Source organism: Phoxinus phoxinus (assembly GCF_949152265.1).
Source record: "Phoxinus phoxinus genome assembly, chromosome: 23".
Taxonomy (NCBI): domain Eukaryota; kingdom Metazoa; phylum Chordata; class Actinopteri; order Cypriniformes; family Leuciscidae; genus Phoxinus; species Phoxinus phoxinus.
The window spans coordinates 5,227,277-5,346,656 of NC_136898.1; the positions used below are offsets into that span (position 1 = coordinate 5,227,277).

Below are 119,380 nucleotides of genomic sequence, written 5' to 3' on the forward strand. Positions count from 1 at the left end.
ACACTTATTCAGAATCAAGAAGAACTGGATGAGAAGTGTGTCTAACGGATAGCCATGATGATGTAACATATTCGCCCTGGGCTCTTTTTAAGTATTAATAATTGAACTGTCTCCAGACATGTTCGATGGGTACTTTAGGTGACGAACTTGACGAGGCCCCTGACAGCCTGTGTGTGTGGCAGGTGTTTACAGCACTACAGGATTAACCTGAGGAAAACGACGAGCCTGCGTCATCCGCGCTCTCTGTGAACGGTTTAACTCGGCATGCTTCAACACATATGAAAGAGTTGTGAAATGATCGCCGAACATATGTCAAAGTCTAGACTTGCAGACAACAAAAGAATGTCGGATTTGCTTTTGCACGATTTTCTAGGTGTGTATTTGCGCTGTCAGTGGAGCTGAAACACAAATCAAGGATATCAACAAAGTGTCTCTGCTAAATAATAGATGCATTATATTTGATTCAGTTTTTCATGTGCAACAGATGCAAACCTTTTTTAACAGTCTATGGTTCAAACACAGAATCGCATGAAGACCCTTCTCACCCCTTTACATAATGTCATGGATCTAAATATGGGAATGGAGGACACTTTCATAACTGGAACATTAGGACAGAAACGGCGGGACATGTTTCTAAGAAGGGCCGTGCTCCACTAGTCAGGGATTGTCAGTCGGTGACTGTGCCGCCAGAGGGGTCAGTACTGACACACGACACCCAGACTTTCAGCTGAGTCAGTGTAATCAGTGGTCAGCAGTGCAGGCCCCGCCCCCTTTCACAGACATGCTGCGTTGCCAATGGTGGAGGAGTGCCAGATCGGCTCCTGATTGGCTGCCACCTGCACAAAGTCTCTTGTAGGATTCTGATTCTGAATTTTTTCTAAAAACTGTGTATCGTTACAATATAAGTATATAATATATCATATTAAATATATTAATACATTCAATAAAGTAGGCCTATATATTAATATATGAATATAATTTTAACAATATAGCAATAATATAATAATATAGCATTGCTTTAGCTTCAGGATCCACATTTTTGGATCATGTCAAAATCTTTTTGGGTTAAAATGTGATATAATTTATTTAAAATCTTACATTTTAATAAAGTCTTTTGACTTTTGTTGAATTTAAATGAAAAAAAGGCATGATGCATTAAAGCTCCACTCTCATATTTGAGCTTTTAAAATGATTAAGCATTAAAATAAGCAAAGGCAACAATAATTCTTTGTTTTGGACAACTTTGACCTCAAGCATAGCATGCAAATGAGTCATGTATGTTTGTGTTCAATGCAGTGACAAGTCTAATTCGCTCGCTTGCAGTTGTTGATACAAGGGCAGCCGGTGTACCAGTGATAAACAAGAACTGGTTTGGACTGGCCTATGACGGAGGCGGCCAGAGCGGCAACCTAATAGCTCTGTGTGTGCGCTTACTTCTCAACATACATACTTGGGAGTGTTGAAATATTTTATCAGGGCACATTCAGCCCCGGGTTGTGGAGTTCACACGGTGTCCGCAACTCTCTCGCCTTACAGCTCCGGCCAGTTCAATCCGGCTGCCATTGACTTTTACAGGAGCTTATTTTAACCTGATCCTTCCATTCAGCCAACCAACCAAAATGGCTCCTGTCTGCATGAAACGAGTATTATTGCTCCTTGTGCTGTGTACAGTGGTGGTACATCCATCCATCCATCCAGTTTAGTTTGTTAACCTGTTAAAAGTCTTCAAATATGATTGCTATGTTTTAATACAGATTAATCTTCATTTAATTGAACACATCCCCTGAAGAATACACCTGAAAAGGTTATGTAACGCAGATTAAATTGTGTATCGTGCTCAGCAATTATTGCTACTCCAACATGAGATGCGATGATGATTTATGATCTAAAGATCGCACAAGTTAGCACTGTGTCAGTTTCCCCTCCACCTGAGAGGTCCAGAAGTTATAAAAAAAACGATAGATGAAACCACGTATTATTAGTGTCCCACTGACACTTGGATATGATTGCAATGTGTTAGCGACATTTCTGCTGTATCCGTAGTTGCACAGGCTGTACCGGTGAGTGAGTGAGATATCAGATGTCCACCACGCGGCTCAGCATTACCATTAGACTAAACATACAGCGGTCATACTGTAATCCATACAGAAGACATGTCAAAGAGCTGCATGGCTTTAGGTCCATTTCAGACTTTGCAAACAGCCATCAGTCAGTGCAGAGAGCTGATGACAGCTTGTGGTTTGGACGCAAAGCAGATGAACTCTTCCAAACTAGCTCTAAAATATCCCTTATATGTGAACGATGTGCCAATCAAACTGCAACAGATAGACAACACACCAGGTACCAACGAGACCTTTAAAATGTTCATCCGTGTAGGTGGTTCATTTGCACACACACGGTGAAGAGGAAGTAAACTGCGCAGGGCAGAAGAGAACGGAAATTTTTTGACAACCACACGTCCATGAGAAAAGAACCCACAAATGTGTGAAGGAAGTCTTGGGTGGATTTACTGTAGCACCAGCCTGTGACATGTATGACCCGCCTGAGAACATGACAAACACGTCATTGCAGGATCTGCCCAGATGGTCATCAAGTCTGCCTTTGTCCTGGCCAATAGCTGACCTATTAGTTTTGAGTGATAACACCACTGCTCATACTTACAGCGCGTCTACATCGGATGTGAGTGGCGCGATTCGACACGACAAATCCCTGACAGTAAACTGATTCCCTGTACTATTTCCGACGTTCTCCAAGCGCTCGCGCTGCTTCTGACATGAAGGACAAATTTCTTTTTTTCAAAATTATATCAGCCGATTGTGTAGTCTGATTCAAATCAAAGTGATAGGCCTACTTTTAATCTGTTTAACCTACATTCAAAAACAATTGAATACATTGAAGTAAAGCAAATAACGAACCATTACGTCAGACATTTAGAACAGACCTATAAGGAATGAGGATATGATTACAACTGGTTATGAAAGAATCTGCGATTACGGATTACAAACGGATTAAAGATCTTTCTTTAGTTCTTGGAATTGTACGGGACTCTTTTGTACCAGCCTTTTAATTTAGCCCACAAACAGGTCAATAATAGAAATGTGTCCTTTCTTTGTTTCATTGCGTAGTACAGTAAGATGTTTCAAACGACTGTTTGAGGTCAAAAAATTTTTTTTCAAAGAAAGTATTTTTATTTAGCAAGGATGCATTAAATTGGACAAAAGGGACAGTAAAGACATAGTAGCCTATTACAAAATATTTATATTTAAAATAAATGCTGTTATTTTGAACTTTCTATTAATCAAAGAATCTTGAAAAATCCAATGTATCACGGTTTCCAAAAAAATATTAAGCAGCACAAACATTGCCATCTTTTTAGAGCAGCAAATCAGCATATTAGAATGATTTCTGAAGCATCATGTGACACTGAAGACTGGAGTAATGATGCTGAAAATTCAGCTTTGCCATGACAGGAATAAATTAGATGTTAAAACATATCAAAATAGAAAAGATGTATTTTAAATTGTAATAATATTTCGCAGTATTATAGGTTTTACTGTATTTTTGATTAAATGCAGTCTTGGTGAGCATAGGTGGCCTAACAGCCCTAAACAGGTTGATCAAGCCTCTCAGGTAAAAACCAGTTCCACCGGCTGGTACCTAAGAAGCTGGCTGGTTTTAGCTGGATTTTTAGCTGGAGTCCCTGTCTGTGAGTATCTCTACACAGATAGTGAGAAAAAAACCCCATCATCATCCTGCCTGCCTGACGCTCTTATATCTTAAAACAGGAAATGACACGGTCAGCACATCTCACAAGAACAAACTTTGTGTCTTCGATATCAGGCCTACAGCTCCCTACAGTCTTCTCTGAGCATGAGACATCGTTTAAAAAATATCAAAGCGTAGCACAAGCAGACTCATTCACATAGTGGTGTTGCATGCAAACAGAGATGCCAGTGACGCACTTCACTGAGACAATGATCTTCAGCAGAGAGAGAAGGAATTGCCCATGAAAATGCTATACTGGCACAGCTGGAAAGTTGAAACAAATAAACTGAAGCAAGTGCAATTTCATTAGCGTGAATGAGGTTCTCTCAAGTGAGAGCTGGAGCTTCAGTAAGCTGAAGAACGTCTGTAAGAAATCAATCTGCTGTGAGAAATCAATACTTAAGTGTAGTTACAGATTCATATTCAGTGAGTCCTATTCAGACTGGACTAGTCATGCCTGAGACCTGCTCTACGACCTAATTCTACTGACTAGCCAATATCAATGCAACAAGAAATGTCATATTGATCAACGCATCATGACGCTAAAACTTAAAACTATTACCTCAAGCTCCATTTACAAGATTGCCATGTTGGCCTTTTTTCCCCTAAGTCCATATTCTCCTTTTTCGCTTTTGCGGACATTTTGCATTTTATCTCTTCATTCATTTTAAACCTTGTTGAACTCAGAAACGAAAATGAGTTTAAACTGAAATGTAGGTTCACTTCCAACAAAAATTAAATCCAGTTTTTCCTTGAGTGTCCAATGTGTTGCCCTCTTCTTTGGCAACAGCTCGGGTGTGTTGACCTTATGACCTTACACCGTGCGCACTAAAGGGCTCAGCAAGGTTTGGCAGATAAATCTCTGCCCCTGCTGGTAGATGCTGTAACTACACCATTATCTGCACAAAAAGCATCTTTCTCCAATCACGGCCATTCAAAAGAACAGCAGTAAATGGAGAAATGTGGAAAAAAAAAAAATCAATTTTATGGAAAATGGATAATATGGATAACAAACTCAATTGAGTTATACATAATTCCAGTGTTGTGTCACACCAGTGTTGTGTCACACCAGTGTTGTGTCACACCAGTGTTGTGATTCAACTGGTTGGTTTGGCTCATGGCTTAAGTGCTTTAACCAAGACTTTTTTTGAAATCCCTATGGGAAAAATTAATGGAAAAACTACTTCTGGAACCAGCACCGCTGAAAAAGTGGGCAAGCACTTATGCACTATATGAGTTATCAGCGACATGACACCCACATATTGTAGATGTCATTTGTAAATAATTATTCAAAATGTTATTAAAAAATGCATAAAAAATCTGTCCAAACAGTGGTTTAGAATTACAAAACAGCTAAATTTACTGTCAGTAAAATACAAAAACAAAGCTGACTGCAGCCATTTGTCACTTTCATGCTTTAAAGACACGTGCAACATGTTGCCTTTTGTCTGAGATCGACGATCATCACAACACCATGTAATGAAAGTTCCCATTAAACACAGGTCACACAATAACTTTACTGATGATTGGGGGCTGCTACCTGCAGATTTCTTAAAGGCCTGATTTGTCTCAGTCAAGAGTGTGAATCATGAGGCCGTGAGGGCAGCTGGTGGTTGTGGATTTGATGTCAGAGCGGCCGATAATCTTCTCCGCCGATCTCTGATTTGATGCGTCAGACAGTCGTGCAGATGTCAGTTGTCCTTTAACTGCATATATGACCTGCTCTCTGCTGCAATAATCTCCTGGAGATGTTTATGTTTTCTCGAAAACGGCTCTGCATGATTGAAAGAAGGTGTTCGCAACCACATGCCCACACAGACGTCATCAGCAAAACCAATTTTTTTTTGTGCTGTTTACAGTCTAGTGCAGTGTTATTTTAGTATCATTGAGATACTATTATATAGTTTTTCTTAATATTTTTGTAATTATTTTAAAGGCAACCATTTTAATGTACAATTTAGATTTTTTTGTGGCATTTTTCATGCCAGATCCCAGTATTTTGAGGCTAATAAACTGGATGACTGCATATTATCCCATACGCTTGCTCCCTTTTAACAACAATACATCTAGACATGCATTTTTCTATTGTATACCTTCATATGAACCAGATCTCTTGAACCCGCTACCCGCACTGCTGATCTCAGCGCTTACAGACATTACAAACAAACAAGCAGCATCAGAAAGTGAAAGCTGTTGTTCCTCTTTTGCAGCAGGAGTTATCAAGAGAACATCTTGTACTGTCGAGCGGCGAGCAGGTGTTACGTGCTCAGTGCCATGCGGGATGGGGGGGGGGGAGGGTTCGACTTCACACCTGTGTGATCGACACAAAGCAGAAGAGGTCCATTTCAGAGCGAAAAACAAACCGGCTTTAACCAGATATCCTATCGGCGAGCATCAGCTCCTTTCTCACTTCGAAAAGAATCATTGTGCTCCTCTCACAGGATATCATCTTATTCAGTCAGATTATGTCAGAGATTTTTTAAAGTCCTTTTTATACAGAACACGTTGTGACCTTTACGCAAGTCTTTTGCAATCACATGCATCATGCGTAAAACCCCTGATGTTCACTCGTTTGAGGTCAAGTTAGTCCGTCCTGTTATGGGATGACCTTTCTGTACCAGTTACTGAGCGCCACTGAACTGTTTGCCTAAACCCTTCCGTCCTCATCCAAATCAGCTTTACTTCTTCCTTAATCACTCATTAATAACACTCTGATAAGCATCCAGATGAATCCAAAAACTTTTGACCTAATTGGCAGATTGTACAAAATTATTCAGAGTAAAGTTGCTATTTATTGTGATAAAGTGAACATGAATTCGTATTCACAACCCCATTTGTGAATAAGTGAAAATGTAGGACTTGATGTATATCTGCTATTACCTGGATATTTAAAAATGGGTGTCACAAACCATAGCAAAAAAATATTGGGCATTTAATATGAAAAGGGTCATGTAAACATGTGGAAGGTACAGAATCAAAGTTTTTGTAATCTGATACATTTTTTGATGTAACAAGTAAGGTATAGGCCTACATTACAAGTAATGTGCATTACTTGTTACTTTTTAAAGTAACGCATCACAAGTATTGTGCATTGCGTAACCAGATTACTTTTTAGATGTAACAAGTAACACATTACAAGTATTGTGTATTACATAATCATATTACTTTTAGTTTGTAACGAGTAACGCATCACAAGTATTGTGTATTGCTTAATCATATTACTTTTTTTTGATGTAATGAGTAACGAATTACAAGTATTGTGCATTGCATAATCATATTACTTTTTGTATGTAACGAGTAATGCATCACAAGTATTGTGTATTGCATAATCATATTACCTTTTGTATCTAACAAGTAACGCAAGTATTGTGTATTACGTAACCAGATTACTTTTTAGATGTAACAAGTAATGTGTATTATGTAATCAGATTACTTTTTGATGTAACGAGTAAAGTAACGCATGACTTCATAAATTATTTTATTTACAAATTAATATTTGAGTTACTTTTTTAAAAGGATACTTTTCATTTGAATTAATTTTTTTTTACTACTGAATTAAAATGATCTCTCTTCTCAATAACGTCGTCGCTTACACATGCGCTCTCATTTTACAATTATGCATTTGGCAGACGCTTTTATCCAAAGCGACTTACATTGCATTTTTAATTACACATTTACATTCATATCAGTTCTTGCTTTCCCTGTGAATCGAACCCATGACCTTGGCGTTGCAAGCACCAACACTACTGTTTGAGCTACAGGAAAGCAAGAATCCCCCGACCAGGGCCCTTAGAATCGACCTAATCTCCTTACTTACTGTGGACCTGAATGCAGTTTTAACTTTACATCATGCATCATATCATCGCAGACAGAAGATTGGTCAGCCGGCCCCAGAAAAACGGGTCTGTTTTTCTTGGCTTTGGGAGAGATTGGCTGGATCCCAGGATCTCCTGTGGCGGCATGATTTGGAATTGTGTACACACAACATCTGCCTTTCCTTCTTTCTCAGCGAGAGAAAGCAAGCGAGAAGCCACATGAGCGCATGTGGTCTTTAACCTTCTGCCACAAGAAAAAACATCTCCACATGATTATCACTGCAACAGCCCTGCAGAGTCACGCGTCCCTCTGAGGTCTGGATAAATATGGCCACTGAAGGAGCTTTTATGTGGCCTCAAATAGTGTTAGCTTATTAAAAATGTTTTTATAAGAGTTGATCTGCTAAAATGGATGTTTTTCAGCAAATATCTCATGAGATGCACAAACCATCACCTGCTGCATCACAAATGGTCTACTTCATCCAATGAGAATGCGGAAACAATGAGGGGGCGTGTCTTGAACATCACGCCACCACTGAGCTGACAGAACAGGTATTCGGGGAGGAGCTCAAGGAGTGGTAAGGACTAAAAGATGTACTGTACTTACTGTAACTCATAGTTTTCCCACAATTACATTTCCCACAATGAGTCAGTAAGCCATTTTAATGATGCTGGTAATTGATGCGACCTTTTTCACAATGTTCATGGCATCTGCATCTGTTCATCGCTTATATCATAACAGTCAATAGTACAAAATGCATAAATTAACAAAACATTGCCTGGAGGGAAAATGATGTTCAACTAAAGTACTTGAGTTGACACCTATAAATTACCCTACCTTACATTGATCAACACGATTAAATATTATAACAATATCATACATGTTGGAATTTAAAAAACAAGCATGACCTAATTTATAGTGAATTTATCATAAAAGTAGACATGTTGTAACAAATTATATACATATATGATAAAATATCTTTGGATTAAAGCATCTTCCAAATTACAAATGATTACATTGTAATGTTAATATAATCATCAATCATACAATTCAGTATCTATCTATCTATCTATCTATCTATCTATCTATCTATCTATCTATCTATCTATCTATCTATCTATCTATCTATCTATCTATCTATCTATCTATCTATCTATCTATATACAGTATCTATCTATCTATCCATCTATCTATCTATATACAGTATCTATCTATCTATCTCTATCTATCTATCTATCTATATATATCTATCTATATATCTATATATCTATCTATATATCTGTCTTTGTATATGATACCTTTGGTTAAAAGCGTCTTCCAAATGATTATATTTTTATATTAATATAATCATTATTTTATTCTGTTTAAATCCAATAACAAACATCTTTAATCTTTATCTACACACTTTTATAACCTTTAAAAAGCAGTCAGAGTTTTGACTTCCTCCATCTCAGGGCAGTACATACTATAATTACCTCTTACAATAGTAAATGTGAAACCTCTGAAGACTGTCTTGTCTTCCCTAAATTAATCACACAGACGACAATAAAAAAAAAACTCCCATAGCAAAGAACCCTTCAGTGTGTAAGCCAGCAGCACCCAGCTACCGGTCTGAACTAGATCTCTCCAGCCTCGACAGCATCACAGTAGTTCCTCATCTGCTTTTGTTCAGCATGAGCCAGTCATAGCTAGTCAAACCTCCCCCACAGATGCATCACAAACTGGCACACAACAACATCACACTATAAAACAGGGTTAAGCTGAGTAAACCATAATAGTGAATGATTTAAAATGACAGGTAATTGTGTGTTAAATTCATTTATATTCAGAAGATATTTTAAAATGATTATGTAGTTATTTTATTTAATACACAACATTACAACAGTCTAGGAAAACACAAACAAGTCGTCCAGATGGTCCAGGCATTTGAGGGTCCTTATAACTAAGACACTGCGCCGTGACTGTCACAAGTAGGCTAATGAAATGAATGGACAGTCACATGACCAGCTCCGTCCTATAGGCACAGACTTGCTTCATGGGATCCACAAACTCTGTTCTTCAAAACTCATAGCCAGTGATCTGTACTATCAGAACCACGCTTGCTCTTTCGAGATTGACATCGAGGACTTTATGAAATCATGTTGCTTGTGTTGGTGTGCATTCAAGAGATCAGCTTACATGGAAATTGTACAAAAGCAGAATACCGTTCACACCTCATATGAGTAATAATTCAGCGAGCGTGAGAACAATCCTGTTGTTTCTTAATATGACACCTATCAAATGTCAGCATTTGCCAAGAGGTAATCTTTGTTGTCACGGTAACAGACTTTTCTGGTTCCAAGTGCTCTAAATCAAGTTCAGTCAAAACATGAAAACATGCAGAAAGAACAGCCATTCCATGGTAAAGGCCCACTGAAGCGCCTTGAAAAGTGCAGCATTATTCAATGTGTTGACGTGATTTCCACTGAAACAGGAAGGCAGGGCGGGACATATCGATCAGCTCCTCCCCTTTTTAAAAATAGCCAATAGCAGTTAGTTTATGTCACAGCTCGGCCAGAGCCGTTGAGATCGGTAGAGCCGCAGTTTCTTCCTAATCTATAAATACGTTTGGTGCGCATATAATCCACTCTGTGCTATCGTGTCTCTGTACCGTATGCGCGCTGCGGCGGTTCACGTGACACTTTATTATAAACCAGACTTTATTCACCTATTTACACTGTCTGAATTGTTTCCTATCCCCTATTTAGTGCACTATATGTCATTTACCATGTAGCAAATAGTCGTGTGAACAAGTGACCAATTTTAGCTGCAGCTTCAGCGTCTATTTATAGTGCAGGGGGTGGGACGCTTTAGATTCTAGAGAGCATTTGATTGGACAGAAAATCTGACGAGAAGCTGAAGAGCTGAGTGATGTCATCAAAATCATTGATCAATATTTGCGGAAGTGAGAGGCTGTACGTTTTGAATGCTTGTATCTTCTCAATCCGAATTTAGTCATTGTTTTAGAGCACCCTAGATAGCCTAATAGCAATGCTAACATATTCACAGTAAAAGCCCAAAAAATATTTCAATTGTGATTTCATGGGGACTAATGATAAAACGTTGTGCTAGGGTCTTTTTTTTTTTTTTTTGCACAGGCACTAATACAAGTAAACCTGGCTAAATTGGTGCATTTGTTTGTCCTGGATAAAACAAGAAAAACAAGTATATAGTCATTATGCAAGTTAAAGTTGAGACTTAACCCTTATTTCTTTAACATTGATCAGAACCTGATCAGAACAGCCAATGCACCTCACAGGATGAATCTGTTTACTTGTCTCCAGGACTGAGCCTAGGGTGTGGTTTCATGACCTGAAGACCTTTCAAGCTTGAACCCACAACAACCAGAGGCACATTTTGTGCTCATCAGAGGAAGTGGTTTGGGAGCCACCCGTTTAACTTCCCTAAATGTGCTGTAAAGATATTGCCACCGATCTTGATTTTACAACAAGAGAATACTATTATTCTATTCAATTCAATTAATTATGCAAAAACATTTTTTGTGCAAAGTCTTAAAAGAGTTTCTTGTATTTCCTGTTGCAGTTTAAGCTAAATTTAGAAAGGATACATGTCAGTGTTGTCATGGTGTAGGGCGTCCTCTATTGGTGGTTGACTGCAATTACTAAATTGAGGAATAAAAACTTATTTTAATGTGTTAAACAAATTGTTGTCAAATATTATCAATAATCATAATGTTTATGAACATTATCAGAAATAAAAACTGAAACAAAAGGCACCAGAGTTTTAGTATCTGATTATTTAAAGGGATAGTCACCCAAAAATGATTTACCCTCAAGTTCTTCCAAACCTATATGAATTTCTTTCTTCTGCTGAACACAAAAGAAGATATTTGAAGAATGTCAATCTTCTTTTGTGTTTATCAAAAATAAAAATAAAATTCATACAGGTTTGGAACATCTTGAGAGCGAGTAAATTATTGGTTGTGTGAACTATCATCTTAAATATTTCAACAATTCCTATTTATTGACATTTATACATTAATTATTATTATAAAACATACACTAATAATATTAACAGCAACAATTATATATAATATTTCATTAAATATACTCGTGTATAATCACTTTACATAATTTGAATCAGTATTGCTTATATTATAACAATATGTTTGGCAAGAACAGTACACTTCAGTATCTAAACTAGTACTATTACCCTGTATTATATTACATCATGTCAGATATATAAATACATGTTAACTATTATCGATTCATAATAGCAAACACAATCTAATAATCTAAATGTGTCCAATATATATTACTTACCACACATTTTTCATGAATGCGCCGCCGTCTTGACCGCCATTATTTGAGACCGCCCATTCCAGACCCAGTCCGCCAATCAAACAGGCTCAAACGCAAATCTGTTCCCAAACAACCAATCACAAGTATCGTCACCCTGACGCTCAGACAGCAGCAGCCAATCGGAAACGTTTCCTTGACAATCAACTAGCAACGCGCTGTGCTTGTCGTCTGTGTTCGGGATTAGCAGGACCGTTGAAGCCGAACTCTAATCTTGTTGGACGGATTTGGGTTTCAATATCAGCGAATTTATTGCTAAACTGCAAAAATGAGTCTGTCTCTAAGGTAATTATGAGGTGTTTAGTCGCTAGCTGTTGCTTAGAGACCAGCTTCTGTTGTGTTGAGCATTGCTAGCCGGTGCATGCGAATCGCTGACACATTTTTTCTATTTATTATTAATAGTAATAATAGTGATTCATTATAATAATAAAATGGCTAACGTTATACGTATTAAACAAGAGCAACACAACGCATGTCCTTCATTTTATTGCAATATGAATCACATATTCATACAGACAATCAAATCCTGATTACCTGCATGTCAAGTCAGCAGTTTTGGACATGATCATAACTTACATGTTCTATGTGAGACCTCAAAATACTGTCTAGTGAGTGAGGCAGGTAGCAAGTGTGTATTTGATTGAATGGTATCTAAAATAATGGAAAATCAGAATGAATCACATGATTGATTTCCATGCTTGTGCCCTTAGGACTGAACTAACTGCTGATAAGAGCAAAAAGAAGAAAAGGAGAGAACTTACAGAGGAGCAGAAGGATGAGATCAAGGAGGCGTTCGAGCTCTTTGACACAGACAAGGATAAAGAAATAGATTATCATGAGTTAAAGGTAAAGATCTCATTTCTAAATCTATAAGTCTATCATCTATAAGTTCAAATCTTTATTTTGAGAAATACTAACTAGTCTTAACCTATTACCCTTGACAAATGGAAGTGGTCTTTTTTTTATGTTAACAGTAATACAACACAATTTACAAATAAAATAAAAAATCAATAAAAAAATAATGTTATGTGAACAACAATTCATAGTAATTGGTAACACTACAACGACCATTATGAAATGACCCTTCACAATACATACATATGGCGATATATCTGTTCAATAAAGTACCTTACTCGCCTGTCGAGTAATACAAACGCAATCTCCATGTCGCGCTCTATTTTTTCCTGCAGACTCTCGTCTGTTCGGCATTTAAAAAACAAACAAACTGTGTTTTACTGTAGGTTTGAGAATAAGTTGCTCCATATAAAACTTTCTCCCTCAATGTGACAACTAACTTATGCCACTCCCACACCATACACACGGCAAAGTAGTCAGAGACACTTTTCTCTATTTACGGATATTTCGAGACACTCACGGACGAGTGACAAAAGGACGCAAAAGCATCCCGCTCGATCTAATAGAAACGCTTATAACGGGCTTATCATTGTAAATCAGGGTAAGACAAAAACACGTTTTGGAAGAAGGATTGATGGTGTATTGACTAGGGCTGCATAACGATTAATCGCAACTAATCGGTTGCAGAATAAAATTTTTTGTTTACATCATATATGTGTGTGTACTGTGTAAAATAATTATGTATTTATAAATACACACACATGCATGTATATATTTACATGTTTATATACATTTTTATATTTAAATATAATTTATATTATATATAATAATTATAAATACTTAACATATAAATAGATTTTTTTCTTTAAATTATACATGCATGTTTGTGTATTTCTATATACATAATTATTATACACAGTACACACACATATATGATGTAAACAAAAGTTTTATTCTACAAACGATTAGTTGCGATTAATCGTTATGCAGCCCTAGTATTGACTCATTATGTAAATTTAGTTCATTTTGAACAAAAAGTTACATAGTGCACCTTTAAACATCAACAATTGCTGATATTTAAATTTTGTGTTCCAGGTAGCGATGAGAGCTCTGGGTTTTGAGGTGAAGAAAGTAGATGTGTTAAAGATCTTAAAAGACTATGACAGAGAAGGAACGGGGAAAATAACTTTCGAAGATTTCAAAGAAGTGGGTAAGTTGAGCTCTTTACTCAGGCCTAGACTGCAAAATGCTTCGCAGGAATGATATTGCTGAAATCCGGAGCAGATAAATGTAACATTTATGTATGTAACATAATAAATCTTCTGCTTGCTTTGTGTGAATACTTCACTATCATTTATACTTCAAAGCAATGTCATTTTCTTAAAGTGACGGACATGATATTGGAGCGAGACCCAAAAGAAGAAATAATGAAGGCGTTTAAACTGTTCGATGATGACGAAACTGGAAAGATAAGCCTGAGAAACCTGCGGCGAGTCGCTCGTGAACTTGGCGAGGACATGAGTGACGAAGACCTGCGAGCCATGATTGATGAATTTGACACCGATGGGGACGGAGAGAGTAAGTTGCTGGATTTTTATCTAGGGAGAGGGAAAAAGTGCTATTTTTATTGCCTCTGATGAATGGAAGTAATTACTGTGCTTTTCCCAGTTGGCCCAAAGTGCTTTTCTCAATTAAGACCCAGCAAATGAATGTGTTGCAGCCAACAAAAATGGGAACAGTGGAAATGAACGCTGAGTTGAAAGCTGTTTGTGTGTCCTTTGGCGTTGTGAAGAGTTATGACATGTAATTTAATCAGCAAAATATTAATAGTCTGTGCTGTGAATAAGTAGGTTAAAAGCAAAGTGAATTTAAGTGATCACATTTGTTCTTGTGCTGTCTTTCAGTTAATCAAGAGGAGTTCATCTCCATCATGACCGGAGACTCGTGAGCAGCTGGGACTCGATGAAACCGCTTGAAGAAGATGTTCTGCAAAGATCCAATCCGTCAGACAAACTGATCTTATGAACAGTAAACCACTTTACAAATGTATGGAGCGGTAGGTCCGATTGGTGCTAGCATTTTGGACAGAAGCTTGAACTGAACTGGCCGTGAAGGACGAAACAACATTTCAGGTCATGAATAGGTTGGTTTGATTTTTATAGGGATGCTTTGTATTTTATCATTGCAGATGTGTCTTTAATATTAATAGTTTGTATTGTAGTTGTTCATTTTGCATTTGAAATTACATTCCAAAGTACTATTTATTGTAAATACACAGTAAAAACATCATTTTTCGCTCGTCTCTTTGACTAAAGGGCAGAATGGTCTTCACAGTCACATTGATAATCATATTATCCATGATAAGTTATTTTGCAATCCTGTCTTTACATTGTTGATCCAATCAATTTTTCTGAAACCGCATAGGTTTGCTATTCTTTTCCACCTTTTTAAGATCACTTGTTGCAAGATTATATTAAATATTATTAATATTAAATATGAATATGTAATAATAGCATGAAATAGAAATAATTCCTCATAAAAGCCGAATCGTATAATGCTCATCCTGATCTTTTGAATAGCCTAGTTAATTTAAAATTCTGATTATGTATGCATTTAATCCATAATTTAATTATTGTGATGTATCAGTGAATAATTTTTTTTTTTTTTTTGCCCTTTCGGCCCTATTTAGTGTAGTGGCGTGTTATTTTGTTGATTTATGAGGTTTAAAAGGGGATTATTCAGTCTTGGCCAATAGAGGGAGACATTATTCATAGAAAAGCTGTTTTGCTGTTTTATTTATTGGGTTTTCAAAAAGAGAGATTTCGGTTCAAAAAGACCATAACTTTTAATTATATTCCATCAGAATCCATGCAAAGTCAAGGAAACCTATGAATGCAACACAAAACCGAATCTCAAATTGCACACTACCGGTAGTTCACATCTGTGGCAGAATTTGTGTGTGAAGGAAACTTTTAGCTTCTCGGGTTCGTTGGAAAAAGTTTGACTTCTACAAAAGTTTTGTTCCTTGGCCAGATGTCTGCCTATGCGGGACCGACTCAGCTGTCAAAACGACGTGACGGTGAGATGACAGGAAAGCTTTAAATGGCTGAATGTGTTGAGCATCACCTCTTACAACACTATCCAAAATTAAACATGTGACCGCAGCTCTGCAGAGGCTGACAGCGATGACTCCATGCGTTTCTGTGCCGCCGTGAGGATAATTTGGTCAGTGTGTCTCTGTCTGGAAGCGTGAGGTAAGGACAGGCCTACACAGAACATCAGCACGGAAACCGTTGTCATGGATACGGGCCAGCAGACCAAAGATGGAAATAAGCCATGTGTTTTTTTTTCTTTGTGCTAGATGTAAACAACAATTCAGGCCAAAGAATTTAGCAAGATGATTTGATGAATACCTGCTGAAATGGATCAAATAAGCCCCCCCCCCCAAGACAGTATTATCTATATTAAAGAATACTTTTTTTTTTTAAACATTTACAGGACATTTTAATGAGATTAAAATTAATAAGGTGCATCCTTATTTTAGTTAAGAGACAATGGAGACATTTTAGAAATTAAAGGAGTAGTTCACCCTGAACATGTATGACTTCTATGTAGCTAGGAGCGTTATAATTCTTGAAATATTTAAGATTTTAGTCTTGTATTTGTGCATATTGAACTTTTCAACAATCTTCACAATTATTTATGAGAAGCAAGAACCAATGCAGTGAAAACCTGGAATATTTGACCACAATTTGTGTGGACAATTTTGAGATTAATTATTTTATTATAATTATATGGAATAATAATACCATCATTAATATTACGCGTGTATGTGTGTATATTTTGCTTTCAAATCGATTAATCGCATCTAACATACATTTCTTTATATGATGTGTGTGTATGTATATAGCCTATATATATGTGTGTGTGTATACATATACACATTTATTTATATATAGAGTAAATAGTAAAATAGTGTATATATATATATATATATATATGTAAATATACAGTGTGTGTGTGTATAGAGATTTATCTGTGTATGTATATATATATATATATATATATCTCATCTAACACACGTGTGGTAGATGAGATTTTTTATTTTTATGTGTATATATATATATTTGTATTGTATTATGTATTTTATTTTTTCTGTTTTCACATTAGTTGCTGGTTCCTGAAATCTTACGTAGGAAAAACACTGAGACAATTCTGAGCTTTTGAGATATTTTTAGACGAGGGTTTATAAATAGAACTGAAAACAGCAACAATTTCATCTGCTGAAATCATCTGATGGCGAAATGTGGTTAAATGTCGTAATACGATATTCTGAAAATCATTGGCGTGCTTTAGATGAGGGAAAACTGAGGTTAAAGGTCATCCTGTCATTAACATCAGGCCGTGGCGGCAGTAATGGCTTCCTTCTCAGTTGTCAAGAGTCTCCAGGGACAGCATCCTCCGTCAGATGAATGTTTCGCTTTAGAAACCAACCGAAAACCTTGAGTGGACCGCAGACGGACATCAAAGCTCTGTTGTGACGAGACTCCCGGTTGATTCTGTAGGTGCCATCGCGAGACATCAGCAGAAGCACAGCACAATGCGCTCAGATGCTTGAGATCAGATGGATTAGTTTGCTTTGCTAATTATACAGAGAAGCCATTCAATAAAGAAGTCAATAGTACCGCCTGGGCGTTCGCCCTTTCATTTTGGCTTTGAGGGTCTCGTAACGACTGTAATTTGGAGCATATTTAACTTTGGTGTATCTTAAGTCGTGGCCACACGATCATGGCCTACTGGTACAAATTTCAAAACCTTCTAAGACATTTCCCTCACACACGGTAATTTAAACTTGGAGGGAACCATTTGTTAAAAAGACTGGCGTATCCATCCATTTTAAGTTTATTTTTAGTGTATACGATCCAATTACTATCGCTCAAACACAAGCTCGTCCGTTTTAGAAACGCATATGAACTGTTCCGAGCCACAAATTTCTCCAGGGAAAAGAAAAATGCATTTTTGAGGGTGAGATGTTGGCCGGGTGATGTCCGTCTTCCTCGTTATGTGTTGTCCAAGAGCAGTTTTATGTGTTCTGCTGAGTAAGTAAATCTGGACCTCTCAGGGAGAGGTTTTCCATGACCTCCAGCATGGGATTTCTTTAGCTCGGATTGGTCCACACAGGGTCAGCTGACTCCGGGCTTAGCTCATCATGTGTAACTGACTTTAGGTCAGGAGAAGTGATGTCTTGTGTCCCTGAGCTCTATGGGAAGAGATGCCGGGATCTGTCACCTCAGCGGTTCCCATGAACCAGGGCTTGCCCACGGGGGGCTTTTTTGGGGGGAATTTGTGAGACTGTCACAGCGACGTCTTCATTTTTGTTGGTTGGTTTGGTTGTTAAGTGAACACAGTCTTATGTTGGTGGGCAAGAGTTGAAACCCAAGGTGCGCTGCTCAGTATGGTAGGCTACTGAACAGGCGATGAGATAATAAACAACCAGGTTGATATTAAATAGTGGCCACAGACTCATTTTCAGGTCTTGAGTCTATAAGCTGATGTTTTGAATCCGATATCCAAAATGGTTATATAGCCTTTTATAGTTAGTTTTATAAAGCCTTGTTTCTATTTGAACTTAATTCAAATGTTCAAAATACCATAATCTCACATTTGAATATTTAAGATTATGTGCATGCTACTATTTTAAGTCATCTAATTGCATTTGGTTCAATGAAAACTTCTAGGGGTTAGTGTGTGTGTGTGTGTGTGTGTGTGTGTGTGTGAAATTGGCTTTTTTTTTAAAGAAAAAAAAATGGTACACAACCATTTATACATTTGGGGTCGGCAAGATACATAAAATCTTATTACTATTACTATTTAAAACAATGTTTTTAATATAATGTAAAATGTAATTTATTGCTGTGATCAAAGCTGAATTTTCAGCATCATTACTCCAGACTTCAGTGTCACATGACCCTTCAGAAATAATTTTAATATGCTGATGAAAACAGTTGTGCTGCTTCATAATATTTGTGGAAACCGTGATACATTTTTGATTCATTCTTTGATGAATAGAAAGTTAAAAAGTTTTAAGAATTTATTTGTAACATTAAATGTCTTTTATTGTCACTTTTCATCAATTGAATGTGTCATCGCAGAATAAAGTATTAAAAAATGAATCTATATATATATATATATATATATATTTATATATACTTATTATTATTATAAACTATTTTTATCTTACTGACCCCAAACTTTCAAATGGTAGTAGTGTACATGATACATGTCAATATATCTATTTGAAAGTGCATCTCCTAGGTTGACTGCCCACATGGCTGTGTTTTATGGGGAAATGTTTGTCTATATTCCCACTCAGAAAAATTATTACTTTATTTGTAGTTGAGTCACCAAGTATGCTGATTGGAAATATTTCAACTTTTTCCTCCTTAATTTCCGTCCATGTCACAGTTGCAATCCAGATGAGGCTTCAGATCTCAGTGAATAACATACTCCATATACATGGTGTGTTGCTTTGTATGTAAATGGGCCAAGCCTAAAATAAGGATGAATTTGGAGGGCCTGACATGTTGCATTTGTGAGATTAAATGTGAATAACACACATAGCGTGTTTATTCTCTACTGACCCCAAACTTTCAAAAGGTAGTGTACATAAGAAAGTTCAAGATCTGCTTGAAAGTGCATCTCCGTCAAGTCCTAGATGCCAACGTGTCAATTTGGTACAAATGTTTTAATGGGTAAAATGTATTTTCACAATTAGACCAATCATAATTTCATTTGTAGTTTAGTCAACAAGCATACAAAAAATAATTTAAGTTTAGATGTTTTATCTTTTAGTTGATTAATACTTTGAAATAGTCCTCATACTATAAATACTTTATACATCCTTAGTGATACTACATGTACTATTAATGTGGATTTGTTTAGCTTTGCAGTGCTTGTTTGTATTTGGTGGCCCACTGTCTTCTATAATAGCGACATCGAATGTGTGTTTCAACTCCAGTGAAGCAGAGAGCCGCCCACTTATACTTAATCTCTCTCTCTCTCTCTCTCTCTCTCTCTCTCTCTCTCTCTCTCTCTCTCTCTCTCTCTCTCTCTCTCTCTCTCTCTCTCTCTCTCTTCCCTGCCCGGCCTCGCACCCATCCACTAATGTGTCTGGCCGTTTCTAAACCTGCTCAAGGTCAGATCCAATGTTGATTGTAAAACGCTGCATCTGATGATTACAGGGGGATTAAACGCTGGAGAAAATAGGCAGATGACGAGCGTTGCGATTGAGACGGGGGTAAAGCGGAGCGGGTGGGCAGCGCACAAGTTATATGCCTTTGGAGCTGGCACATGCTCAGCTGTTGGAGACTGAACTGGTTTTGCAGCCAACTTGTGAGTCATTCGGTAGAGATGCACCAGAAATAAACAGCCGCCCCGTTCTTCCTGGTTACAGGCCGGTCCCGCTCCCTCAAGTGGTTTCTCTTCGGGGTGCTGGTGGTCTGAAGGGGGAAGCCTTGATGCGAAAAACAGGAGCACTGCGACATTTTGGGTTTTGAAATATGTCATATTTAGGCAGGGCAGCTGACCCATTTTAATATCATGCGTTTGGTCTGGTGAATTGAAAGTGATCGCTGCCGTTTTGAGGCCAAGAAATGTGTATTAAAGCCCAGAATAGTGCACACCAGAGTACCCTAAAAGTCAACATGAAACTGAAATTGACCTTGTTTACTGTCTTATACACACTGGTTTTGTTGTAAATGATTATGCATGTTTTTCCAAAGAAAAAAGTTTGTCTTCATAATCTTTCACTTGCTCCCCCTCTAAAAACGACTTTCCTTGTTGGCTGACTCCATTTTGGTACGCCCACTTTTTACAGTCCAATTAATTCCCAATCCAAGGCTAAAAAATGTGGTTGCCAGAACTTTATCATACTGTAGAAAATATGGTAGCGACGTTTTATGTTTTACAGATTTACCTTAAATTTACAGTAAAACACTATATTGACTGAAATAATGTTAATATACCAAATTACTCAAATCTGTTACACACAGACAACCACTTAAAAAACACCGGTGGTAAAGAGAAAACCCAATTTTTCCACAAGCTGAAGTAAATTCTAAAATTAAGAAGGTGGACGGTGTCATGCAAACACAAAACCATCAACACAATGAATATTTTTACACATAAGATTTGTTACTTTTAAAGAAAGAATGATTAGCATGCTATTTGGTTATATGCTAAGCTAACTAGCATAAGACAGCAAACACAGGCACGGTTAACTCTGGAGAGGTATATATATATATCATCTGATCAGATTTTTTGACAAAATTGGTCAAACTATATGGAGTAGCAGCAAAAAAAAAAAAGTTTACTTTTAAAATATGGCGGTTTTTTGTGCATAAATATGGTGTTTTTAGCATTAATAGATTGTAAAACCCGGATAAAGTTTTATCATAAATTTTCTTGCCATGAAAATGTCCACAGAAGACCCAGGCAAGGTGTAAAAAATAAATAATAATAATTATATATGGCGGACAGGCACATTGATGGAAAATTACTTGATAATATTGTGAGATATCGTCGGAATCGGCATAAACCAAGAAACATAGTGACAGAGAAGACAACTTTAGGACAGTTTTGCTACATTTTTTTTGCCATAGACTCCCATTGGGAGGAAGAATAATAGGAAAACTAACAATTACAATAGGGTGTAATTATTTTATTTCTAATTATAGCATCTAATTATAAGATGACTTCCAAAATCTGTCCATTTAACAATATTTTACTGTAAAATTATATGAAATGTCCCATTTGACCCATTACAGTTTTTCACCGTAGAGAGTAAGAGATCTGACCATTAACCAATTAGCAGGTTTTTACCATAAGATCTTTAGTCTTTTATCATTATTTTTAGAAATGCGTCAAATAATGGGCTCTGAACGTTTCATGTTGACTTTAAGAGACCGACCAGTAATGTACAAAAGATTCTCAACTTTTTCCTTTCCGTCACTTTTGAGTCAATTGTCCACCTTGAAATGTCACTTTGAGAAAGAAGAAATGATTTAGTTCTAGATAATTGCTCAGGTTCAGCATCCAGACACCCGTGGGCGCTGTTCTCGAGCGGCACAAGCGTGGAAGCTGTCCACTGCGTGACTGTGGTTAGACAGCCTGACCGCTCTGATTTCTCTGAGCCATAACAATATTTCATATATATACTTACCATCGCTGTGGCACCCTTTAAAAAGCCGTCTTGAGAACAATCGCCGCCCATTATAGACTGCTGTCTTGCTGCGAGGAACCAAAGGAGCGGGCACCGTTTCACAAAGTTTTCAGCTACAGAAACGGCAGCCGTCCCGTCGGCTGAATACCAACTCTCCCACTGGGGCTTTTAGAGTGCATTAACTCATCATACAAACCCTGCCATGCTATTGTCTGCCAGTTTACAATGGCCAACACTGAATCTGTTCCACAATATCATCATCCACGTCTTTGATGATGGAAATTTAGCTACTCCCAAATGGGTGTTTTACAGTAGATCAGAACTATTTTGTTTTGCACTATAATGACCTGGTGAATTTAATGTGCACTCAATGACCCCTAAAGTATTTAGACAAGTACACTATTGTTAAAGTTTAAAAATGTTTTTGAAAGTAGTCTCTTCTGCTCACCAAGGCTGCACTTTAGAGGAACTTTTTGACCTTTTGCTCAAAAATGGTAAAGTTATAGTTTTTAGAAAAGCTTTTCTTTGCAGATTGAGATCACTAATGCAATGACATTTTGTGGCTTAAGTGTCCAGATACTTCATGGGGTCACTGTGTATCACTCCAGTTGTGACCTTTGACCCTACATTGTTGGGTGATGTCAGTCATGTAGTCCGCTGTCTTTCAGTCGAGGTCACCCTTTATTCAGATCGTCCCTTTGCTCGTGATCATGTGACCTGCAGAACAAGGCTTCCGCGATGTGAAGCGTGTTCACGTATGTGCCATTCAGGCCCTGGGTTGTGGTTTACGGCTACGTTAAGATTTACAGATAAGACTAGGAATGCAAAGATCAACTCAATGACGCAACACTGGGGGGAAAAAATCACCATAGCCCGAGGCTGTACATAAATTTGACATTTGCTACACTGTTCTCACAACACTAGTCACATTCAGTTATAAACAAAGGAGTAACTAACTTGCCCCATAAAATGGGTCATAATTCTCTTCACACTCGTATGGCTGAACTGGTCATCTGGGGAGCAACTAAGAGTTAAGTGCTCTCTGGTTTGAGCTAAATGAACTTTAAAAGGTCACAGACAGATTAAAAAGAGGCATTAAGACACAGTAGTAGCTAAATTGGTGTATAATCTCAATTTTATGGATTCAACGTAAGAATCACATTTGTTTAGAGTGATTACAAACAGCACTTGTGAATATTTTGTAGGTGGTTAAGGTATTTTGGATTATTGCAATTGGATGATAGCATGATATTTATGTTACATTTTAAACGTTTAATAATTTGTGTGCATATATATAATACATAGATTTTATGTAGTTATTTTTTCTCAAATTAAAATATATATATTTTCCTAGAATTGTATGACATTTTGTTGTGTACTTTTGCATTACATGTGTATAATATATATATATATATATATATATATATATATATATATATATATATATATATATATATATATATATATATATATATATATATATATATATATATAGATGATTATGGCTTACAGCTTATGAAAACCCCAAATTCAAAATTGGAATATGGAATATCTCACTTTGCATGTAGTCTATATAATATATTAGTTTCACCTTTTAAGTTGAATTACTGAAATAAATGAACTTTTGAACAATATTCTAATTTTTTGGGTTTCACCTGTATACAGTATATAACATTTAATAATTTTAAACATTTAATAGTTTGTGTGTATATATAATTCATAGATTTTATTTTAGTTATTTTTTCTCTAAAGATTTTTTTATTAAAATTTTAATATAATTTTATATGACATATTGATGTGTACCTTTGTATTTACATATATATATATATATATATATACTAAAAATATAAATATATAAAAATATAAATGTATATATATGTATATAAATAAATACATATATAAATATGTATTTATATAAATACAAATATATTTGTTGTAATTGTAATATATTGTACATTAACAACAGATTAAATAAAGAAAATATAACTTTACACATAGCCTATATTGACATGTATCAATACAATCTTTTATTTGATTACCAAAATTACAGCCATCATTCCTTCTTCATTTATATCAACTGTATGCAATTTAAAATCTTGAAGGACAAATACATTAATAAATATAAAATATATAAATAAATGTAACTTCTCTCAGTTGGATGATATCCCTCATTAAATTGTGCTCTCGGAGGGAACAAGACCTCTTCCCAAATTAACCAGCGCAGTCTGGAGCTGATGGGAAAACCCATTATGCGACACAAACGGCATATAAAATGGCAAGTTTCAATGTTCTTTGTAGCTCGGTACAAAACATTACATTCCAAGAAATAATTATGCGAAATGGCTCAATTTAGAGGATAATTACTTCTTCTTTGACTTCCAATTTTAGAGCGGAACATGCAAAACAAAAGAAAATACTGTATATCAGGCAAAATGAAAATGTTCCATCTCAAATGAAAGCCTTACTATGTCCTTCTCCCTTCATTTACGTGCACTGTACAAACGCATTTGAATTATTCAAATCTTAACCTTACCGTGACAGAGATTGAAATAGTTAACAGTTAAATAGAAAACTAATATTGCATGCTGATGACAAAAAACTAATTCATGCCGAGCTGATTATGAAATGGTCATGCTTGGCGTATTCAAGTAGTCTCATATGTTGAAGAACGTCCCTGCGATTGTACTGAATCTCTGTCGAGCTTATCTGTATGAAGCAGTCTATTTGTTAACAATCTCAAGATGTGTCCAGGCTTTCTATCGAGCGTCTGATGGCTGTCACTGAAGGCAGGCTTTCCCCCAAACCTTATCTATCATAAACACTCAATACAGATAAGGTCCATTGTAAGCTGTCTGCTTCAAATCTGTGTGCGCTAACTTTCTCACACTGTCAGATCCGTGAAGGATTTCCCACAGGTTTGTTAGCTTGTGCTACAATTGAGATGATATGCCTCAGATAACAACACTGTAAAAAAGAAAAGAAAAGCTGACCTAACTTTAAAAAAAGGCATTTCTGAGTGAAAAGGGATCCTACACCAAAATTTTTTCAGTGTACAAGAGATTTTACATAATTGCAGACTTAAATGACTTGTCATTTAAATCTACAAGTTCTTTGGAATAACGAAAAACCTGTTTATATTGTGATATCAAATGTGAATAGAGTCCATTGTGCAACATTAATGGCCTAATTGTATGTTTACAAGTTTCTGGATGCGTGTTTACCGAGCGCTGGTCCGTGCTTGTGTTGTCCTGGAGGCAGGGTCACTTTAATGCCCTTGCTGAGGCCTGTCAGCCATTAGTTTAGCAATGTGACCATATGTGAACACTTGGCCCTTTGACATGCCAATGACTGTCGTCTGCTCCCCAAAGATGTCCGGAGCGGTTTCCACTCCCAAGTTCCAGATTTTAAAGACGCCAAACCATATCTGTGGAAATATCAGGTGCAATTGTTTGGGAACAGTTGTTTGCTAATACTTATGTCACTATTGTTATTGCTTCTACTTTGATGACCCCACATTTTTTATGTCACATTATAAAACAGGCCAACAACAACAAGCAAAGAAGACTTTTTATAGTTAGCAAGTTTTTATTTACTTATTATATTAACAAAAAAAACAACAACTTAAAAAAAAAACTAAAAAAAGAAAGTAAAAATACGTCATTTATATTAGCTCGTTGCAACGTTTCTCATTTTCATTTAGTTTAATAAAATCACAAACCCGGTACCGGGTTCAGAATTGCGTTATAATGATCGTCCTTTAATATTTAAATGTCCTGATGGATGATTAACAGTCAAATTTGGTATATTTAGCTTGATGTGAGATAAAAAAATAGTTCACCCAATCATTTACTCACCCGCATGTAGTTCGAAACCTGGACGACTGACTTTCGTCTGTGGACAGATATTTTGAAGATCGTTGAGGTCCAAACACACACTGACTTTTATTGTGTGGACAAAAAAAAAAAAAAAAAGATATTTTAAAATAATTAATAATTATTAACATTGAAAATTAAAATGAATAAAACTTTAAAGACAATTACAATAAAAAAGGTAAAACTTTTAAGTAAGGTTTTATTTGATAATATTAGTTAGGCTACTGTAGCTACACTGCCCGGCCAAAAAAGAAGTCGTCGCTCTTTGGATTTCAATAGGCAAATTCTTGCTAGTAATTATTGACTGGGTCATTATTTCAGTTATTATGATGTTTCGAGCATGTGATATGTTTGGCAACAGTTCTTTTAACCATAATTGATGGAGTGTGTAACTTTTCAAGTCTCGCGCGTTCACCTGCATAACGTTAACTTATTGCTGAAAAATATTTTTGGTATAGGCCTATCCACATTTTTCTTTTATTATTTTTCGCGAAGTGTTGACAACTTAGTGTTAACTACTAATTGTTGCAAACTGGTACTACCAACGAAGTATTAGTGCATTCCTGGAACTGGGCGTCGTTACATCGCTTTCTGCCATGACTTTTACCGGCTTTTCCCAAATCACTAAAGTGACCTCGACCGACGTCCATGTTAGCGGGAGCATAAGCCATCAGGCAAGTGTTATTTAAATAAACTGCTGATGTACTTACAAACTGTACAATGCCTCGTTTTATGAGTACAGAACTTATTTATAGCTATAGCCTATTGTAGAAGTTTGGTACCATTCCGGGCATTATTAGTGGGGTAATTTACGGGATACAACTTTGGATCCATTAGCGCCTGCACTACGCCATTCGGCTGATATCTCTAAATAAACTATCTTTTAATAATGTTCGACCCAAGAGAAAAAAAAGTTTGGCTCGAGGTCATGGTGCAAAGTACCCTAGGTTGAAATTACTCCGAACCATGCCTTTAACAAAGATGAATACATGCTGGAAAATATATTGTTCATAGCTGGTTCATGTTAACTAATGCATTAACTGAAATATCCAGCAGATTAACATGCTTATGTTTTTTTTTTCTTCTTCAGAAAATGTAAAAATCTGGTTTTAACTTTTCAACTCTGATTAACAGGTCAGAAGCTATCGATCACATCGATCCAGTCCGTGAGCGGAAACATTTCCTGCGGCCACCAGCACGTATTGGTTCAGTCATGACCGGACCAGCTGTTTCCGAGGTCTGTTACTGCAGTACCTGTTGTTTATGTTGACCCAGGCTGACACTTCAAAGTCCCGCTACACATTGCTGACATGCTAGCCTGGACTTCCAAGCATTCTTACATGAATGCATTGCAGACAGCTGAGGCCAGTATAAACTTCATAATGGATTGAGGTTGACATTAGCAAGTCTTACTGTGAATGAAGTTTGACAAATGCTAGGTGACAAAATACTATGGAAAATGTCTGTCATATGTTATCCTTTATTACATGGCATTCTGGAATACTTGATCGTGATTGGTCAATCGCAGGATTGTGTATTCAGAAACTTTGTGTAATGACAGCTAAACTCTAATATCAATCTCCACCCATTTTCTTCTCATATAATAAAATAATTTCAATTCAGATTTATATTTTATATCTATTTGTGGTAGCCTACTTTCGTTTGAATAACACAAAATATTACAAATATTATAATAATTATTTTAAAGTGGTCTTATAAAGTGGTCTTATGCTCACCAAAAGCTGCATTTCTGTAATCAATAATACAATAAAAACAGTAATATTGAGAAATATTGTCTATTTAAAATGTACTTTATTTCTGTGATCAAAGCTGAATTTTCAGCATCATTACTCCAGTCTTCAGTGTCACATGATCCTTCAGAAATCATTCAAAATTGATGATTTGATGCTCAAGAAACATTTCTTATTAATATCAACGTTGAAAACAATTGTGCAGCCTAATATTTTTGTGGAAACTGTGATAGATTTTTCATCAGGATTCTTTGATGAAAAAAAGTCTTACTGACCCCAAACTTTTAAATCTGCCTGCATTATTTGAATACGATAAACATAACTAGTACAGTACAGTATTATCCACTATCGCATTAATATGTATTTTTAACGGCATTGATAGTGCTAGTTTCCCCATTATTTCTTCTGTAAGATGAATCTAGCGCGGGCCCAGATCTCACGAAACGTCTGTGCTGAGAACTAAAGTGGAAACTGGCGAGCACAGAGCCGATGAGGAAGCCATCTGTTCTCTGTAAGAGGAAATCAAGCCGTCGGATGATAAACAGTCAGAGCGTGTCGGAGGCTTGTTCATCTATACTATCAGAGAACGAGATGGGACAAAAAACCAGCACCTGTCACTCACTCTGATAGCGTCTATCTCACTGGAGAAGTGTCTGGAGCCCTGTGTGGTCTTCCTAATGGACGTCGTGTGACACTGGCCAGTCTTTTCTATGTCTCCGTCTCTTTGCCAACAGTTGGTCTGAACTGGAAGCAGAGGTTTGGTGGACAACTTTTTCTTGGACGATCTGAAAAAGCACAACTTTCTGTGGCTTGTAGATGCGTGATGTTGGTTTTAGTTTTTGTGTGCTCAGTAGGGTTATTGATACTAAAATATGAATTACACTAAATTATATGAGTTAAAAGTAGGGATGCACAACATATCGGTACCATAGCGGTTCTCAGATTTTGCAATTTATATCAGTAACCTATTAGGCGATATTAGATACTTAATTGTGAATTTAATCTAATTGCCATTTAGATTAACTTAAGTGTGTGTTAAATGGTAATCTTTAAAAACACCAATAATTTAATACACTGTTAAATTTATTCTTTAGTAAATCTTAAAATTACTAAACATCCATATAATTCTGTAAATGTACTTGTTGCATTTAAAAAATTGTTTTTTTAAGGGTTTCATTTTTCAATGTAAACAAAAAAAAAGCATAAATTTTAATATTGACTATTTATTAGCTATGAAAATAATTATCGGCTTATCGGTATTGGCCAGAACTTTAATACCAACGGCATAGTAATCCATTATATTTAATATAATATTTTATTCATATATATATATATATATATATATATATATATATATATATATATATATATATATATATATATATATATATATATATATATATGTCAACAGTTATTATTTAATTATTGCAAATAATTGTTTTCAAACAGGTTTCCAGGAACACACTCCATGTTCATTGGTAAGTATTTTAATTTAACGTGTTAATTTTTAATATTAATAATATTAATTAATTATTTTTTTATTAAAGTGTGCTAAAACTTCGGTTATCTTTTACTCATATCACTTTTTTTTTTGTCCATACAGTGAAAGTCAGTGTGTGTTTGGACAGTCTTCAAAATATCTTCTTTTATGTTCCACAGAAGAAAAAAGTCACAGGTTTGGAACGACATGAGGTGAGTAAATGACTGGGTGAACTATCCCTTTAAATATACCCTATTATTTCTGATTACTGAAAGTTTGCTATCAGGCAGCACTAGCGCTCAGTATACTGCGGATGGTAGAAAAGGAAATGTTCTGCACAGGCTTTGTCACCATTAGATTGCATCAGTCACACAGTTGGAAAATTCTGTCACCGTTCCCTGAGAAGTGTGAGTCGTTTTCATGTGCTCGACTGTCACATGACAGTCATGATGGAGATAAATAAGGCAAACTGTAATCTTAGAATCTGTGGGAAAACCACTGTGCATTTGTGATAGATGTCTGGATTGCGACCTGTCCAGAGCCCGGGCGTTTAAATGTGAAAGTAGGGCAGATTGTGATGCAGCGGGGGCCGTTCGGAGTGGTCTGCGGTGCGAGCCCTTCATTAGAGAGACTCAGCTGCTGCAAATATCCACGTCCACGACTGTGGCTGTGTGGTTTCTGATGATTCCAGTCTCAGGTGACACAGATCAGGCACTATTAAAGGATTCTTCCGACCACAGTTTTCTTTGGCGGAGGCCCTGACGTGAAGCATGAGGCTGGACATGCGTCTTTTCCCCACCGTGGCACGGCTCCATTCGTTTGTGTGCCGTTTCTTTGGATTGCGGTGGAAAAAATCCTTCCTCTTTTGAAACTGAGACTCATACATATGAGGAGACGAGCCAGACTTACCTTATGTGATGTGCTCCAGTATATAATGCCAGTGAAATGTGGGTTTCTTTGTTCTCTGAAGCAAATTTACACTTTACAATAAGGTTCCATTTGTTAAATTATATTAGTTAACATGAACTAACAATTAACAATACTTCTACTGCATTTATTAATATTAGTCAATGTTAATTTCAACATTTACTTATACATTTTGAAAATCAAAAGTTAACACTTGAACAAACAATGAACAATTATATTTCTGCAAAGTTTACACAACCACGATGCACTAAAAACGGAAATGTTTTTCCTTTGCGTTTTTCGCGTACAGACGACAACTTTGTCTAATCGATCCCAGTTTGCACGGATCTGAGAAAACGACTATAAACGCTGTATTCTGCTGCCAGGCCAGTAGTTGATGTCACTTTGTAAAGAAGCACTACACGTCTATAGAGTGAACGTTTTCACAAATTCAAGTTTTTGTAGTTTACACGGAGACAATAACGGTGTCGTTTTCAAAAACTAGCATTTTGAAACACGTTTTCAAAAGTTTGCATTTTCAGGCCCCCAAAACGCAGTTGTCGTGTAAATGAACGGTTAAAATGCATAAAACGTTTTCCATTTTTAGTTGAGAGCGGGGTCGTGTAAACGTCTATTAATCCAGATACATTTGAAAAAAGCGTTTTCGTTTCAAACCTTTCTCCGTCCACACTAGCGTTTCAAACGTTTTCCAAAAGTTTCTCGTCCACACTGAATGGTGTTTAAATCATCTTCCTGCACTCGCATTAAATTTAATAAAAGCTTCCTTAAATGATACTGAGACCAGACATAATAAAATTCATACTTTTCTTCTGGCACAATCATTTTATTAGCAAAATATCTCACCAGTCCCCACTCACTGGTGCGTCCAGGTCACCCTCAATAGCCATTTTAAGGTCAAAAGTGCAATAGCCCTCATGTTTTGCCAAAAGACAGCAATTGACCGTTCGCAAAGACCCGCCCCCCTTAGTTACTGTCGCTATGTCCGACAAGCTACGCCGCTCTCATACACACACCATGTTCTCACGCAGTGAAAAACACACGAAGTAGAGAGGACACTGACAACACGCTGACAGACAGGACAGACCAGGTTACTTTTCGGTTACTTTTGATATTAAACAAAGTCTCACCTTTCAAATTTGGTCTTTTTTAACAAGAAATTTAAACAATAAATACCGTTTTGTGAATCTTTAATGTGTCGTGAGACTCGTGACAGATCGCTGTAGAGCATCAGTTAAAGCTGCTCGTGAACAGATCATCTCTTCCTTCTAGTTCATTTATAGCATCAAATAAACATGAATGAACATCAGGAGGAATGTTGTTTTAATCGCGGAAAGGCGTCAGTACAGTCCGTTTTTCAAGTTCAAATCCTCCACTGTTAATCTACTAACTCTCCTGACTGCTTTGTCGGACAAAATGGCGGATGGCGAAGTATGATTGGTCAGATCACCTGTCAATCAAGCTCCCTGCGAAGGGTCAATTGAGAGTACATTTTCTGTCTTTTTTCAAGAAATGTAATATGAAGATTGTACAAAGTAACAGCGTTTTCAATTTACCCTCTTGGGAGAGTCTTCAAAGGACAAAAATCGCCATCTCAGTGTTGACAAAAGACCAAAATGTAGAGGAAAAAGATGCGTCGGATGCACTTTAGTTTACAGTACGTGTACTTACTGGTTAGTATAAGGTAACTACTTAGGTTTAGGGGTAGGTACAGGATTAGTCATTACCCAGTTACTGTAATTAATATAACAAATACATGTATGTACATGTGGAACAGGATTGTAAAATAAAGTGCTACCGATGCGGTTTTAAATGTATAAGTGTATGTATGTAGACATTAACAAGTATTAACAAATGCTTTGAAAAATGAATTGCTCATTGTTAGGGTTAGGCTTACCTTATTGTAAAGTGTTACCAAATCAACATGTTGTGGAGACGTAGTTTAGATTTCAAGCTTAAACATTCAGATCATTTGGACAGGATTTTTTTGCGTTATTCTTTTTATAATGCAATTTTGGATGTCTATTTCATCTTATATCTACGATATGTAGAAAACGTGGTTGGATAGAGGCCGAATGTTGTCTGGGAAATGCTGGCGAGCGGTGGTAAAGTCTCCAGGGCATCTTAGCGCAGCAGGTGAAGCCCCCTCACACCAGATAAGGAATCTCAGAAACATGCGACGGACTCCAGGCATGCGCGGCAGCTCCACAGCAGGAGATTACTTTACACTCCATCATGCCTTTCACAGTAACTCAATCCACTGAGCAGCACAGGCAAGCTCCTAAGTGCACAGATATTAGTGCCTGCCAGTTCCCATCATGCACCGTTATCACCGATTCTGTGCAGAGCTGCATGTTGGGAATTAGCACTCGTCGTAATTGTGGACCAAAATCAGCTTTTGACAATCAAATGAAAGATTATAAAAGATAAAAATAGTTTTAATTTAAAATAGCTGCTTGATCCGAGCTGGAGATCATGTTGAACACTTTATCTGATACGTTTGGTTGGCCAATAAATTGATATTTAAATTGATAATTAATTCTCATATGACTGTAAAAGTGATGGTAACCTGTTAATTTGTTAATGGTCTGTTCTCTTTATATGGTGAAAAACTGCAATATATTTTATGAGACATTTAATTTAATTTTACAGTTTACTGTTAAATGTATGGAAGTGATAAAGAACAAGTTATCTTATAATTTACAGTGAGAAACTGTAAATTGACATTCCCTGTCTGACAGCTCACATCTGATGTTTTTTCCCATTTGCTTTCACTGAAATGATGTACATTAAGGTTTATGTTACATCTTATGTGGTTAAATGAATGTTTATTGCATTATTTTAGTGTCGTGTGGGCATGATGGTGATGAACTTTGATTTTTGTGTTTTTAAGATGGTTGTCAGTATATTATCATAAAGTTAAAAAAAAACTTCTTTAAAATTCGGTATACTAACATTATTTCATTAAATATGAAATATATGATGTCGTTTTTTAAACATAAATATTGCACGCATATTTATTTTCCAGTTAAGCTCCGGCGACCACAGATTATTATTATTTTTTTTTATACAGTTGTGGATATTTTTGTTGTTGCTGCATTCATGTGAATTTGAAACATCAACTAAAAATGACTTGCACATCTAAGCAGGTGGGAAAGCAGAAGTACGGGGCCCCTAAAGGGACATGGTGGTGGAAGCAAAATCAAAACCTTTGCGTTCCCTCCGAGAAACTTTTGAGCTCTTTGCGAGCGAACACAAATTCTCGGGGAAATGCAAAAGCATTGACAATTTTTCCCGTTAAAAATGTCCCTTTAGGGGCTCCGTACACAAGTAAAAGTCCTTATTTTATGATTAATCTTCACTTCAGTTTGTTTAATTAATTTGTTTTCTGATTTATTTGTTAATATATGACTATTTATGTGCAATAACTTTCTATTTTCCTAATTTTTATGATTAAATGTCTTCTTTGAATCAGATTTTTTGGTTTGCAAGTGTAAAAACTATTTAATTTGTGTTTTAAAGTAAAGCTTTTAACTGAAAAATGTATTACTTTCTTTTTTCATTGGAACAGTGAATGGTGAGATCACGGGTGAGATTGCCTTGTTAGTGTGGCTCATAAGTGTGTGAACTCTGCCAGCCATACGAACCCTGGTGCGCACCAAACACATGGTCTGAGACCGCTGAAAAGATGGGTCTCAATCCACTTCCAAACGAACTCTGGTGGGATTTGACTGAAATATAAACGCAGCACGGACCAAGACCAAGAAAATTATCCAAAAACAGGACATGATGTCATAAAATGAGACCCTATAAAGGACTGAATGCTCAGTTTTCAGTACAGGATCAGAACCGCGTCTCCTCACAGCAGATCTTGTGTGACGACGATCTAGATCTAGATTTGTGTGACGGAGGGATTCCTGCCGCTGTTTTCTATCGTTTACACATTTATAAGCTCTTCACGAGTTCTCAGCTGGTCAAATACCATCATATGTGCTACACACGATACAACGAGTGCATTTATCCCAGAACACAGCATTGGTTTGGATGTTCGCCAAGTTCAGACTCGAAATATACATCATAAAAGACGTTTTTACATGTTTTGTATCTTTAGGTTCGGTGTTAAAAATGACAGCGTGAACACTAAGCGAACCAGGAGTATGTATAATTTCTCTTTTTGATTCAGATCTAAATAACCAAGCAAACCGAACTTTTCATTTACTGTAATTTCCGTGAATATAAAGAAGTCATCGTATATTTGAAAATTCTTTTAGAAATGAACGGTAGAAAGAATGTCATACAGGTTTGAAAGTGATGACAGAATTTTTATTTAGCATGGCACTGTTCCTCTTACGCTTTCAGTCAGCGGTTCATTTCTTCCCGTCAGATAATTGAACCGTTAATCGTGGGCTGGAGATAAGGACTCTAATCAGAACCACATTAGCTAGTACTTCCTGCTGTCATGTGTCCTCATGGATGGAGTCCTGCCCATCATCCAAGGGTCATCAGGGGCCACGACCCCTAGCTGTGATCCCTCAGGCCCTAAATAATGGCTCCACTGCAGGATCTCCAGACATCATGTAGTGTCCCACACCCCCCGATTTCTCAGTGCAACGTCAATCCACACTGATTTCCCAAAACTTAAAAAGATTTCCCCTGTATTTTATCTTAAAAACAATCAACAAATTTAAAAATTGGATTAAAAGTTTAAATTTTTTCCTTCGTTTCAAGATTTTCCACACTGGCCTCCACGAGGCGGAAAAGATAAGGCTCTGTTTGTTAAAGAAAATGGCGTATTTGCTTTGATTAACTGGTGGGTTCTCTCGGCGGACTCACTCGAGGCCAGTTTACTCCGCGTGGAAGAAAGAATTGTGTGTGTTTCATATGATGTACACTGTCCAGATGTTTAGGATCCTGTCAAAACCACTTGGTGGAAAAGTGACGGGAAAGAGCGCGTGTTTACTTTGCACTTTCTGGAGGATGCCATTAGAAAAATTTAATTCGAATCAAATTACGATCTGGCACGTATATTCTTTCAGCACGGTTGTATTTAGCATATTAGTAGAGAGCCGCTTTTATAAATGACACAGTAAATGTACCGTGAAAAACCCATGAAATCCAGGACATGTGATGCAATCGGAATACTCACAAAGTACCTCAGGAACGCACACATCCTGTTAGTGGCGGTGCCATAATTTCAGGCTGTGCAAACACATAGAAAGGAAAGAAAAGCACAAGTTGTCTGGGCTCTGAAAATGATGGTCCGAACTGACAGTGCATCATTTTATACCATGAATATGAGTATTCAGCTGATGTCTCCAAACGAAATGTGAACAAAAAGCTATTGAGAACCAGGAATGAGGCTCTTCTAGGTAAATGTAGACTCTCTCAATGCCTGTGCCCTGAACTCCCTTTCATTTGTTGGAGTTTATTTGTTCACCACATTGGTTGCATCACTCGCATGTCAGCAACAAGAAATGGATCATTGTATGAATCGGCCATCTTGTCCAGTTTAATAGGATTTTCTTCTGAGATTTGAAGCAGTCTATAATGTGCTGAATTGTGAAGTTTTTAAAGCTAAATTATTACATTAATACATGAAAGAGTTGACTGCTTTCCAGTTTGATTTGATAAAAACTCAAGAAAAAGAAAAAAAGAGGAGACTTAACTTGAAAAGTTAACATTTTGAAAAATTAATACATTATAGAATTCCCCCCTGTATATATATATTATATATATTAATTCATTCTTTTTATCACCCCTTTAATGATTTTAAGGCAACTGGTTTCCTGTCAACAGTCAACTGATCACTTTTTACAGTGTATATTTATATATATATATAGGGTTTCTATTCAAACTATATATATATATATATATATATATATATATATATATATATATATATATGCAGTAAATAAAATAGTAATACAGTATATAGATGTAGGCTATATATAGCAACGTTTCAAAAAATATCTATTTCAAATAAATGTTGTGTTAGAATGATTTGTTCAGCTTTAACATCACAGGAATAAATTACATTTTTAAATATTTTCTAACAGAAAACAGTTATTGTAAATTGTAATATTTCACAATATAATATTTTACTGTTTTAAAAAAAATCAATCATAAATGCAGCCTTGGTGAGCATAAGAGACTTCTTTAAATATCTTGCATTTTGTAAAAAAATAATATTTTTATTGCCACCTGTTTTATAGAATGACTCAAATGTCAAAACCACTTTATTGACTCAGAATCAGGTGAGCTCTTGAGACTAATATTTATATTGAATGAAGTTTCTGCATTTATGTCTCATTGATCTGCCCTCAGATATCATCACTTCATCCGCTAGAGGAAGGAGCTGAGAGGTCAATCCTCAGAACACTTCCCAAGAGCCTGACTTGACTAAGTGTCGGGAACATTAGCATTTTCAGCCGGGCCGCTGGGATATGCTTGGAAGGGCACCGTAGGAGAGGTGCAGGGCGAAGAAAAATAAGCTATGGCACTACCAATAAGTCGCCCTTGAAAAGAACCAGATGTGTGCGCAAAGATCTTCTGAAAATATTATCTTTGGAGGAAGAACTTCTCAGAACGCTGTTTCTTCTCCCAACCCCCTGCGAACCAACACTTGTTTGCCGCACACTTCTCCTGCTGCATTCTTTTTGTTTCTTACCGTGTCTCAGGGATGTTTTTTTATTAACACTATCTTCAATTGCATTTACATCAGTTTTGAGGGCCACGGTGCTCATTGTTTCTGCTTTGCTTCACAGCGTCTGGTCTTAAAACACACAGTGAGACCTTGTGTGGCGGCTCAGGGCCTGACAGGCTGAAGTCAGCTCACGCCACAGTGTGTTGGGGAAACGGCACGGTTGTTCTCCTACACAGAGGCACCTCTATGGAAAGCCAAAAAACCTTGTAGCCACAAACCTCAGGGCTTTTTGAATAAAACTAGGCAGAGTCTCTTATACAACCTTTTTTTTTCTGTGGCGACCAGAGCAGAAACACACATGCAAATCTGTCAGCCAACTCGTTAGGATAATAGCTCGAACATGTGGATTTTTTTCCCCCCATGCCGTAACAAAACAAGAAGCCTTTGAGCGATAAGTCGGCGGTGCATCAGACGCACAGGGGTGAAATATTGACGGCCGACTCCGCCGTTGAAGCTCAAATACGCCGCCAACAACAAAAACAACAAAAGTTTTGTGTTGGGAACGGCTTCCCTATAAATGTGTCACAATGTTGGAGCCCCTCCTGGGTGTGCCGGACATGGTGTTCCCACAAGATCTCTCTGGCGCGGGTGCTCTGTCATTAGGCCTTGCCACCGGTGCCACACGCCACTCCTAGTGCTGAGCGGAGCACAAGGCCAACACAGGTTTTGTTGCCAGAGCGCATGACCAACCCCCACACTGCAAAAAAATGATTTTCTTACTCAGTATTTTTGTCTTGTTTATATCTAAACGTTCTTAAAGGAGCTTTTTTTTTTTTTTACATTTTCAACTTTCTTTAGTGCGTAATGTTGCTGTTTGAGCATTTAAAAGGTCTGCAAAGATACAAAGTCACACCAGCGGGAGTTATTCTCTGTATCAGTGTCACTGTTTCTGAACTCCCTGAAACACATCCATCGTAGTCTTGAGTTTTCTTCGGGGAACAAACACATCACAATTTTCCTCATTTGAATAACTCCCGCCTAAGGCCCCATCCACACTACTGCGTTTTTGTTTAGAAACGGAGACCTTTTGCTATGTTTGCACCTCCCGTCCAGACTACAACGGCACAAACGAAGACCTAAAACGGAGAAGTTTAGAAACGTTTGCGTTTTGAATCTCCGGAGGGCGTTTTAGTGAAGACGGTCAAAACGGAGGACTTTAGAAACGATGACGAGAGGCTCACGCTCGGCTCTATGATTGGGTGTCATCAGTCATGGCGCATCCATCCCTGATTCGTCAGCCACCCATCACATGACCCGTCCCCAGGAACAAAACATACAAAAACTGCCTGGACTACGTAACGTTAGTGACTGCAACATTACTGACTTTGATGTCTTTGCTAGCAGCTGTTGTGCAAGTAAATTTTAGGCTACGCTACGCAAAAAAAAATAGGGGGTGAGGCCTGGTTGAGTTGGGTTAGTATAGTGTTAAAGGCCCTGTTTACAGCTGGTAATAAAATGCACTTTGGTCGATCGGATCACAAGTGGAAGACGCTAAATACAGGTGTAAATGGGTCTAAAATATTTTTAACTTGTTCACTTTCGACCACTTCCAGAGGTGGTTGAAAACGCATTAGACCGGATTGCTTTCGCAGTGTAAATGCTCATGTGGGCGAATGTGTTCAAACAGTTGCAAAAGACTCCTACTCTCCGTCTACTGACCTCTCGTAAACAGGAAAGCACGCTAGCCGGGATTTAAACTTTGTCAGCTGAAGACCCAAGTTTGGTTTGAAGAGGGAAAAAATTACCAAGCACAATGTTCTCTCACCATTGCTGATTTCTAACAGTCACTCAGTGTTCGTCTTGTCTTGCGGACTTGATGCGAGAGTGCGGGACTTGTTTAGTCTATCAGGAACTGATTGGATGGTTGTGGTTTGCTATTGGTGGATCTCATGTGAGTGATTAAAGATTACGAGGGCCCATTCATTTACAAAATAAGGATGTATACACGGATAAATCATTTGCAGTAAATACTGCAATATTCCATTAAAAAAAGAATAGTCAGTTATGATTTCATGGTGACTTTAAGCATAAACTTCACGATCACACTTTAGTTTAGGATCCAGTTCTCACTATTAACTAACCATCTACTATGGCTTTTGCCACAATAAGTTCCTAATTGCTGCTTATTAATAGCTAGTAAGGTGTTGAGTTTAGGTATTGGGTGGATTAAGCCATATATGGTCATGCAGAATAAGGCATTCATATTGCTTTATAAGTATGAACAGCCAATATCCTAGTAATATGCATCTTAATAAGAAACTAGTAAATAGTGTGAAATGGACCTTAAACTAAAGTGTTCCCAAATTTGATAAATATTTCAGAAAACAAGACTTAATTCCTTAAGTAATTTTTGTCTCAAAAGTTGATTTAAGAATGTTTAGATATTTGTACTGGAAAAAAAGTTGAGTGGAAAAATCAACCGCTTCAGACACATTTTACTGGAACTTCTGCTGTGGAGACAGATAATTGACTTTCTCTTTATTCCATGCAAGTTTGTTTAAATTGTCTCTCTGTAAACACAGGTTATGAGCAGTCCAGATCCAATCCATCCTGAAATCAAGTCAATTGCACGGCGCTTGGTGTTTTCCGATCAGGATTGGCCTATCGTCTTTGTTGAATTGGACAATTCCGGGAAATCTAAGGTAAAGTTTTATGCCACTGTCATTTCCCAAAAGCTCAGCTACAGGGTTATACGTTTTCACCCATCCATGTTAAGACGGCCACTGCGTGGGCAAATGTTTGTTATCTTTGGTTTCCACTGGAGGTTCGGTGTCTCTCTGGGACTGGTCGACATGCATACCAGGACAGACCAGCAGGGCCCTCCCATTACCACATGGTGACCAGGGATATGTTCCAGAAGAGTCATGTGACCGCTAGTGTCCTCTTTCTCAGAGTATCCCATTGCAAAAGATGCATGTGAATGCAAACTTTACATTATGACTGTATGTCCAAAGCAATGCTACAGAAATAATGCATACTATTTTCAGTCATTCAACAGTACTGGATGAATCAGATAAATTAATGTTTGGATGGATCTCTCGAAACCTGTCATATTTCACCACAAAATAAAAAAATAAAAAAAAATTTTTATTTAATAAAAATGTTATGGTAACACCTTATAGTAAGGTTTAATTTGTTAGTTGATGCATTAACTAACATGAACTAACATTTTAAATGTTAAAATTAACAATAAATACATAATAATTAAATATTAATTTAGTTGAAATTAACATGGATTAATATTAATAAATTATAAAGTGTTGGTCATATAGTGTATATATATAGTTACACTTTATTTTAAGGTGACGTATTACATACTCAAATAAGTACTATTAATAAGTAATATTAATTAACGATGTACCTACTATAGAGTTACAGTTAGGGTTTGTTTAAGAGTTAGTTACTTGTAATTATGCATAATTTATTGTTATTACTAGTAAGTACATGTAGTAACGTGTAACTTTCACCCTAAAATAAAGTGTTACTATATATATATATATATATATATACACACATATATATATATTTGTGTGTGTGTGTGTGTGTATATATATAATGATGTCATATACAATAATGTCATAATTCCAGAAAAATATTGGAATAGTCTTAAAGTAGACCTACTTTTCTTTATGTGAAATATAATTTTTTTCCTTTCTTTCTTTCACATTTGTAGATGAAATTTACCATGGACAAGATTATTGTCATTAGCTGTAATTAAAACTAAAACCATAAATAACATTTTCATTAATTGAAATAAAATTAACATTAACTAAAATAAAATCTATATATATATTGGCCTATATATAAATAATATGTATAACTTATTTTATTTGAGCAAGTTGTCAAGGCAACATTTCTGAAGTTGAAGAACTAAAATAAATAAAACTAAATATATAAAAGACAATACATATACAGTACATATGATAAAAAACTGACACAAACACAATTAAATTACTAAAACTTTTAAATTAGAATTCAAAATATTAACTTAAACTACGATAGTAATGATACTAAAATAATGTTGCTTTCCAAAGAACATCATGGCCTTGTCCTGTCAAATACAAATTAAGTTTCATCTAAATGACATTAATCTGCATGAAAAGCTGCAATATCTTCTTGAAGGGGCAATAATCCTGGGCACTTGTGCCAAGGCCAACAGAGGCCTGCATGTCAGTGATACTTTCATCTAAATATACACTAGACTGACGGGAGCAGGTGAGAGAGGCCCTGCCAGACACCGAACCATCACGCATACATGTGCTTATGTGTGTGTGAGTGTGTATGTCCTTGTTGGGTGCGGTTGGGGTGAGGATGCCATTTCCCCTTCACTGTGGATCGAGATCTGAACTAAACACAACCCAATTTTGGGTTTCTCTTCAAAGCCAGCTGGTCTGGCTTTATTACTTTTTCCTCAGCCTTATTTTTTTTTTGACGTATAAACAATCTTTTTACTTTTACTTTTCTACAAAGACTGACCCACAGCAGGTGCTGGAGGGTTGACCTTCCTGGAGAAGAACGTTATCGGACTGGTAAGTGACCAAAAAGTATCAAAATTGTTTGATGTTGGCGGAAAAATGACATGTCTGTGGTGAACATAAGTCAATAAAGTGCGTGTGCTTGTGTGACACGGTGTTTCAACACGTCTCGTGGAATGCGGACCTGAGAATAGAAATAGAGAGATACAAATTTAGAGAGGTCGGCTTTTTTTCGGGACATGCTTTGCCTTCGTAAATAGATATGTTTGTCTAGGAGATGAATGCAGGGAACGGGCCACCGTTTACTAATATTGAGTCAAGCTTATTTACGGCTCCTTTTATGACAAAAAGAGCTTTGACGTCGACCGTGGCTTTCTTTGTCGGACAGTTTGAGGACTTAATCACGCCAGTGATTTTGTTTGTTGCTAGTGTACATAATATTGAAATAAAAAGATGAATATATGTTGGAATTAAGTGTGCACAGGTTCCGAGGATGAAGCCCGGTCACATGAAGGACAACAACTATGATAACGATAAAGATATAAAAGTCCAAACTACAACTTGGGGGCTTTTGCACCGGAAAAAACTAATGATTGAATTACCCAGTTTTTGCCGTGTTCGCACCGCGACAACTGGCAACGAATTTAGTTCTAGGAACTTTTTGGGGAGCTAAATTAGCTCATACTTCAGAGTAGGGTTTAACCATAGACTGTAAAAAAAAAAATCGATGGAGTGTCCGTGACGTCACCCGTAGGTTTCTGAAGAGCATTTTTGAAGCCCAAAGTGGGCGGAGCCAGCCGTCACCATCTTGGCAGCGCATCACTCACGGATAACCAAAAATGGGCAAAAAGGCGGGATTAGCTGAGGTGATGCGACGGCTAACAGACAGCAAACAAACGGCTAGTAGTGACATGCGGTGCAATCCACCTGTCACTCAAGTAGCCACGCCCTTAATTATGCAGAACTTTAAGCTTGATATAATTTAAACGAGTTATAAAAAAAATCACCCCCCTCACAGTTTTCATGAAGGGAAAAATTTGCTATATAGACCAAAACCACTTTTTGTACCAGGCTGTGAACATGTTTTTTTCTGCTGTAAAGTTGGGCATTCTTGGGGAGTCGATGAATTGCAGTTTAAGTCACTTCCGTGTTGGATTCAAGAGAGAGGCCGGAAGGTTGGCGCTTGGGTTTAACCCAGCACAATAGGACCTACCAGTAACGCAAGAGTACGTTGATTGGTCGAAAGCATTGCTATACGAAACAGCACCCGCCATTTAAAAAAGATGCTAAATGCACATAGTTTACTCCACAAACAAACTTCACGATGGAAAACAGGGATTGATGGACCGACTCAGAAGTCCACTGCTTAACCTTTACGCCACAGAGAAAATCCAACGCGATTTTGAAGGGACCAAACCCTTCTTTTTGCTCTTTCCATCGCATAACTTCCATCTCCGTTATCACGAATCCCTCGCCTCGAGAGAAAAAAAAAAACTGCAAAAACACAGCTCCTGTTACGGCATCCTCCATTCTCCAAGTTGTTGACGTTGGTTGATGCCACGCTTAAATGACATCGCTGTCGGCGGTGTTCCATCACTTCAAAGTTCCAACTGGCGATACAAATGCAACCAGGAAAATGGCCCTATAGGGGAACAATAATTTTTTCGGGGAACCGCCCTGGTGGCTAGTTCCTATAACTGAGTTCCTATAACTACTCGGTTGAAAGCCCCTTATAAAGATAACGATACAGAGAATCGATATTGTAGGAATCACTTTCAGAATGATTTTTTTACAGCTTATGAACGATAAAAACATTAACCAGCCAATCAGAATCCATCCTGCTACAAAGAGCTCGAGCATTTAAAGTGGCAGACCACAAAATTGCGCCGATATCTGCTGGTGTGTGGACGCAATGCAATAGTTTGTTATAGTTATCTTTATAGTTATTGTTCTTGGTGTGAACGGGCCTCAAAGATAACGATAAATATATAGTTTTAAAAAACGAATCCGCACCACAACTGTAACGATAACGGCACCAAGAAACAATATCATTGGAAGCTAATTGACAGCCAATCAGAATCCATTGTGCTTTTATGTCATATGCTGCTTTAAATGCACAAGCTCTTTAAAGCAGGATTGATTATGATTGGCTGTCAGTTAGCTTCCAATGATATCGTTTCTTGGTGCCGTTATCGTTACAGTTGTGGTGCGGATTCGATTTTTAAAGCTACGTCTTTATCGTTATAGTAGCATTAATGCTCATCGCTGGTGCTTGATCCACTCGTTTCTTTCTCTAGGCCACAGCTGTAGGGAATCCATCATGAGTGTTTGAGATCGTGAAAGGCACATCAAGGGCATTTGAGGTGCCCACAAAACCACCAATTCCTCCCCACAAACCACTGCAGCCTTCTCCTCTTACGGCTTCAGTTTCAAAACAAGACGCCGTGATAATGCTATCCTTATGTACCAAGTGTGAGCGTTTGTGCCATTGTTTATACAGTTTAGACTCTCTGGCTGTCCCGATGGCTGATGCTCTAAAAAAGCTGAATGTGTCGGAGAAGGAAGCGCAAACTGACCCACTTTGGATGTTGAATGTCATTGCAGCAAGATTTGCATGTTCAGCTGCACCATGATCCGTTTTCGTATTTTGAGTATATAGTAGAGCGTTTATCATGCAGCTTGGTTGTTTAATATTGTGTGTTCTGGTAGAAGGCGCATTTCCATATTTGTTGAAACTAATATGTCTGCTAAATTAATAATTATAAAAATGATAATAAAAAAATTATATATAAATGCATCATGGCAAAGCAGATGACAGATTCAATTATATATATTTAATATATACAATATATTTCTTTAGAAAAAGTCATGTTCATTTTTGTAGCATGACTTTTTCTAAAAAATATGATAAACATGAAAAAATGCTGTATTGCTTGCGATTCTTCAAAATGTTTTTCTTTAATATAAATGTGATTTGGTAGTTTTGGAGTATAGGTAAAAGTTGTGCAATTTTGATTTATTCATTTTTCTTTGATGCTGTATTTGTACTTCTGCACATGGGTTTTCGTGCAACATCATAATGTAACATTGTTGGCGTAATGTAGTGTAATATGAGATATGTTTATCAAAAGCATACCTGTAAGCATAGGTATCAGGTTATGTAACACTCAGAGATGACATGCCTCAAAGGCAGCCAGAGACATCAGTGCCTGAGAGCTTGTCAGGTGAGCCACATAATGCGGCGTGATTTGAAGCGAGTTTTGCACGCTAGGACTTCCCCAGTGAAACCAGAGTATGAGCAATAACAATAGAAAGCATGTTTTCTGTAATCAGGCTTATATGTTGAGGATTACAGGTGTCTAGTTGTGAGCTCAGCCACAAATGCAAACTACTAAATAGTCGTCTGTGTTAGACACGAATAGCCTGTAGATTCTTACTAACAAGTGTATTGCGTTGAATAATTTTGCAGGACAGTTGCAGTAACGTGTGGCTGTAGAAGTTAGCGGACGACGAACAGGGAAATCCAAAATAATAATGAGAAATCTCAGGAGAAACGGCAAATATACAATACAACCACGTAATTCAAATACGACACGGAACAAAGGACTGAGGAAACCTAGGTCTTAAATACACAGTAATGAGGAAACTCAATAAACATCCGTTGACGGTAATCAGAAACAAACAGGGATCAAGAACACAGGCAAACGGGCACAGGGAGAACCAAACTTGGGGTACGTTTACAGTAAAACACTGTATTTTGCTGCCAGGCCAGTAGTTGGCGATGTCTCTTTGTAAAGAAACAATGCGCACCTATATATAGGTTGACTGAACCTATAGACCGAACACATGACACACCGGTTTCACATTTTTGTACTTTACATGGTTTCAAAAACTTGCACTTTGAATCGTTTTCAAAAGATTGCGTTTTCAGGCCCCCAAAACGCTGTTATCGTGTAAATGAAATGCTAAAACGCCTTTAAAGTTTCCCGGTTTTAGTTGAAAACGGTGTCGTGTAAAACTAAACAGAACATTTTTGCATTATGTTACAACAAAATAAATGAAGCACAAACCGTACTTTACAGGAAACTTCATTTTAAATGGATAGTAGTAAAAATGAGATTCGGTCATTAGTTCATTCCAAACCTGTATGAGTTTTTCCTTTTTTTCAGCTACTGCTATTATTTTTTTAATCAATTAACACAGAAAGACGCCCTCAAAAATATTCGCCTTGTCCAAAAAGGTTTAAAGTAAAGAATAAAGATAATTGTCTTTTTAGTGCAAACCTGTTATTTGCTTCTGAAAGAAAAGCTGTGAAGCTTGAAGACGGACTGTTTATTTTATCTTTTCACTGACTCTAACTGCTGAGAGAGAGAGAGAGAGAGAGAGAGAGAGAGAGAGAGAGAGAGAGACGGCATGAAATGGAAGTTGGGTTAATCTTTTCTTCCCTATCGTGGCGTATATCTGAGAGAAACAGATTCTGGAACAAGATCAAATGTAGAACGGGACTTGATTTTATCCATGGGGAATTGATTGGATGGTTGTGGTTTGCTATTGGTGGATCTCATGTGAGTGACAGGTTGCCCCGCCCTCACGCCAGTAAACACATCATCAGAGAAGAGATGTCGCTGCTAGTGGGAGGGGAAGAAATTCTGATTAAAGATATGCACATGAATTAAAGAGAAAATTATGATGTCCACAGATGAATTATTTATAATAAACACTGTAATATTCCATAAAAAACAAGAACTGTCAATTTTGATTTCATGGTGGCTTTAAAATGTGCGTTGCATCTCTGTTCTATTACTGATTTTCATCTTGATATAAATGTATCAAGCATATCATGGAAATACACGGATCTTAGAAAACAAACAATTGCAAAATCCTAATAATGACCACCAAAGCTTCACAGACACTTAAGATTAAGCTCAAAGTATTGCTAAACTTCACATGGAGGTTTTACCCTTACCCGCACTTGGCAGCTCTGGGGGAAATTGTTCAATGAAAAACATGGCCCCTGAGAGCGCCCATGTTCCTTTGTGAGTGTCAGCATTAGTGCCCCGCTGCCAGGAAAAGTGTTGGAAAGGTAAAGGGTTGTCAGTGTTCTGTGTCTATTAAAACACGCACATAGCTTTTCTTGGACAAGAGTGGTTGAACTCTGTTTCCGCTCTCTCCCTAATGCTCAGTTATCGAGATAAACTAAACGTTGAAAAAAAAAAAATAATCTTTAACAGACTCGGTCTCAGCTGAATGATCAAATACATAAGCCCTCTGATCGGGGTGTTATGGTTATTGAAGGATATATGGTAAGTGTGTATTGAGGTGTAATTCACAACCCCGCCACTAGTGTGCGGTAATGAGTCACGTGTGTTTCTACCGCCAGTCTCTAAACTTCACTGATGCGTTTGAATGTGCATTTCTGATGTTCACTGATTATCCCCCTGACTAATAACTAATTCATACAATTTGATTAATATTTCATTTTTCTAGGTGCCAAACGAAGTGCCTGAACGCCTCAAAAACCCATTTGATGGAGACACAAAAGCAGTGAAGATTCAGAGGGAGAAGATAGTGAAGTTGAAACTAAAGGTTATGAGCAAGTGATTGGTAAGAATTATATTTATTTTCTTTAAACAAATTTAAGTTACTATTTTACAGTTTACATTTTCATATTTTATTTTAGACAAAACATTTTAAATAAAGAGAAAGTCACAGAAATAAGTAATTTCTGTAGCTACACTTGTGTCCCTTCAAATAACTGGACAAAATGAAAACAGATTTCCACTTAAGTGGAATAATTGAAAACGTTTATCCGCGACGCGTGGTGATTAAAATAAGAGCGATCGAGTAGGACGCGTCGCGTCACGCGCTTGCACTGTAGACTGTGTGAGTTTAGCCTACTGTACGCGTTAGCCCCGCCCTCTTTACAGAGAGAGAGAGAGAGAGAGAAAGAGAGAATGATTCTCTCTCCTGTGTGACGAACAGACGCTCGTGCGGATCTTGTCAGTAAACTAGAGGAGATCTCAAACACCACTGATCTATCCAGGATAACTCTGGACATCTTCAGTTGTTGTTTTTTCCTGTTATTGAAAAGACGCTTTCCATCGCTGCATGTGTCAAAGCCAATGAGAGACGCGGAGTTCTGTGATCATTCTCACATTGACGCGCGCATGAAGCGCTTTGACGCGGTTCTGGATTTGGAGAGCGCGTGAGGAGTTCTGGACCTGTGCGTGTCTGACCATTAACCCCAGCGCGCGCACGTTCTCTGGACCTGACAGACTCATGCATTACAAAGTAAGTTGAACTGTCACAACTAGATGCTTGTGTTTTTGTTTAAATTATGTTTGATTGATAAAATAGAATAGTAGGCCTACAATTAGTTATAGTATTGAATATAATAGTATATTTTAATAAGCAGTATGCAGAACTAGTGCAATATAGTATGAGTAATGCAATAGTATATAGAATAGTTTTACAAGTAATACTAATGAAGTACAGAATAGTCTATGCAATATTATATGTTAGAATAGTATAGTTAGAAAAGTAATATAATAGAAATAATACACTCTTTAATAAAAAAGGTTCCAAAAGTTTTTTTCTTCCACAAGGATGCTATAGAAAAGCCGTTTTGGGTTCTCCAAAGAACCTTTCAGTGAACAGTTCTAAAAAGAACCATTTTTTTCCCTTAGTGTGAAGAATGTAATAATCTAAAGAAACCTTTTCCACCATAAAGAATCTTTTGTGGAATGCAAAAGTTCCATGGATGTTAAAGTTTCTTCATGGAACCATAAAGAACCTTTATTTTTAAGAGTGTGGCATATACTGGAATAGTGTAACAAGTAATAAAACTGAATAGACATGTCTAAGCGATTTAAATATTCCTTATAATTTGGAGTTGTGCATTGGATGCACCATTGATGTTTTATTTAAATACACAATTTAAATGATGTCTGGAGTGGTTTAGGTAACACTAAACAAACATCTTTTTCCAAAATGGTGTAATTATGTGAATAGCATCTCTATTTATACCCCGCTGTGGTAATTGGAGAACTGTAAACAAGTTATTTTATATGGCAGCGCTCACTGAAACCAATGGCTTTACAGTTAACCCAGAAGATCCAGGCTGGGGTTCCCTGGGTGAAACGCAGCAGTTTAGACGAGAGAAGTGCTTTCCACTGGTGCTTGTACAATAATAATGGCCAAAGGGCAAAATGTGATCCAGGAAAGCCCAACGCTCCTCCCTGTACTTAATAACAGGCCTTTCTGTGAAAGTGTTTAAGCATGTTGTTAGTATGGAAAGTGCTGCAAGAATGAGCAAATGCACATGATTCTTGATGCTTTTAGAAGAGGTGAAATACTTGTAGACAAACAGGAAACGTGTGCCATGAACTGAGTCTCTACAATGTGCCTCTGAAAGAATGGCACACACTTCAACTGTTTATTGGCATCAGGAAACTATAAACCCGACGTGCGATTGCATTAGTTACCGGTGAGGGATGGCAACTTAACAGCTATAAATTATGACAACAGCCAATGTGTTTTCATTAACATAAGCTCTGCGACGAGGAATCGCTTGATGGTGAGAAGGCAATTAATAAATATTGTAACGGTGATGTGTTTTAAAAAGGTAACCATCCAAAAAGCTCTGGATTTAAATGTTATTAGAGGCCTGTAGGAACTTGGGCGGATTGTGATATTAAGGAATAACCCGCAGTTTCGTAAAGGGCTTGGCGGGATGAAGTTGTACTTGTGGTATTAGCAGCTAGTAGCAGCACATATGGGGACGAGTGCACCCAGTATATGAGTTGTGTAGGTTATCCTGCTGGGTGGTCTGGGTGCTGGTCAGACCTCCATGGCACTTTCCTTGGTTTTCTTCATTAGCCACTGAGAGAAATGCAGCAAAACCGCAAAAGTACATCACCATCATCGTTCCTGAAAAACAGCTGGGCCGATTGTAACTGCTGAATGAAGACATTTAAGAAAGAAAAAAAAATCAGTGTCATTATGTAAAAGACAGGTTTTTGTGCTGACTAGTAAATATTTTCATGATAAATGTATAACTAATTTCTTATACATGCCAAAAAAATATAAAACCCAATTGATCAAAAGTGATAGTAAAGACATTTTTGTACTAAAAGCTGATTTTCAGTTACTGTAAATGCTGTTCTTTTAAAGTTTCAACTCATCAAAAAATCCAGAGTTTTTACTTTATCACAGTTTCAAATCATCATATTAGAAGGATTTCTGAAGGATCATGTGACACTGAAGACTGGAGTAATGATGCTGAAAATTCAGCTTTGCATCACAGGAGTAAATTACATTTTAAATTATATACAAATAGAAAACAGTTATATTTAATTGCAATAATATTTCATAATATTGCTGTTTTTACTGTATTTTTAATCAAATAAATGCAGCCTTGGTGTGCAGAAAAGACTTCTTTTAAAAACGTTACAATTCTTTCAAAACCTCCACATGTTTAATTGTAGTGTATTTTATATATATATATATATATATATCATATTTTATGGATTCATGAAGGTAAATGAAGGATAAATAATGAATGTTCATTAATTTGCACTATGTGCTCAACCTTGTTTTACCACTATAGACAAATGTAAAATGTATAAATGAAACCTAAGCTCTCCTGGTCTGTGGTTTTGCTGATCTTGCTCTCAAAGCAGTTTTTTGGCACAACTTGATTTTGCCCCACAAAAAAAAAAAAACGATATTTTTTCCCGTCACGTAATCTATCTCTGTCACTGGTGTAAAATGCTCAATTCACTGTTACATCCTCCAGTGAGTAGGTTTCGCACAGAGAACTCTTTGTACGGTGGGCCGTATATAGCGTTAATCAGCGCGCCCCCACTCGACGCGTGCGTTGGGGGATATTTTTAGTGGATCATGTGTTCATAGTTTAGAGTGAGGTTAGTTAAAGTATTTCAAATGTGACTTGTCGGCTCTTGAGGTAACAGATACTGCGTCCACTGTAACACGCCACTGGAATCCTGTCCCGTTATTCCCATTAACAGGATAGTCAGCAGGTTTCTTGAGCTCCTGCTTTAGTCTGTTCAGCTTTTGTACTTAGTTGATATGACATCTGTACACAGACAGCTTTCAAACGGTGTCTCCCGCAAGAATCCCAAGCCAGGTGTCTTCCAAAGGACAAATGGACATTCTTGACCTCCTGAGGTCTTACAGAAGCCCAGCTGATCAAGGACAGTTACCGACGAGTCTTGACAGCGGAAGTTTAAGCCATTCTTTGTAGGTCTATAAACGGCATAAAGGCCGATTGGTCTATACAGCGTTCAAGTCATGTTAAAATACAATATTGCGCCATCAGATGAAGTGAAACACCTGTTTACCAGCTATTACCAGCATGCAAGTATTAACCCTAGTTTATAAGGTTACCCATCTCAGGGACTAGATTAACTAGCAGACGAGTGCTAACTACTAAATTGGCTGAATAAAATACTAATTTATAGTAACTGTTAAAAAACAATGGATTGTCCAAACTTGTATGTCTTTCTTTATTCTGTTGAACACAACATACAATGAAAGTCAATGGGGTCGAATGTTGTGTGGAACTGAAGTCAGACAGGTTATGACCAACAAATGCTGACAGAATTCAGATTTTTTTTGGTGAACTATCCCTTTAAGACACTCAAGGCTGTGCTATACGGTGAATATCTCATGCTATAATGCTTAAATATAGCACAGAGCGTAGCCCAAACCCTCAAATTTTCTCCATCCTCAAAATTACAGAGGTGCAATCCATGTTTGGTTGTCACAAACTTGCGTGTTTGTGGCCTTTTTTAGGCCTGACCATGATGCTCGACTCATGTCAGTTCACTCTTTGATTATGTGTCAGATTTTTTTTCTCGCCAATTCCCACAATGAGGTTTACTTTCAAAATGAGCGTCTGCAGATGAGATGACTAGCGCCTCTATTCTGCATTTGAAGTCACAGAACGCGATCTGCGTAGAGAGCTGTAAAATAAATCAAATATTCTTCTTTTTGAAGTCGCAAATCCCACAACACCCCAGATTTGTCTCTCGTAATGTAAACAACGTTTGCTTCAGTTGTGATGAGCTATCAAGCTTTGTTTGAGGTAGAAAGTTCATAATTGTATTTTTGGTTCTGCTCCATTTACACGTGCAGTATATTTGGAAGAGGAAGTCTGTGAGGGGGAGTTTGAGGTGGCTGCCGTCATCCTGGTTTGGTTTACAATGCTCCCGAGCTTCCACGTCACTTCCTCCCCGTGAGACGGTTCCCATGCGGCTGTAAACACCCACACCCAGACCTCCAGCCCGCCGCTGCCAGATCAAAAACAGTTCTTATGACGCAGACACTGTGTGAGATAAACACATCTAGTGAAGCACATTTAGCTTTCTCAAGAATTCAAACTTTAGAACAGAAATGTTTTTGGGTATACAAAATATTCTTACATTAGAAAATAATAATAAAAATAGCAGTTACTAAGAATTTTATTCTTAAAGGCCCACTGGGTGCCTTGGAATGCGCAGCTTTGTATGATTGGTTGACGTAATTTCCACTGAAACAGGAAGCTAAGGCGGGACATATTGAATGGCTCCTCCCCCTTTTCAAATAACCAATAGCGTTTAGTTGACCTCACAGACTGCAAGTCGCACTTGACAGCGCATGGAAGCATGGAATTTTTTCCATTTAATTCGTTTCATTCTTCAAAATGGAATAAAACTCACGCATTTGAGCAACCAAGCTTACATCTCTAACACATATTGCTCCGTGACGTGTCAACGGTCGCTTTGGCCAGGTGGTATTTATAGCATATGGGGGCGGGACGTTTAAGATTCTAGAGAGCATTTGATTGGACAGAAGATGTGATGAGAAGCTGAAGTCCGCCATGATTGCATAAAAATCCGTGATCCATTTTAGCGGAAGTGAGTTTTGAATGCTTATATCTCCTAAATGCGAATCTTGTCATTGTTTTGGAACACTTATTCATAAACTTAAGGCTAACATATTCATACTTAAAGCTAAAAAAACGTAAATTTGGATTTCAGGGGGGCTTTAAAAATCTTAACCTCGCTTTCAACCGTAGAACATACAACATCTCAATCCATTAGAAAAACCTCTTAATAGAGGCTTGCGTGATTTACTGTTGCTTATACTTAAGGATTTGAACAAACCACCAAAATCAAAGGGTGTAGTTCAAAGTATCAGAGGTAGAAATGGCCACCTGCTTTCTTCAGGTCAGTCACCTGCTGCGTGAGAGCGCGTCCCGCACACACTGCCAGAGGCTCCGAGTGCCAAGAGCGGACAGATCCTGAGACTTACTCTGATGTCAGAGCCAACCGGCTGGCAAGATCTCTTCTCCACGTCGGGCAGCCTGACAAAAACTCTTAAAGATATCGATCACAGGTCCGTGTCTAAGCCATGAACCGCTAACTGCAGGGCAAGTGTGCAATTACTCTTGGCAAACAATATCTGCTTTGGCGTGGCGTAAAAATTCATATCATGTTTCTTAATGTTGTAAGTGTTAGATTTTGCTGCATAAAATTTGGGGATGGAAATTAAAACGTTAATTGTAACATTACAAATGATTTACTGTCTCTTTTGATAAGTAGTACGTAATTTGATAACATCTAAATTTGCATTCTAGAGTACTTGATTCTGATTGGTCAGATACAGATTTATCTGTGGACAAATATTTATGCATAAATTGTATTAATTTCCAACATATATGTAGTAGTTTTGTGCCTCATATAATTCCTCACTCTTATTATTCTTACAAAAGTAAAATGATTTCAACTTAATATTTCATATTTATTTATGTGACAACTAGTAAAGTCTTATTCAAATCAAACAAAGTATGTCATGTTATTAAATAAATCTTTCCTTAGTTACACTTATGAGAATAAATATAAATGTCAGGTAAATGAGCTTGCTATGCTAACAACTGCACATTTAGATTTGTAACTGTATATTGCATTGTAAAAAAGTAGCATATAGATCAAAAATATATTTTAGCTAAGGTGTATATTTAAATGAGCATGTATCTGCACCACAGTCTTTAATGTCATGGATTTAGAGCATTTCAAATAATGTAACAGAAAAGAGAAGTGATATCTTAGCATGTGGCTACGAATGGCCACAGAGTTTCAGTTGGCAGTGGGTATCGGTTAGCGGTGAAGCGCAAACGCGACGCACACACACTGAGAGAACAGCTGTGTGACACACATCTACACAGCAAAAGGAAGCAATGCAAGTGCACACACAACTATGAGCACAGTGCTAAAATGCCTTGCGCTAGTAATAGTTTTGAGAGTTATTTGCCAGGATATTAACCGGATTGTTGCTAATAGCTTGATATTAGCTGCTAGCTTAGCTTTTGTAATTAGGTCGCTTGAAAGTCCTGCAAAGAACTGGGACATAATTTGAGAGTTTCCATTGATTTGGGTATATAAGGAAGTCTAGCTAACCAGGCTATATTGTTTTTAGAGAAAATATCTTTAATTAGATTATTTTACCCCATTAGATATTTTTTTCTTGTTTTAAGCATAAATGTAATCTAATTTTGTGTGATTTATGCTTAAAACACTTTGTTTGTGCAAATAAGTTTAATTCGAAATTTTTTGTCTCATCACATTTTGTGAAATCGATTTTGTTTTAAGGCAAAACATTGCAGGGAAAACCATAATTTTTTCGGGCACTGGCTACATTTTTAGATTTTGGTCTATTTTACATCCATAACGTGTACAAAAAATACAAAATATTCTCTTTAAAAAAAAAAAACTCTGAATTTTGAACCCTGCTCCAATGTTCAGATTTCTGTGGAGGACGTTTATGCAAATTAGCGCATATTTAATAATGCGTATTTAAACATCGAATTTCTGAAAACTTAGAAGACCTTTGCAATGTGAGCCAAAGCCAGATCTCTCTAATCTGGCGCTAAGCGGACAGCATCATCCTGGACTCACATGGCCCACGGCTGTTCACGCACTGTGCTCCGCGAGGAACCGCGGGTTCAGGATATGGGAATGTAGCGGGGCGTCTGGGAGCTGGTCTCGTTCCGTGGTACGACTAACCTCCACAGCTCGTGTGCTCTCATTGAGAAAGACAGACGCTGTCTCCTCTTTGTCCTTGGGAAGTTTTGAGGCGAGCCGTAAGGGTGGGGTGGAGAGTGACTTGTCCCCATTCCGGCACTGATTGATACAGTCTCTTGGCGGCCACTGCTCTGAGCCACAAGTTCCCTTGATAGACTCCAAAGAGATGCAGGAGTCCTTTCCATGAGATACAGCTGGGGGGGAAAGCTGGCAGAACGTATGTTCTTGAACATTTTGAGCATGTTTTGAAGGCCACTAGGGATGAGGTTGTTTGATTGGCAGTGTTTTCTAAAGCAAATGTCACTATTACTATTGCTCATACTTGAATAAACCCCTAACCTTAAATGGTTAGTTCACCCAAAAATGAAAATTCTGTCATTAATGAATTACTCACCTTTATGTCTTTCCAAACCCTTAAGACTTTCATTCATCTTCGGAACACAAATTGATGAAATCGAAAAGCTTTCTGAACTACCCATAGACAGCTACGCAACTGACTTTGACGCTTCAAAAAGTTCATAAAGAGATCATAAAACTAATCCATATGAATTGAGCGGTTTAGTCAAAATTTTCTGAAGAGTCTCAATTGCTTTATATCCTGAACAGATTTAATTTAGTCGTTTATGCACATATTAACATTGAGCAGACCTAAATTCATCCTTAAATTCAAGATCTTGATCAAAAAAGTTTGCATCTCTTGAAGTAAATAACATCCCAACATTTATTTCCATCTAGGAGGTGCATCAATATTTGGTCAAGATCTTGTATTGTCACTGCAAGAGTCCAGCACTCTGTAAAGTCTTCTCCAGCACATCCCAAAGACTCTCAATGAATTTAAGGACTGGACTCGGAGATGATTCATGTGTGAAAATGATTCTTCATGATCCTCCCAACCATTCTTTCACAATCTGAGCCTGATGAATCTTGACATTGTCATCCTGAAATATGCCCATGAAGTGTCTCGGTTGTTTAAGAAATGAAAAGCTACACACTCTGTCAATTAGGGTTAGAAGAACTGTTGCCAAACATATAACACACTAGAAACATCATAATAACCTAAATAATTATGCAGTCATTGACTCTTCAGCATTTGCCTATTGAAATCCAAATAGCAACTTTGTTGTTGTTTTTATGGCCAGGCAGTGTATCATGCTTTTGAAATGTGATATACGAGGTTGTGGCTTGCTATCAAACCCTGATAATGATGGTATAACTTGCATTTTATCACAGCAAACCTACTCAGCCACTTCAAAACGTTGATATTTGTCGGTACTTCCCATTTTCATAGCATGAAGCGGTTTATGGGAAGAGGCATCTTTTATTGTTTCTACTCAGTGATGTCACTTCCTTATGAGGCAGTCTGCAAAGTTTTCATGTCATTATGTCCATTTGTGCGAGCTGCTGGGGGTTGTTTGCGAAGAGCCTCTTCCTCCTTCGAGTCAGAGTCAGCTGTCTGACACCTCTGGTCTGCCAAGAGCTCGGAGGATGTGCTTCGACGTGCTCCAACAAGTTCCTCTGCTGCCTGGCACATCTTCAGGCTTTCAGATGCCCTGAAAGATGGTGATAATGAAGTTGTACTGGCTCCAATCTCAATCGTGTTAACTGACATTAGCCAAGATACGCCAGAGGCTGCATTAAATGCTAGTTTAGGGATTTTCTTTTGTTTATTTCTGCCTTTTTAATGTCTTTTATTAGTGGCGCTTGCTAAGGCAAGCTTCACTATTACTATTGCACATACTTTTGAGATCCCCTAACAACTTTAAGTACAATACTTTAAGCTCACCTCACATTGCTGCACCTCAAATCATGCAACTTCATTAGAAAAGGTGTGCAATTGCTTTTTGAATGAAAACTCATGAACTCAAGGCCTGTTCACACCAAGAATGATATCTACAAAGATAATGCATCCACACCACCAAACAATATTGTCCTGTTTATTAGAAGCACACACTGCAGTTTTGTCGTCTGCTGTTTTAAATGCTCGTGCTCTTTAAATCAAGATGGGTTCTGATTGGCTGTCAATGTTTTTAGCATTCATCAGCTGGAAAATACCCCATCATGATTTCAATGATTGTTCCTCTCTGTCGTTCTCATTGTAGTTGTGGACTTCCCTATTCTCATTGAGAATATTGTTTTAGTGTTTGTACTTGTGTGAACAAGCCTTTAGGGATCAGAATATCATGAAAACTTTTTAAAACTACCAAAGAGAGTAAAGTATGATCTAGAACACTCTAATAACCACTTAGCAACATGCTAAAAACACATTAGCATTGTGAAATGAGTTATGAATGTGCAAGCACCAGTCCCTTTTTCTTTAGAAAATGTTAAAATCGTGTTGGTTGGTGTTATAGTGATGGAATTAATGTAAAATGTGATTTAAGTCTGCGAGGTTTGCGATGCATTGTGGTGAGCGCCTGCGCTAACCGCTAATCTGCTGCTCTGAGGCGTATTTTTTAAAACACATTTTCATTGACTGTACAGTTACATGCAGGATTTGTACTCAGGTTGCCCTTTTACCACAGCTAATTTGCAAAGGGTTTGCTAGGAGGCCTTTCTGCCCTTCTCTGGAAGTTGTCCTGGGTCTAATGGCCCCTCAGGAGACTGTCTCAGTCATATCTAGGCGTTATCTCAGCGCTGTTTTATTTCGGTGGCACCATGCCGCTCTTCACAGGGCGAGGAGATATCTGTCCTCTCCTGCTACCCTCGGGAGAAGCAGAGAGCAGATTAACAAAGTGACTTAATGTTGCACATTACTCTCTGGAGATCCCTGCTCCTGGTTTCGTGGCACTGGGCCGCCCTCCCTCCTACTCAAGTAACACAGCAGCTCCTCCTACGCCCGTCTCTCTCTCCGTCTTTATCTTTCCGTCACATGGGTAAACACACTAGCATCTCTGACCTCTGAGCCATTTTGCCTCGACATGTCCAGTTCCTGTGGGGCTTTTTCCCAGTGCGTGTTCACAACTTCACTATGTTTACCTGGCAATTACCTCTTTAAAAAATCTTGGCTTTCGTCCGATATTGGAATTAGAATATGTTGTTATATTTTTTTATTTAATAAAATTCTATTCTATTTTATTTTTCATTTCATTATTTTATTTCCTTTTTATTTTACATTTTCTTATTTTTTTTTTTTACAATTTTTCAATATTGATATCCATCTGATCAATTATTGCCATTCATGCATTAATCATTGCCAGATTGTGTTAGGAATATATATTTTATTCATTAGGTTTATTTATTTAGTCAACTCCAGATTTGTAATAATTGTAGAATTTTACTTGTTTAGTTTACAAATCTGGTTATTGGCCATAATTTAAAAATAACTTGGATACTAAAAAAAAAAAAAATCTTAAAATTCAATAAATAAATAAATTCTGAAGTACATATCTTTATACAATCAAAAGTTTGGAAACATAACTACAGTATTTTTTATGTTTTTGAAAAGTCTCGTATGCTCATCAAAAGTCTCGTATGCTCATTTTTCTGTATTATTTGATCAAAAATACAGAAAAAACTATAATATTGTGAAATATTAATACATTTTGAAATAATGGTTTTCTATAATGGTTTTCTAGCCATTACTTCAGTCATCAGTGTCACATTTTATTCATTAGATTTAATTTTTTTGCCAACTCCAGATTTGTAATAATTGTAGAATTTTACTTGTAGTTTACAAATCTGGTTATTGGCCATAATTAAAAAAATAACATGGATACTTGATTGTGATTTGATTCTTTGCTCAAATATGGCTGCTAAACTGCATAAAAGACTTCAAATAAGACACAATGTACCCACTGCATGTACAAGACGCTGATCTTGAAATGAAACGCTACGCATAAGCGGACTGATCAGTTAGCTGGAGATGAGTGAGCTGGACATCAGCGGCCCAGTAGCTAAAGGGAAATCTTTGAGTCCGGATTTAATGGATTACGTGCCCTGAACAGCTTAGTTACGTCAGGTGTTGCTCACTGAGTGACCGTCCATCATGCTGTAAGCTTAATTGGATAAGGTAGATGTAGATCTTGAGTACAATGGTTTTTGCACGAATAACGGGATCCATAAAAGTCCAAGTGAAATATTGTTTTATTGGACTTTGAATGCAGTTTTTACCTCTGCCAGAAGACGCTCAGTATTTGATCTCGCTGTCTTGAATTTACTGTAAGTTTCCATTTTTGTTGGCGTACTCTCTTGTCTGAGCGGAGCTTGCCGAGGCTTTTATCGGTTGGTATGCTTTTCAAATTCAAATGAAAAGCTGTCACAACATTCCTGTAACTTCCTCTTCTGATGTATCATCTGATTTTTCCATCTCTCCTCCACAAATCCTTCACATCTCTCTGGCTTTTATCAGTCGACTTGAAGCATAATCAAAAGGTCACATCTTGAAGCATGCATTGCCAAGTTGTTGACCATGTTTAAGTCATGAGAACCAGATCTCTGCTTCTGATTTTCAGTTTCTATACCGGCCACGTGTCCCTCTTGTTGCGAGTGTGAACATTTCACCTCTCCCTCGCCCAAAGCTCACTGCTTTATCTCATTTGCATTGTGGGTTGCCCTTGAGTTGTATTTCCTCATGTACAAGTTGCTCTGGTCTTCAACCAGGTCCTTGTGCTCTCAGAGGACATTGTAGGGCTCATGCCAACCTGTATCAGTGATGCCAAACCTATGCCATTTATAAGTAATGGTGCTTCCTAAACTACTTCCTATTGCACGCACACTTTTCTAAAGGACCATAATACTTTTATCAAGTAAACCACCCCAGAAACCACATGGCAACACCATGGCAACTACCTACTTTCTCTGTCATTATGGCAGCGAGTTTTGCACATGCTAACGTCACTTACATTTATTCACAATGAAGTTGTAGTTACTTAAAAAAAATCAACTGAATGTGAAAATCCTCAAATAATGTTTCAGCAATATTTCATATTTTAATGTATATCTAAGCAAAAACATCACTAAATTATGGTTAAAACAATATGAAAAACGATATGCCAATGGTATATGAACAAAACTCAAGATGTATTCTCTGAAACCAAATCTTTAAAAAAAAAAGTTAGTTCCTAAGTGCATGTGCTTAAAATATAATAACATCTAATCAATTTAAAATATTTCATATTTTATTATTTAAATATGGCAGCAAGTTTTGGACACTCACATTTGCTCAATTTTGTTCAGACCATAATAAAACCAGCTATTTATTATTATTTCATTTACATGAAAGCAAAACATCATTACATTTTCCCTTAAAACAATATGACAAAACAATATGCCCCTGGTGTATGAATCTTTATTTTCTGGAAAAAAATAATAATATATATACCGTATATATTTTTCTAAAAAAAAAATCAGAAAAATAAATTAATTCTGAAGTACATTTCTTTATACAATCAAAAGGAAACATATATATTAAAGCACTCTTTTTGCTGTGTGAAACATTTATAAATCAGTGTGTGTACGCTGTTAAGACAAAAATGCTCCGTTTCTTCCCCCATGCGAGCACTGAATGATATCAACGTCTGTCTGATCAAATCTGTGTATCTTTCTCTCTTGTCTGTTCAGGAACGGATGCCGGAGTCTTTGAAATAAGAGGAACAAGCGAAGAGGAAAGACTACGTTGAGGATCGGACAGAGACAGCGAGAGAGAGAGGAAGGAAGACAAGTGTGTACAGTACTTTTGGAATAGGAAGGAATACCAGGCCGAAATAATGGGGAGGAAAAAGATTCAGATTGCGCGGATAATGGACGAACGCAACAGACAGGTAAAGGAGATGTTATCTGGAGGGAAAGAATGGAGATGTGACGCTCATTTCACAGAAATGCAATAAATCACACACACACACACACACACACACACACACACACACACACACACACACACACACACACACACACACACACACACACACACACACACACACACACACTTAAGGAAGTGCCAGCAGCTTCTGACGACAGCGTCACAAGACACTCACAAGCTGGAGTCTCACTTCGGACTGCATGGCTGCTGTAGTTTTGCTCATGTGTGTTGCGTGTTTGTGTGTGAATGTGAAATATAATTGTCCTAAATCATCATAATTGCCGTTTTTAATACGTCTTTAATTGGCGTATTAAATGCATTGCTCTTGCATTAGATGATAAGATGTGTAGAGTGTGAATAATTGAGGTTTGTAATGGAGTGGAGGAAACCGTGCCTCCACCAGCGGGTGTATCATTCACCACAACCAGAGTTTCCAGCTTATTACTCACCCGGGCAATTAGACAGGCAGGATCTGTAGCCACATCTGACAACACTTATGAAGCACATCAATCTCTACCTTCCTGATGGAATAGGGGGTTTGACTTTGGGTTCACATGCTTTATTTCATTCAGAACTTCGTATAAGGTTTTTAGTATGACTTTTTTTTCTAACCGCATGAAAAATATAAAGCTGCATGTGTTGTGGATGAACTCTAGCGCAGGGCCAAACGTGAGATCATGATTTGGAGCGGGAACTATTCAATTTCATGGCTAACACTGATAGCTGCAGGTCATAACTGCGGAGCGCTAGCTCTTAATGAGCTAATAACCGTCACATATCCCTCAGATTTGAAGTGTGAACTTAGTTAAACTGAAGTTGGAATTTGAATGGGAACGGCAGGAGGATTCAATACAGGTTCAAGTTCTTTAATCTTTCTAAACTTTTATCCTCACAAACAACACTTTGTCTAGCCAGCATTCAGAGTTTGTCTTGAAGATTTGCTTTTTGAGTTAAAAATATACATTTTCTGCATCCTGGTTTGCTACCTCAATTCAGACTTTCATTTAATTGAAAAGGCATTCTCAGTTTAATACAGAATAGCTATAGTAAAAGCTTTGAACTGATCAACTCAGATCTACACCCACTACCGTTCAAAAGCTTGGGGTTGGTAAGATTAAAACTAGATTTTGAAAGTCTTTTATGCTCACCAAATCAAAACCGCATTTATTTTATCAAAAATAATGTTATAGTGATGCAAAAGATTTCTATATCATTTTTTTATCCATAAAAAAAAAATCCTGGAAAAAAACAGTTTCCTCAAAAATATTGATCAGCACAACTACAACAACAGCAAATCAGCATATTAAAATGATTTAAAACAGTTTTGCTACTCAATCGTTTTGAGGAAACTAATAACATTTTTTATTCTGTAGAAAAAAAGAAAGAAACCAAAATGCTGATCTGAAGGACACATAATGTAACGTCAAATAGTTTACCCAACTCAGGAACTCTATACAGCAAAAAAATAATAATATATATATATAGGCCTATAAGAACATCCATTCAATAACTGTTATTTTTAAGTGTCCATGACTGAATCAATTGTGTATTTTTCTCAGAGGTTTTATCAGTAGAGCAGTTTAATAATAATAATAAAAAAAAGTTAAGTGTTCAGCCTGTTGCTTTACTTGTTGTCCTTTGCTTCTGAACAATGCTTTAGTGTTCAAGTGGACAACAGCTCAGGGCTCAGGATAAATGGCTGGCTGTCATCTATACCCCCCCCCCCCACCCCCCACCTGTCTCCACCCCCTTCAGTGACCAGCATAAGGCCGGAAACCGAGGCAAAGCCATTGTGCAGGGGAAACCATTGGACCCTTCCTGTTATGACAGGAAATGCACTCAAATGTGCTTCCTGACCCCAGTGCAGTGGCACGATTAGCCCCCCTCCACGCCCACCCTTTCCCGTGCGGTGAGGGGATGTTCTGTGTGAGACGTCTTACACCGCAGCAGATTCTACGAAAGAAACGTGAATGATTCTTTACCAGGGCAGCGTGTTCATATAAGGTTAGCTGCTGCCTCAAAGTGCACTTTACCATCAGAAAGCATGTAGGAAAATGTAAAAAGTCTTTGTGACTCAGACATCTAAGGTAAATCAAGACAGGCTGAACGCATGCAGCACGTGAAAGGCGAGCGTATGTGTGTGTGGGGGCGTCTCAGTGAGCATGTGTAAGACATCTGTCGCTCCCGGTGCATGTGCATGTGTGTGTGAGAGAGCGTAATCTAAATCATGTGGAGGTGAGAGCATCAGCGTGCTGAGCTGTAGGAGTGAGAAGATCACCCTGCTGGAGTTTGTTTGTGACAGGGCGCATGACGTCCGAACTCACGCACGGGGATCAGGAACACACAAACACCACCATCACCATGTGGATTAGGGCCTTCTCTCTTTGACAGAAATTAGATTAAATGGAGAACAGTCTCTCGCTTCTCAGATTTGTTAGGAAAAAGACCCCAGCAATCTCACATACCGGTATGTCTCCTCTAGAGTTTAGGCAAATGACCTGAGCTATTAATCATTGTGGATTTTTTATATATATATATATACATCTTTACTTTGTGTCTATTTGGTATTTTTATTTCTCTTGAGGAATTTTAAAAGAAACATTTTAGACAAATAGCTTTGGCTCAACCTTGTAAAGCATGTTGCAAGCAACACCAAATTCATGGGTTTGATTCTCGGGGAATGCTTGAACTGATAAAGTGTATTCATATGCAAAGTAAGTCGTAATTTAGATGCGTAAAATGCATTTAAATGAGACAAGGCTGATACCCAAATGAGACATAATTGCATAATTGGGAATTCCAATGAGCCATTTGAGTTATGAAAAAGAAACCTCTGAGAAATGCATTTATTTGTGTCCCAATTTTATTTTAAGAGAATAAAATGTATACTTCCTTGAGACATAATTGAGAACCCTCTTGAGATATTAAAAAGAGCAGTCTCTGAGCAGTACACTATTACTGTATGTCAGCAATTGTCTAATTTGGTTCTTCATTCATTCTTCCTCAGGAGAATCTGCTACTTATATGAGACATAAATGAGAACTCCATTACGCTTTCGAAGAGCCAACTCTTAGCAAAAACATTTCCTTTCTATCTTGTTTTGATGCCAGAATCTAATAATCCAGAGTTTAAATATTTCAGTCAGATGCCCAAGAGAGTTCTTTGAGTTTTGTGCGGCTGTTTCTCGCTGAATTTCATTCTCATCACAGATGGAGAGTTTGTTCTGTGAGGGTTTAAATGGTGTCTTTGGGAAATTGTCCTTTCCAAATGGAATGTGTGCAACGCTGCCGGCGTGCCTAGGTGATGCTGGGTCATCATTAGCCAAAGCAATCCTATGAACCCTGCCACCCAGGGGCTGTCAATTTGTGAAGCGTGCTGGGCAGAATTTCACCTTGAACTCCCCAGTCTAAATTTAGCATGGCACGTAGAGCTCTGATAGCTCTCTAACCAGAATACCCTGTCAAACAGTTTGGTTTTGGATGGATGGGACCCTGTACACTCAAGCAATAAGTTTCATTTTGATGGGGCCTTTTACGCAAGTCATGCAAATGTTAAAGAAATGAATTGCCAATGCATTTGAAGTTCAAGTCAATGAAGTTCATATTTTATTCAGGGCTGTCGATTTAACTCATTCATTTAATTATTTAGTCAACGGGGAAAATAACGTGTTAAAACTATTAACGCATTTAACATATCCTCCCCTCTCTAGACATATGTAGTTCATCTTACATTTATAGTTTATTGGTGACGAGTTGAAGCAGGGCAACAACTCACTGAGCCTATAGAATGAATGCCCCTAAAATTCAAGATATCAGGGCAAAAATTATAAATTTGATATTTATTATGATATATTTAAGCAATATCACACAAGTGCTGTTTTTGTCCCGAATAGAAAATATTACCTATGTCTCCGAGCAACACACAAAGGTGTTTGATTTCTGAATGAATCCGCGTTTTGAGCGAATCAATCAGTTGAACTAATGATTCAATGGCCCATTCATAAAGAGAGACAATTACTTAGTTCCTGAAAGAATCAAATGACTCGAAGACTTACTCATTTAGAAATTTACCGCCACCTACTGGCAGTTTTAGTTTCTTATTTAAAATATATTTTCATTTGACAGACCTAAATTTATTGTATCAGTTCACAAGTTGTGGGAAGTAAGTGTTAGAAAGTTATGAGCATTGCTTGGACAGAAATGCTAATTACTTATGCTAATGCTAATTGAAAAGATCTGTCTGTCTGGTGAATCTGATGAGGAAATCTTGTGGGATAAGCTAGTTAAGAAGTCTGTTTAGGGACTTCACATGCTGGTAGCAATCTCTGTTGGTTGACATCAAACTGTCTATCAAGGATGTGAATCATTATGCCATCATTGCCAAACAAGTAGACTAAGACGCTTTGTCTATGTCATGAACGAGAGGTATCAAATCTATCCCTGTGTAACCCTCTCCTTGTTCTTTTGTTTATCAGGTTACGTTTACAAAGAGGAAGTTTGGACTAATGAAGAAGGCCTACGAGCTGAGCGTTCTGTGCGACTGTGAGATCGCCCTCATCATCTTCAACAGCACTAATAAACTGTTCCAGTACGCCAGCACCGACATGGACAAAGTTCTGCTTAAATACACTGAGTACAATGAGCCCCATGAGAGTCGGACGAATTCGGACATCGTGGAGGTGAGTTCCCCTTGGAATTATCCACAATTTAGACATCCCAATCAAAATGTTTTCCAAATAAATTCAGTGTTATTCAAGCATTAATTGAATCATCAAGCATCAAGAAAGTTTGCTCTGTTTCGACCGGCAGTTATTTTCTGAAGAGTAAGCAAGTGATTTGACACCTGGCCCGTGTTTTGCTGGTGATTTGTTAGGGAACATGTTGTAATAGTCCTTGCAAAAGATGTTTGGCACATGCCGTTGCAGTCTGTAAGAACAGATCAGGCTGAGCTAAAGGACAGGGACGAGGACTTTACTGTATCTCGTCAGGACCGCGTTACGCAACAGGTTTAGGAGGACACGGCAGGTGCCACTGTCCAAGCCAGGTGCTCTGCGCAGAGACTTAAGATCTTGCTTGCTCATCGCCGCCACCTTTTGTGACACGTGAGCTCCTGATAAGGTCACGGGGCACACGTGGGGTTGCTTTAGGTTAAGGTTTCCTTGTCCACCAATATAAGACTTCAGCGTCTTCTGCTGAAAGCATGACTGAAAGACCAAAGAGCAACTGTGAAACAGCTCTCAGCTCTTCCAAACCACCTGTCAAGCCTGAGTTTGGGAAGAGAGAACTTGAAGGTTCCCACCCCACATGCATGAAAGGCCATGGCGCTCCCAGTGGGAGCAGTGGGAAAAATATTTCCCCTGGAAAAGTCCCTATTCCAGTAAAAACACCCGATTGATTTGCGTTGAGCCCTGGTGGTGCCACACAAACAAACTAAGTAGGGGATGAAGAAAAACCCGCTGTAAGGATGAGGAATAACAGTATAGATGCTGAAAGGGGCGTTTATAAGAGCTCAATTGCGGTGAAGGATCTCTTTATCTCTGTGCGTTCGAGCATGAGCCGGTTATTGTTTCACAACTCACTTCACTTGCACATAACAAGCTGCAAATTCAAACTCTATTATTATACTTTGACTGCTCAGTCTAGTGTAGCACTGTTCGACAGGCCATTTGCAACGTTGACACATGCATTACAAGCAAGGCCCTGGGGTCAGACTTAGCTGGGATTCTGCTGGTTTTTTATGAGGCTGAGAGGGAAAACAGCATGGCTTGCCTCATGAGAGGAGAAACATCACGTCTCCACGAGGCAAATCTCATGGACACCCTGCCAAGCCAGTAAGGAGCCAGGATAATCCCATTTCCTCGATTAGTGTAATCTGAAAATGCTCCTTTTAATCCTAAAAACTGACAGCGTGCACTATAACCCCATGTCGTCCCCCGCGAAACGCATGTTTTCCAGACCCCACACCTTAGAGTTCACGCTCTGCTGAGAATTGTCAATGAGACCGTTGGCGCAAGGAAGGAAAATGTTAATTATTTCCAAAGGTCGTGCTGTTAATGACTACATGGCCGGCTAATGAGATTGAGCAAAGCTCTGTGCGTATGGTAGTTGACCTCTTGTGTTTGGTCTTGTGCTAGAAGGCATTGGAGGTGACAACCTTCCCCTCCTCCAATCTCACCCACACAAACCTCTGAGAAAACATGCCTCCAGCGCTTGGCACATCAATATGACTTTAAATGTAACGAAGAAAACATAATCAACCTACTTTTATAAGCTGGCTCCATTTCAGGCACATTTGCCTCAAACATTTTTCTACTCTCCTAATTTAGATAATTTGTCTTCATGTAGTTGCATGCCAATGCATTCTTAAGCACTACTTTTTTGCATGCTCGGTCCGCTCACTGTTCTCCATGTGAAAAGGATTGTCTAGTGTGCAGTCTTTGATCAAATGATGACTAGAAGCATTTTGATGTGATTGTTTGCTGCAGCAATGGTTCTCTGGTGTATTTAGAGTTGTTGGTTGCATGCACGCATGATGGCTCTTGATCTTCGGTTGAACCTTGTTGACGATTGACAGATTAAATCCGTGAATCAGATTTGAAAGGCTTATACTACTCTGTATTAACACTGTCACATTGCAGTCACAACATCAAGAGGATGCCAGGAACTAGACCAATTATATAATTATTATGAATATGAATAGTATTAAAAATAAAAGTAATGATAAAAATGTATATATTGACGTATATATAAATGTATATATCCCCCCCCCCCAAAAAGAAATCTGTGCCACACTCCATCCCTTTAGGAATTTTACCAAAAGAGAGACATCTTTGTTTTGCATTCCTTCACCCCTCCTTTTTCACAAACGGTTTAACATGAGTATACTGCTTCACTTAGTAACAGCGTGTTGTATTTTGCGCTTTTGGCCTGAGACTCGTGGTTATTTATAAGATGAAGACTTTCACATTCTTTACCCCGCTGCCCCTTTTCCGTCCTCTGTCCTGGGCAGAAAGAGGCTAAAGTTTTCATAGCGTTGGAAATAAGGAGCAGACGCCCAACTTGTGTGCCAGACCTCCTCCCCATTCCAACCCTTTGTGTTTTTACATGGTCCTTCCCCATTAAATGCCTGAAAACCGGTAGTTTCCTAAAAATAGAAAGCAGCACAGCTAAAAATAGCCCCGGCCCGGCAGTCGTGCCAAGGAAAATGGAGAAGAATAGGAGTGGAGTGCCGGAGAGAGAGAGAGAGGACAACCACGCTTGTTTTTCCCCCCCACTCGATTTTCTCTCTGAGAAAAACTGACCACAGACAGCTGCGTACTTCACTAAAGCTTACATCAAACTTGTTAGGGTGGCATTTTCACACTTTTAAGAGAGGAAACGAAGAGTTCATTTGATTACGTGACTTCTCGTGGCATGCTCCTCTACACTTCCCAGACGCTTTCTCTCGGCTCATATCTGCCATCTGTTCAGCTATGTAAACTTGAAAACACGGTGTGAAATTCGAGCGTGCAGTGAACTCAGCCCACATTTGGGTCATTGTTCTGATCCGCTCATGCTTAGAGTTTGAAACGCAGTATTTACTGCACTGTTTTCTTCATCCTCGATTGAACGACATCAGAGGGCGGTTTTACATTCCACGATTAATCTGAACCTTGTTGGTGAGTCAGGTTTTCCAAGACCCAACGGCGAGCCAGCGCAGCACAAAACAGTTCGCTTTTACCAGGACTCTATTCTCTCTGAGAGTGCTAATTGTTAGCCGGCGACAATAATGTTTTTGAAGCCTATTTCCAGATTTGCTGCCCTTGATAAGGAGTTTGAAAAGACAAAAGCTGTTAATTGATGGTGAGAGAAGAATGCTTTATTTCTTTCTGGTGTTGCAACCGACTGTAGATGCCATGGCAAGTCGAGTCGGGCCGTTATCGTGGCATGCTACATGTCAAATACAGTTCAGTCTGGTGACTGTGAATGATTGGGGCCCACAAGAGCCCATTATTGGGCTACAGTAAAGGGCTTTGTGTTCTAAGGGGCTTGATCAGTCATAATTTAACATGAATAACCATACTGTCCTCTATAGATGCGGCAATGGAAAAATCTTGCCGTGTGGTCACATGACAACAAATGTAAAGTGATGTCATGCTTGTGTGTGATAATGTGTGATTATTTACAGAAAGGCCAAAGAGAGAATTCTTGAATTTAATTTAAATTGAAATTCATAAATGTGGGTCTGCTTTGGCCCGGTTATCCCAGGAATGATCCTGGTGAGGAATTCTTGCCTCACGTCAGCTGCGAAGCATGAGTAGTCGGGAGGTGTCGTTTCCGAAGCCACCCAAGAACACCAGGGAGCATGGGACGTTCCCATTTTTTCGTGCCCAACTCGGTTTCGGGACACTCTTCCGCTTCCTTGCGGTTGGATTGGATATCCATTGGGCCGGTCACTGTCGTAATTATGCTCTCGAGTGCGTTTAATACCAAACACACGGCGCTCAACTCGTGGCAGTAAAAGAGAGGGCCTTTGATTCGTTATTATAGGGTACTGAGAGCATCAAAGGAGGTAAATTACCCAGAAGTCCCCAGTGTGGCATTTTCCAAACGTTGCCCAGCTGCTGTGGTCAGAGCAGCTGGTGGAAAGAGCTCTGGAGGAGGGCCAGACAGTGCCACGCATTGGCCATGCGACCTGCCGCAGGAACGGGGGCGTCCCCGCTGGCTCACCCGTACGTCTCTAATAGGATTCCGCCTCTTTTACGGCTTTCGTTTTTCCACACAGATCCATCTGCTTTTAATAAACCAAGCTTGATCTACCAGTGTTTCGGCAACACAAATCCAGTCTTATTTGGATACTTTCTGTGCCTTTCGAACTGACGGTTTGCCATTTCCTTTCGCTTCAACATGCTTTTGTGTTACAATAACTGCTGGTGCACTTGTCTGTGCGAAGTGTTGTGCTGCCAGTCTGTGAGTCAATGCGTAAATCAACAACTTTCCACACAGGCAAACATGACACACACACACATGCACAACCGAAGAGGTGGAATAAGTTCTTAGTCGAATATCCCTACTGACACACGAGACAATAAGACGACATTTCCTTGAACCGAGCTGCCTTTTTGTGGTCACATGCTCTCAGTGTGATTGCTTTTTTCTGGGCGTCTTGGATGTGGTCTGTGTTTATGCAGACGGGCAAAATTCAGTGCCACCTTGGTGTGTGTGTGCGTGTTCCTTAAAGGGAAGACAAGTCGCACATGAGGTCTCTTCAATGTTTCGATTGTTTCTAGCAACGTGGCTAGAGATTTTCCTACTTCTCATGTCGTTCAGCTCTATACTCTTACTGTTTTTTTAACAAATCTCAATTGTTTAAATTTGTATTACTCCTAAAGAAACATCTGATACTTAAATGAGACCTGACAACTTATGAGCAATACACTCTTAGTCAAGAAATCTCTCATTTGTCTCTACACAATAAAAAATGATATATGATCAATAGGTTATGACAACATATTGTTTCACATTGCTTTAACTCATCAAAATAAGTTAAGCAATTTAGATTTTTTTTATGAGTTATTCATTTTTATACATTTCATTTGAATTTATTTAAACATCAAATTTGATTTTACTCAAAAATGTAAGGCAGTAACTTTAACTTTAAACTTTAAACAGTACATTTTTTATTTCTCAGTATGAGTGATACACTCTGACTTTGCCAAGACTCATTTAATTTGTTTCTTTTTTATTTATCTTTAGGCATTTGAGGAGATACATCTGAGATGAAGTTGATGCTTAAGTGAAACATAATTGAGAAATCCATAGTCTCCTGAGTTATGAAGGAGCATATCCTATACAATTTTATAAGAAACATCTGAGAGAATGTTAATAACATAATTAAGAACTCCATTAAGACTCTTGAGCTATAAAAGAGCAACCGATGAGAAATATAATCATTATCAACAATATAATGTCAACAATTGTCTCATTTGTGTATATTTTTATTTCTCGTGCATTTGAGGAGCAACATCAGCAGCAAAGCTGAGAGGAAATGTGAATGAGAACTCCATAAAGTCTCCCGAGCAATGATTGAGCAAACTATGAGTAATATAATTGTCCTCTGGGTTGGTGTGTGTGCCGTAACTCCCGTTTCTCAGACTTTGCCCTTGTTCGACGAGTCTCCTGACACAGTGGGTTGTAATGAGCCTGGTTTGAGGTGAGGGGAGACCACCCATGTGGACCTCAGAAGAGGGTACAAGGTGACGTGACACACTCAGTCAGTCAGTCGGTTCGTCAGCTGCTGGCCAACAAACAGCATCGGTCAGCTGTCTCCACACGTTACCACCTGCTAGTGCACGTACAACATCATTTCTCCGCTGAAGGTTACCGGATCGCACGCTATATAGGACGCCGTGTCTACGTGCGGGCGGACTGGGGCTGTGGATGCCGTGTGGGAGAGGGATGCAGCGCTGGTTTAATTAGGAGCAAGTCTCCATAGAGTTGAGAGGACTAGGAGCAGAAGGAGGCGCTGATGGCTGTGTCTCTCCTCTCCTTTCTTCTCCTCTCTGCCCTCACGACAGCACACTTCAACTTTAGTCATAGCTGAATTCAGTTTTTCTTTACTTTACTTGAAGCAAATTAATCAACAAACATTAAAGGCTGGAGACATCAATCTGGCTGTGTGCTTAGCTCAGGAAGTTCTTCAGGAGAAGTTTTATTTACATTGCAGTGAAATGCAACAAAATGCCAGCATTTACATTCACATACAGACTAATTTCGGGTCTAATCAATCAACTCTCAGATGTTTTTCCTTATAAGTCCTTTGGAAAAAATTAAATGGATATAAATTAGACTTTTTTATGGGGATGGAATGCTGCTCTAATTCTGTCATTAATCTCATTTGGACATTTCATAACACAACAGAATGCAAAAGTATATGGGTTTATATGCTCACTTAAGCCATGTTTTGGGTAACTTTGTCTCAGATGTTTCTCCTAAAATCTTTTTGGAAGTTAAATTATGCATAAACGAGTGAAGAGTTGACATACAGTAAAAATATAGAGATATAAAATGAATCTGGATGGTATATGCCAGATAATATGGTCTTGGGAGAAATTGATGACAAATTGATGAGTTCATATTGAGATTTGACTTATTTTGACAAGGCACCATTTTGAGTCGTTGCGGAGATCTTTTTGAGGAAACAGATGTGGTGTTTTTCTAAGGTGCAAAATCTGACTTAAAGGCATAGTTCTCCGAAAAATTATAATTCTGTCATCGTTTACTCTGCCTCATGTCGTTCCAAACTTGACTGACTTGCTTCTGCAGAACACAAAATAAGATATTTTGAAAAACGCCTCAGTGGTTTTTTTGTCCATACCAGCTTATTATCATTAAAGTCCCCCTGTAGTCAATCATTGTATCCCTAAAACTCACCTTAGATTACCAAAATTACATATTTAAATGTTTTTTCCTTGGGAAAAAAAATCTTCATGCCTTAAAAAAAAGCTTGAATGCAACTCTACACCCTTGCCTCATTTCTATGAATATGCAAATTAGCCTCACCTCCACTCACTCTGGCTCACACGTTGACGTGATTGGTTACAAAGTAGTTTGTGACGTCAGAAACATCACTTTGGTTCACTGCAGTTTTAGGGAGAAAATACTCAGCAATTGGTGTTGATTTATGAATTTGCACATGGTTTGTCTAAAAGCATATTAAAAACACCACATATAGACATATAAACAACATTAAAAGCTTGATTTTTACCACAGGGGGACTTTAACTGACACTAAGTTAATTGAAATAATATGAAATATAATATGAAAAAGTATTAGATGGAAAAACTTGGCAATTAACTGATGTTTGTTTATAAAATGACTTACTGAATTTACTAAATAAAAACTAAAACTTACACTGAAACATAAATTAAACTTAATAGTCATATTTTAAATACAAAAAGTAATAAAAATAAATAAAAAATTACAAAAAATTCAACATAAATTAAAATTCAAAACTAATTCAAAATACTAATAGAAACATTTTTAGTATATTCATATTTTTTTTAAAATAAAAAAACAGTCAATGGGGGCCAATTGCTGTTTGGTTTTCAGTGTTCTTCAAAATATCTTTTGTGACAAAGAGATGTGTACATTTTCTTTTGTTGGGTGACCAACTATTTTAAGCAAACATCTTCACTTGTTCTCCATTTAATCTATACAAAATCGAGACATTAAAGTTCAGCCGTGTTCCTGTCTTTGGCGTGTAATGAACTAAACAGGAATGCTCGGCTGAACACGACCCTCCCCCTGTTGGTCTGGAGCGGTTCGTGCCGGTCTGAATGTTTAGTCTGCTGATGTCAGGCTTTGGGATCCAGCCGCGCTGCTAAAAGCACTGAGCTGGGTCGGACTGTGAGCTGGAGGTGTCAGCGACCCACAGACGGCTGGTGTAGGGTTTCTGGGATGCTGCTGCTGCTGGGTGGTACTGGGGCAAAAAATAGCCTTCTACGGCCATGCCCGGGGTTTGAGGCCGTGATTGGCTGCGGCCCCGGACCCTCCCCCTCCCCTTGAGCTGAGGAGATTTGTTGGACAGGTGCAAAGGCCCTGACAGGTGGAGATGTCTTGAATGAGTGGAATTGTTGTGGTCCAGCGATGTGGCCGCTTGCCGCTGAGACCCAGCTGAAAGATAAGCTGTGTCACTTTAGATCAGTTTTTACCCTGAGTTTAACTCACAAAAACACTGACGAAACACTCTGTTTCTGTCTTATTCTGACTTGGGAAACATTTAAACCTGAAATCAAACATCAGCTTCTGGCACGAGTAATAATAATAGTTGTTTTGCGTAACAGGCACCGCTAATGACAGCAAAGTGATTGACTTAAAATGGAATGAAACTTTACAGTAGTTTGCTCAAACTAGACTCTCGGAGGCTTCAGATGAAAGGATCAGGCTCTTCTGAGGAACCAAAGGCTCGCGTTTCACAAGCAGGAAAAGCTCGGTTTGTTTTCAAATGTAGCCCTCGTGTGGGCAAACAGGAAACTGCTCCATATTCATACAGTGATATTCGGGATTGAATTAAGCTCATTTAACAGCCTCTGTGGGATGGTAATATTTATTTATACGTCACGATTCGATACATATCATGATACTGAACTCACGGTGTGATATTATTGCGATACTCCAAGACATATGGTAAAAGGTTAACTTAATTTGGTATTACATTGTGGGTGTAAATGAATAGGCTTGGACTTGGTGCAATGCACAGGACAACGGTGACACCAGAATACAAATATTGATGATTCTGTAGCTAAAAAATACAGAATTATTTTCAATGAATATGCTTGCACTCTGTCACTGACTAGATATATTTAAAATAATGCAGGCCACTTTTTACTGGTAACATAAGACATTTGGCATTATCAGGACCCACAAATATTCCCCCATTGCATTATTATACATTATATTCAACATTATATATAGCAGTTTACTGTAGTACTGACACTAAAACACTGAAACCTGATTTTTTTTTTCTCAACACTGTAATTTTTATTTTGGGTGAACTATACACAATGCATATCCACGATGCATATTATTGCATTTTTGTATTGCGATATATTGTGACACGATATATTATTACACCCCTAATATATATATATATATATATATAGTAATTTTCTGTGCTAGTGGACAGTATGCTTAATATATATCTTCACACGTTGACTGTAGTTTAAGTATTTTTGTGTGTTTGTTTCAGACTCTGAGGAAGAAGGGTCTAAACGGCTGTGACAGTCCTGATATCGATGCTGAAGATTCAGGCCACAGTCCAGAATCCGAGGACAAATATCGCAAAATCAACGAGGACATTGACCTGATGATCAGCAGGCAGAGACTGTGTGTAAGTGCAGTAGATGGTTCAGATGTCCCATTTGGAGTCTCAAAACTTTGTGAATGTAAACATTTGCAAAGATCGAATGATTTCCATGCATTTTGGTTTATAGGCTATCCCCCAGTCTAATTACGACATGCCCGTCTCAATCCCGGTGAGCAACCACAACAGCCTGATCTACAGCCACCCAGGAGCGTCCCTGAACCCCAACCTGCTGCCGCTGGCCCACCCCTCCCTCCAGAGGAACAGCATGTCCCCTGGAGTGACCCACCGGCCCCCGAGTGCAGGCAACACAGGTACTGCTCTCCACTTTGCCGGGGACTCCGGCCCGGAGTACAGTTTCAAATAAAGTTCATTTACACATCATTAGAAAGCAGCTCTGCTGAGGACCACCAACAGCTCCACTGAGGCTATGAAAACACACCTCGCATGTATTCAAACACCGCATACAGATCATTACATACGCTCAAATATTTCTTTCAGCCATACTCAGCTGTGCCGGGCCGGGCCTATAATATAAACACTGTGTACTCAGCAGGACTCCTGAGGTTGTCCCAGAGACCCCCCCCAAAAAGTGTATGTCTCTATGGGAGTTTTGGCTGCTTATATAAAGGAACTCCCGGTTTTCAAGGGGCAAATAAAGATGACCATATTTTCCTTTTAACTCCCGTTCTGCCTTTTGAGAAGTTTGCGTTTGTGGACTAGGTTTCATCAGGAGGAAGCTTGGTCAGTTCAGGATTTATCAAAACACATTATACGTGCACATGTGTATGGGTGTTTCTTCAACCGTCGCAGGATTGATTATTAAAAAAACATACAGATTTTAGATCTGAGATAAATTTAGATCTTTACATAAAAGAAAATGATTTGTTTTACCAGACCCTGACTATTAATCTGAAAATGTGAAAATCCATAAATTTTTGTACTACCGTAAATTAAAATATACTGATAAATGTTTGAAATGAGAAAATATATTTTATTGGTTATATTTATATATATTTTTAATACATATTAGTGCTGTCAAATATATTAATCGCCGCTGGGGATTTTTATTAATCGCTACATACATATATATGTATGTGATTAAAAGAGATGTGATTGATCAATTTGACAGCACTAATATATAAGCATATACCGGTATTTTTATATTTATGTAGTTACAAATTTTCAAATCATATATTTTATTTTTAACTTAAAAATGAGTAAACTATTAAAATGTAATTAAAAATATAATTTATTAAGTTAGTTAAATTATTTGAAACGTATATGTCTATAATAACCCAAACAAAAAGTGTAATAAAATGCAATAAATATTTGTATAAAAATCACTATGAATCTTTTTAAAATAATACATTTTATAACACTTTTTGCTTATATATATGCCTAGTAGCACAAAAAATAATTTAGACTCATATATATTTACATTAATCTGATGCTGCAATGAAACAGAAGTATAACTATAATATGCTTTAGATGAAATATAGGGGAGGATTTTATTCCAAAAATGTTTAATTTCTACCACTATCATTTCCACCACGGACTGATTTAATATGTGGTGAAAATGACATTTGCTTCACACACAAAAAATTCAGAATTCTCCTGTGATGCACGTATGTGTGCCATTGGATATTGTTAGTAGACAAGTGCGACGGTGTGAAAAGTCTTAAAGGAGTTTAGTTTCTAAAAGTCCACGGCGCCAAAAGAAACATCCAGATCAGTGCGTTCAGAATGTATATAGAAAGACGGAGAGGAAGCAATGGGAAGACAAATGAACAGAGCGGTAGAAAAAGACAATCTGTGGTGGCGTACGTGTGGGAAGTGTAATCCTTCTGTGGGCTTGTTATTATTGTCGAAAAGATCTATTCTGTGCTCTGGTCAGAGTCCTGCAGACCGCAGCGTCTGTCCTGTCATTATCCTTGGCTCTACTGGAACAATTTGCTTCGTATTACAGGAGCAAAACTAAATATGAGTCTTGGCACGGACCGCGACGTCTGAAACCGCGCAGACTTCTCAAAAGTTTTTCTTGGACGGTGACATCTTCTCCATAGGGCCGGACAGGGGTTTTGTGGGTTCGGATAGACTTACAGACGGGACGGGAGGTTTTTTCTTAATGAACGCTGGAGTGTGTAACGGTCCGTCTGGAGGAGGCGGCAGTCAGGCGTGTTTGGAGTGTCAGTCTTGTTTAATGTCTTCTCTGTCCTATCCTCAGGTGGCCTTATGGGTCCAGACCTCAGCAGCGGAGTGGGCACCAGTGCTGGTAAGAGTGATGTACAGTATATTTACCATACGTGTATGTTTAATAGACAGACGGAGCCACTCGGTTTGATTCAAAGCTTCCTTGTGCTTGGCTAGTTCCTCCCCGGATATTTACCCAGCGCACCGCTGTAGGATGTTGCGGCGAAGCGCCTTAAATAGTATATTTAAAGAACCGTTTCATTAAAAAAAAGCCCGTCAACACCTCCGTTTGGAAACATAACGTGTTATATTCATAGAATGTCAAGATTTGAGGCTGTGATTCGGCCACAAAAGGTCTAAAAAAGCCTAAGTTATGTACCGTTTGTAGATTCAAAGTCTGTGAACGCAGTTCATTCATGAAAAAGATTACAAGCCGCTAACGTTTGAGCCAATGCACGCATGAAAGAGTGTTAGTGAAGCTCGAGGAAAATGGACTTTGCACATTGTCACGGTAGCGGGTTTAAACTCACGGGCTGTCAACGCCATCACTGCTTTGGTGCAGAAGACTCAAACGGGAGCATAATGAAATGCAAACGTTGAAAGTGTGTGTGACAGGAGGACAACATGAAGTCTACATTGACTTTTGAAGGTGGTTAACACCTCCAAATGTTCCTGCAAGTGTAGGTCTTCAGGAGAAACTAACAAAACATCTAAGATCTGATTATTAAACATCGGAGAAAAACTTTTGGGAGGATGGCTAAACCGTTTGTGATTTTTTTCCTTCCATATAGTCAATTTTCCCCATAGTTCTGTGGCGTTATTGTGACATATGGCAACAATTTAGTGACAGCATCTTCAAAAAGACCACAGAACTAATATTGCAGCTGACTTCTTAGAGAGCATGTGGAAACATAAAATATCCATGAAAAGACAGATTTATCAAAAACTGTGACAGCCGTCAGAATCACCAATTTATTTGAAGGTTCAGCTGCCAATTTTATTCTGACCTCTTCAAACAAGTAGCTCATAGGGTTTTTCAGACTATTTTTAAAGTTTTTTTTTTTATCTTTTTTTCCAAGGAGGGAAAAGTGACTTGGATATAAAGGATAATTCAATCCAATATAAAGGATAAACCTAGCATTCTGCCCACTTTGAATCAGACACAGAGATAAAGTAGTGCAGTAAGGTTACGTTTATTTGATTGAATTATAACATTTTAATGAATTAGCCTTGAAAGAGAGAGAGAGAGAGAGAGAGAGAGAGAGAGAGAGAGAGAGAGAGAGAGAGAGAGAGAGATGTGCATGTGAATTACCTGTGTCTCTCTACTATAGCAGTGAGGCTGTGAGTTGAATTACTTAAAAAGAACAACATTGCTGATCAATATAATGCAGCGTTTCAGTAGCGAAGCGAGTTTATTAATAAAAGTTGCGGGCCAGCGTTGACAACAACTCTCTTCTGAATGCTTGTGTGTGTGTGTGTGTGTGTGTGTGTGTGTGTGTGTGTGTGTGTGTGTGTGTGTGTGTGTGTGTGTGTGTGTGTGTGTGTGTGTGTGTGTGTGTGTGTGTGTGTGTGTGTGTGTGTGTGTGTGTGTGTGTGTGTGTGTGTGTGTGTGTGTGTGTGTGTGTGTGTGTGTGTGTGTGTGTGTGTGTGTGTGTGTGTGTGTGTGTGTGTGTGTGTGTGCTTGAATGAAAGCAGCACATTATTATAGAACACTGATTAAACTGACTTGGATCTTCCTGTGCTAAAACGGTTTTAATGCACTCCTCCCAACCAATCAGAATCGAGTATTCAGACAGACCATGGTATATCTTGTCAATGCAGGCAAATGACCGTGCTCAAAATAATATAAACGAAAATCAGTCGAAACAACAGGTCATTTTTGGAGATGTATTATATTAGATTTAAAGATATTGTTTCCGCCATGGAATACATTTTTTTTTAAAGATAATTGCGACTTTTTTCCTGCACAATTGAGTGTTATAAAGTCGCAATTGTGAGTTATGATATCCAATTGAGAAAAGAAGTCAGAATTGTGAGATAAGTCACAATTACCTTTTTTATGTTTTAATAAAGCTCCCATAAACATCACAAAAATGTCACCTTCAAAATCAAAAATTATAATAATTTTTTTTACATTTATATGTATAATTATTTTGTAAAAGATTATTATAAAATAATCCAGAAAATTAGTAAACGATGCAGAAAAAAGGTTGTAACTGTTGTTGTAAGTGTTGTTGATGTTATTATAAATTAAATTATTTAGACAAAATGTTCTTTGAAATGTAGGCTACATTTATGTGATTAAATGATAAATTATGCAAATGTGGGGAGACACAGTCATCATCTTGACATTTAAAGCTTTATTTATTAAATGTTCTTTTCTATGGTATAATTGATGAAAAAGAAATCTCCTGATAATACTTCTATATTGTATTGTAGACCGTTGCTGTAGACAGGCTCTCTGTTATAGTATTGTGAAAGTGTGCTGTGCGGTCATTGGTGTTCGACTGACCCGTCCTCTTTCACCGTCCCGTAGGAAACGGGTATGGAAACCACCGCAACTCCCCTGGTCTGCTGGTCTCTCCGGGGAACATGAGTAAGAACATGCAGGCCAAGTCTCCTCCGTCCATGAGTATGAGCATGAGCAACCGCAAGCCGGACCTGCGCGTCCTGATCCCCCCCGGATCCAAGAACACCATGCCCTCCATCGTAAGTTCACATCCTCACAAACCAAAATATGACCACTGGCCGTCAATGGCGAATGCTAAACATGCCAGCATCGCACATATAAAACCAGTTCAGACCATCAAATATATGCCATAAAGACGTTTCCTCAGTTTGACTAGAACTAATTCGAACTGTATTCTTTTAACCGCTCACCAGTCGGAGGATGTTGACATGTTGCTGGTGAGTAGCATCATTGCACACTTTCAGTGAAACACGATTAACCATCAGACAAACAAACGGAAAAGAAACTAAAGTTTTGTCAAATGCACACTGGCACAAAACAGTCTCATTCCTCTGTTGCCAAGGGGACTGCTTTAGTGGTTCCCATAGCAACAGTGAAACTCCGGCAGTGATGGCTGGATGTGAGATGATTGCAGGGCGATTATTGCCTGTTATTGGTCACATGATGCATCTATTAATATCAATATATCTATTAAGCAATTAGAGCAGATATGATGCCACCTGCACATTTACTGTTTGTCCTGCGCTATTGAATTCTGTTGCTGTTGTTTTAAATATCATATTTCTTTCCCACAGAACCAGAGAATAAACAACTCCCAGTCCGCCCAGTCGCTGAGCACACCAGTGGTGTCTGTAGCCACACCCACTCTACCGGGACAGGGGATGGGCGGCTACCCATCAGCCCTCTCTACCTCATACGGTACAGGTGAGAATAGAATATCATCTCATATAATATAATATAATATAATGTATTGTAATATAATATAATATATTATTATATTATATTATATCATATTATAATATACTATTTTTTATATTCAATTATATTACAAAACATTATTATATATTATTTTGTAATATATTATATTGATTGTTTTATAATATAATGTTGATGACATTACATTACTATATTATATTATGTATTATATAATGTATCATTATATATATACTGTATTATACACTACCATTAAAAAGTTTGAGTTCAGTAAGATTTTTAAACATTTTTAAAAGAAGTCTCTTGTGATCACCAAATCTGCGTTTATTTGATTTTAATAAAGTAATATTGTGAAATATTATTACAATTTATAATAACTTTTGTTCGCATTTATTTGAAATGGAAATCTTTTGTAACACTTTAAATGTCGTTAATGTCACTTTTCATCCATGTATACATTAATCATACATTTGGTCACTTTTGATCATCCATGCTGAACAAAATTAATTTTTCTTACTGACCCAATATTTTTGAGCGATAGTGTATATTCAAATGAATTAAAATGTGCACACTATGCACATTTGAGGTTTACTCAGTGAATCTGAACTGTTATTACACCACCAGGTGGCGTCATTGACCCGATATTCCTCCTGTTGCAGTGACCAGGAGACTCAGTGCAGTCTATATGCAGCGTGTTGAATTGACATCTTTCTCTTCTCTTCCAGAATATTCTCTCAGCAGTGCAGACCTGTCCTCTCTGACCGGTTTCAACAGCTCGGCTTCTCTTCATCTGGGCTCGATGACCGGCTGGCAGCAAAACATGCAGCATTCTGGTCTAGGACATCTAGGGTGAGCATCTTCACCCCCGACCTGTGCAGCGAAACACACTGAAGATCCGCTGTAATACTCACTGTGACCACACACGAATCGTGCAGTGTTATATCAGGAAATACAGTGGGGTCCAAAAAGTTTTGATTTTCTTTTTAATTCAAATTCAACATTTTAAATTACAAATGTTAATATAATATAATATAATATACATTGTCGAATTCATGATATTTTTTTATTTTAATTTTTCATTTAAATTGTTTTGCTGGTGATTTGCGATTTTAAATGTAATTAAAAATGTCAAACTAATAATATAATATAATATAATATACTTAAATTGTATAATAATATACTTTTTACTTAAGTTGTTTTCCTAGGAATCGGAATTGTATTTTTATTGGAATTCAAACTTTTAAATTAAAATATCAAAATGCATTATAATATAATACATTTTGATATATATATATATATATATATATATTCAGTTATATTTTTCGCTTAAATTATTTTGCTGGGAATCTGGGATTTTATTTTTAATATAATATTTATTTATATTTAATATACTATTGTATTCATATAATATATCTTTATTTTTTACTTTTTCAGTTTAAATTTTCACTTAACTTTTTTCCCTAGGAATCTGTATTTTATTTTATTGGAACTTTAAATTAAAATATCAAAATGCATTATAATATAATGTTTTTTTGGTGAGTTCAATTTTTCACTTAAATGTGGCTGGGAATCTGTGATTTTATGTTGAATTTAATATTTATATTTAATATAATATAATATATAAAATATAATATACATTCTAAAATTTCACAAATTTAATATATATATATATATAAATACTATTTACCATATATATGTATGTATAAATATAAATATATATATATATATATATGTTTTGCAGATAATATAGTGTCATAAAAATGTAGCTATCTCTGATTTTTGGACTCTTTTTTAAAATTTTAAAAGCGCCGAAGATGCATTAAAACATCAGTCTTAGAAAAATGATAGACTGCATTAATCTCTCAAAAATGTTTGACCATTTATATCGTCAAACGGTCAAAACCTCTATTGTGTCTATATCTATTTACCGGCCCTGTAACATCAGCGAGTTGTCCCGTTTTTCCTCGGCCTACAACCGTGTCTCCTCTCTCTCCCCACAGGAACTGCGGCAGCACACAGTTATGTCAGAGCTCCACCCTCTCGCTGCCGTCCAATCAGAGCCTGCACATCAAGTCGGAACCCGTGTCCCCTCCCCGGGACCGTGCGGGAGGCACCCCGGGGGGCTACGCTCAGCCCCTGCCCCCTGCCCTGGCCCAGCAGGCGTCCCAGCAGGGTCACCTGCGGCAGGACTCGGGACGCTCCCCGGTGGACAGCCTGAGCAGCTGCGGCAGCTCGTACGACGGCAGCGACCGCGAGGAACACCGCTCCGACTTCCACTCGCCGCTGGGACTGCTGAGACCCTCTCAGGACGAGCGGCAGAGCCCCTCCGTCAAGCGCATGCGTCTGTCCGAGGGCTGGGCCTCGTGATCCCGCTTCTCTGTCTGGAGATTTCACTTTAGTATTATTCTATTTGTTTCTGCGGAGTGTGAGTGCTACATCAAGTATTAAAATTGATATATATATAAGATAAACAGGGGAGGGAGGGCGTGTTTGTGATTTGGGGTTGGGGGCAAGGGTCATGCATCGCTTGTGCCACGTGTGGGGAAAACGACAAAAAAAAATATACATGTAATTTTACATACGTGTGTATGTATGTATACAAGCATACAGGATTAAAAAGAGAAGTCTGGTACTCTTGTTTGGTAAAGCTACTTTTTAGTTTCAGTAATATATTATGCATAATTAAACTATTAAAGGAGGCATTGACGTGTCTCAGGGCTTGTACAAGTAATATTCGGGGCCTTTACGCTCACGTCAATGCGCACTAACTTGCAAATGTATGTTATCACAGACGTTGTTGTGTTGCAGGTTCAACGTATTTATGTAAATAGAGAACGATGAGGCTTTCGGGTAAACGGACCTGCCAGGATTTGCAGGTTTATTCGCGATTAACGGAGTGATAGAGAAAGCCATCACGCACCATTTTAAGACTACACGGGCCCAGGGCTGAGGAACGGACGCGATTTACAATTCGAAACGGAATACACAAATTCTCTTGTAAATGTTGTTGATATTTCAGAGCCGTGTTAACAACGTTAAAGTTCTCTGGGCCATGTATTGCCTGTCCCCGGTGGAAGAGATGTACAATACATTTTGCTTATATTTTCATAAAAATGCAGAGCATTTGTTGCTACCTGTTGACCACATGAGTCAGAATGTGATTTCAAGCTTTGCCGATGTTGAACAGAGAGGTAAAGCTGTGTGAGCTCCAAAAATAAAGCCATATAAACAATTTCACTATTTTTTTTTTGCTTGTTTGTTTCTTTAATTCGTCAGGCTATGCATGGGTTTGATCAGTATGAACAGACCATTTGTCTAATGGACGGATGTTTTTGCATATTATGAGTTTTGGTGAAAAACATCACCCAGAATTTTTTTTTTTTTTTTGCTTGGCAGTATATTTAAAATTCTTAAAAACTGACGCATTACTCATCAAAACACGTGTACGACTTTTTAGACACATTTCTCACTGTAAAAAAAAGTTGCTGCCTTAAATTAAGTACAATCAACTTGGATGTTTAAGTCATTTCAACTTAACTAAAAAAATTGTGGAATATTGTATACATTTTTTTTTTTTTAATTGCTTAACTTATTTTGATGAGTCAACGCAATTTAAAAACATGTCATGATTTATTTCTCACTTTTTTTTTTTTACACAGTACACTAAAATAATTATTGTTGGTTTAACTTAAAAAGGTAAGTCACCTGGTTGCCTTAAAAATGTAGTTCATTGAAATAAGACATTTGAGTTAATACAATGAAGGAGATTGGTTTAATCAACAGAAACTCAAAATATTGTGCTATCAGATGTTGATTTGACAAAATATTTTTTTTTGGTGATAAATCATGAAATTTTCTGGAATTCCAGTGCCAAAACTAAAAGGCATAAACTGTGATTTCAATCATCATGGCTCAAATATGATTCCTCAGACCACTGTGAGTTTCACAGCCTAAACTGAGATCTCCAACTTCATATTTAAAACATAAGTCTACAGTAAACAGCTTATGAAATATTTACAGTAAACACACTTAGGACAATACAGGCTCATGGTTGAAATTAGTTTATGGTTCTGGTAAGCTGCATGTCATTCTCATTGTTTGTAGCGATTCATGTGTTTATTTATAGCAAAATATACTTTAAAATAATTGTGTAAGGTCATTGTCGGTCTATGCTCACGTTAGACTGATAGTCATCTTTATATTTGTATGGCTGGAAAAGACATCCAACACCTTTAATGATTTAATGTGTCGTGATAAGCCATTCATCATAAAAGCAGAAAAATAAGAAAAGAGCAGGGCAGAATTTCTGCTTAAATCTATTAGAATTATTTCAAGAATGTTTGATTCTATTATAAATATACCAGTTGTCACATGAGTTGTGTGTTGCATTTGAAGCAGTAAAATATCGCGTTTGTTTGAATTATTATAGCTGCTGAATCCTACTCGTTCATAATGTTACACATTTCAGTGGCGTTTAGAAATATATCGACATCTCGGTTCATAAGAGCAGAATACACCCAGACAAATCTTCCGTGAAATTAAAGTCGACGAAATTAGTTATCACACATACTGTATGTGTGAGCTGAAATATTGAAACCCATATCGACAGGACGAGGATATCATTTATATTAGGCTATTAGCATTAATTAAGCGGAAACACGTTCGTCCCTTTGAATATTATAGCCTATAGATAATTGTTTATTCCATTAGCCTATTGTCATCAAAAACAACCAACCAAACTATAATTCCTTAAACACGCACTAAAACATATTTCTGATCATACGCAAATTTACAGTCAGTCATTGCCTCTATAATCTTTATTTTGAGAATATCAGATAGGCTACATATAAAGTACAGTATAAAAGCATAAATTAGATTTAAAGCGTTAAAAAGCATTAGATAGATAGATAGATAGGCTAGATAGATAGATAGATAGATAGATAGATAGATAGATAGATAGATAGATAGATAGATAGATAGATAGATAGATAGATAGATAGATAGATAGATAGATAGATAATTTGTTGTTCAGCTGGTGCAACATCTTCAGTTTATTAGCCTAATGTCCAAAGAACTGCAGCTTATAAAATAGGCTATTCAGCTGCTCTTTAATTTATGGTGAAAATTAAGCTTTTACCTGTCTAAAAACTGTGCTAAATGAAAGAACTGCATCATTGTATAACACCGATCATCTGGAATAATGTTCCAGGTTACGCTTGCGACGGAAGAGCTGCTGTCGGACTGTCGCCAGGTGTCGCTGTAGTGCAATAACACACGCGGTCATGCTTCCGGACAGAATGCAAACTGTCGAGATATACAATTAAGCTCAAGTCTGGATCATGTATAATAACATATTGTAAAATGCAATAACTAGTACTAAATGCATTTAAAAATATAGGCTACTATATTTTAAATAACTAAAAGCTAATAAGCACACTGAGATTTCACATCCACAATTATTCCAACAATGAGATTTCTTCGAGTTTATAAATTACTACAAATATATTTATCACTGGAAATAGAAGATATGATCACAGTCTACGTTTTAAAGAGGACATTAGCTCTGTAATTGCTGGTTTTAATATGAACAAAGCCATTGTGAGTGTGTGTGTGTAGGCTGCGTCTGTGTGCGTGTGTGTGTGTGTGTGTGAGTGTGAGAGAGAGTGTGTTGTTCTGCTTCCTTCCCTTTTATCTCCATTAACTAAAAAAGGATCCACCTAAATGCTCATAGGCTATCTTTTTCTCTTTTTTTAGATAGATAGATATGCTTTAGATAGGCTATGCTACATATTTATGTTTTATTTTAAATGCATTCTTATAAACAGTATTTGCTTTGAGACAATAAAATCAAGTTTGGATCAATAACGACCATTTTGCAGTGTTTGTTTGTTTTAGGAAAATATATATAGGCCTATTCAAGATGTTTGCGATTTTATCTCGTGTTCCCGTTAACAAACTGAGACATGCGTACGAGAACTGAACATCTCGAACATCTCAGACTGAAACACACATCTGACGCCTGGAGCTGCTGGAATCATCCATTCCACGCAATAGCTTTTCAAATAAAATGTAAGTTTGGGATTTTTGTTAGTTAAGTTACCTCGTGCGTTTAAACCATTTGGTTCCTTTAGTCTTAATTCATACATCTACAAACAAATGAGTTGGTTCCAATGAACGTCAGCATCTAATATGCGCAAAACTCGGCTGTTCTCTTAAAAAATAAACATACAATTCCGTACAAACAATTATTTAATTTGAATTGACATGGAAAAAAATCTGAATGTTTAATATTGTAGCCTAGCTTAATTAAACAGCTAATTCAAAAAAAAAAAAAAAAAAAAAACTCACCTGCTGAAGAAAGAAAGAAAAAACAACAAGTTTGAGGTGCTTTGAATTTCTCAAAGAATAAGAGCTTCTGTGGAGCAAATGCTGCGTGACAAACACAAAGACACATCGAGCAGCAGATTATTATTATTACAGGCGAACATTTCTCACGTGCTCCCATTTTCTTCCTCCAGCGACATTAACATCCAATATCTGCTTGCTTAAGAAATAAACTCGTAGATCGAGATCCCACCTAGAATATTACCATTTTATTTTAGCACGAGACATTGTTTCGCCTCTGGTGTAGCCTAGTCATTATGGCCTGATTTGCATATTGAGCATCACTAATTTCCTCGGTGTATCCAAATATGGCTGCGCGTAACAAACAAGACGACGTCATTGGACGTGACCCCCTCCAGTCCTGCATCAAATGACTGTCAAAATAATACAAATATTAAAGACTAATAATAATAGAATTACTAAATTATAATAGGCTAATTAGAAGAAAATGGCACTCTTAAAGAAAGGGAAATTATCCAAAATGTAGAAAATATCAATGAATACGCATTAAAGACAATGTTTGGGGATTAGGACATGTTGGAAAACGAAATGCCGTCCTTTCATGAGGATTCAGGTGAGAGTCACACCTGGTCACGTCACTTAGACATGTTCTACCTCGTGCAGCATAAACCCATACAGCGAAATCTGAGCAAATGTGTGCAATTGAATAAAATATTAATTTGATCGCACGTATAATGCAGAGGTAGAAGGGGTGGGTCATAAATGGCCCCCCACCCCTCTCAAGCCCACCCAAAGTTGCAGGGCTCGCGCTGCACTTTCCATTCGCTCTCGCGCGCAGGAAGCATGTGACGAAGTTCTGCTCTCGCCTCACACCTTCTCATCCTGAGGAATAAGATCGTGTCAGAGTCAGACGACGGCGCCTCGTGCTTCTCTAGCAAACTGCTCGCAGAAGGATTTCGAGGATGTGATTTCTTAACGAGGATGTTCGTTTATCCGCATTTCACATTCAGATGACCGCTTTTTTTTTTTTTTTTTTTTTGGTGCCATGGGGAGTTCAAGGAGAATGTAAGTACTTTATGCTTTAAAACAGGCCACGTGAAATCTGTAGCTTTAATAGCTAGTGTAGAATTATTGCATTATTCATAAAAGGAAAAAGTAATAGGCCTATTTTTAAATGTAGCCTATGGCCATTTTCTTAATTGTCACTGTAAGAAAAAACTAAATTGTTGATAAATTGAAAAATGCTAAATGTTCGATTATTTTCTAATATAATTAAATATTGTTTGGCAACTATTTTCTCATGAATTATATGCGAAATATATATATATATATAACACGTTGGCTACTAACGAGTTGAGCAATACATTTGTTAGTATGTATTAATCTTTGTTAATATCAGTTAATAAAAATCCAGCTGTTCATTGTTTGTTCATGTTAGTTCACAGTGCATTAACTAATGTTAACAAATGCAACTTTTGATTTGAATAATGTATTAGTAAATGTTGAAATGAACATGAACTAAGATTAATAAATGCTGTAGAAGTATTGTTCATTCTTAGTTCATGTTAACTAGATTGGCTATTATTGTAAAGTGTTGTAAAATCTTCACACACACACACACACACACACACACACACACACACACACACACACACACACACACACACACACACACACACACACACACATACACACACACACACACACTCACACACTTTGACCTGTACTGTCTGTTGATAACAGATAAATAAGTGTTAATTGTCCTGACAGTGTGACGTCACGCTGGACACTCGAACTGGTTAATTGCTTCAGGGTGGTTCAATTATGAGCTACTGCTAAAGATCAGATAAAATGGCATTTTGCTTAAAAATTATATTTGCTAAATATTTCATTCGTTTTAAGAATATACCATCTGATTGATTTGAGTCATTTTGAAGCCTTTAATATCAAGCAAACCTTTGTTCTGCATCTATTCTCTCTCATGAGAGAGAATAGATGCTTGCATGTTCTTCATCCAGCTGCTTTATTTTCTCTCAGTCAGATGTGTGAGGTCATCTTTACACATGCATCTGTGGTTTCTATTAGGTTGTCAGGGAAAAAAAGCAAAACATATGTGTGTTTGTATGTCAGTTGTGCTCGCACTAAAATGACTAAATAAATATGTCAAATGTATTTCGAAATATTTACATGCATCGCTTCAGTTAGTGGTGGAAAAAACGGTTAGATAATTTTGTGCATCCTTCCAGTGATAATATTTTAGGGTTATGTGTCATGTTAGCCTATATATTATATTTACTATGGGATCATTTCTCATTTCTCGCATCTCCTGCTGCTGCAGAAACGAATTGAAGAGCGAACATTTCGTTGAAAAGTTCATGATAATATTTGTATCATGTTGATCTGTTTATAGGCCTGTTTACAGTCTAAAATGTAAAAGACACTTATTCCACTCACAATTAATTAATTATAATTCATAATTGCAGTGCATGCGCGAGCAGTTTCTGAGGCAAACTGACTACAGGAGTTTCACTCTTGCACTGAGATGTTGCAAAACGGAAAAGATGAGGGTCTACAACAGTACCAGAAATTAAGACCAGGGTGATTTTCATAAGCATTATTACTTTTATGCATGCAAATATTTATTTACTAACAAAATAATATATTAGAATGTCCTAGAAATATATCAAATGTTAGAAAAGATGAGGAATTAGGCACAAATAGGCTTTTTTTTTGCGCTAAGCACTGGTTAATTTCTGACTCTGGTCTATATTAATAATTGCACACTGCAGAAATTGTGCAAACCGGTGCGCGTCGCCGCGTGCGTCTCCAACTGGACATTTAAATTCGCCGTGACCTCGAGACCTCTGACCTCACGAGGTTTGTGCGCATTTTGGGCTCTAGAGATGAGTGCGTCAGTCCTGTCATCCGTGAGCACGTCATCCGTGTGCCATAAGCACGTCATGATGTTACCGTGAGCAAGAGGAGCGAAAATGCCTCCGGATCAAACCTGCGCGCATTTTACGCATGTTACGAGAGTGATATTTGCAGCCCAAACCCAAGTACGCATGTGTTTTACTCTACAGCTCTCGCTCTGTGCCCGATGCTGCCTTTATGCCTTGCGTTTTTTGCTGCGTGCCCGTTTATTCTCTTGCATGGATACGCAGGATTTCATGCGTACCGCACTGTAAATCCAGCCAAGCCGAGCTCCGCTTGGAATAAAAGCATCCTCGCTGCTACGGGTGGACGTATAGCAGGCTCACGTATTGTAGATTTATCTTCATCGGTCGAGTCAAGAATTAAGAAGTTCTACAATTACGCGCGGGAGCCAAGTTGGATTGGATCGACCTCATTTGGAAAGACAGCAGGCAGGCTGCGAGGAACTTTCTCGGGATTTTTTTTATTTTTTTTTCATGAAACTAATCACTCGCATCTGGTGACTTGTGAGTAATTGGGACAAATGGGCTTTTTGCACTTGTTGTGGTGCGACGCATCATATGTTGGAGGCGTGTTGTTATCTTTGGTTATCTAGCTGTATGAGTGTGCTGGTCGTCATAAAGCTAGATAACCGAAAGTAAGGACCGCTTCTATCAGCATCTCAGCGTGGAGCATTAAATATAGATCGGTTACTTTAGCTGTGTGCAATGAAGAAATATAGGCGCTCGGTGTGTTTTTGCTCGTGCAGACGCTTCGGGGTGATTTGTCGATCGTGCACATCATTTAGGAATATTTATAAAGCTTTTGGATAAAAGGATGAATGCAAAGCAGGAGACAAGCAAGACAAAGGCGTAAGTTTGTTGTGGTTGTCAGCTCAATGGAACCCACGTGCGTCCCAGTATCGTTGACTCTGGACTTATTCAAGCTCCTCAAATGAAATAATTGGGACATAATGGGATGGAGGAAGGAATGGGGATGGATTGGCATAGAAACTCATCCTTAATTGATGCGGTCGAGCGCACGTGGGGGAGATGATGTGAACGCCCGTGGACCCCCATTCCCACGCTCGAGGGCAAGTGGGCAATGTCTGGTCTGGGGCAGAATATGACAGACAGCCCTGTGAGGGGGGGAGGGAGGGGGGTCCAAGTGCACCCTGCTCATCTGCATCACTGTGGAGGGTGGAACAGCGGAGCTGGGGTGAATGGAGGATGCTGGAGAGCCTGTGTGTGACGGGAATGTGTAACGGGATGCTGTACTTAGACATACACACACCAATCAACTCGTAAACTATCCACGACTAGGCCGACATAGAGGCCCCGAGAGCTGACAACTGATTTAGAGTTACACACACACACACACACACACACACACACACACACACACACACACACACACACACACACACACACACTATCTGTACAACAATTATGAAGAATGTTCTTCTTCGCTTTAGATTGACTTCTTTTGTTTTTATGAGCGAAATATATTTTCTGTATTCAAAATCTAAACTTAACCTTATACAAACCCTGCATTTTTATATTAAATCAATATCTTTAATTTAATATCATGTATTATATTTATTGGCATATGTATAGTGAAAAAATGGTTAGTTATGGTTTGATCTAAAATGTAATCAAAAATGTATATTATAGTTAACTCAAATAAGACGAAATATGCTATTTTTTTTATTAAAAAGTATGTATTACTTTATTTAACAAAGTAATACATAAAAAAAATGACAATTATATTTTTTAGTACAATTACTAAAGTAGCATTTACATAATTTCCCGTGCAAACCATCACATTTGTTTGGATTTGATTGAAAAAGTTACTTTTTAATATTTGTCTTATCTGAGTGTTTTGTGCTAGTTTTTTAGTTTTTGTTTACTGCATAATAAAATTATTAAGGGAATAATATAAATTATTTAAATAAAATAAACGTTATTTTATTAGACAAATTCATTATGTTCCAGTGTCACCCTTCTCTGTGCCATATAGCCCTTGGTGTTTACAGGTGCAAGTGTTTTATGTCAAATATGTTACTGTATTGTGTATTTTGGCATATGGAATCAGATTTGATGGTCAGAATGAACTTGAATTTGAACCCAAAGCACATGCTGAACCTTGAACTCTGACACTTCGAGACAGAGGGCATGAGAGGTCAGACAGGTCAGCACTGGGGTCAGACTGAACGCTGGAGCTCAGAAAGAAGACGTACATTATTACAAATGTATTTTACACCCTCTTACACATAGTAAAAACATTTGCCTGAACAAAATACACAATTTAAAGAGATCATTAAAAAAAAACATTGCATTTTGAAAATAAATTAAATCGATCCCATATTATTTATCATTTTGGGGTGGGGAGGATATAAAATGACATTTGTTAAATAATATCCAAATGAAATAATGTAAAATAATCACTGAAAAATGTATTTAGTAAGAGAGAATCTGCTAATCAACCTGCAGTTATGATGTGCCCGCCCACTTTGGTCAGATCTGTCATGTGTGATGAGCTCTTGAGCTGATTGGAGTTTCCATGGAGATGATGAGGCGTATGAGGTGCCAGTGTGTCTATCAGGGTCTATAGCTGCAAAAACTAATGAGAATCACCTTGTGTCGCTGTGCTTTAGTCACAGAAACACTGATATTTCCATCTTAGATCTTCCGAGAGCAATTTATAATAAGAATATAATCTGTCATCAAGACTAAAGGATACTAATACTGAACCATATCAGTTATTAATAAACATAAGCTGCAGGTGATCAGGCTAAAACAAGCTGATTATGTGGAATAAATGAATGGCCTAATTTTCCAATACCGGTATCCTGTAATTGTGTTTCCATCCCCTTAATATTTTTCGATAACAGCTGCAAATGACTTTGTACTTCATAAATGCTGAGCCGGCTCATTAATATAACGCGAATGCTAATTTGCTTTGAGGCTTTAATGGAGAGGCATGAGGAGCATTGATAGCAAGACAACATAAAACAGGATCGACTAGTGAATCGTTGCTCGTTTTTGACTGCAAACGGACTGTCCGTTAAAAAAAAGACAATATTTCTGTGTTCTCACAAAACCAAGATTCAATAGGGAATCAAATATAATTGCTTTTGCTTTGGGAAGCACTGATTTACATGATGGTGAATGAAATCTGAGGAAAAAAACCGTCCTGATTAACCGTCAGCGGTTCATGGGCATCTCCACACGTCACTGTCCACCGTGGAATCGATGCCTCCTGTTTGCCACCATCTTATGACTTTGGCAGTGGAGACTGAGAGGGCAATCCCAAAATGTCTGCTGGCACACAAACACACACACACACGTCGCGTGCTTTGCATATGTCACGTCACAATAGCTGCCCGTTACCATGAATACCAATTTTCTAATTAGCACCATTTTCATTGGTTTAGCACCCTGAGCTCCAGCGTGTGATTGGTGGTAATCACACCGCGTGGAGATCCTCAGGAGAATCGCTTTTGATCAACGCTTGGCATCTTGTGTTTTGATGCGGCGTTGCATGTATAAACTACTTAAAAAAGACCATATGGATGAAGACGTGCAGTGATAACAAATATGTATTTCAAGCTAAATGCATTCTTAGTGCATAAAAATCATAATTAATTCTCTGTGCACACATTTCAAACATGCTCAATGTTTCATAGTACAAATATCCAAAGAGAGGGATTTTGATCACTTTCAGGGAGTCGTATCAGTGCATGCATGTAATATAAGCAGAAGAAGAATAGATAGGCGGCAGGCATGAGGAACGCTGTTAATTATTCATTCACATTTAAGATATTCATGCAACATAGGTGCCGCTGATACTCGTACACTTGTGGATTGCGTGAACACATTTTGCTAGTGGCCTTTATCCTTTCTTTTCGACTACAACCAAATACTGGCCATTAAAAGTTAATGCATAAAATAAAAAGTTTTCTGCTTTACTCTTAAAAAGGTTCTTTATTGGCATTGATGGGTCCATGAAGAACCTTTCAAATCCATGGAACCTTTCTTTTAAGAGTGTATGGAGTAAATATTGCTCAAACTATAAAATGTGGCACTAACTAAGTGGAGGTTATGGGTTCGATTCCCAGGGAATGCATGAACTAATACATTTTGGTTGCTTTGGCCAGAAATGTCTGGCAGATGTAGATTTTTTAAAAATGTTCAGATGGTCACACTATACTTTCCATTCTGTTGACTTCCATTATGCGAATGCCGGAAAGCGGAAACGCAGTTTTTACATTTTTGAAAGTAAGTTTAGTGAACTCTGACCTGCGAATTCATATCACATGAAGACGTGTGAGCAACGGAAGATCGATATGTCACAGCATGACCTCTTGGCTGGATGAACGCACATAACGAAAGAATGCAGTAAAGTGGAATAGATTTTTGACTTTTTTGATTCATTATTATTTGGTGTATGTTGAATATATGTTTATAAAAAAAGATGCCGCAGTGTGTGACATAATATCACGTCTAGGGACCAAAATTGTTATTTTATTAACTGATCACTGAGAGACTTTTTGGGGAACCAAAAATGGTGCGAAAAACCCCTTTGCTGTAAATGCAGCTCAAACAGTAGAACGTGGCACTAACAAAGTGAAGGTTATGGGTTCGGTTCCCAGGAAATGCTTATAAAATGTGTATCTTGAATAAATGTAGGTTGCTTTGGATAGATATTATCTCGGTTATCTGTAACTCTGCCGCTCACCCTTATATAGTAAAGCTAGACACAATGATGTGTCTTTATGTAACGTGAAATCTGTGTTTCTCTGTGTGTGTTAGAGGCAGCTGGAGCCCGAGTCGCCTGCAGGAGGAAGTGTGAGGCTGATGCAACATGAGGTGAGTGAGAGCCAGAGGCCAGAAGAAGGGATGTGAACGTCCTCTGCGGAGACACATGCACATGTGCGGTTTGCTCAACATGCTTGTAGCATGTTGGAGATTTGTTTTCCCTTTGCATACAAATCCAAAAGAACAAAGATATGCATGCAAATGACCAAGATGGACTAGCTATAAAAGAAAACAAATAATATTGGTAGAAAGCGTGGTTAAAGGTTGAAGACAACATTACTGGCTGTAATTATTTTAAAGATATGTTTCAGTCTTAATTGCAAAATCATGACTTTGTTGCATTATACAAAGAATTACCCAGTTAACAGGGAAATTTATGAACAAAACGTCCTCCTGAAACGTTAATACGTTAATAACGTTTGTTCAGTTATCTGTTCTTCAATGATGTTCTCGAAATGTTAACACAAACATGTTATTTTTTTATTTATTTTTCTGAAACGTTCTTTTAGTTGGACGTTTGTCCATTTTTTTTTATGTGGCTTGTTCCAGAACATTCAGAGAACATTTAAAAGTAACGTTCTTGTCGGTGAAGACTATAATATTTTGGACCCCATTGACTTCCATTGTATGGAAAAAATATATATTTTCAAAATATCTTCTTTTGTGTTCAGCAGAAGAAATAAATTCATACAGGTTTGGAACAACTTGATCTGAGCATATCATGACAGAATTTAAATTTTTGGGTGAACTTTCCTTTTGACAATTGTAAAAAAACATTTAAAAAACTGGACATTTTAAACATTCAGAAATAACATTTATGGGAACGTTAGCAAAACATTCTTAGACTATATTTTTGTTAGCTGAGTATTTTGGTCAGAAGATGTTTATCGAGCCAGAAGACTCAATCCCGGTGTGTGTGTGTGTGTGTGTATGAATCAGGGTGGTTTAGAAAACCAGGCCGAAGGCAACATTAAACCCCTGACCTATTTCTTCAAATCAGGTCGGTCGTATTGGACCGTTACATTAGAGTCTTATTGAAGTTCTCTGTGATAGCAGACGCTAATGATGTGATATTTCGATTGTAATTATGAAACGGCGAGTCTGCGTGAAGCTGAAAGCATTTTGTGTGCGTGTCTGCACAGAAATAAGGCTAATAATAGAATAAAACAGCATGCAAATATCAATAAGTAACAACAAAACAGTTCCATATTAAATATATTCATATTTTTTTTCTGCGGTTAATTTGTTGATTGCTGCTAAACAAGCACCGCTGTGCAAATATGAACAGCTCAGCTTTCATCAAAATCTGCATGCTGTCCAAACGTAAATGTGTATTTCTGTGTGCGAGGTGGATTTGCACAGGCTCCATCTCTCTCCTTTTTTTTTCATGGTTCCCACCCAGGGAACAAAAGGCATGTGCATAATAAAATCATGCAAATGCATGCAAATTTCAAAGCCAAAATAGGGGTACGGACTTGGTGCTTTCCTTTGTGATGCAATCATCCCCCTCACTGTGTGCTTAAAGTGCTGGGTTAAGCAGGAGACAAAATGCTTTGAATGGAGCAGAAAAGAGAACAAAAAAAGCGAAAAACAGGTGTCTTTTCCTGCGCGCTAATGTTTTTATGTAAAATATACATTAAAAAGCATTGCTAATTATTGCTATAAAAAAAAGGCATGCACACACACACACGCTGTACAGGAAAATGTATATATGTGTATATTTATACACACTTAAAAATAAAGTTTCCAAAAGGAGTTTTTACAGTGATGCCATTGAATGCCATTTTTCCATTGAAAAGTTATTGAAAGAATGATAGTGTGAAGAACATTTTAAGAACCTTTTGTGTGTTGGAAAGGTTCTATGAATGTTAAAGGTCCAATGATACCAATAAAGAACATTTATACGAGCTTACTTCATATTAGTCACATTTTTAAAATAAATATTACATTCTCAAATCAGATTTAGGTTGTACTTTTAGTAGTTGGGATAAAAATTAAAAAAAGCACAAAATGCTTTCATATTTAGGCCACATGTTCTAAACATGTGTCTGGCGCATTAAGCTGCGTACAAACACAAAGTGGGTCTTCTTTCTTCAGACGAGAGGGGCTTCCCTCTCAGACACAATATGGCGAGATGCGCAGCGGCCCAGCGTGCAGACAGACGCCTCTCAAGCTCCTTATAATGCGTGTCGACATTAACATTCTTGCATGTCTAATGCCGCGCTTGCAGCAGACACACAGTGTCCGGAGAGCGTGTGAATGGGGCCGTTATAGACAGCGCGGTCTTAATGATTTATTAATCTGCGCGGGCCTCATCTGAATATCAGAGCCTGGATGCTGAGCATCTCTGCTGGGCAGATGGGCCGACTGCAGACGTTCAGTGCAGTGTGTGTGTGTGTGTGTGTGTGTGTGCATGTCGCAGTGCTGATGGCCATGCATGACCACAGAAACACACACTGCAGAGCTGCATGCTATTTCAAAAGGCAAAGTGCCTTCACACAGACTGAAATTCAATTCATGTAATGGTGTTTTCAGTGTTGTTTACTAATCAGTTGACACATTCATGAATTGCAGTGTTATTTTGAGTAAATGAATAAACTGATATTATTAGAATATAGAGCGATATGCATTAGAAATTAAATTGAAAGGGTAAAGCTGGGATGCAAAGAAATCTTTATTGACTGCATTTTAGAAGATGCATTGAGTTTTCGCCCATGTTTTCTTTCCCTCTGTGTTAAAACGGGCTTTTATTCCAGTGTGTGAAACTGGACCTAAATTTACATGCTCTATAATACCAGGGTAACTTTAAACCCATTGTACCCTGGGATTTCATCTGAAATGTGTTAATAAAACATGGCTGCATGAATTATATGCACCAGTGTTAGTGAACGGAAACCATTTTGTGTATGTTCTGGTCAGTATGGCTACATGCAGCCCTTAGATTTGAATGATAAATGTATTTCCATTGCTATAATGTATGCTGTGGGATACAGTATTCAAATATACTTTAAATATAGTTATATTCAAATATAGTTCGAAAGTTGGGTCAGTAAAAGAAAAGAAATTAATACTTAAGGACACATGAAAATGATCAAAAGTGACAGGAAAGACATTTATAATGTTACAAAAGATTTCTGTTTAGCTTTCTGTTCATCAAAAAATCCTGAAAATAACTGTTCAAGCTTCCACAAAAATATGAATCATCATTTATGATCAGCATATTCAAATGATTTCCGAATGAATCATGTGACACTGAAGACTGTGAAGCTGTGAAAATTCAGCTTTGAACACAGAAATAAATTACATTTTACAATATATTTGATAACACTTGTTTTAAATTGTAATATTTTTACTGTATTTTTGATCAAATATATATAGCCTTGGTGAGCATAAAAGCCTTTTTCCCCCAATAACATGAAAAAATGTTTTACATTTTATGCATTTGTATAGCAGTGCAACATATCTTTTGCATTGGCAAATGGCAGTTCTACAAATGAGCGGTGAAAGGGCCTGAACATTGTGAATTATGAACTATATTTAATGCATGAGGACGTCGTCAAACTTTTGTTAAATTGATGGATACTGTACTTCCTTTTACGCTGCTCATATTAGCAAGAATATTGATGAGAATTGAGCATACTAATGCATATTTATCATCGTGTGTTGGTATGTATACGAGTAAAAATTGACAAAAAAGTAATATGACGTGCAAACACAAATGCGACAGGAAAAGCCATTTTCAGCTTTTAAACACTCTGCTAAACTTATATTAGATTACTAAAAAGCATTTTCACTTAAAATTCTCAGAAAACCTTTTACACTCGACAAATAAAATATGTACAGAGGATGTTTCAAACCCAATGTTTTGAAGCACAAATTATTTCAGTCGCAATTTGAATGCTTAAATCATTTTTTGGGATGCTTTTTTACAACACTAAAGTTGGAGTCCCTATACGGGTCTTTTTCCAGACTTCTGTTAACGTCTCTCTGTTGAAGTGAGTGGCGATATTTCAGCCCTATGAGAGACGCTGCTCTCTCTCGGGTCCCATGATGGACTTCTGTGTTAAGAGTGGCGATGGAGAGAAAAAGTGAAGGAGGGGAGGACAAATTGGAGGGGGCTTACGGTGGCCCAGTCAAAGGGTCCATTGTGCTGGGGCGAGGAGCAGAGTTAATCAGGAGACCCAACAGTAATCAACGGTAGAGTTTGGGTCGGACAACTGCTTGGGTAAACATCCATTGTTCTTGGGCTGAGGTACCAAACAATGCCAGCATTGTCCCCGGGTCTCTCATTAGGGTGTGCTGGGGGTTACGAGCTCTCGGCTCGGGCTGTTAAGAGCTTCGGAAGCGGATGGGAACCAGAGGGGTAAAGCCGAGTGGAGGGGGAGAGGAACAGGCCTCTCACAGTCCCTTCGCCACAAAACCTTTTGGCCATGGGCCGCACAAGCCGCAGGAAAGAGAGAAAGGCCAAGCTTGTCATGACATCTTCACGTCAAAATCTCACGGAAGGCTCTCGTTCGAGAGGGGGGGGAGTTCACAACAGGAGAGGACGACATGAAAATCGATTAGAGAAAGGAAGTTATGGCCATCTATAACCAATATTGATAAAATACAGACATTCTTCGCTAAATATATCCCATTTTTAATTAGTTGGTGTTTAAAATATGTGTATTAAAGTCACACACACTAAAATGACAGAAACTGTTCTGCCTTTAAACGGAGTCAGACAAAGATGGAGAGTCTCAAGAAGAAGTGACAACATGTAGAATGCAACCGGACGTCTCTGAATGGTTAGTTGATGAATTTATGTTGCTGATGTGGAGTTAACTATCTTTAATTAGCATATTCTGTCATGGTAATCTATAAATCGCTCGTATAGGAAAGAAGTTCCGGGTAAATATTTCCCCCTCCGAAAGTCCCTGCTGGCGAGGTGGTACTTTTTCAAAGTTCAGGAACTTTCGGGGGTGGGACTTGTGTGCTGAACGTGCTGATTGGTTGTGTTCACGCCGCATTTTGATTGGATGACTCCACGCAGCATTCTATTTTAACCGGCATTTTTAAAACTCTATTGCGGTTCGTGGCTTCATGCATTAAGAGTTGTCTGTCTGCAAATATGGAATTTAATAAAAAAATAAAATAAAAAACCACAGCTGGACCGACGACGAGGTTCAGGCTTTATAGGGGATTATCGCGCTGATACGTAGTACTTCCGCATTCAGTGATCTTTGTGCACTGCCACTTCCGGTGAATCACTCATCACTCTGGCGAACCCATGATGGACCCTAAGTTTATTTATACTGCATCCCCACCTCTGCATTATATATTTATACAAACATACGTGCTACCTTGTTTTATTTAAAAGTTTGGCCCTTCATCCCGGCAAACCGCTTTATTCCACTTCTTCCTTAGACTCAGTTCAGTCGGGAATCCATGGAAACTTAAATAAGGTTGGCGTTGTTTGTTTGATTGACAAAGTGGAACAGAGCAGTGACATCTAGCCTTCGTTTCAGCCATTGTTGAACTGCGCCGGAAGTGGACATGCACAAAGTTGAAAAATCCCGCCCATGAAACCCGGAAGTGTGATAATCCCCTATTAAGTGTATTTGTGTAACAGGAAATTTTCTGCGCGTTCGTCCCAGCCATCTCACGGTCAATGTCCGCATCGTCTAATTGTATATCATTACGAGCATTCTGAACACGCTTTAGTATCAGTGCTCGTCTCTTTTCTACCGTTTTGTTAATTACCTCGTTAGTAAACCAATACATCACAAACAACTGCAGCACAGTTTGAATCTCCTCCATACTTATTATAAATGTGGCGCTCCAAACTGATTACTGTCCGTCGCAGACTGGTAGGAGCAGTTGCGCGCAGTTATAATCTTCCCAGTACTTTAGACCGCGGTGTAAACGCAGAAAGCAACCGATCTGGGGCAAAAAAGTTTCTGGGAAAAAAGTTCCTGGGACAAATTGTTCCGGGTAATTTCGGTAGAAACGCGGCTTAATACAACAACTCTTCCTCTTCTCAACATGGACTGGTGTTCCCGGGGGCGGGGTTTATGTAAATTTTAGGGTTGCTGATGTCACTAACCCGGGAGGAATGTCGTGGAGTCCCTACCAGCCGTTTGTTGTAGTCCTTTTCTTTAAAAGCAAATAATCTTCCTTTGCTTTAAACTTTGAGCGTTGTAACTTTGCACATATTGTTTATGCTCAAACAGCAACATTACACACTAACTAAAGTTAGAAAAGTGAAATCATACTCAACCACCACTTTAACATAGAAAGTTGTGTCGGCACCTACATAAAGCGGATGTTTTACGTCGACTTCGAACATGGTTTTTAAATTTCTATTTATTTAACTGAAAATACATGCAGGGGGGAAATCATGTTCAGTGAAATCAAGGTAAAGCTGTGATTTCTTATTAGAGTTCTCTCCATTTAGTTTTAGTTTTCCAACATAACTGTCAAAACACACTCTTTTTACTTGCAGCATTTTGAGAGCACATTTTTCATAACTCGAGTCACTTCATATTTTTCATATTTGTAATGAAGGTCCATTGAACGGCTACTGAATGATGACTAACAAAACCGTTAATGCTTAAATTATGTGCAAATTCGTCCTAGATAGCATGTGACAGCATCCTATTATTTAATTCTCTAAATTATTTTTTTACTTGCACATGAGGATTTTTAATAGTGTTTCCTGTGTCTGTGTTTCACCACCTGATTTATGGACATCCTGAATTATGGATTCATCCTTTTGGATGGACGAATCCGGGTGCCAGCTGCACACTTTTGGCACACATTTACAGTAGATCCCATTCTTACCTCTCGGGATAGAGAAATAGAGAAAGAGAGAGAGAGAGTGTTTGAGAGAGAGAGAGAGAGAGAGAGAGAGAGAGAGAGAGGGAGGGAAGGTCATGTAACACTGTTCCATGAAGAAAGCATGTTACTATAATTAGACAACGGGCGAGTTTGGCGCAAGGATAATTTTGCGAAACCCTTTCATCTTCTAGTGCTCTCCCCTACCTAATTTTACATAATAGTAAGACATGCTAGGCATAAAATCTCTCGGTAAGTCGTGACATGGCCTCTATATGTGTGCTTAATGAGTATGTATGTGCTGAAAATGGGGGTCTTTTGTTCGTTTTAGAATCTGGGAAATTTCTGAGCACTGCGAACCATTTATCTACTATTTTGTGTGTGAGAAAATGGACGCACTTTCGTTCCATTGCTTCAGCCGGTGGTATCTCTGTTATCTCAGAAAGCACATTGGGTCGAAAACTCATCGTTCTTGTGGGGATAAAAAAAAATCGACTAGTGTGTGAAATGGGAAAAAGGAACTGGCGTCCGCCACCCCGAGCCATTAAACCAGGACAGTGCTCAGAGAAAGGGGACTCGGTGCTCTGCTTTGTGATTAGCTGGTTTTTTGGGAGATATTTTGAGGTTCGTTGGTCTCAGATAATGTTCCCTAATGAGTTCACACGAGCTTAGCTGAACCTTGTGTACAGCGAGAGGTTATAGAGGTCTCACCAAATCCTGCATAATACATTGTAAATGACTACATAAGGCCCAGTGTCATCATGCCGAAGACATTCTTGCTCATTTCAAAGCTGTCGTATTTGATTGGACTGCGAAAAGTTCTTGTGATATAACATTTTTCTCAATTCTCGAATTAACAATAAGTTCAGATCACTGAACAATTAGCTTCTTGTTCACATCAGATTTGAGTTTCTTATTGATTTAAGCATGCGTTTTGGCACATGTGTGCAAAAGTAATGGTGCAATTTGCATAGTAACTAAATGCATATGGTTGATCAAAACGGATGGGTTGATTCTCAGTGAAATTGTCAACTTCTAAACATTCTTTAATAGTGTGAGCCATCACATGCAAAATGATCCAGTTATCAAAAACGGACAGACATACATGTATATTCCATAAATATCTGACATAATGTTTGTAATATCAGATGAACTGGCCAATGGCCGGCTATTGTAATGAAATAGGAATCACAATCTTATCAATCAACCAATACATTTTGGAAGCATATGGAGTTTGCCCATCAGCACAACCCTGTCTGTACAGAGCAACATATAATGTCACATGTGCTATGGAAAAAACGGTCTGTGCGATGAATTAATGTATCACGCGTGCAATGCGCATGTGCTACAAAACTTTCAACCTCTGTAGACCCAGTGCTATGTGCAAAAAAAGTTAACGTACAGCATCTCTGGCCAAAGCGGTTGAGAAAAACTGTTTTTTTTGGTCCGCCTTGGTTAAATCAGCAGGAAAGGTGTCAGAGGCAGAACAAATATTTAAGTTTGATGAAAAAATTATGAAATATTGAATAATGTACGCTGATAAATTACTTAGTTTTTAAATCAGTATGTTTAGTCTTCTTTGTTTTCATAAACTACAAATTCTGATTTTAAAACTAAGGGATTCGTCATGTGCGCTTTTGAATAATCACTATTTTTTTTCCGTTTTTTGAATAATTAACTGATTAAGTTATTTAAAATAACTGAATAAAATATAAATTTACAAATGATAAATTACAAAAGATAATAAAATAAAATGTATTTATAAAATTTATTATAAAATGCATGCACTTCATAATAATTATTTAGATAATCTTATAATGTCAATGAAATAATGTATGTAACATTACCTAAATACCTATTATTTTTACATATATAATTTTTTCATATATATAATATTACAAACCTCTCATTTCACAGGAAGACATTAGAAGCCATTAAATATTACAACTTGTTTACATAAAAAAAGGGAATGTAATGTATCATATATATATATATATATATATATATATATATATATATATATATATATATATATATATATATATATATATATATATATATATATGTATATATAAATTACTCACATCTTTCTGTGAAAAGAGTTTTGTGGAAACATGAGCTGAGAGATAAACATTAATTATGACATCACTTTCTCAAGCTGGCTCTGTTTTGACTGCTGTGTGTAGTATGCTAGCTTATGTCAAGTCTGAAGAGCACAATGAAAAGAGGTGTGTGTGTGTGTGTGTGTGTGTGTGTGTCGTCGGAGGAGGAGGTGGTGGTGTTACACTACACCAGTGTTGTATGCGTTATGCTGGATTAGAGTGGACAAAAGTATGCAAATATTGTTGCTCAGTTCTTCCAGGCTTTGTGAGACAGTCGGACAGAGAGTAAAAGGGGACGAGATGCACGTGAGGTTTTGTTGCCATCTGTGACGCCAACCTTGGGAAACTGTACCCTAATTAGCATAAGAATAATTGATACAGTAAATTAGTCTTACAATGTCAAGGTTGTGTAAGGGTGGTGTACAGATGCAAACAAAGGGAAATAAAAAGAAAGGAAAACACTCATTGTGAACTACGATCAATTAAATACATAAATCACAAAGGCTATTCGTTTTAAAACAATACGAGAATAAAAGAACCAATGAAACCAACTCAAAACAAACGAAAACGTTTTGATTTAAAAAAGAGAAAACATTAAAAAGTGTTAAAGCCAGGATTAGGCCTTAGTTCAGTTAGATAGAATTGAATATTGTATAAGATTTATCTCTAAAAAGATAACATAAATGCCACTTTTTCTTTGTACAGTTATATATCAGACAAGCATGTGATGATCTGAGAATAATCAAGAGACCATTAGCACTTTATATTCATAATGTTTGAGATATTTGTGACTCAACTGCATTAAGTAGACACACACACACACACACACAAGCACGCACACACACACCTCGCTCACTGAAAGGATGGCGGTGGTTAGGTGTGAAATCACGATGTGTTAACAAGACTGACTCCTTCTGTGAGCAGCACACACACTCTCAGATTCATAACCCTTAAAATAACATTTGTACCTGTAAAAGCTTCTCATGTTGGCTTCAGTTAAGCAATATATTTCTCTGTCCCAATCCAGAGGCATTTCATTCACCTGACACAACACAGGGTCTGTTGAAATGAAAAAGCTCGCAACATTAAGAATTTTGATATATTTATATCCTGACCATAATGAAAGTGAGAATTAAAAGTGATCGCTTTCCCTCGTCATGATCAATGAAGGTCTAATTTCACTCAGAGATGAATATTTCCGCATCTCATTCCCACGTCTAATGTAATGGCTGAACATGGCAGGTTCACCATAGCCAAAGGCCAAATGGACACAATTTTTCAGCATAGAAATAATTTTTAAATAAGGCAAACGTCAAGGGGATAGTACTAGAAAATGAGTTTCTGCTGATCCGTCAAGCTCATATTTGTCTTCTGTGGAAGTGGATAGCAGTACATCAGGAATTCAGTTTCCTCTTCTAAACTTCCTCCTGGGTTAATCACAGTGTGTTCATCAATTATGGAGCTGGATTTGAACATCGTACAGTCTTTAACTAGAGCCACCACATGATGTTTCAGAGAAGGCAGAGAGTGGGATCCAATTGCAAAAGTTTATTAAGAAAATACCTAAAGATAAATCCAGGTCAAGGGAGACAAAAAGTACAGGAAAAGCAGAACTGACAACAACATACACTAAATCCACAACCGCAACATCAGACTCTGAAACACTAGAGAGAAAATACACAGGATAAGGAGAGGCTAACTAGGAGCAGGTGAGGGTAATCAATGGCAACAAACAAGGGTAACTATGGAAACAAAGTAAAACAGGAACTAAACACAGGAAGTGAACAATGGGAAAATAGGAACAGAAAATACACTTCAAAATTAAAGAGCAAACAGCAAAATACAAGAAACACAAATCAGGGAGCATGTAGAAAATGTCATAGCAAAAAATCAGGTAGCATGCATATACTTTGACTCTGAAACTGTTTGTACGTTGCATTTATGGCACTTTTTTTGTCTTTCTAGGGTTGGCAGATAAACGAAGGATGATAAAGGAATCATGGGAAGGATCTGATCTGGATACTTTCGTATCACTTCAGTGATGGTGTAACATCAGTCAGAGCTCACAGATCATCTTATGAAGATGCTTCAATCACAAGGGGTAAAATATATAATATAAATAAAAATTCTACATATAATGTGTATTTTATATATGTATATATATCTCTGAATTTTTTTGTTTTATAAATTATCTTTTTTTTTAAATGTTTTTTAAATAAAAACTGATATTTGATCAAAATATGTTCATGTTTCCTTCTTTATGCCATTCTTCGTGTGTGTGTGTGTGTGTGTGTGTGTGTGTGTGTGTGTGTGTGTGTGTGTGTGTGTGTGTGTGTGAGAGAGCATGTCAGTTTTCATGAATGAATGATATGAATGTAGCCTTCATACTTCAGTACATATAATATGTTACAAAATGGAATGAAACAAAATGAAATTTTTTAGTTTGCATTATAAGCAGTGAAAAACGTGTGCTTTTTATTGCCCATCATAGGCAGGTGGTTTAGGGGGAGGGGCATTCTCATACTAGAGAGTGTTTGATTGGTCAAAAATGTGCATATGCCCCTGTGAAGTCATTAATATCAATAAAATATGAAAGTTAATAATATAAGAGAAAAATTCTACATGCTTATACCCGCTAAATGTTTTTGGGGCTCTTTAAGCTTAAAAATATATATAATTTTTTTGGAAACCTAGTAAAAGCTATTCAAAATACTGACATTAAACCGAAAAGACAAAAATAGGCCCAATAGATAATTAACATATGATTATGAATTATTAAGCAATCCCAGCATCATTGAGTTGAGAGGGGTGCTCACGCTCTAGTATCTGGTCAGTGAGTGGACACTGGTCCTCATGTGAACAGCCTCCTCTCGTCCTCTCAGGAGACTCTTGTTAGACGAGGTGCCACTGAAATTAATTAGCGTGATTCACAATCTACTCCACAGCCTGGAGGTGAGGACAGTCATGTCTCTTTGTAAAGACTGTGCCTGTCCAGTGGAGCTTATATTTATTCTCATTAAACACTAAACAAGCCCAATAGTGTTTAAATAACCAGCAGATGTTAACCATGCACTTCCAGTAATTAGTTTACAACTCTTAAAACTGGAGAAGCCAGCAGTGGGCAGCACATTAGCTGTCTCAGGACAATTCTGTGCATGTCTTGTCTTTCTGCACTATTGCAATAATTATGTTTTTGAACATGTTTATCTGGTTAAAGTGCCCCTATTGTGCTTTTTTCGGATATTACCTTTCATGCAGTGTGTAATATAGCTGTTTGTGAATGTAAAATGTCTGCAAAGTTTCAAAGATGAAAGTGTATGATAAATGGAGTTATTTTCTCTCAAAAGAAACAACAGATTATGAACAGCCTAAAATGAGTCGTCAGTAAATCCACTCTTACTTCCTGCACAAACCTAAGAAAGGTTTGGAACAAATTTGCATAATGCCGGCCTGGGATCTTCATTGGCTGCCCGCAAACAATGTCTAATTTGACCCTCAAACACTGTTGTAGCTGAGACTGGAAGAGTTTAGTTTGTGTTGTCGACATGTTGAGAAGACGCTGTTTTCTGCGCTGGGAGAGTAATTCCCCTACATGTATTTCCAGAGGATGAGGACTCGCTAGAACTGATACAGTAAAACCGACGCCGTCGTTACTGTTTGTATCACTGTGTATCAAGCGCTAAGGAAGATCCGGAGCTCAAATTTAGATATGGTAATGGGTGTTTCTTTCTGGCACGCTGTAAGTGGTAGACCCATCACAACACAGACTGAGCCATCTGGCCAATCAGAGCAGAGTAGACCAATCACAACACAGACTGAGCCATCTGACCAATCAGAGCAGAGAAGACCAACCACAACAGTCTGTGTCATCTGACCAATCAGAGCAGAGTAGAACAATCACAACAGACTGAGCCATCTGACCAATCAGAGCAGAGTAGACCAATCACAACACAGACTAAGCCATCTGACCAATCAGAGCAGAGTAGACCAATCACAACACAGACTAAGCCATCTGACCAATCAGAGCAGAGTAGACCAATCACAACACAGACTGAGCCATCTGACCAATCAGAGCAGAGAAGACCAAACACAACAGACTGGGTCATCTGACCGATCAGAGCAGAGTAGACCAATCACAAAACAGACTGAGCCATCTGACCAATCAGAGCAGAAAAGACCAATCACAACAGTCTGTTTCATCTGACCAATCAGAGCAGAGTAGACCAAGCACAACAGTCTGTGTCATCTGACCAATCAGAGCAGAGTAGACCAAACACAACAGACTGGGTCATCTGACCGATCAGAGCAGAGTAGACCAATCACAACACAGACTGAGCCATTTGACCAATCAGAGCAGAGAAGACCAATCACAACAGTCTGTGTCATCTGACCAATCAGAGCAGAGTAGGCTCTGTGAAAGGCGGGGTTTAGAGAGACCGAATTCTTTATCAAACCGTTTCAGACACTGTTAGAAAAGAGCTGATGCTGCAGTGTCTATTATGAGAAAAGTTTTTTGAGCTTGGATGCATGTAAACCTACTGCGGGAGACTCCAAAACAAAATTACCTTTAGCATAATAGGGGCACTTTAAAAGTTAAAAGTTTTTGTGTGTGAGGCAAAGTCCAAGCCTTCTGCTTAATTGGCTTGCTGTAAAATCTGACTACGGTACATGAACTGTCCAAACGTTCTCCACACATGACCCTTCTATGTTTATGTAAAGGGTCACGAAACCCTTCTATGTTAACACTGAACATTTATACTTCCGGTTTAAAAGAGGTTCAAGAAATGTTATTGTCACAGGACAAAATACACTGATGATTTTTATACTGTAAAGCTTACCCATTAGCATGCAAAGTATGTGAAACAAGTTTGGGGGAGAATTTATTTATACGTGTCCTGGGAATTTGCTGTTATCCTGGATGTTTGAATGTGTGGAATGTTGTGTTTTCATGTTTTATGGGGACTTTCCATTGACATAATGATTTTTATACTGTACAAACTGTATTTTCAATCCCCTTACACTAACCCTACCCCTAAACCATACCCATCACAGAAAACTTCCTGCATTTTTAAATATTCAAAAAACATCACAAAGTATGATTTATAAAGATTTCCATGTGCATGCGGGGACCAAAAAATGTCCCAACAAGGACAAGGCAGACATTGTGTCCCCATAATTTTGGGTTTACCTGAACCACACACACACATACACAGTATGGTAAAATTATGTATTTTAAAAGACCATATACTGTAGTTTCACTTTTAGAATTTCTTTTTGGAGAAAATGTATATTTAATAACATGATATAGATATGTAAGATATATAAAGGCACCAAAACTAGAATGATTGCAACAGATTTAAATAAACATTCACTATTTAAAATAAACAAAACAAATATTTTTTGACATGAATGTGTGTATTAGCTAATTAATAAAAATGCACATGATACGTTAAATTGGCAAGTGTATATCATTTATCCAAAGCAAAAACTACAGAACCTGTCATATTTTCCCATGCGCTATGAGGAAGCTCAGCTATGGCTTAACATATCCAGAGAACATTAAAGTTGGACATCTCAATGGACCGAGGGTGGGACGGGCTGTCTGGTTGTGTGCAGAGACTCCGTCACGGTCTCAAAACCCCACTAGAGTCTCTCCCCCGTTCTCAGACAAGGCTAAGAGGTTTCCACATTCACATCCACCTCATCTCGCTCCCCACTTCACCGCAGTAATGCATGATACCGGCTCACTTCAGCCCGGGGAGGAGGCCAGACTGCAGCTGCCCGTCTGGGGCCGCATGAAAGAACGGTTGGGGCGGAGAGGGAAGCTGTGAATGCCCTCCCAAAGAGAGATGAGGCATATTGAAAACTATATTAAATTACCCTGATTAACAATTTAGCCACGAACAGGAGAGGCAGGGAGGGATTCCATTGGCAGAGCCAAAGCCTATTCACCGGCAGAGCTGCGGGGTCGAAAGGTCCCCCAAGTTCACAGGCTCTGCGGCTTTGTTATGCTAACACACAATCTCAAATCAGCAGCCAAGTGGAGTGTGAAATAGAAATGATTCCTTGAGAACTTTCAGCGAGTTTGTCGTCCACACCAGCACCCCCTCCCCCGGTGCCAGAGGCCGTCTGCTCCAACGCCTGTTAAACACTACGTCCATCCGTGGGACAGAAAACAACTGCAAAATGTCAGAAGTAGCAATTTGATGATTCGTTTTTTTGTCTCAAATTATATTTGCATGCTGTATTCATGACGAACAATTGTAAAAGGGTGTTTAACTTCATCAACTAACATATTTCATTGTTTTCTATTTGATATAGTCACATTAAAACTGTCTTGGAAACTTTTTTTACTATGCCTTCATCATTTCACTTCCTGCTTTTAAAGTGATTTTTTTTTTTTTTGTATTTATCTTATTGTTTTACTCATGTTCCCAACACATACCGATCAGCATGATTTTTTTTTTTTTTTTTACATTTAATTTAATTTTTAATCATCTAAAAAAAGGTTCACTCATCATAAACCATTTCAATATTTTGGTGTGTGTCTGAAAATTGAAACACAAATTATGACTGGCTCTCAGTTGTGACATCATTTCAATCACTGTCAGCATTTGCACTGCTAATAAAGTTTTTTCAAGCGTTCAAAAGCGGTTATCAAGTAAACAACGGTGTCAGTGAAGAGCAGGCTTGAGAAACGATTCAAGGTAAATATCGCTATAGCCTATTTGAATGAAGCTGCAGTTTTGACAATTTTGTTCTAATTTTGATACATAAAATGCTAGCCACAAAATTAGCTTTAACAAGAAAAAGGTGTCAGTTGTTTTATCTAAAAAAAATGTAGACTGTCATTTCCACCACAAAATGTTGGGTGTATGAGATGTGGGAAATGTTCATGACAAAAATAATATATATATAGCTATATATACCACACACACACACACACACACTGTAGGAGACAAAATACATAAACTAAAAGTGTGTTTAAAAGGAGTCCCCCCCCCCACAGTTTATTTTTCCATGTAGTTGAAGAGATACCCACAAATGATAGTTATTTATTTATAAATTATAATAATTTTTAAGAGCGGATGTCAAGCAGATGAAATTTTTCGAGGATTCTCTGTCCACTGGGAACCGTTTTGCATCCTTGGGGAATCATAGAGCCGCTCCACACTACAAGTAAACGATGGGTCAACCATTGTTTAAATCCAGGTCAACATGGCTCGCCCTCATAGGTGATAATCAATGACCCTCTATGATCTTTAGTGGATTATGTCTCTCTTGGGTCTCATTGTGAGACATTAATTGATAGCAGAAGGTGGATGTCAGTGTCAACTATGGATCAAGGAGATGGACATCCACTGGCAACAATCCAGTCTGGGATTTTAGTCATATTTAGAACAGAACTGCTGAATATCCAGCTATTCTATTAATAGCTATTCTATTATATTTAGAATGATTTTTAGAATAATGTATAAAGATAATGGCAGAGACGAACAAATGGTTAAAATCACTTTCAGAATTTTTTTTCCCCAGCTGATGAACGATAAAAACATTGACAGCCAATCAGAATCCATCCTGCTTTAAAGAGCTCGAGCATTTAAAGTGACAGAGGACATAAACTGCAGGGTGCGCTTACAATAAACAAAACAATATTGTCAGCTGGTATAAACACTAATATAGTTATGTTATAGTTATCTATAATGATCACTGGTGTGAACTGGCCTTAAAGGAATAGTTCACTCCAGAATTAAAATATCCTGATAATTCACTCACAACCATGTTATCCAATATGTCTTTCTTTCTTAAGTCGAATATAAATTAAGGTTTTTGAGGAAAACATTCCAGTATTTTTCTCCATATAGTGGACTTCAACGGAGACCAATTGGTTGAAGATCCAAGTTGCAGTTTCAATACGGCTTCAGACACGATCCCAGCCGAAGAATAAGGGTCTTATCTAGCGAAACCATCGGCCATTTTTTAAAATAAATAAATATACTTTTGAACCACAAATGCTCGTCTTGCACTAGCTCTGCGATGCTCGTCCACGACTTCACGCATTACGTCACGTTAGAAAGGTCACGCGTGACATCATCTAGAAAGATTATTTAAATAAGTAGGTCATTTTTTATGTAATTGCCAAAAATAATTGAATAATTCAAATAAAATTGCTTAGAATGGGAGTGCCCTAGTATTGTTTCGCCTTGCCCGTGTACAGTGTAGACAGGGTGTTAGTTACCCCACTTTTCCTTCTTACTTTCTCCTCTCTCTCTTTTTTGGGATAATTGCCAGAGAAAATTGCGCAGCAATTTCAGATTTATGTAGCACTTTGAATACATCCTCCCCCTCTCAAGTCTGATTGGTATCCAACCGCCTGTTACCATGGTAATGACAAGATCATTTTCCTGTAGCTCTTTGTGAGGAGGTGGCCTTTCTCAGATGACAGGTTAAGCAGACGTGCTTGACCTGTGGGGGCAGATCTATTGCCACCCTTACATTACTTTATCTTGCCAAGGAGACGGAATAAAGAGAACAAAATTACATCAAAAGTTCAAGAATTTACTCGTGATTCAGATTAAATGAAATATGCAGAGACAGTTCCTCTTAGATGTACAATAGCAATACCATGGTACAGGAATGGTATTGGCTGGCAATTCTGTGTTATATCTTATATATATATATATATATACACACACACTGCTATTGTAGCTACTCCAGGTTCAAAGACATGGTACATGCCTAAAAAGATGGTACTACCATTTTTGTTGGTGTTGTGTGCAGTGTTATTTAAATATTATTTATATACTGTTATAGCAATTATTAATATTTAGATTTTTACATTTTCAGTTTTAATTTAAATTTAAGTTTTAGTAGTTTTATTACCGATACAGTGCAAAATGGTACTGTTATATCCTCTACAAAAATTGACCATGGTGACCTCATTTCTGCCATAGAGTTCTACAGATATAAACCGTTGTAAAACCATAGTAAATTAATATTGTATAAGTGTCAAAAGCTTTCAGAATGATTTGTCTTGTATGTTTGTTACTGGTGGCTAATCCCATGATTTTGGTGGAATCTATGGGTATCATGGTCATTTTTGTCATAGCTTGTGGTAAATAAGCTATCATGCAACATGCATTAACAATACTCATGATCAGTGTTGGGGGTACACATTACAAGTAGTGCAAGTTACATAATCAAATTACTTTTGTAACTTGTAAAGAAATGCATTACTTTTAAATTTACAACAAAATAGTTACAAAATAGTTACTTTTTCAAATAAGTAAACGCAAGTTGTTTTCCCATTTATTGACTGACAGCTCTCCTGTCCCCATGTCGAGAGAAATCGAGAGTAAGTGCAGATGTGTTGTATGCGCTGTGTGAAAACATGATGGTTATTGTAGGTCTGACTACATGTGAGCATTTACTCATCTCACTTGCAAATAAAACAAAAAAACAGATTCAGTATTCCTCAAAATGAATATCTCACGAAAGTGCGTATCTATACGACGAATGTTATTTTTCGTGTAATTTATACGGCCAAAATAGTTTTTGCGTGCATATGAAACGCAGTTTTCGCGTGCATATGATACGCACTTTATGGCGTGTAATACGCACGCACTCCCCACCCCTAATCCTACCCAAGGGTTTTCAGTGCGTAGCATGCATGCAAAAAATGTTTTTGCCATATACGAGAAATAACATTCGTGGTATAGATATGAACTTTCATGAGATTGTGTTGGTATTTACAATAACGCAATAACAAGTGTACAACCAATGTACACTCAACAGCTAGAGAATACCCATAATGCACTGTGAAGGTCGACCTGAATGAATTCCTGCGTCTCACCAGAAGATGGCACCGTAATTGAATCATCCATCCATCCATTTTACAAACCGCTGGTCCACGTGGCTACAGCGTAATATCATAGGTATTAATTTTTTATTGATTATTAAATAGTTTAATTAAGGTTTATACAGGCTAGTTTCTAATCTGTATTATAAAAAGCGCTAGGGCGTGAATTTGCATTTCCTTCAGGCTTAATCATTTCACTTTTGCTGTGGAAGGGCCTTTACATTTGCCAAAAATAGAACTTTTGTTTCTTTTTTTGTTATTAAAAAACAAAAAAACAAACAAGCAAACCCAGCCCAGGTGAGAAAAAGTAACACAAAATTAACGTAACACAGTACTTTCCATAAAAAGTAACTACATAATGCAATTAGTTACTTTTTGGGAGTAACACAATATTGTAATGCATTACTTTTAAAAGCAACTTTCCCCAACACTAATGATGCTGGCTTTATGTAACTCAATCTTTTGTTAGTTTATGAAAATTATTTTTTTTTTTCATGTTATATAACACAGCAGGTAACCATGGTTACTATGGTAAAAAAAAAACATTTAAATAGCACATTACCATGAGTAAACAACATCATAAATAAGGTTGATCTTGTTTTAATAAGACATGTGGTCAGTTAAGCCATGCATGAGGAAAGTCACGGCTAGTCACCGTACGTGGTTTACAATCTCCGTAGCAACAACTGGATCTCTTACTGTTTAAAAGGGGCCCTTGGGCCCCCGCTGACTTAAACCCAAGCCTGGGGCCAATATAATGAGCCTGTGATCGGCTCGTCAAACAAGAGCTCCATGCCCCATGAGCTCAAGAACACTGCAGTGAATCTACAGCCGCTACACAATTAGAGCACATGCACCAGAGTTTTTCCAGTGGTTTAGTTGAAGCCAAACCAGTTGGTGACACATTAAAGAAAGAAAATGCAGCCCATTTGTACTTGTGTTCGATGTGATTTCTGAGAAGAATAACCCTCATGGATGTTCGCTGTATTCCAGCCAACCGGAATGGTTTTGAACCAAGCAATCGCTGACTGTGAGCAGTGTCACATGAGCGCTAATATCAGCACTCTTGGGATGTCTCTGGCCTGTCAAAGACAGATCTACATGATATGTTGTCACGGGCCCTGTCGCGCAGGTCAGACGAGCGAATGAGCGTTCGAAGAGGTGAGAGGTGACGTGTCTAAGAAATTTGCAGCCTTCAATTAGCCGTGAGTAGAGTCAAGTCGCTTAACTCCCCTAATGTATCGAGATGTTGCCATCACCTCGGGGATCCGGATCGCAACTAATGGACACTCGAGCATCTGAGGGTGCTTGACGCCTGGCGGAAGTGACATGCGAGATGACGGCTATTTTTGGCGTTAGGAGAATTTGAAGACAAGAACAGAGGTTGTGATGGTGTAATCTGAGGGTTTCAAAGACTTTTTGTCGACTTTTTTAAAGGAATTTTGCTAGGAAATTTTCAGTGAGCAATCTTGGTACTCCCAGCACAGTTAGCTAACTCAAAGCTAATACCTTTTCCCTGATATTTTGTAAATCTATTAAATGTAATTTAATAAAATGGTAAATTATGTTTCCGTGATCATCCATTGATGATCCTATCAAAAAAAATGCATGAACACTTACTTTACTTTAGGCGAAAGACAACATTGTGAATTGTGGTTACAGGCTTGGTTTCACAGACAGGACTTAGATTAAGCCAGGATTAGGCTTTAGTTCAATTAGGATTTTTAAGTAGCATAAATGTGTCTTACAAAAGACAAAACTTCTTGAGACAAAATAACGACACTGATATATTTTAAGATATACCAGTGCAAGTTGCTTTCAGTTAAAGCAGCTCAAACATGCATTTTACTGGCTTAATCCTCGTCTATGAAACCAGGGGATAAGGTTTTTATAAAATGTTTTTGCTTTGAAGTCAAATGATAGGTTTGTGTGAGGAAGAGTAGTCTTGAGTAGCCAGACCTTTAGACTAAAGGCAGAAGGTCTAGACTCATAGCAGCTTTCATTGGCCAAGGACCTCCCAAGAGGACGTCTGACTGACATGTAAAGCAACCAATCACAGTTCGTTTTGTTTCCATGTCAAGTTTAGGGGCGTGAAAATGTAAAATCCATGTCCCTACGATAACAGGTCGGCGTGTTTCTACTAAATTAAGAACGTTGTGCGCCACAAACTTCACATGCTTTTGAAAATCCAGCGTTTAGTTTATCCTGATAAGCGCTCATTGTCACAGTTGTAAACATGGCGGCTTTCTTCCATGAGGGGGTTTGGCGTCACTACCATAGATATACATAATGCCTCATTAGCGACTGTTTCTATGGGCCGTTATACGTAATCCGTCCGCCATATTGGAATGGTCAAAGCCGGTCTGTGAACATTCGAAAGCAAGTTGATGAGCATCTGAATGCATAATTAGACACATAATTATCTATATCTGTGATAGACTTCAGCAGACGTCGCGCAGATTGCACGTCTCCCAGAAATCCTGTAGAATTCAACCTATGAAGTGACGACTTCGAAACTCCTGAAGTGTTTCCCATTTTGCATCATATGTTCAGCCAGCGATGTGGGCGGCTCTGCTGCAGCGCTCAGATCTCATTCACATATTCAAATTTGGTCTGTCTCGAACCATTTAACAAACGTTAGTTGCAATGGAGGGGACTTTTTTTTTAATGCAAATAATAACTTCGCTAATACTAGTAATGTGTGATGAAAAGACTTCTAAGTAATTTAAAGTGTTATATGACTAGTTTTATATGAAAATCCAACAGGCTTTAAACAACAATGATTTTAAGCATTGCTAAATAGTGCAAAACAATTCTGTATTTGACCAATGGACGCAATTTGACCAATCTATGCACTGTTTAAGAGATTCTTTCTTTTGCAATCTTTGATTTCAGGTTGAGAATCCACAAATGTGTGTGCCACCGGTGTTACTGATCTCTCCGCGGGGGGTAACAGCCCTAGATCTGGAGGGCGGTTTCTGACAGCTTGTGCACATTCACTCAAAGTGCTGCTTCACAAAAGAGCTCGGCAGCAGCTCCACAGACCTGATTGTTAAGAGCAGCCAGTCCCGAGAGCCGAGCCCAGCAATTATCACTGTCCAGTCTTTCTGCAAGACAATCAGCACTGCTTCTCGGCTTCTCGGACATCAAGTGGTGACCCAACACGGCACTGGAATGTTTTTGTCGTACAAAAGTGAGCCAATGTTATTCAAGTCAAACATTGGTATTTATTAATATTACTTTGAACCCTTCAGACCCAAGTATGGAAAATGACTGAATTTTTAGTTTCTAAATTTCTCTTGATTAATTGCTTCATGCTCTCAGCGGCCGATTAATTCACTGCACAAAACCCAATAACCTGAGTTGAACTCTGTGTCATATTCGGTTTTATTCATTTACTGCTGCAAAATATTGTAGCGTTTAATGAACACACAGCCTTTGGTGTCAACAACAAAATATGTACCGGTAGTGTTTTCTTCTTCCTTTTAAAAGTTAATATAGTTATATTTCTATCCTAATCATGTTTGATTAATATGTTGTTTAGTTTGGACTTTTTTGGGGTAAGTGTCCATCGTGTTCAAATAACTGCTTTCCACTTAAATATATTTTCAAATGTAATTTATTCCTGGAATGCAAAGCTGAATTTTCAGCATCATTACTCCAGTCTTCAGTGTCACATGATCCTTCAGAAATCATTCAGAAACATTATCAATGTTGAACTTAAGGTGATGATACACAGGGCAACTTTTTGTGCAATGTTGCTGGGCAATCTTGCCGAGCGATTGTTGCTTGGGCACTTTCCCATTGAAAATGGGCAATACATTTCTATGGATAATTTAGATCGGCCGTGGGCCCTGTGTCTCTTCTGGTTGCCCGTTGCTGGCAACATTGCTCAAAAAGTTGCCCTGTGTATCATCACCTTTAGATGTGCTGCTTAATACTTCTGTGAAAAAAACATACATTTTTACAGGGTTCTTTGATAAATAGAAGTCCAAAATAACAGCATTAATTTGAAACCGAACTTTTGATCAATTTAATGCATTCTTGCTGAATACTTTTTTTTAGAACAATAGTGTAACATGACACATACACAGATGATTTTTTATTTTTTTTTGTATAAATCTATAGGATTACCAGATCTCGCTGCATTATAGAAGACCGAACGAACAGGCCCTTGACGGTGCCCCTTTACTCACGTCCCTCCAGCTGTGCAGAACCTAAAGGTTTTGTGTGCTTTAAATCCTACAGCCCGGGTGTTTTCGTCCAACACAATGCATGATTGTAAATTGTGACATCAGCAGCCATTCCGCTACATGGTGCGACTGTCATAATATATAACAAAACGAGCTGACGGCGGAGACGGATGAAAACTAGGCTGGAACTTTGCTAGAAAGGCCTGTCAGATTTATTTCAAACATCAAGGGCTCGATTATTTCATTTCACCCAGGCCTCATTCATCAGAGCTCCAGGGTCTGCAGCCGTTGACCCGCTGTCTCCGGGGACAGTTGCCAGGGGACGAGGGCCAAAACTATCTTTCCCGTCTGGCATCCCACAGCGTGACTCCTGGCATGATCTAGACAAGGTATGGGTGGAGGTATAAAGGCTGTCTCTGGAAATGAATGCGCTGGCCTCTCGTCTCGCCGGCGAGGACAAAGAGCAGGAAAAGGCTCACGCAGTGGTATAACTGTACTAATGTGTGTACAAGAGAGCGCTGCGCAGACTTCTAATGCATTAGCGAAATGCAAAGAGGCTTTAAAAAGGCTGAGGCCTCGTACATTAGACATTCACATCACACCGTGAATCACGGCGCTCGGCTAATTAGCGCTCGGCTAACAAGCTAGGTCCTCCATTAGCAGCCGAGCCTGCGGGTGATTAGCATTATGGAGTTCAGAGTTTTTCTTTCTTTCGCTCTGACTGATTAAAAGCAGTGTTTCCTGTCTGAGAGACTCCACTTCCGTCATTATGTTCTGCTGTCGCCTGGGAAAAGCGGACAGAGGAGACCGGGACAACGCTTTGCTCCCTCTCTTGGCCACGTCTCACTCAGATGTGTGAAACGTTGCAGGCAAAGACAGACCAAAAGAAAAGGGATGTGAATTATGCGAGTATATTGAAAATTGGCCTTAATTTGCATCTTAATAAATGGCTATGGGCATATTGTGCACATTATGATATGCATTATGGGTAAAATCATGGTAACAGTAGGCTATATATATATAAATAATAAAAAACTAATTGCTCAGAAAATTGTTTAAATTCATTTAATCTCATTAATTTTGCTTATTTTCTCTTATCTCAAAAATCTAAAGATAAGATTATTCATAACAAATGCAAAAAAATCCATCCATTCGTCCATCCATCGTTTTATGTCATTTATGTCGTTTTATTGATGGATCAATCGCTCGTTTGTTTGTTCATCCAATCCATCCGTCAATCCATCCATTGTTTGATCTATCGATTGATTGATCAATCGTTTGTTCCATCCATCCATCCATTGTTCTATCTATCTATCTATCTATCTATCTATCTATCTATCTATCTATCTATCTATCTATCTGTCTATCTATCTATCTATCTATCTATCTATCTATCTATCTATCTATCTATCTATCTATCTATCTATCTATCTATCTATCTATCTATCTATCTATCTATCTATCTATCTATCTATCTATCTATCTGTCTATCTATCTATCTATCTATCTATCTATCTATCTATCTGTCTATCTATCTGTCTATCTGTCTATCTGTCTATCTGTCTATCTGTCTATCTGTCTATCTATCTATCTATCTATCTATCTATCTATCTATCTATCTATCGATTGATGAATCAATCATTTCATCCATCCATCCATCCATTGTTCTATCTATCTATCGATTGATGAATCAATCATTTTATCCATCCATCCATCCATTGATCGAACCATCTATCTATCGTTCGTTCATTCGTTCGTTCCATCCATCCATTGTTTGATCAATCGTTTGCTCCATCCGTCCATCTATTGTTTGATTATCTATCTATCTATCTATCTATCTATCTATCTATCTATCTATCTATCTATCTATCTATCTATCTATCTATCTATCTATCTATCTATCTATCTATCTATCTATCTATCTATCTATCTATCTATCTATCTATCTATCTATCTATCTAACAAACTCTCGCTCCGATCTCCGCGTGTCGTTCCCTCTCACACAAACACTCCATTGAAAACTCCTCAGCTCCAGTCGTGTGTTCCAGAAAAACCCCTTACAGACTCAGCAGGCCGGAAAATTGGCCCACGCTGTCACCGTTAGCTTAGCTGATCCTTATTATCCACGTTTCCAAGGGAGCTATTGGTGGGTTTTTATCTAGCGTACCAGGGAGACGCACCACGACCCAGTGGCCGACTGCAGAAGCCCAAAAGGGAAGGTTCAAACGTTAATGGCAGCTCTCGGCATGAGACAAAGAGCTTTACAACGCGTGGGAAAAAGTGGTCCATCAGCTTCCTGGTACTGGGAGAGCTTGCACTGACCCAAAAGGTCAGCCAGCGACAATGCTTCATCCCAACAGGGCCGTCTGAGACAAAGCCTTTCTTTTACAACTATATTCATCACTCAGGGGCCGTTTCTGTTGCTGTCTGGCGCACAGTCGCTAACACAAGAACATACACACACACACAAACTATATGGACTTTTTTTTGATGAACGTGTTTAAAAATGTCTTTAAACCACTGTTCGGTGTTCAAATCCAAGTAAATTCACTTCTACCTTTCAGATTTCAAATACCAATAATTTAATGCAAGTCAATAAGGGCCTATAAATGTGTGTCCACTTCCCTCTGGCCCCATGGACGCCTGGACAACACGCTTTTTGGCATGTCCATATGGAGAGACAATGAAACAGGTTAAGTGAGTGCTGGTGAGTGTCTTCATTTTGTACCACAAAGTGAAGTGACCACTGCTCAAAGAGAGTCATTGAAATCCACTTGGTCAACTATTGGTTTG

The 119,380-nt window shown here is 37.8% G+C and overlaps 2 protein-coding genes and 1 long non-coding RNA gene across 4 annotated transcripts; all 3 read left to right on the forward strand.

The window, feature by feature from the left end:
* The first annotated feature begins 12,049 nt into the window (after positions 1 to 12,049).
* On the forward strand, positions 12,050 to 15,083 carry cetn3 (centrin 3). The gene is made up of 5 exons (XM_079599292.1): positions 12,050 to 12,224; positions 12,650 to 12,785; positions 13,890 to 14,004; positions 14,181 to 14,372; positions 14,699 to 15,083. The coding sequence occupies exons 1-5, from the start codon at positions 12,208 to 12,210 to the stop codon at positions 14,740 to 14,742; spliced, it is 504 nt and encodes a 167-aa protein (XP_079455418.1). The 5' UTR covers positions 12,050 to 12,207; the 3' UTR covers positions 14,743 to 15,083.
* Positions 15,084 to 40,976: 25,893 nt separating this feature from the next.
* Positions 40,977 to 82,773, forward strand: mef2ca (myocyte enhancer factor 2ca). Of its 2 annotated transcripts, XM_079599300.1 has the most exons (11): positions 40,977 to 41,273; positions 46,707 to 46,823; positions 59,864 to 60,063; positions 64,576 to 64,779; positions 73,830 to 73,970; positions 74,074 to 74,257; positions 76,171 to 76,218; positions 78,673 to 78,845; positions 79,401 to 79,530; positions 80,265 to 80,388; positions 81,540 to 82,773. In XM_079599300.1, the coding sequence occupies exons 3-11, from the start codon at positions 60,010 to 60,012 to the stop codon at positions 81,904 to 81,906; spliced, it is 1,425 nt and encodes a 474-aa protein (XP_079455426.1). In that variant the 5' UTR covers positions 40,977 to 41,273; positions 46,707 to 46,823; positions 59,864 to 60,009; the 3' UTR covers positions 81,907 to 82,773. The 2 variants fall into 2 exon arrangements, with proteins under 2 accessions (XP_079455426.1, XP_079455427.1); XM_079599301.1 differs by lacking the exons at positions 40,977 to 41,273; positions 46,707 to 46,823 and adding an exon at positions 47,143 to 47,510.
* Positions 82,774 to 86,723: 3,950 nt separating this feature from the next.
* LOC306991685 lies at positions 86,724 to 104,637 on the forward strand. Its single transcript, XR_013796150.1, has 3 exons — positions 86,724 to 86,949; positions 93,612 to 93,668; positions 104,501 to 104,637. It is a non-coding gene; the product is annotated as an uncharacterized lncRNA (long non-coding RNA).
* The last annotated feature ends 14,743 nt before the right edge of the window (positions 104,638 to 119,380 follow it).

Excerpts from the sequence above, each read along its gene's own strand:
- cetn3 (XM_079599292.1), top strand. Across the intron at positions 12,786-13,889 it reads TAGATTATCATGAGTTAAAG|GTAGCGATGAGAGCTCTGGG; the intron begins GTAAAGATCTCA and ends TTTGTGTTCCAG. Across the intron at positions 14,005-14,180 it reads CGAAGATTTCAAAGAAGTGG|TGACGGACATGATATTGGAG; the intron begins GTAAGTTGAGCT and ends ATTTTCTTAAAG.
- mef2ca (XM_079599300.1), top strand. The coding sequence starts at position 60,010 with ATGGGGAGGAAAAAGATTCAGATTGCGCGGATAATGGACGAACGCAAC. Across the intron at positions 74,258-76,170 it reads CCCGAGTGCAGGCAACACAG|GTGGCCTTATGGGTCCAGAC; the intron begins GTACTGCTCTCC and ends TCCTATCCTCAG. Across the intron at positions 76,219-78,672 it reads CGGAGTGGGCACCAGTGCTG|GAAACGGGTATGGAAACCAC; the intron begins GTAAGAGTGATG and ends ACCGTCCCGTAG.